This window comes from Plectrocnemia conspersa, unplaced genomic scaffold (assembly GCF_051122295.1).
Source record: "Plectrocnemia conspersa isolate PC_06_02 unplaced genomic scaffold, ASM5112229v1 ptg000005l, whole genome shotgun sequence".
In the NCBI taxonomy this organism is placed as follows: domain Eukaryota; kingdom Metazoa; phylum Arthropoda; class Insecta; order Trichoptera; family Polycentropodidae; genus Plectrocnemia; species Plectrocnemia conspersa.
The window spans coordinates 6,870,668-6,986,633 of record NW_028277169.1 but is presented as its reverse complement, the minus strand read 5'-3'; the positions used below and the strand labels follow the sequence as shown (position 1 = coordinate 6,986,633).

At 29.1% G+C, this 115,966-nt stretch overlaps 3 protein-coding genes across 3 annotated transcripts; 2 read left to right on the top strand and 1 right to left on the bottom strand.

The window, feature by feature from the left end:
* The first annotated feature begins 1,167 nt into the window (after positions 1-1,167).
* Positions 1,168-5,002, top strand: LOC148234726 (uncharacterized). Its single transcript, XM_088185778.1, has 10 exons — positions 1,168-1,394; positions 2,175-2,362; positions 2,425-2,647; positions 2,709-2,833; positions 2,895-3,086; positions 3,151-3,271; positions 3,333-3,404; positions 3,464-3,570; positions 3,632-3,822; positions 4,422-5,002. The coding sequence occupies exons 1-10, from the start codon at positions 1,244-1,246 to the stop codon at positions 4,561-4,563; spliced, it is 1,512 nt and encodes a 503-aa protein (XP_088041904.1). The 5' UTR covers positions 1,168-1,243; the 3' UTR covers positions 4,564-5,002.
* Positions 5,003-8,280: 3,278 nt separating this feature from the next.
* Pfdn5 (prefoldin 5) lies at positions 8,281-11,785 on the top strand. The gene is made up of 3 exons (XM_088185777.1): positions 8,281-8,490; positions 8,590-8,799; positions 11,287-11,785. The coding sequence occupies exons 1-3, from the start codon at positions 8,395-8,397 to the stop codon at positions 11,440-11,442; spliced, it is 462 nt and encodes a 153-aa protein (XP_088041903.1). The 5' UTR covers positions 8,281-8,394; the 3' UTR covers positions 11,443-11,785.
* An 840-nt stretch (positions 11,786-12,625) lies between these two features.
* Positions 12,626-114,821, bottom strand: pb (homeobox proposcipedia). Its single transcript, XM_088185776.1, has 4 exons — positions 114,682-114,821; positions 104,691-105,279; positions 16,721-16,863; positions 12,626-15,698 (listed from the first exon to the last, which is right to left on the bottom strand). The coding sequence occupies exons 2-4, from the start codon at positions 105,148-105,150 to the stop codon at positions 14,091-14,093; spliced, it is 2,211 nt and encodes a 736-aa protein (XP_088041902.1). The 5' UTR covers positions 105,151-105,279; positions 114,682-114,821; the 3' UTR covers positions 12,626-14,090.
* Positions 114,822-115,966: the final 1,145 nt, after the last annotated feature.

Sequence of the window (115,966 nt, the reverse complement as noted above, 5' to 3'; positions counted from 1 at the left end):
CACGGGCACTTTTTGTCCAAGTAGCCTGCTAGTAATGCATTGGCAGCACAACTTTCAGCGATTTTATCCCATTAATTATTCACCCGCTTCATGACTTCTTGTAGGCCAGGCTTCACAAAGTTTTCACGCTGATTCATTTCCATTATATTTTCAATGTGTAAATGATTCTCGAATGGATAATTTATAGCAATGTCAAGAGTCTGGAGATAGGCAGTCATTCCCGCGGGAATCATTATTTAGGCAACTCTCATCTCTACAAATAAGTTATTTATATCTTTAGCACGGTGAGTACTGGCTGAATCCAAGATTAGGGAACCCTCATGGTGACCTTGCAAAAGAAGTGGCAGTTTTAAATCAATCTACTTCCTTATAACTGGTTGTGTTCAAGGACGTTAATATCTGAAAATGTTCAAACTTCTCTTTCTTGCCCTTGGTGATTATTAGAGGTAATCTTGCCATCCAGACAAATTGCCGTAGCACGTGCAATTTCGTAACTAGTGAAAGAAATATAGATTAACGAAGCACCAATGTAGTCAATCATCGTTTGACATCCTTGGCTCATGAACACTGCAGTTTCATCCATAGGATCATGTCGGTATTTTGAAAAAATTATGCCATCAAAAAAAAACTTGATGGCAAGTGCAAGTTTAGTAACATAATCTTCCAACTTGAACAGCGTTGTCGATTTTCTTAGAGAAAGTTCATATCGCTAAAGTGGATTCAGTGTTGTGACGTTTTGAATTCTTCTGAGGATATATTTAATTGTAAGAGCAAAAGCTTGAATATCAGCCATGCGCACAACCAGAGCTATTTAAATGATATATTATTATTATTTATATATTATTTAAAGCTAGTCATGTATTTAATTCTCATAAAACTAGTAACCATATAGCAATATATAAACTAGATAAAAATATAATATTTACTCATTATTTAAAAAAAATTATAATAACAATAGTGTGTAAAAATAAATTATGTTTATTAGCGATATTGGAACTTGATGATTCTACGCATTTGATTTTTTAAATCTTATCATGTATTTATTGAGGTGCATACAAGTTTGATTTTTAATTTACATCAATGTAATTTTTAATTTAATGAAATCTTTGAAACGTATTTAAATCGTTGGTTTTAAGTACAATTAGTAAATTGTAAATATTACCCGTTTATAGTTTTTTAGCACTGGCAATAAAAGTTTTGAATGTTTCCCCTAAATGTCATATAGAATAGGTTATAAGAAGAAATGACGTCTACCGGAACTAGATGTGTTTTCTGGCACATTATATTCCTATTTTTGCTATTCAATCTGTGTGCGACTAATACCCATAATGTGTTGTCCGAAGACTTAATTTCTGCATTTGGACCAACGCATTGTATGCATTTATATCAATTCGGTTAGTATGATTCATTTCAAAAAACAACAGCGAATTTCACTATATCAAAAGTTATATACAAACGTGACTTTTTAAAGAAAATGGACTGCTTAGTTATTAACTCTAATAACACGGATATTATTATTTTTTTTTTTATTAATCTATTAAAACAATTTGTTATTGAGTAATATTCTTATTAGTTTACATCTACTTTCATATCATATGCTATGTACATGACGATGTTCTTAATCATATTCTGCACATATTAAAGTCCACACAGGTTGAGCAAATTGCATAAATAAATATACTTACGGAAAATGCACCCGTCTACCCCCCCCCCCCTGTATGATCCCCTTGCAAATTACTGCAAATCACTCTCCAGGCTGAATATCTGTGTAATATAATATTTTAAAAAATACCAATAGAATATTACAGGAATCGTTTTATTCCTTAAAACAGCCCTGATTTAGTATTGGTAACGTTCTCCTCTCGGTGTAAGCAAATTCGCGGAAAACTGTATATGTATATGCATGCGTACACGCACCCTTATTTCCAACACAATGATGACGAGCGCTAACATCTTGGATGGACTATACATACAAATACAGTTAATTTATCTTTGTAGTCAAATTTATTAAAGATTATTTTCAATCATTCCAGTTTTTGATGACTTGATGATATATATATCATATAAATCAGCTAAAAGTGTGTATTGTTAAAATTTCGATGTAATCCCTCATTTATACAGTAATTTAACAAGTTTTTTCTAAGACTATATGATCATTATCTTTTTAATTATAGAAAACATCCTAACACAACCTCCAGACGAACCTAGACACCTTAAACATGAATACGCAAATGAAAGTATCGTCGTGGACGAATTATATAATATAAATCCAGCCGATAATGTGAATAAAATGTTGAAACTGATGGAGAAAGAGCACCAATCGCCGATAGCCATGGTTAACGAGCTTTGTCAGATCAACAAAGTATAATTTCAATGCTTAATGCTATTATTTTCGAGTAATTTCAATATGATTTTCGATTTCAGTTGAAGAAACATTTCTATTTGTTGTCCAAAGATGGACCTGCTCACAAACTTTTGTTCAAAGTGGCATTAGACTTCATCGATGAATCTGGTAATGTGGTGGAAAATTATTACGGAGAAGGCTCTCAGATCAAACTCGCACAGCGAAAAGCCGCAGAAGACGCTTTGATCAACACTAATTATAAACACCCGACTAAGAACAAGAATAAAGACAAACCGAGCAAAGGTGTTTTTTATTTCATATTTAAATTGTAGTTCAAAAGATTAATTTAGATTTCAATTTTTAGATTATATTTTATACAATATTGCGACTATTGATAAAAATCATATTAGTCTTTTGCATGAATTGGGACAGAAATTGGATAAACCGATTGATTTCGAAACGATCGAAGATGGCCCTTCACATCAAAAGGTATATAAAGACTTGAAGTTGAGCAAGTAGGATTAACTAAAACGTTTAAAATAAATTGCAGATATTTAAAACAACATGCACTTTCGACAAATATAAAGGTTACGGTGAAAGCACTAAGAAAAAAATATCTAAAAAATTAGCCGCTGAAGATCTTACAAGCCAATTAAAATTGATTCCTACGCACGATTCGATTTTCAAGTCAGATTCGAAAAATAAGAAGAAGAAGAAAAAGGGCAGAAGAAAAATTTCTAGTGTAAGATAAAATGTGGATAAAAATATTTTACTGTTAATGTATTTTTTATAATTTATGTTTATAGTTTAGGTCCATTAAAAATTTAGGCTCACAGTTGTATCAATGGATAAACACCGCTAGTGATAACCAAATAGTACATGAGCTTAAAGATAATAAGATAGATTCCGCAAATGATGTTAAATCAAGTAAAAAATTGTGCTATTTACCGAAAATAGGATTAAGTTATTAATGAAACGTTTATTTTAGATTCTCACTCTAATACAAATAATGGTTTAGAATCTAAAACAGATATTGACCCAAATGCACAACAAAAACATGGTAATAGATATGTTATAATTTATGTTACAATAATTCTGATTTATCGTTTTATATAATAGGTAAAAATGTCGAATCTAAAAGTGGAAAGGAAGCAACGTCTAAAAATCAACTTACACGCTTTGCTGAAATCTCGGGAATAAAGTTAAAATACTATGACATTAACGAAGTAAGTTAAATGGCATAATTTAGTATTATTCATAATGTGTGTTATAACTACATTATTATAGAAAAATGGCGGAAATTATGTATCATTTGTAAGACTGACGTCTAAACCGCACATAATCTGCTACGGCGAGGCTCCCAATGCTTATGATGCTCAAGAAAAATGTTCTGATTTCGCATTCGACTATTTATTTGAAATGTATAACAAAAATGGAACCCTTATATTGGAAAACTTACAACAGAGTATCAAGATTGGGTAAGTAAAAATAAGCTTATTCGATAATTACACTGTACAATGTTACAATTTATTTTTGTGTCAAAGATAAAATAACTCGCTATTTATTTAAAATTTCAATAGTCTCGGTTTTTTAGATATTGTTGGTTTAATTTTTGATATATTTCTGTAAAGAATTTAGTTATGGATTTTATTTTATGAGATATAATTGTTGTCATTGCTATTAGTTTTTTGCTATAGCATGCATAAGTTTTTTAAAATAGTCGTTTTTACTATTTATTTAATTATATAAAAAAAAAACATTTTTATGATTGATTATATATTTAATTAATATATAGCTTAAGATTTTTTTTAAGTAAAAAAGTGTTTTTAAAGTTAAAAAAAAGTAAAAAAAAAACATTTTTACAAATTTATATTGCTTTAATTAGTTTTTTGTTGTATTTATTTTTATCCATTAATTATTAGTTGATAACTAATTATACAATTGCTAAAAAAAAACTATACATGCTTGAAAACACTAATAACAGATTTAAATCTTTTAATTTTACATATGAAGTAATTTTTTTTCTATCAAAAAATAGTTTATATTCTACTTACTAACTAATATGTATATTTTTCAGCTTACATACATTTAAAAATGAACTCCTCTCCAAAAGGCCAGTGGACATTTTTAAACAATCCCTGGATCAGTATGAATATGACGTAGATCCAGTGATGCTCACTTACAATATGGCCAAATGGAAAAACAACACTCAAATTTAATATTTTTTGTATTACTATCTAATCGCAAGGTCAGTACTGTGGTTCAGTTTGTGATAAAAATTAGGCATAAGTTTTTCTCATTAATTTAGTAATATTTTTATGTTAAACTTAAAATTATTTAACAACAATAGCGTTGTTTAAAAATGTTATTTATTTCAATTACTCAATAATAATTTTTCATGTATTATATTTGTTTTATGTGTTATACATGTAAACAAATTAAATATCGTAAAATATTGTAAAATGGTGGCAAATACATGCTGATGTGCCCCTCATTATTAAACGAACGTTTCATGGTGGGGGGTATGTTGACTCCAGATTTGCATGTCAATGAAAATAATGTCATAAAACGAAAAACTAATTGGCCATATAGTGTAAATATGTAAGATATTTTACTATTTAAATGCTATTTTCTTTAAATAAAATAGTTTATTTGAAATTATTTTTTATATTTTTTCAAGAATAAAAATTTATATATTTTAATAAATTATATTTCATTTGCTATTTAATCCAGCCGTGCCGGTGGGGGGGGGGGACAAGGATACCCCAACTTCTCAGTTTTTCTTGAATAACTCGTTTGATATAAATACTACACATTTGAAACTTTTTGTATTTGTTTGAAATAAGTCATACAATTACGTTAAACAATAATTATTATCTTTTGTCGATTACAAACATAGAAAAATAATAAAAAAACTTCGTTACTCGTTAGTATTGCGTATGTATGCGTAGCCGGGCGCTGTGATTCCATGCATTCCCCCACTCCATAGCCTAGACCAGTGGTCGGTGAACTATTTTACTCACATACCCCTTAATATAAACATACGTTTGTAAATAATCGAATTTGTAAATAATTCAAATTATTTTTCACAAGCAAAGATGTTATACATTTGCAACGAAACAAATAAGCAAATAGACAAGGATAACAGAAAAAAAGTATTTCTTCTATTACTACGGTCGAAATTGATGTTTTGTTTGAATTTTGCTTTCTTCCAGAAAGCAGGATAAGATGGAAGCATTCAAGTTTTTTTTTGATAAATTTGTAAACGCATGCAAAAAAAATATGTTACACACATAACAACGAAAGGCTGGCTGTTTACCGCTACATGAAATGCAAACCGGAGCATTATGTAATTAAAATATGGGCGGCAGCAGATTCTCAAACTGCATGTACCTAAAATTTACAAGTATACACTGATTAGGTCAATAACAGAAGGGAAATCAAAGAGGGAGAACGAGTTGTGATGGATTTGTTACAAACTTCGGTTTACGGGGTGTGACAACCGATAATTTTTTTACTTCTGTTCCACTAGCTAAAAAAATATTAGAAAAAAACATCATGATAACCGCGACACTTCGATCTAACAAGAGGGAAATTCCTCCCATCTAAAGACAGAGAAGAATACCCAAGCCTCTTCAGTTTTGACGAAGATATGACTAGTATCATATGTTCCGAAAATAATAAGTGCCGTTGCTCTCATGTCTACAGAATTTTTCGATAATAAATTAGCCCCTGATGATTTAAAAATGAAGCCCAAGATTATATTGCACTATAATCATACAAAGGGTGCTGTCGATATCAGTGATAAGATGACTTGGCAATATTCCTGCTTCAGACCAACCAGAAGATGGCCGCTTAAGGTATTTATGGAGCTGATAGATGTAGCAGCTGTGAACATTGACGATTGTGCATTTATTACTGTGTGATTTAAATACTTTTTAGTGATGGATTCTTCCACTAGAGGTAATTATCAATTTATCATTGCATTTTAATCCACCAAAATATTCGTGAATACTTAGGAATACTGTCTTAAAATATACCATTTTCAAAAGAACAAAAAAAAAAAAAACTTAACTTAGTATGTATGTCTTAAAGTATGTAGTCAAGTTGAGTCAAGGCATGACAAAGCTCTAAACGTATTCTCGCATCATTATACTTTTTAAGAACATAATTATTTTGTGCGATTATGTGCGATTCTAAAGATTTTTAATTTGTTTCTTTATAGGTGCCCAAATTTCATGAAAGTCATTATTTGACTTTTGGCTTTCTATCCCGTCCAAAGGCAGATTAAACAAAGTTATTATGTTTGTAAAGTCAAGATTTGTTGATTTGCTCCTTACACAAGATCAGGAGAAGCCCTTAAGGACTTTTCTGAAAAAAGAATGTGAGAAGATTCGTGTGAAAAGGCTTCGTAAACAGAGACGATTAGACTTATTTTTAAGTGCCCATGAAAAATGGTTAAATGAAGAATTAGTGTTTAATATGTTCCTCGAATAGTCACCGAAACCAAGTTTCAGTATTCGTAGACCGAAAAAGCGTTTTGAAGATTGTTGTACAAAAACGAAAAAGCGCAAAGTTCAATTGGAAAAATATAACGATGCACAACTATCTTTTGCTGCACAATTAAGTGTGCGAGCCAGTGGAAAACGAGACGCTGTTAATTTAATGGAGGAAGTATCTACAGTTTTACCAATACGAGCTACTGGTTATAAAAAAGCTCGGAGATGATTTAGCGTAAAAAAAGAACAACGGCCTTACACCCCGGAAGAAGCGTTGGCTTTATTTATTGCAAACAATTTCACTGTGCAGATGTACAAAAATATTCACACATGGAGATGAATTCGACTACAACCGTAAGAGAGCCTGATGAAAATATGTACCGGTTTGGAATATCTAGCCTGCATGCTTATATCTGTACAATGGAATGCTTATTGCATATTACTTACCGAATGGAAATAGCTAAGTGGCAAGTCAGATCAGAGAAAAATAAAGACATTTTTAAGAAGAAGGATGAAATAAAGGGTAAATTCAAAGAAATCAGTCTCATAGTAGACAAAGTTAAACCAGGTTTTGGTACGAGCAACGATGGGAACACCGCAAGGGCGTTTTTCACGATTTTAAAGCAACGGCTCGTATCACCGGTATCAAAGAAAATTTAATTTATCGCCTCGGTACTATTCTTGCAGTCATAGCGTTTGGCTATGAAATTGACCGGGACAAATTTAAGCAATATTGTTTGGAAACACGAGACTTATATCTTACCTATACCCGTGGTATAACATGCCAGCTACATTGCATAAGATCCTGATACACGAAGCAGAAATAATAAGACATTCTGTCATACCAATATGACAAATGTCTGAAGAGTCTTCAGAAGACAAAAACAAAGAAATTAGGAAGGTCAGATTAGGTCACACAATAAAAACTTCTCGTGCTCGCACAAATTATGATTTATTTAAATATTTATTAATGTCGTCTGGTCCCTACATTTCTTTGTTGCAAGCAGCAAAAAACATTTTTCTCATAAAAACTTTGTTAAAATCCAAATAAATTTAGTAGGACTAACAAAATTGTGTTTTATTTGCTGCCACATCTCTAAATTGTAATTTGAGACCACTTAAAATCCTATACGTCTGATTCCGATTTTTGTTCAGCTAGATTGGTCAAATCATACACTGTGCGCCAGTTGAACAGCGCTGCTCGTGCTTTTACAAATTGTCGACAATTCGGAATAATTGGGGTCCCCTTTAGAACTAGCGTCCCGTGAAACGTGAAACATTGTTTTAAAATGTTCAATATTACCCCATACAACAAAATCATTTAAGTTTATAAATATAAATAAAAAGCAATATTGTATACATTTGTAAACTTCATATATTACTTTAAAATAAGAAAGTAATATATAATTTAATTATTGCATTTCACGTGATTATTATACATTTGAATTATTCGACTTGCAACACTATCACGTTGCGCCGAGCATTTTAGGTTAGGTGCTGTGGCAACATTACAACCGGGTGTCAGACAGTAGTTCACATATAAAAATCAAGATGACCAGTTCAGGGCCAGCTCCGGGAATGCAGCAGATGGATTTGACCAAATTAAACCTCCAGCAGCTCTCGCAGCTGAAGCAGCACATATTTCAGGTAATTTTATATATGTATTGACAGATGTTTTATTTTTAACCATATACAAGAGTTTGGATATGAATTATCGAAATTTATGTGCGGTTTATCCGTTTGCAGGAATTAACACTACTGCAAGAGTCATTGCAGACGTTAAAAATTGCACAGAATAAGTTCACCGAATCTGGCGAATGTGTAGAGAAAATCACTCCCGAATTGAAAGGAAAAGAAATATTAGTTCCGCTGACGGGCTCGATTTATGTACCTGGATTCATAGCGGACACTGAGAACGTTATCGTCGACATCGGAACGGGTTATTATGTTCAAAAGGTATTTTCTTATATAAATTTTCGAATTGTGCGTTCTCCATGACATGGAGCAATGGAGCGTAAATAGAATTTGCACAAAATTCTATTTATGTTCCAATAATTTTAGTTACTGCTTTGTGCACTTAACTCAAATGTTTTTATTTGCAATGGTATGGCTATTTATTTATATGTTTTCCATTGCAATATGCCAGGCGTTAGCCCAATGGGTACTGGTCGGTTAGTGCCAGGCCAAGGTAAAATGAATTAAAAACACAAAATATATCAAATGTCTCGGCTTGTATTGGTACATATATATAATATATTCAATTTATTTTATCATTTGTTTTCAATCTGAGTCGCAATAAATATTTACAAAGAAACTGAATATTTTGCAACTCAATATAAATAAAAAAAAAAATGCTGGTTTTGAGAATAAGTTGACAAAATGCATCGAATTTGTTTGGTATTTGCTAACACAATGCCATGCCCAAATTTAACAGTAGTGAAACGTCCATTTGCTGTTCAAACCCAAACTCTAAACGAATATAATAACAGTATAATGGTTAATTTGTGTAGCTTGAATAGCAAATGAGCGTTTCGCAACTGTCAAATTTGAGCATGGTGCTGTGATAATTGACAAGTACCAAAATTTACTTAAAATAAAATAATTAATAATTTAATTTTTCGCTACTTTCACATTATCAGGGGTCAAATTTATTCTAAAAAATATTTATTTATTGGTTTATACATTTTATTTATTTATATACAAATATAAATTACATTTTTTTGTCGATTTGTTGCAGAGAGTTATTTATGAGGTAAAATTCAATTTGAATATATTTTGACCAATATTTCAATATCAAAAGTCCGCTATCATTATTTTAAAACATAGTATAATATCAAAGTGCAGACAAACCATAGAGCTATATGCGAGATGCGACATTTGTACATCTGCTTCCACTTATTTTCTCCTGAATTGAGTTGGCTTAGTTTGTACTTTAGACTTGATCCAATGAAAGTTCTAAAACTTTAATTATTTTTATAGCTTTCACTGAGTTCAGTTTGCGTTTGAACAGCAAATGTACGTTTCGCAACTGTCAAATTGAGTTTCATAGACATTTTAGAGCAGCATATAATTTCATTAGCGCCCATCAGTTAAATTATATTTTCGCTAGTAGAAATATATGTCTACTGATGAAAATGTATCTAGACTTCACTAGTGAGAATATTACTTACTGAAAAATACATATTCACTGGAACATTTATACATAAATAATGATAAGTATGTAAATGTATATATGAAAAAGTTGAAATCATATAATTTTACTAGCACCTGCCAGATAAATTATATTTTCACTGGTAAAAATATATATCTACCAGTGAAAAAGTATTCCGATATAATTTCACTGAAATGACATATTTTCAAAAATATTTTCAGGGTGGATTCGAAACTGTTTTATTTTTTTATATTTGCTTTGAGGGTTAACCTCTTTGAGGGAAATTACGGTGTTTTATCAGTGTGCTTAAAAGGAACGGAGTACAATAGAATACTAGAGAAAACGAAGAAACAGGTTTTTCGTGAACATCACAAATAATGAAAGAATATGCCCTTTTAAAGACATTTGTTAAATCAAATTCATACTTCAATATACTATCTTTGAGCAAACATGTAGTGAAACTACAATTTCATCATTGCCGAACTTATTGTATTTAAGTTGATCTCCTCCCCTTCCCCAAATGACGTCCCTGCTTTGCATTAGCCACATATAAGAGCTGTCCACGTTTATTTCTTTATCAAAAGTTTCACAAATACCCATTGGTAATAACCACGGTAGTTTTACATCTTTAACATCATGTAAGCAACTTCTATATTATCACTTACTCTTTACGAACGGTAGTTCTCTGCAATCACATTAATTTTGCGTGTGTTTTTGTCAGTTGACAGAATATGCATTCCATGGATCGGAAATGTTCGTGGAAATGGTCTTTATTTGGCCTATAGTCATCTAAATGAAAATCTCCAGAATATTTCACTTTTTTATTATCAAAAGGTGACGTTTTGCTCTTCGATTTGATGTATTTATTTAAAATATGAATCTCCATATTGCTATTGCTTAATAACCAAACCATAATTGTAAAAAGCAACGTGTATTTAATGTTTAAAAAATTGTGTACACCGGTGATCTTGTGGCATTAAGAGTGCTTAACCAATTGTACATTCACGCAAATTTAAAATAAACTCACTTTTTTACTTATACGGCCGACCCCCCCCCCCTATAGCGTAGAGATTGGGACTTCGTTATAAGAATACTACGTTATAAGGGGGACTACTTTACTGTATATTTATTTATATTTAGAACTGCTCTCATTTATTCCTTAAAACATAAATCTAATGCTTTATATACATTTTTATGTTATACGTTACCTATACTTTGTCGAAAAAAATCTAATGTTTGATATACTTACCGATAAACGATTGTTATTAATCGATATATTGTTTATATTACAGGATATCGAAAGTTCGAAAGAGTACTTCAAACGGAAAGTCGACTTTGTCACCGAGCACATGGAAAAAATCCAAACAATGGGATTGGACAAATCCAAAATCAAAGACGCTATCTGTGAAGTAATGGAACAAAAAATGAGTCAACAGGCTAAGCAATAAATTTATGCGTTTATCATAAATACTTTCTTATTTACTTATTAAAATGTAATTTTATTTCAATAATTTTTAACTTCGATTTGCTTTAGCTTATATAAATATATATGAATTGATAAAATTTACACTGATTTGATGTTAAATAATTTTAAAATGTATAATTTAATAATTTTATTTATGCAAAACAAATCAGTAAAACATTAACAACAAATTTTAAACCTACTTATAATAGTTTATAGGTTTATCATCACATTTAATTTATTAAATAAATAATCCATATTATATGTTTTTATTCTATATCAAACCTTTTTGTGTTAAATAAATGGAACAAATTTTGTGAAAATTTCAATTTAATATATTAATCGATATACTGTACATAAGATTGTTTACATATAATCAATAATATTTACAACAATAGTTATTTTTTTGAAATTAACATTTACGTTATCATTATATCTACGTCGATTAGGCAATTTCTATTGAAATGGTCTCTTACTTGCAATAAATTCACAATTTTGACATAGGCTTTATATATATTCCGAGTTTGATTACTACAAATAAAAAAAATAATATGAAAGTGGCTCGAGCGCGCGAAGTCGACTATTAAACTCCACTTCAAATCGAAGATTAACTATCTTCTAATGAAATTAAATACAAATTAATATTGCTCTTTGTTTGTAAACGCTAATGAGTGATTATTGATAATCGTGTATCTGTGTCGTTACAATGTGTACGATATGAAAAATTAAGTTTCTTTAAATATCATTTTAATTAACTATTCTTATAAATATTGATGTTTTTTATTTATTAAAAAATGACTATATATTATATGTTCGAAAGCATTATGTATAGTTTTTATTTATATACAGCGAGTGCTCGGTTACTCTAATAATCTCATTTTAATTTAACGCGTATATTACAGATAATTTACAATAATTAAAAGAAATTAATATTATGTAAAACAATGCTAAAATGTAACAATATTGCGTAAAACAATGCCTTAACAAACCATTTTCAATAACTAAACTTAATATACGTACGTAAAAATGCAAAACTTATAAAATTTCATATAAAATATGGAATATGGCAATGCTAATCATATTAGCTTTCCATATTTTTGCTTACGCAGTTGAGACCCAAAGATTTTAAATAAAATAATTATTTTTGGATTTTCTTTGCTTTTATATAATTTTTCTTTATAAAGTAATATTTAAATGGGTTTCACTGCGTATGCTGCATACAGAGGGTTTGTTTCTCGACGAAACGAGGGATATTTATATTAAGATTTAATTGTTTTTGTAAAGAAAACTGTTGTACACAAAGCCGGAGTTAGACAAGGTTGTATTCTAATTTCTTTCATATACAATGAACGGGATAAAGTGGAAAATCAATATAATATTTCATTTAGGCCGTAAATATGAATAAGAAGACTTGTAAAACGTAGGGCAATCAGAAGAAACACCTCGGCAAGATCTACTATGAACATCTCAGCACTTAAGCGTAAAAATATCGTTAAGAGCCGATGACGCAAATATGCGTTATTTATAAAAATACTGATACTGTTTTGCGTCGTTCAATGTTAGGAAAGAGAATTTTATCGATATAACAATAAAAATAATGGCGACGATCTTCAAATCTTATTTTTAAAAACGATGTAAAAGAAAAATATTAATTTTCTAGATATTTAAAAAAAACTGCATAATATATAAATTCGTATATATCTTGAATTTAGAACGTTTAAAACGATTTTACATTGTAAGAATTAAAAATATGATATTTTCATTAAAAAGAACAGCATCCTGTATAGTGTTTAGAATACAACATAAGACAGCACGGTCCACATAAATACAATTTGTGAAGGTTTTCAAATATACCATTAGGAAAAAACTTTGTATAAATTAAATCATTATTCACTGTATAACTTAATAAGAAAGAAGAATTAAAGTTAGTAGTTGAAAGAACTTGTAACAAAGACGGGAGATCTAACTACTACTGTACAAAATTGATAAAACATCATGTACTATTGAATTGTACGGGGATTTGTTAGATCAAGATTGGAAAAAGATTGGTATATAATATTTAATGTAGGACAAAAATAATAGGTGAGTTGGAAGTGGGATATAGAGGATAAGATCAAAAAGAAGATCTTTCGTTTACTGCTAGTTATTTTTAACAGTGAATTTGTTAATACAAGATTCTCTTTCTTTTAGATGCTCAACAATATTTATCTACTTGTTTCTAAAGGTTAGATATGATGGACAGCCCAGGTAGGAGGTCGGGCCAATACATAATGCAACTGGGGAGTAAAAGCTGTCTGTCATAGGACAGAGCTCCTTCTCCTATCTACTCAGTCCGAATACAAGTTGTAAATTTGAGCTTTTCTATTAATTTCAGTCTCATTTTAAATGGTATAGTCAACAGTTGGGTTATTTTCGTTAAGCGTCTAGAGACAGACCCTCTTGGCTATATTATGTACATCGATAATTAATATAATTGCATCGATCCTTTACATGTTCATATATTATATAATAATACTTATGCATATCCTTAATCCTACTGTTTTTAACTGAGGCACTATAGAGAGCACAACAATTGCATTAGCTAACTCTTCATGGGAACACGTTGTCGACCATGATCCCATTATACTCTTCAACTCAAATGCTATAGTATTCCGGTGCAAAGTCATTCGCCAAGTTGCTGAGGAAATGGAAATCCGATGAACTGTTACTGTTGTCTCCGCCCACAGAAGCAGGTTGAGCTTGGGTAGCTTCGTAGAACTGATGAAATGAACTATAGTTATCGCTGGAATCCGTCTGCACACTAGTGGGCGGTGTCATGACGCTAGTGACATGATTACTTCCTTGGTTTGTAGGCGGAAAGGCATCCGGAGTGGCGTTGTTATAGATTGTGGTGTTGTTCTGGACGCCGTCTCCGTGGTGTACGTTATGATTGTAAGCAGCTCCTTCATAATAAGCATGCTTATTAGCAGGAGGATACTCATTGTGATTCCCTTTGTGTTGCAATGAATCTGCGTTGTAATAAGATGAAGTCAACGTTGAAGACTCGTTCGGACCTGCCACTCCTACGGCATGGTTCATCTCAGCAGGATAATGATAACCAAAGTGGTTATTGGGATGATAAGGACCATGCTCAGAGTTGTATCCTTGCACTTGGTTATAGTTAGCGGCGCCATGATGGTAGTTTTGCTCGTGATGATTCTTGTAGTTGTTATAAGCAAAGTTTTGCTGGTGGTAAGCTTGGTTCACGTGTCCGGTATAGTTGTGTCTCGCGTTTCCTCTCGTTACTCCTCTGCCTAATGACTCGTGAGTCCTTCCGTGTAGTCTCGAAAAGTTATGTCCTTCGGCGTTCATATTCTGCTGATTCGCATGATAGATTTCATGCGCATAGTTGGGATGCATCTGTTGGAACTGTTGAGTTGTTTGCTTATTGTTGTTCCTGCTGATCGGTAGGTCACTACGGTAATCCGCGTGTGGCGGTGTGTAATGATTGGGCAAGCTATTGAGATGAGCACCTCTGATTATGTACGGAGGAATAGCGTTGGGTACGTTTTGTAACGGTACCGAAGTAGACGCGTTCGGAGTCGTAGCAGGTGGAGAGGGTCTGGGATACATGGCTCCAGGAGGCGCTCCCAAAGGACTCGGATGCATAGTGGACGGTGTTCCAGGCGTGGAAGAGGGCGTTAGACTCATAGAAGACAATCCTTTATCTTGGATCGCAGACGTCGAGGTGGAGTGCAAAGGATCTTTAACGGACTGAGGCGAAGTCTTGCAAATGCTAATGCCTTCTAACGTAGGTGAGTTTCTTCTGTTTTCAGTTTTAACCTTTTTAGTGCCGGGCATTCTCGGACTAGCCAGGTGCAGTCCGCTGGACTCGTTCGATCTGGAGTCTTCTTCTAGTTTCTCGAAGGATCCGGAGCTCGTGACGCTCGAAGCTCCGTTGCTGTTACTGTTGAAGCTAGTGTTGTTGTTGTTGGTGGCGCTGGGGGTGTTGTTGTTGTTACCTCTGGACGCGTTTAAGTCAGGGAGTTCTTCGTTTGGTCCGCACAATCCGACAGGAGGCATCTCGCAGCCCTGGCAGCTCTTCTTACTGCTGGGTCCGTCTTCGTCCAGGAATTTATCAGAAGACATCTTGGAACTCTTTCCTCCTTCTGAAGTAGTAGAATCTTTATCATCTCCATCATCGCCTTTGGTCAAAGTTTGCCGTTTGTGCTTCATTCGACGATTTTGAAACCATACTTTCACCTGAAATGAGATAAATTCATATTTAGATATTTTAATTATGAAATTTAAATATACAGTGTAATTCTATACTACATTTTTGAGAATCATTTAATTTTAATTATAATTTACTAAAAAATGCTATAAATTATTGTTTAGTATTTTTAATCATTTTAATGAGTTTTTTGATTTCTGCGTGTAAAGATATTTTTTCGTTAGTAACCATTTTATAGAACATTTTTTTATTGAAATTAGCTAATATATTTATAGGGTGATCCAATTCGAATTTCATATATTGGCAGCACTATAAATTAGACAGCTGTCAATAAGCACGCTTGTTCAAAGTGTCAAATGTTAGTTTGTAACAACACATCTACGAAATGGATTGCATAACCACCGCTCAACGCGTTAAAATTGTTCTACTGCGTATCGAAATTTACGAAGAAACTGAAAGCGTTGTTGCTGTAAGTGTAAGTTTTGTACTTCACTAATAACAAGAAGGTACAAAGAATTTACCTAAAATATCAAAGCAAAATTGCTTTGCACGAACCAAATGATTTACCAAATTTTTCAGAATTATTATTAATTATTCACCAATTACTAAGCCCAATATCCTTGACATATTTCATATTCTTTTGTCAAATTTGATGTCTTAACACTTTATAAAACATTTATACCATTTATAAACTTTTCGTTTGGACAACTACACTGCATCTTAACGCAAAATTTATTGAAAATTCTTTGTGAGCGTGCGTGAAAAAATGCGTTGTCAATATTTGACTCTCAAACTAATACTTTACATGCACATCACATACAATAGTACCAATGCGAGAATATGAGCTTAACTCTATCTTTTATCACAAAATAAAATTGGATATTTTTTTGATAATATATTTGATTGTTTGACTTCAGTATTTAAATTAATAATAGAGTAGTTAATTCTTTGTCAGTTTTAACACACATTGTTAAATGGCATAATAGCCTTCAAAAGTATTCCCCAGGAACATTGATTGGTTATTATTAATCGAATAATAATAATTACACACCTGTCTTTCCGTGAGATCCAAAGAAGCTGCTATCTCGATTCTCCTAGGTCTACAGAGGTATTTGTTGAAGTGGAATTCCTTTTCTAGTTCTAGAAGTTGCGTGTTCGTGTACGCCGTGCGGAGTCTTCTAGGAAGACCATTTTCTGAAATGTAAACGTATAATTTGAGCAAATTAGAAAGAGCGATTGATTTTTTTTCATAACATTTTATAGTAATATATAATAAGATGCATCCTAGAAGTGTTTGCTGAAAAGTTTCCATAGCTGTTCCCCCACCGCCCATCGGCGATTAGATAGAAAAGTGACAAAGTACTGTCACCAACTGACGCCGGAGCAGGTGAAATTTAATATCCAGCGATCCACCCCTGTCTCCACACCGCTGGAAACTTATCCTCGGCTAAACTACCCTCAACTTTGACGGCTGCCACCGATCGCGTCTGCTCCCGATCCGAATCGTCATAAATATTTAAATTAGGGAATGTTCCGTGCAGATTTTCCAGCGGCGGTGGGAATCCATGAATTTAATTAAACTTGCAGAGAGGAGACGGGGTTGGCTAGAGACGAGCTTGTTACTTCTTATGCTACTTAAGATTCCAACACACAATTATACGCAGTGTTTCTGCTAAAGAAATTTTTATCGAGAATTTCTCGATAAAGAAATTAATCGATGATTGTGACACTAAAGAATATCAGCATATGACGATTATACCATTATATTCGTTTAGGTTAGGTTTTAGTTCCAACAGTAAATGAATGTTTCGCAACTGTCAAATATGCACACACACACATCACGGTAAAGTGAGGATATAAAACAGGTGGTTTTTGAGCGTCGCGCCGCGTTGAGACGTTCTATTGTAATTAACAAGTACGGATTTTACGTTAAAGCTTACATTATAGATGACACTAAACCATAACTACCGTTATTATAATTACCGTTTTCGTGTTTTCATTTTGTAATTAATGGTCGATTTTTAATCTGTTTTGACCACGGCTGTCATTATTTAATTTTTTTAATGGTGGGCGATTCATAGTAGATTTTTTAGTTTGAGCTTTGCTTAAGGGCGGCACTTTATTTAGGGACGTCACTGACTACGATCACCCACGAGGGATTGGCAAGAAAGAAGTGGAGACGCCGATAGAGTAAGGGCGCTTTTGGGAGTCCAAGAATTTAATTAAAGTAGCATTTTAGAGAATCGTAGTGTAAACTCGTTAGGGTTAGGCTATGGATAAAAAGGTGTCAAGACGTGTTGTTTGGTTTCAGTCAGGTCGAGGGCCCCCAGCATCCGCCATAGGTGTAATTGGAAGCCGACAAGGGCAGACTGGCCCTTTGATTGACAGGCCCGTCTGTCCAATGGCGGAGCGCGAATACTGATGAGGGACCTGTCAATCAAATTCACCCCGCATCCGACTGAGGCCCACCCCCAGGGGTGCCATAATGCAAAAAAGTATGACGACGTCGCAATCGACGGGGGAGGGGGGGAATTCGAATATTTTCGCTATGAAGTTTTCAATTTTTAATAAAAAAATATAATAATAATATATTATTATTTATTTTTTCATTTAGCTAGGTTTGGGTTTGAACAGCAAATAGACGTTTCGGAACTGTCAAATTGATTTTCATAAACATTTTAGAGCAGCATATTAGTTAAACTATATTTTCGCTAGTAGAAACATATGTATACTGGTAAAAATGTATTTGGACTTCGCAAGTGAAAATATAATTTCACCGAAAAATACACATTCATTGTAAATGTATATGTTACGTATTGAAAAGCTGAAATATTATAATTTTAATAGTACCTGCCAGATAAATTATATTTTCACTGGTAAATATATATATGTATATCTACCGGTGAAAATGTATTTCAATATGATTTCACTGAAATTACATGTTTTAAAAAATATTTTCGGGATAGATTCGAGACTGTTTTTTTAAATTTTCTGTAAGAAATACCTTCAGATTTTTAGAAGGGGGGGGGGGGGGGCAATAATTTTTTTTGTTATAAAATGTATTTCATTAAATGACATGCATATCTTTTTAATGCATCTTTTTTATGTATTATGTTAAATTTTGCCCCCTCCCCCCTCCTTGAAAATTTTCTGGATTCGATAGTGAAATGGACTCATTTATGTAAATTTACTGTATTTTACTAATAGTTTCGAATACATCAAATAAAAATATTTTAAGAGTGCTGTTATACAGGTCGGCTATAAAGATGAGCAGTTTGGAATAAATTATTAAAAAAAAATCTATAATTATTATCGATTTATTTTCAACTCATGTTAAAGTAAACATTCGGGAAAATCATATCTTAAAAATACCATTATACAGTTGTGCACTATAGTGTTGCAAACATTGTTGAAATTTGGACCTCAATTTTGTGAAATTCCATGGCTTCCGAGGAGTCGTGGCTTGACTCCTCCTGACTTTTTTCTATAAGGATGCTTAAAGAGTCGGGTTTACAACAATAAACCAGCTATGACAGTCAAATTTAAAGTTTATAATCGAGAGAAAATGGCTGCTATTTCACGCGCAATATTCCAGAGAATTTTCACAAGTTTGAGCTCCAGGTTTAATTAATGTTTGCAACGCGATGGTGCACACCTGGATAATGATATTTTTATCATATGATTTTCCTGAATGTTTACTTTAATATGAATTAAAAAAAAAACCGACCAGATTTATAATTTTTTTTAAATTTTTTTATTTCAAGCCGCTCATATTTATGCCCCATATTTGATCTACAAGATAAATATGAGATGTAATTTGTTGTATAGAATTATTCATCTTTATATTATTTTGTATATCATCTTTGTAACTATTTTGTGTATATATTAATATACATTAAATCAACTAAAGACGCTGTAACAGTTTTATTTGATACCTGTCAAAAAATCTATCAGAGTTTAGATTTTTTGACGTCGTTTTAAATAGTTTCAATTAAAGTCAACAAGCACATGCGCTATAATTAACCCTAACATTTTCTCATCGCTGAATTCCTCGTCTCGTATCGCTAAAAAGCTAACACCGGAGGATTTCCTCATCATTCGTCGTGTAGCAGCGCTGACGAGTGAGGCGTCACCAGAAAAAAGCTACACATTTGGACGCTGCTGACGGACACACTCTGGAGACGTGTAAATAGTGATTGATGTTCGGCCCAGACCGACTCGGCTTCCAAAAACACTGTTTTGACACACACCGCCGTTTTCTTGGTCACGTTGACCAAGTTCAGGAAACTCATTAAGCTCTATTATTAAACGCGTGTTTAGATAAACGCTAGATAAAGGGCTTTAAAAGAGCTATGAAGCACTTCGGTATAGAGAACACACTTAGTATTTGCCTTACATAATCTGATTTGAATTTGATATGTATTATTACTAACAAACTCAATAGAAAATAAACATTCAATTATCATATATTTTTCCTATTGATTTTGCCATCAATTATATGTTATAAATATGATCATCTTTATATTATATATATATATAATATTTCGTACAATTGTAGTTGAAAAGAGGGAAGAATACTTCCATTTATCATATATGCACAAAAGCTGCGCAAAACCTGTGTTTGATTAAGATTTTACTGTCCAATGATTAGAAGATATTTTTTATAAATTGTAGCAAAAGTCAAAGTGTTATTTTAACGCCGAATAAATCCTAAGATTTAAATTATTTTGCATATTCATGCACAATGATTCAAACCAGAAACCTTGAACCTATAAATCGATTTACATACACGGTAAGAGTTTTATGTGGTGTCTTTGGGAGATCTGCCAAAAATACCGCAAAATATGTATATTTTGCAATGTAAAATTTATTAAACTAATGATTGATGATTTTCCCGTCATTTTGAAATCATGTAGTAGATGGCTGGATAACGATTTTTTAAATTAAAATTAGATTGAAGCCCAATAAATTTAATTTTTGAGAAAAGTTTTCTTGAAAATATTTTAAACCTTTGGATGCTATGATGATTTTCAAAATTCTCTCCTTTCACATATTTATCAGTTCTTCCTATACATTATTATAATTAAAGTCTTTCAAAAGCTGTTTCATGCCATTGTCATACTAATGTTGATGATCATGTATCATGATCATCAATAGAGCGACCTTTGTTAGCATTTATTTTAAGGTCCATGGAAAATGCAAATGCAGTAAAAACAGGTATTAAGCATCCCTGGATTCACATTTAATAAAATAACGATGTTGCTATAGTTATGCAGTCTAACAAGAGTCTGGTTCCATCCTAAATTATTACCAGTACAATATACGAGTGGTATAAGTCGCTGACTATTGACCTGAAAGACCTAGATTCAAATCCAAAATGGACGTGTGTTTTTCAATTATGTCTGCAAAATCGGACCTAGTGATTATTAAATAAATCGGAAAAATTTGCAATAAGACGTTGAAAATGCTCGGCTTCGATATGCGAAGCGTGCCACTTCAATCATTTATTCGTGTTTTGCGTTTTTAACTATGTTCTCAAATATGGCTCCATTGTCTGTAATTCAAGTGAAGAGAAAAATTCCTTGTTATTAGAGAATGCACAAAAAATAATCGTTTTTCGGAATAGCAGCTAATCAATGGAGTAATTTTTAAAATTGCTAAGGGGTGGTGTTGACAATCCATCAATGATCGGCATGTTTTAGAAAGCTTGTTGCGGCCAGGATGTCAGCGCTTGAGAACACTGCTCTTGCACGAGTCATCCAGCTTCTCAACGAGCTTGCCAAACACAAGGATGTTTTCGATGATAGCTATGAGGAGCTGGGAAAAAATATGTGGAATGGTACTCATCTGTTTTAGGTGTGAACAATAATTTTTTTTTTAAATTAAATATTTTAATTCAAATATAAATATTTAAATTCACAATTTTTAAAATATGATATTTTAAAATTAGAATCATATAAACATCTGACATTATATAGTTATATATATTAACGTATTCTTAAATATACATTTATGTGTATATTGCTCATATACGATCGGAATCTTTTGCTGTGCGCAATATGTAAAACCAATAGGGTTGTCAATTCGAATCTCTCACGATTTACTACTTCGTCCAAAAACTGCTCGGAATCAATCTAATTAAGACCAAAAAGCGCCGCACAAAAGACACACTCTGCCTTTTTAGCGTCGACCGGTAATCAATCATGTTTGATAGTTGGGCATTTTTTTGTTCTACAGGAAACCGGTGGGCATGTTTGATTTCACTATTATTTTTTACACCGCGCCGCCGAAATGTAATTAAGAAAAGACAACAAGACGGGCCACGCGGACGAATATTTTTAAAATTTCGGTATTTGCCGCTAAAATAGACGGACAATGAATGACACGCACGCGGATGAGTGACGGGAGCTTTGTTTTTTATGTTTTTATTTTTTTAAAGATGTCGCAACTGGGAGTATAGTGTCGGTGTTGCCAGTTGATCGTTTTGAAATATGTTTGTTAATAATAAATTAACAAAATTACAAGTGTAGACGGATTGATCTTTAAATATTCAAATTTTAATCTATTTATTTAATAAATACATAAAATGAAATAAAAAATAATACGTTTGATTATTTGATTAATTATTCTTTTGTTAGTTCTAATAATTATTTATACATTGTAGTTATTAAATTTAATATGTATAATAAGTATAGAAGCGAAAAAAATATCTATAATATTCGACATATTTTTAAAGATATTTACATAATAAGATGACATGTACATACATCACAATAAAAGAAAGGATGAGGGTAAGTAAAACAAAAAATTAGTGTATTGAATTATGTCCGTCAAGGCTTAACTTCCGATTTGGAATGGACGAGATTTTATCTTAACTCACACAAAGCGGAGCTACGCCGAATCGACCGTGACGACCCTAGGAAAACAGCCGTTTTCATTAAACCGTCCAGCCAAGCCCAGCTAAAGCAGTCGTACAAATTTTTAGAGTTTAAATCGATCTTCGATCCTTATGTTGATTAAAAAATAATTAATTTAATACCTTGTATTTATAAAAAAAAACACGTGTTCATGTTATGCACAAAATTGCTATTTTACTTACCAATAATTGATATCGGCATGTTTGGACGCATAGCAAAATATTTTTAGTAAAATTATTGTTCAATTAAATTCACAACAATAAGATATTTTACTCACATTTAAAAGAGTGTCAAAATCTATTTGGCTACGTTCTTATTTTCATGAAATATGGCTTTTTAAATAAAATTAGTATATAAAACAATACGAAAATTATATATTAAATATTATATGATGTCGGTCGTTGTGTTTCGTACATATCAGAATATTATTATTGCATGAATTTTTTTGTAATATATTTTTATGAATTATAGTTTGCAAATTTTATGATTTTTTTTCTAAAATACTTTCAATAAGAAAATGCTTGAAACATCACAGTTATTAGTCTAAAAATCAAAGGAAGTTAAGCAAGGGAATATTTAACTATTGATTAACAGACAAGTCATGCATGTTTATTGCATATGTAACCCATCATAAAAAATAGGTGGTATTTTATTTTATATAATGTCCTAATTTGAGTAGCACTATATTGAAAGATATTACAAAGTGTTCCTAATTTGATGAATGAGTACGGTACTTATCAAGTTTATTGCACCTATTTTTTTAAATTTTACACAAGGTATTTGCTGACATTATGTGCGCTTATTGTAAGCGGCTATTAAACTGTGCGGCGCTAACGATCCGGCCGAGTTTAGCCGCGGGCCGCATTTAGCCCCGGCGGGGCCCGGGGCGTCCGACATTAATAGGTCTGTTTTTTATTATTTGGTTGTCGGTGCGAAATTGTCGAAGGTGCATTTAAGTATCCCCCGTATCTGGCTGAGCTTTCTCTCTTATGCACAAGGCGTACACTAGGTATAGCCGCAGCCGCCGCACTTAACTTTGAATTTGCAAATATAAATCAGGGCTGCTCGAGACGCGATAATAGCCCCCTATGCCCGCTTATGCAATTTATGCATTCTGTTTGCGCTTAAAAATTGCCGACATTAAGCCGGGTATAACACACAAGGCGCACTGTGTAGCTACCCTTGAGTTATTTGGCATTACTCTGATTTCTGCAAGGAAACAGTTCTCAGTATATTTAATCTGCAGGAATAATATTGTCCCTTTCAAATATATTCCTGCGTTGTGTGTCTAGACTAAATAAAATCCGTATTGTAAAAATATATTAAAATAATTTTATTTTGAATAAATAATGAAATAAAGTAACTGAATATTAAAATTATTTAATAAAAAAATTAAAACTTCAATTTAAATTGAAAATATAACACATAATTAAAAGAAAAATTTACGTATTTTTTCTGCGCTTAGTTAATTTTTCTCTCTCGATGTTTCAACAAAAATATTTTTCGGCATCTTCAGGAGAATCACCTTGATGCATTTTATTTATCATCAAATATTTAGAACCAATAAGTAAAGAACATGTTAACTGTAGTATTATATTAAATAATACTATGAATATACTATATTATAAAATTATATTTACTCTATATATAAATTTGCTGCTATAAAATTTTTATTCTTGCGTTAAGTAACTATACTTAGTAATAATCGTATTGTAAAAATATATTTATGTGGCTTCAATAATTAATAAAATAAATAATCTAAATATGAAAATTCTTGAATAGAAAATTATTAAATACAAATTGTAGATATACCGCATTAATAAGAGTGAAATTTCCGATTTTTCGCCAAAAATATTTTTCGGCATCTTCAGGAGAATAATTTTGGTGCATTTTATTTATCATTACGCAAATTATTTTGATTAACGTGTTTGAAAATAAATGGTATTTTATATCAAAAAAACTATTCTGTAAACCTAATTTTCTGGTCTATAAATTAAAAAATACTCAAAACAACATGTATATTGTATCATATAATATAAGCGCAACGATTGAAGATGTGTAAATAATATTTGGAAAACGTATAGCAATTTATTAGTAAAATTTACGCTGCTTAATGTTTTTATACATTTTAGTAAACGTGTTGTAATAAATAATTTGCAGAGTATTGCAAATTTTCACGATACGAGGCTAATTTACATAAAAAAGCAGTTGAAAATAAATGTTACCGTAAAATTATATTTTTCCTTAATTAAAGTGCAACTAAAAAAATACAGACTTTTATTAATATTTTTGTACTATTTTTTTAATGCTTCCTTTTGACGTTTCGGCAGAAATAGGTTTTGGCATCTTCGGGAGATTTAACTAATAAAATTAACAGCAGAATAACTAGATATTTTGCTTCTCTGCGTTTCGTTAACTTTTTCATATCGACGTTTCGCCAAAAATATATTTCGGCATTCTCATGAGATTAACTAGTAGTAAAGATTATATTTATATACAAATGTGAAGATTATATAAATAAATAATTAAATTGATATATATTGTAGATGATTTTTAGACGCATTAAGGTATTTTAACTTTAATATCTATTCAATAATACTGTTTATATAAAAAAATCCATAAAAATATTAAGACAATGAATATTTTAGTAAATATTTTTAAAAACTTCCGGTTATAACTATTTTGACAGACTTAAAGCTTCTTATACTTCTCAAATATTTTATATTAATTTAAAGTCAAACAAAAATATATACATATTAGTTGGAGTATCTCAAGGTAGTGTTCTGAGAACGGTAGTATACATACAAATTTAGCAATACGTTAGCACTAAAAGAAGGATATACAAATCTAGCAATAAACTGCAGTGTGATATTGATGAAGACTTCGGACGCCAAGTTGCGATGGAGCGAACGCGTGAAATTACACATAAACAATCCATTTCATAATTTCTATAAATGTCACTCTACAACCAATTAAATGGATGCTTTGTTGTTGTTATCGAGCTTTTAATCGTTTTATTGCGTTTTTCACTGAAGCAGGGGAGCACAACCATTCCCACCGGACACCGGTCACTAATCTACATCAATTCCTGTTAACTCCCGCCACTTAATTGAGACTGATAAATGAATTGCGCTTTCGAGTGCTATGACCGTCGGGGGAGTCACAAATCGAGCAATTAAACACCGAGGGTTGAAAAGTGTAAACAAAAACAAATAAAGTAAATTTTGGAAAATGAAAGATAAAAAAATCACACACACGTTTCGGTGACCGGAAGCGGCGATTAGAACCCGGATGGGGAAAATGTGCAAAGTTGTTCGACGAAGGGGTGAGGTGGGGGTGGTTCTTGGACACTGGTCACTTCCCCTTAATGTACTGAAGGGCGATAGCCCTCGGCTGCTTGTTCGCACATATATTATTGTTTCCTTATCCCTTACATGGACTCGCACCCCCTTTTCCACACCCCGAGTCAGGGACGACCAAGTGGGACATTTGTCTTTGGCGAATTGCTTCGTTATTCGAAGGGTGGCGCGTTTAAATGTAGTCTGTAAAATTTTCAGTATTAATGTCGGTAGTTATTTTCACCATAAGTGAAAAAAATATTTCATACAACGACATAACATTTGTTTTGCAAAAAAAAATGGAGCAATTAAGTATTTCTTAAATTCATAAAACGACATAATCTCTTTATAGCATCTTAATATATTAATAGTATATATACAGTATATGTTAATAAAAATTAGGCACGTAATATAAACAAGTCAATAATAAATATACACAAAATTTTTACTTTTATACAAAAATACTCTTTCTTTTTTGAAAAAAACTCTTTCTAATATAGCGAGAAATTTAATATGATTTAAATTAATAGAAACACAAAACTGATCTCTTAGATTTAAAAAAATATAATATATTAATAGTTATAGAAACAATCACAATATCGTTGATAGAGAATATTGCTAATTTATTCACAGAAATTTAAAAAAAGGGGATCAAAATTATATTACAGTGGTACCTCGACTTACGAACTTAATTCGTTTCCGACTGTGGTTTGTATCTCGAAACCCAATTTCTGATATGTATCAATGAAAATATACTAGTGAAAACTGTAACATTTATACATATCATGTAAATAAATATTGATAAGTATGTAACTGTATATATTTATACTTGTCAGATAAATTATATTTTTACTGGTAAAAATATAAATCTACTAGTAAAAATGTATTTCGATATAATTGAACTAGTGACATATTTAAAAAAATATTTTTGGGATAGATTCGAGACTTTTTTCTTTTGATTTTTTTTAATGGATATCCCAATAAGCTTTTATTTAAAGTTTTTTAAGTTTATTGTTATTACTTATTAGTAAGCCATTTGCTGAAAGCAAGAATGACTTTACTACATTTGAGATTTGTATTGAACAGCCCTGACTTTGAATACTATTCAGGTGAAAGCGTCGGCTGGACACAAGGGGTTAAGTTGACCGCTTTTGGGGCGCTGCTAAGGGTTGAAGGGCCACCGGACACCGGGGGCGTTCATCCCTTCACTAATGCCATAATCCTTCCGCAGCGATCTTTGAGCTAAATTAGCTACACTTGATAAGTGGTATTGCTACAAGATTTACACGAATAATCTCCATTTTACCACACTGAAGGGTAGATCTTTTGGAAATTTTCATACCATAGCTATGGACAATTGAATGATTTTTGAAAGCTAATCTAGCAAGCATTAACACGAGGGTCACATCAGATAAAAATATGGGTAACCTAACCGGTAAAGCATCAAAATATACATACACAAGTCTTTGTGTCTCGATGTTGGAGTTGCTGTTGCGAAATTAATTCGCTCGATGGGGTTGGGGTATTGAATTAATAGAATTAGAGCAGTGGCCGCTGACCGCCGCATCCATTACATTCGGCTGAATAATCAACCGATTAAGCTATTCCTTGCTTCCTCAATTCTATCTTTCTTGCTCGATTACCAACTCGGCGAGCAAATGGGGCAGAGGTAATAGTTTCTAACGTGTTTCGCTACCACCCCAGCGCTACTGAATATTTAAATACCCTTATTTTTTACCCTGACGATTGTACCGCATTAAAATAAATTAGGCACACAAAAATGTTCAAGAGATTTTATTATTTTCAGCAGCTTTATTCATTATATAGTAAGTCTTTGAATAAATTTACGAGGAAAACATTTGTGCTTGTGTAGATAGCTTTATATCAGCGATGCCTAAAAACTGCGCCACCGAGATTACATTTTTGGTTGCAATGGATTATTAGCAGTAGCTTAGTTCTTTAAAAATACCTTACAATGTAATAAGTAGTAAAAATAATTAACCTTTTCATTACAATGCAAAAAAATCCATGCGCTCCGATGATGTACACGCTGTATACATGTACAATCATCATAATTTTCTTTGGTGTAATTTTAGTTTCGCGAAATGCTTTTAACACTGCTTTCTGTTTCGATCCGATCGAGAAATGGATCGTTTCTGTTTCGTAAAAAAAAGTACACCATCTTAATATATTTAATACGTTGATATTGATATGTATATGTTAAAATTTGCTCCTGTTCATCCACGCATGAGATGAACATCGTCAAGTAAACAATATGATCTTCGACACCATCGAACACCGCAAATCGTGCGAGATCAAGCAAAAAGTTTGATTTATCGTCTATCATGGGGATGCACTCAATATACAATATACACACATTTTTTTGCTACGCCATACAGCGTGTGAGCGTTATTTACACCGAGCCTAATACGCGGGGGCGCAATGAAAATTTCCATGATTTTCCCATAAAATATTATTACCCCTATCTGCGGGGCGCATCTTCGCCGCTGAAAAACACCCCGCACAGCATCCGAGAGTGTCGTGTAAAAAATCACTTATCAAGAAAGTGTTATGTGCTGAAATTGCATTTGCCCGCGTCGTATTTATCATTCGAACATATTTATTTTAACAGAGCGGGGGAAGATTTGTACACGTGGGGAGTATGTTGTGTGATTGTGTGGGTGCGTGTTTATGCTTGAAAATATGAAAATCTCGATACGTCTGTTGTTGTGATAAATTGCCAACACTTATACGGCCAGAGAAGAGTGTAAACATGCAAGTGAAAAATGCACCCCCACCCATCTATTGTCGAGAAACGTAGAATACACATTATGACGTGATCTGTCGTCGAGAGAAATGGACGTAAATAAGGCGCTGCTTAAATTATTTTATGCTAATCACAATAATGTGTTGATATATAATTCTTATTTATTATGTTTTTTAATAGTCGAAGTCTATAAATTTCTTTCTTCAAATGTAATTTTACAATTATATAGTATTTCTCAAGATTTTTTAAGAAAATAATAAGTTAGCTTAGCAAAATAATATATGTATATAGCAATTTACGAATAGATATATGAAAATGACTAGGTCCACAGGAACGTCATTTTAGATTTTTTCAAGATGAGGGGGCAAAAGTTGGTCAGTCAGTAGTAATTTTTTTTAATATTTCGATTTTATTAAGATTCATTGTATTTAATTAAATTACCAAATTTTTCTGACCAAATTCAAGGGGGGGGGGGAATTTTCCCACTTATCCCCCCAAATGACGTCCATGTAATGTAATGTAATTAAATCAAAACATGCATTCGTTGAGTTGGTCCGAAATATTCTCAGCGCTTTATTATTTTATACGAAAAAAACATATAGCTGTTTTGAATATTATGATTTTCATACGTTCATACGCTTATTTTTAGGGATTGCGTACCTGCCCGGGATACATTTTTCATCCTTCGTTATCATAAAAAGATACGAATTAATGTTATGAGAAGCAAGTGCGGGCCGGTAATGCGCCTCCTCGGCAATAATTTAAAAAAAAAACGTCCTCGCATAAAATGTTCACAGCTTGATACCAAATATCGATATGGCATTCGGCGAATATTGGCACCCTCCGACTCTGGGGTGCCCAGGTGCCCCCCCCCCCGCGAGGAATCGCTCGAACGAAAGGGAACATTGAAAGGTATTTAAAGAATCGTACCACATTCTTCTTCTTTACTCATTTATTATAAAGGGGGGCGTCCTCCTTTCTCCGAGAACCACCCTCCTTCGGCGGTGCGGGTGGGGGTGGAAGACGTTTATGGCTGTTTGGATTTTTTTCTTTTCCAAAGGGCGGATGACGGCGGCGGAGACTTAACTTTTTCCCCTTTATCGTTTCATTTTCGCGATTCGAGAATTTACGGCGGAATTTCTATAAATATTTATTTTCAACCCCCACCCCCTGCCTACTTTCGAATCATCATACTAAAATTTTATTATAAATATAACGCCGTTTCGAAATTTCAAACGGCTTCGTACGAAAATGGCGTCTGTTTCTGATACTTTTCGAGTGATACGTTTATGTTCAACGATAGGAACGTTACGTTAATTAAATATATACAATAACGTAAAAAAAATATATGGCTACTTTTAGTTTAATATTTACTGGCTTTAATTTAAAAAAAATACATTTTTATGATTCTAATAGTACAAAGAGGAAGATTATTTTGGTGGTGGGGTAATATCAGACATAAATTAGGATATTTTATTTTTTCGTGTAAGCAGAATTTGTATTAGCTTACATTAAATGTGATACTAAATATCACATTTTTATCATGCCCTAGTGAATATTAATTTTTGTTTTTATGTAATAATTAATGGTCGATTTTTAATCTGTTATGGTCACAGCTGTCAAAACGTTAAGAATTTTGACGTGGTAAAAGATTTTCGATATTAAAACTATATTTGGATTTGTATTGCTTATTTTGTGAATTGACTGAATAAAATACAGATATAACATATTTTAAATTGTATTTAGTAAATAAATAAAATAAAAGTCAAAGAGGTGCAGAACGATTTACTTTTACTGTTGATGTTTCATTACATTGATTAGATACTGTTTGCGGTTCGAAGATGCTGCGTCTGATACAATATGAGTCATTGTGCATATTAATGCTTCCATAATTTACAAGTATGCTTGTAATCATAAGTTACCACAAATCATTGAAAATTTTAATTTAAATTTTTATGTAGTAGCTAATGGTCGATTTGTATTCTGTATGGGCAAAGCTCTCAAAACTTTTTATGACGTAAAAGAGTTTGGATAATAATACTATGGTTGGATTTGTATTGCTAATTTTGTGAATTGGCTGAATGAAATACAAATACACAGTAAATTTTATTCAATAAGTAAATAAAATAAAAATCAGAAAATTTTTGATGTTTCATTATATTTATATTGATTGGATACTATTTTCGTTTGAGGATAAACATATTGTGTTTATGATACCATATGAATTGTTATGGATCATAAGTTATAATCCTCAACTTTGCCCCCCCCCCCCCCTAAAAGCTATATGTTTTGGCAAATAGAAAGAAATAAAAAGATTGCAACATTTTAAATTTAAAACTGATAAACTAAACTCGAACTCGGTCCGAATATGATTGTCTATTATATATTGTATTACATATTAAATGGAAACGTCAAATTGAATATTTTAAGAACACCTTAAAATACACTTACTACTTATATTTTTCTATGGTAGTCAAATATATCATTGTTTTTTGTCATAGATATGTTTTTCCATTTAATTCAAAATCTCCCGGCATCAGTTACACGACCAGACTAAGTATAAGTGCATGGACCACTATTTTTATTGACAATACTATTCATACACTTCACAAAAGCAAAAACTTTGGACCTTTCAATAAACTGTCAAAAATTAAATTTGGTTTAGTTACAAAAAACACTATTGGAGCGCTACTATCTTATTGGATTAATGCATGCATTCGGCAGATAATTTGCTTAATTCATAAATAAAGCAACTGTCTTGCACTTTTCATTAATTAGAGAAATTTTTGGTCCATTTCATGCAATAACCAATTTTATTGATTCGGTGTAACATATAATTTTGTTCTTATTTTATACTATTTGACAATATTTAATTATTATTAGCTATATTAGGATTTATACACTAATAATAAAAATAATTATATCGAAAATTGTATTTTATTAGGTGGAAGCTGAAATTCGTCATTCTTATAAGTACTATGTAATGAATTGTTTCAAATCGATAAAGAGACTCTAAAGCAGGATTGGCATGGTGCTTATATCTAAGCCATCCAGGATGCATCAGGTGAAAGTGAAGTTTAGCCTGAATGACACATCAATTAAATGAGGATAAACGGATTACACGTCGATGGAAGACAAGCAGGGAGCTCGGTTATCTAAAACGAGCGTTAAGATTAACAGTATCTAAAGGAATCGTGCAATAGACGCGACAGTGTCAGACTCGGTTCGCGGTTTTTTGCCAGATAAGTGGAACGTAAAAAACGTAACCATAGAAACGTGGAACCAATCAATAGAAATAAAAAAAATACCTTCGGAGCGAATAGGGGCTGCAGATTGACGGGCGGATCTTGTCGGGAAAAGCGCCGTTTCCCCTCGAATATATTGATTGGCATGTGAATTTTTTACAGAGAAAATATTCTTAGGAGAGATGAGAAGCTTTTGTTGGAGTGACGGTGTTAGAACGTCGCTTTTTATAGAATAATAATAAATTATTCAACTCGCAATAAATAAGTAACAAGAGTCAAATCTATACAATATCAAGATAATATTCTTTAGATATTGTCACGTGGAAAGTTACATATGAAGACATTTGTTTTTTTATAATACAAGATAACATTTCCTAAAAAATATAATTGATTCCAAAACCAGAGCAGAATCATTGTGTAATTTATTTTGTTCAATAGATTACTATTGAACAAAATAAATTACATAATGGTTATATTATCACATCATACGTTACATTACGAAATGATCCATTTCACTACCATAATGTAACGTGTGATGAAAAATGTTTTCTTTACTACAAAATAAGCAGTATACACAATAGTTGAACAGGAATGAACCACAAAGCATTTCGCTGAATCAAAATTATACTAAAGTGTTTGGTATAATCCACTACAACTGTTTAAATTTGTTACAGCTGAGATTGATTGTCAACAAATATTGTTAAAAATTCTCTTGCACACACGGGAGCCAATACAGTTGGCTCACTTGGAGCTACGCGGTACACTGGCAACACTATGGTGTTGGGAAAGACACAGCGTAGAACTTCTGAAGGTCAGGTCCATTATGAAAGCGTAAGCTCTTTGATTAATGTATAATGCGTTTGTGATAAAACTATTAATATTATTATAAGGCAGTGAATTGAAACAGTCGCAAATCCTTTGACACTGCTTAGTAATCTACAATGAAGAAGAGCAATAAACGAGTAATAAAGTAGAAGATCACGGTTTATTTTATGCATAGTTTGCGTTTTATGTAGCTAAATGCCAGTCACGATAATTTCTCCTCTGGGGGCCGACTTTTTGCTCACATTCTGATTGCAGTTTTTTAAGTTATTGCCGGTGCAAAGGTTGTTGCGAAATGGGGTGCGAGACGCGCATAAAACAAAAGTTTGACACCCGTTCTTGTTTGGTGCAGTGATTTAAAAAATCCACGGACAATTAAATTTGGTTTACAGTCGGGGAAGTGGAAATCCGAACGCAGATAAGGAGATCGCCGAGGGGGTCACATCTATTAAAAAAATGTACGCGCGGGGGGCGCAAATTGCGGATTCCTCCTATTCCGGCCGTAACGAAGAGCGATAAGGCTTTATGCCCCTAAATCCGAATTAAAATACATACTTATTTAACTAAAAATTAAGTTTTCAGCCATTTTGAAATGCGCTGCCCCCGATGGGACGTATGTCAAAATATAAAAATATAAAATAAACATAATTTTAATATTTAAAAAAACGAGAGAAAATGTAATCTGAATTTTTATGATTAATAGTTATCTCACACTACTAATATATATAATTTTAAAACACGCGCGTGACTGATCATATTTGGCTTGTATCATTTATGTATTGCGCCATACACGCGAATTTATAAGAAGATTTTTAATTTATCTTAATTTTTGGATTTAATTAATTTTTATTCTTGACAATATATTAAGAATTTCGTTAATAACATTTTTTACTTCCAAAACCAGCAACAATGAAAAGTTCTCTTTTAGTATTTTATCTTATGGCAACCCTAACTGTATTATTACATAATGCAATCATTAAGAAATTGAGAAAGAAATGAAAATCTGAATATTTAAATTAAATAAATAACTAAAAAACGAGTCGAATAATAAAAAATTAAATTATATTATGTGATTATATTCAGTAGCAACATAGCTCATAATATAATTTGACACTTCGCTTATTTTTTCGTGCTTTTGCTATCAAAGATGGTAATAATCATATTAGTATATAAATTATAATTATAACCGATCGAGCTTGGTTTAAATAATTTTAGCACTTGTTTAAAATGTAAGCGCCACACTCAATATTTTTGAATCGCCATTTTAATGTTTTAATTTATTTATTTAAGATGCTCGAAAAAAATCGTTTTAAGACTTAAGTCAAAATCACATATGAATAAAATATTATAACGATTTTATTAATTATTGTGATTTTGACTAAAGTCTTAACACGATTTTTTTCGAGCATTTCAAATAAATAAATTAAAACATTAAAAGGGCATTGTCAAAAATATTGCGAACTTCATCAATGACATTTCGCCCCCTTCATAGCCGTTTAAAAGTAAAATATGGACGTCGGAAATCCACAGCCGTATTTATAAAACGAACGGTTAGTTTTTGACCGGCTTTTTTTCTTAATAGGTATGATAGAGTAATGAAAGTGGCGGGGAAACTCCCCCATTTATTTGCATACACTCAACTGTTTATAACTGCCGGGACGCGATGTAAACAGTTACTACTGCTTCATAAAAAGCGGTTATGCGGGCCCGTAGGTTGGGCCGGGGCCCGGGGCTAATTACCCTTAAGACATATTTTTAATTTCATGGCTCGTATAATTTTCTTTTCTTGAACTTATGCTACGAGGGTGGCCGAGGGGATGGAAAATGTTAGCCGCGGTGCAAGGACCCTGGAAAAAGCCGCTCTCTCTCCGCTTGCACTCGAATAATGTATGCGTATAAAATAATAATTGAGCAGTTAAATGTATGATAGAATGGAGCCATTTACACGATGGGTAGAGTTTGTTAACAAACGCCCGTTCTCGGAAATCAATTCACACGATTCTCATTCGGGAACGTCATTAATCAATATCTGATAGAACCGCGTTCAGAAGCCGAGGACGTATGATTTATATTCATTTGAATGAGGAAAAAGTAGCTTTAGAAAATGAAAAAGTAATAATTTATTTTTCACAGCGGATAACATTACTGTAATAATATTTTTATTATTATTAAAAAATATTATAGAATATGGTCGTTTTTGTTATTGTTAAGACGTATACGTATTAAAAAGCAAAAATGAAACGCATCGATTGATACGTTTCTATTCAAGGTCGAAATGCTACAATTTGATTGATTTTGGCTTTTAAACACAGTTTTTTTGTTTATTTTTAAGTGCAATATTTAAAATAATGATAAAAATATATATTAATATAATATAAATCTTTAATCATAAATGTTGCAAAAGAAAAGATTATTTTTGAGTCAATGCTTTTTTTTAAATATTTTTGTGGACGTTCGAAGTTCCTATCAGATTTACATAAAAGCTTTCTAAAAATTGATGGAGTATTTTGCTAGCACTGTTTTCAAAATGGTGGCTGTAAATAATCAAATAAATAATTGCTTTAACATATGTCATGGAGATAAGCCAAAATATTTTTGCCTTAAGAAAAGTAAAACATATTTTTTTCACACGCGAAATCTATCTGATTTTTTCAACCTGTGCCATTAGAAGTTTTGGACGATTTTACTAGATATATTTTTAAAATTTCAAAAAGCTATTACGTAAAAAATATTACTTAAGAACATCTCGGCCATGTCCATGAGCCTGATCCGCTATTTTGTTTTGGATAGATTTTGATAGAAATACTATTTATTTATATCAAACTAATTGACTTTTAAAATATTTCGGAAAATTTAGTAGTTATTTAAAAATGGCGTCTGTTCTAAAAATTTAAAATACTATTAATATATGAATTTTAAATAGCTTATAAAATTCTTTAATTATTGTTAGTTATAGTATTGGGTATATTTTAATAAAAATACTATCTATTTGTACTAAATTAATTTGAAAAATTGACTGATAATATCTCGGTAAACTTTATTTAGAAACCTTATCACTATAACACTGTTGATATTAGCCCAAGAGAAAATTATTAAGTATTTCGTTACTAACATTTTTTACTTCCAAAACCAACCAACAATGAAAAGTTCTCTTTTAGTTTTTTATCCTATGGCAACACTAACTGCTATAAGTATTATTACATACAATCATTAAGAAAATGAGAAAGAACGGAAAATCTGAATAATTAAAATTAAATAAATAACCAAAAAACGTGCCGAATAAATATAATAATAGTAACTCTAGTTCATAATGTAATTTGACACTTTGCTTATAGTTTGTACTATTTTCTCTTAAGGAAACAATAGCAATATTTATATTAAGAAATAAATTATAATTAAAACCGATCATGTTTATTTTAAATAATTTCAGAATGTCGGCGCCACACTCAATAATTTTGACGGTGGCCTTTTAATGTTTTAATTTATTTATTTGAGATGCTCGTATAAAATTGTGTTAAGACTTATGTCAAAATCACATATATGAAACACACTTCACTTATAGTCTTGTGCTATTTGCTCTCAAATTTTTGTTATAGTCGGCACCACACTCAAAAACCAATGGTAATGTCACATTGCTGGACAGAGTATTTAAATATTGTTGCCAATTTAAATAATCCTTTTTTTAAGTAAATTCGTTGTAGAGAGTTATTAATGAATCAGAATAGTGAGCACCCCATGCATAACTTTTTGCAACGAATCTATTTTAAAGGAGGATTATAGAAATTGACAACAAGATTAATCTTATATAAATGGTTTAAATAATAATATTAATAATATTAATTTCGTTAGTCAGTTTGATCCGCAATCAAAAATATTGATATCTTAAATATCAAAAGGTACTGAATTACGTAAATATAATATAAAGGCATTTCAAAGTAAGTAATAAAAATGTTCAACATAGAAATGAAAATTGCCGCATGGTTTTCAGTACCATTGTGCTTCAGATAATAGATCAGCAATTTTTTTTCATCAGCATCAGCAGTTTCTCATTAAGATCACGTATCTTGAAATAAAGTTTATAATTTTTATCAAAAAGAGGATCGCTAATATCGATATTGAGAATGGATTTTGCATCTTCTGTCTTGGAACATTATATAAAGACATTTACAGGTAGGTAATATAAATGTTCACTACAAAAACACATGGATTTTAGGTAGTATTATGTTTAGGGGTTTATTTTTATTTAACATAAAAATATTGCGTTTTTTATTTACTTTACCAAAAAAATATGAATTCAAAGTTTGAATTTATTATTAATAAACAGGATGTAAATAGAGACCGCAAATATAAACTGATTTCCGCAAGTCGAAAGATGTGAATGGATTTTGCATCCTCCGTTCTTAGAATATTGCTATTTAATTGCATCAATCATTTTGGGCGTAGGACGCGGCAGAAATAAAGGCGCGAGATCTGGATGTTTCGGATACATGAAAGCTTAAGAATGTGTCGCAATTGCTTGTATGAAGCGAGAGAGATAGAGATTCGTTTATATTTTTTGTGTCTGCGGCGCTGGTGATGACGCATGAAGGTGTGTAGCACAATGGCTGCGGAGCATGGAAGCGGATTCAAAAGGAAAAGAGTTGGTCTTGCTCAATGAGCTCCAACAAAGAACGCTTCTACGGTGGCGACAGTCGGGCCGATGCTCCAGCGCTTTTCAAACTTGTATAAAGGTGTGTCTTTAGAGAAGAACGATTACTTAATAATTATTTCACTATCCTGATACATATGTTATGAATTGATATCACAGGAGATTGTAGAATATCTTACAGTAGCAATTTACACTTAGCCATAATATAAACTCTACACAATCATTGTTATTACTTGAAAGAAATGATTAATAAATGTGTAAGGTCGATAGAGATGTAATGACGATATCTAATGACACGGAAATGATGAGCATCATTATTATAAATTTGTGTCGCTTTGCGATCATTTGCGATTCTTGTCGTATCACAGTTGTGCCACAGTTGGTAGTGAGCACTCTCGAGTATGAGTTTAAATATGTTTTTTAAAACGACAATTTTCTATTATATGCATTTTATTGAAACACTTTTTTTAGAAGAAGCAATGGAAGATTCATTTAACATTTTTTAAATCCATGTTAAATCTAAGGAAAATGTGCTGTTTCATGTTAGAAAAAAGCAAATATATATGCTTATTGAATTTATGTAAGTTGTAGAAGCTTTGCTTCAACGAATCTAGTCAAGAGGCAATGTAATAATAGATAAAATGAGGAGGGAGTTATCGGGGCGTATTCCGCGGTGAAAAACAAAGAAAAATCCACGAAGAAATACTAGCGGGCGAAAACTCGAAAAGGGTTGGACTAAAAACGAATAAAAAGCTCATTCTTCGATTCTCAAACGTTCGCCCCGACCACTTTTTTCTTTCGTTGGCTTTAATTTTAATTTTATTTTTTCTCTTTCGTCGTGTCCGGTCGTTTCTGGAGCCGCCTCGGCCACTCTTTCATAATAACCTTTTGAGGTCGAGATTTTATTTCTCATTCATCACTCGCTACGGCTGCGAGTCTTTTGAGTTGTCCGATGGACCTGTCACGAATTGTCTGTGTATGTATTTTCATTCATACGTTGATAAAATATTGTTATGATTTATAATAAAATATTGTATAAATTCATACTAAAATTTTAGGTTACCTCTCGTAGAAACTGATTCAATTTATTTTAACTAGATGTCTAGAAATTACTGATGTAGCACATATAATTATTAAACCCAAAACTACATAAGATATTTAATAAGTTCAATAGATATAATTTTGTTGTGGTTTAAATTAATCTATGGTCATAATCCATAGTTAATAAATATTAATAACTCAAGAGATCTAATTGTAATAAACTAAACTAGACTTGTTGATTATTATAATTTATAATCTGTAAATGTGAAATCGTCACACACAGAATTCTTCAAAACTGATTGAAGTCACAACAAGCGGCGCCCATGGAGCATTCTGATCAATGACTATCTATCAATCACCGTCTCGTTGCATAGCCATGCGCTTAATGGTGGTTGTAACAAAATTAAAACTCGCATGACTTATAGACTCGTGTACTGCGAGATGAATCGTCATATGTAAATAAGACTAAAAGACTTAAAAGAGATTGCGGTCCCGAGGCTGAATGGTAACTGTCCGGTAGCCGGACAATGTGCTTATTGAATGGCCGAGGTGATTAATAGGACTTTTGAGGTCCGGGTTCGTAGCCGCGGGGTCACGAGCTGATGATGGAAGTCCACGAGATTGAAGATTTGGACCGAGGCAAGTCGGTAGTCGGTTTTGGGCTTGAAAAAAATATAGATCGATGTTCTGAGCCTCGAGGCACTGGTTCAAGTCGGTAGTAGTTTCTAAAGATATTGATTGGAAGCTGTATAAGAAAAATATTTTGTAATAATAAACATATGAGATTTTAACACGTGATGGACAGTATTATTATGTTGCATATAGAATTTAAGATCTTAAGAAATAGTTATAATATGTGCGATACTGTCATATTGTAAAAATGTCTACAAAAAAAAAAAAAAACTGTACATGTTAAAAGCAATCAATAATCTTTATAAAACTGAAGTAAAAAATCAGCTAGATTTTTTAATAATAAATATTGAGGTGATTTAATTTAGCAAAATTTACATATTTAATTTGATACTTATTATAGCAGCAGATAAATACTTTTTTTTTATTCAAAAAAGTTTAAAATTGTTTGTGTTATAGTGCTTTTATTATTGTAAATGTCAGAGCCAGACGCGTACAGTGAGATACATTCTCTTTCGCTCACTCGCGTGTTAAGTTACGAGAGTAAGTGAGAGATAAGAGTGCTTGTTACATGCGTTCAGCACGCCCACTGTTTCTCACTCATTCTCGTCACTTAACACGCGAGCGAGCGAAAGGGAATGTATCTGACCGTACGCGCCTAGTCAAAGCGTCTGAAAGTTAATAAAAATATTTTATTTACTCAATGGTTAATTATTAGAATAAATACCACAAAAAATAATAAAATAAAATATATTAATTTTAATTTTAATTAATTAATTTAATATTGAAAGTATGTTTATAAATAATGTAATACTGACTGTTTTTAATTATTAGAATAAAATTCTCAGACATTATAGAAAATTGTGAAAAATAAATAAATAATATATTTTAATTAATATTATTTATTTATTTTTCACAATTTGCTTATTTCTCATTACTGATAGTATAATGCAAAGACCTTATCGTAACATTTGGCTTTATTAGTACTCGTTAACTTTAGACAGTTGCCACCAAGTTAAACCATCAAACTAAGCGAGCGTATCTGATGCATAAACGATAATGCACATTAAACTTTCTTATTGTTATCGTCATTATCGATTTATGTATAATATATTAAAAGTGATAAAATAATATGAAAGAGGGTCGACAGCCATGTGATATGAAATCATATTTCAAACAAATCACAATACGTGTATTAAATGAACTGAGACCATATGAACAAATGGGTGTGGCGGATTGGAAATGTATTTGAAGAATTATCGGTCGTTAAGTTAATATGAGCGAGGGTCGCATGAAAAGTTATCGAGCCGATTTGACACTTTATTGTCATCGGAAGGAATGTGTTTGATAAAAATAACTATAGAATATTTTTTGGGTCTATATGTAAAAAAATATTTTGGAACGACTAAAAATATAATATTGAATCAATATCACTTTCAAAGTATATTTTTGAGCAACGTGTATTACAAAAGACAAACATTCCGCCGCTCGACGTAATGCAATTTAAAATAAATTTCGAGGCGCAGCTGCACAAAAAAAATATTGTCTTTTAAAGAATACCATTATACAATACATCTCTACCGCCAGAGACTGAAATTATCATTGTCACTTGAGCCTTTGAAGTACTACATGCCACACCTTATTTGGGTGGCTTATAGCCCAGTTGTTACACATCTAGTTTTATTGCTAAGATTTTATTATTCTATTAATAATAGAGAGCAATATTATAGATTACAATGATATCATAATATACCCAGCTTGAGAGGCCCTGCTTTGTATCGAATATTAATTGTGTACGACAGCAGTGTATCAGCGGTGCTCAATATGAATACATAGTGTCGCTTAAGTGCCGACGCGAAACTTCCGAAATGTCTGAAGTGGAGAAGGGTGTGGTGGGGGAGGGGAGTGTGTGGCAGATCCCACCCTGTTCGAAACTCTGAAACACCCTGTGCCGCCGAGACAATACGCTTTGTGCCCAAGTTTGTCAACTTTGCCAACAAACATTATAGACACACATACACCCGTGGAGGAACTCCGTCTTGCGCCATGTTACTTATCGCCCGGGGTGGATAGAATTCCGGGGGCGAAATTGTTTTTGGGCACACATAAAACGGCACTGGGTGTGCATAAAACAATACGTGACGAGAAAGTATATTTTGGATGTGTTTTCTTGCTTTTTTTCTCCCATTTATGGAGTGCTAAATGACTAGATATGTATGTATATACATTAAGGTGGTCCTACTTTATTTATTTTTAAAATTTTTTAGAGACGGCCCTTACATATAACACTTGTAATAAAATAAGAATTTTAATGTTTATATCAACTAGTTAATTTCAATATTTTTCAGGTATCAACAACAATGGGTAGATACTCGAGTTAAACAAAAAATAAAAGATGATTTTTTCATACAAGGTTTCGATTTTATATAGCATCAATTATTTTTCTAGTGGAATTTCAAGTCTTAAAAATTATAAATGCAATAACTATATTATATAAACAGTATTTAATATAATTGAAATATTTTGAGCAATATTTTAATATCACTGTAACAGTAAAAAAATAATATCAAAATACTGTCGGTTTTTGTTGTAGCAATTCTTAAACTAAAAATTTTAAATTTCCTTTTTATATTTAAAAAAAAAATATTAATATAATATCAAGCATAAAACTTTACTTAAAATAAAAAAATATACAATAATAGTCATAAAATTTATTAATTTTAAGTAAAATAGGTATTAAAAATTATTATAAATTAATTTTGCTTAATCTAAAAAAAAGATAATACCTAAATTTCTAGACCAGAAAAAATAATTTAAATTTTATATAAAAACGATTAATTTTATCTTTGTGACGAAAATATTATTGTATGATATTCACTGATTAATATAGATTGCTAAAATCTGAGAATTATGTCGTCTGAATAATACGTACGTTAAATTGTTTAACCCTTTTGCTGCCGAAATCATCGTCCATAGGACTTTATATTTTTATAAACTATTTTTTTTTTCAGAAATAAATATTTTTTTGCTCTTATTTATAATATTATGTAATACAGTGTTTTTAGATAGTAATCTCTAAGATCTCGGCAATCAAAGGGTTACTTATCAAGATTAAAAAAATATTGTTTTAGTTAAAATATATTTGTAGTCATAATCTTGCACGATCTTAATTTTTTAACATAAAAGAGAAGAGCTTTTTAGTTATAATGTTATTGTGGCATATTTTAAGAGTAACGGTTAAATAAAAGCTTCTCTGATTTACGTTATCAATATTATTTATATTATTTATATAATTATAATCAAATTTTTGCTGTTTTTACAAAAATATTTATAAACAAAAAATATCTATGCTAATTCAAAATTTACAGTATTATATATAATCTAATAATATTTTTCTCGTTTAAAGGCTGTTAATATATGTTATTTAATCGCTTGACAAATCGCTCTTTATCTATAATTTAAACAACCTTAGAAAATCTCATAGAGCTTTATATCTCTAATTACGTTGTTTAGTATTTAAATAGACTGCGATTTCTACTGTATCTCTATATAAATGGTCAACACTGATTAAAATAGTTTTATTATATACAAAGTCAGATTAATGAGACATTTTATGCCACGTACGCTATAATTATGCAAATGGTTGTTAATTAACAACAGGTATAACCAGATTTTGCGTAATTAAACTAGCAATAAGCAACGGATGCAATTTCCTGTGTTTTACATTCATATCTGAAATAAAAAATACCAAGAAATAATATACAAAATCAGGCTTTCATTTAAAGATGTAATGAGTTTAGTTATAGCATATTCTAGCATTGCAAATGTTGAAAAATCAACGGAGAGTCGTTATTAATAGTTTAAATTATTCGAGAGTTCTTATATTTATTTATATGAAATTTTGTTGTATTTTAATTAAAAAAAATATTGCAGTAATAATTTTATTAAGCAACTCAGTTAAAAAGATGCAAAAATATGTTATAAAATATTTTTGTCATATTTAATTAAAAAAATTGATATTAGTTGGAGTTATAAACATTTTATTAAACGAAAAAATTTGGAAAGCATTATTTTTGTTATATTTAAAAATATTTTTAGAAGTAAAATATTAAGAAATAAATGAGTTGTTAAGACCAAGTCATATGTATGACGGTTAAGGCTTAGAAAAGTGGTTAACGGCCAAAAAACCTTAGCGCTATCATTTTATGATCATCTGTCAGTGCCTAAAAGGCACTCTTCAGGTGGCTTGCTCTCGAAAGCCAACTAAGTAGATACTACATATATGCATAATTTAAAGCATAATCATACTTAAATACACATATAAAGTAAAATATTTATGTTTGTGAAATTATTTTATTATTATTGAAATTTTAATTAACAAAAATATAGGAATCAGCAGCAAGAAAAAACATTTTTTAACTATACACGTCAAAGTGACCAGAGGAATTCATATCCCACCATATGTTGTATCTGAAGAAAATATTTTAAAATTTCTTTATTGCGCAGCAGACAAGCGATATACAAATATTTAAATATTAATTTGTTATTATCTTATAATTAATCGGTTTTAACCATTTAATTGCAAAGCTGTTTATGACTACTATCTAAATATTAAAGTTTTGCTTAATAAAAAAATTGGTGCTTTTGAAGAAAATATCATATAACTCATTAAAACTGAAATAAATGTCTTCAGATCTAATGATTCTTGGCAAATATTAATATATTTATATATATATATTGCATTTCGGCAATTAAAGGGTTTGTATACGTCTTTTAATTTGAAAGTAAAGAATGGTTATAAACGAGTTGTTTATTTTTTATCATATACCGGAAACAATGTTTTTAACGTATATACCTTTTTAATATTTTGCAAAATTTTCGCGGTCATCCTCACAGACAAAAATGGAAGAGGGGGAGGGAAATTTTAGCGCGGTCAAATTAAAAAACCCCGGAAGTGGAACACGGAAGCTCGGTGCGTGTGGGAAGGGTATTTTTTTATTTTAGGAAAATCGCAAGTCAGCCGAATAAATATGGCGCACACGTCCGTCGAAACCGATACGCTTCACACTCGAAGACACAGATAAAGTTGATTCATGGCAACACTGGCAACACTGTGTGTGTGTACCGCAACGCGAAAAATTACCGACGTGCGACACGAAAATTATGGCAAATTAAATTGTCTATTGCGTTCGTTATGAGATGTGAAAGCGTACTTAGACCATGAGTGGTTATAAACCTTTATTTATTTATTTAATAAACTAAACAATATATATTTTAACCCTTTAGTTGCCGAAATCTGATTTATTTCATCTGATACTTTTGCGAAAAATTCTAGATATAACGATAGCATTGAAACGAAATATGTGGATATATTTTTTAAGATTTGTAGTGTATTTACTTCATTTTTTTATTATGTAATGCATTCATATTATAAATATAAAATAGGCTTGGCAATGAAAGGGTAAATAAATATTTTTTAGAGATAAATCGTTAAATTTATTTTTATTTGTGGCATACATAAAATGTAATATAATAATATCAAGGACCTGTTTCAAATACTAAGCAACAATATAGTACAATCTGACTTATATGTAAATATATATTCAATTTAAAAATCACCTCAAAAGTCAAAACATATATTTAAAAAATATTTTTATTATAAAAATGAATATATTTTGATCAAAAGCTGAGATTCTTATATATAATATGATACAAAGCAGTGCCACTCAATATTTTTCCATTACAAATATCAAAATTTAAAATTCAAACCGCACAATTTCGTTAAGGTAAAGGAGATCCTACTCACCCACCCCAAATCCTCCCATTCTTCTCGGCACAAATGCTAGTAAGCTTTCACAAACGGCAGCTTAAATTACTAATTTCCTTTCACTTTCGTATAGTGAGTGTTTGCATAACCCGGGCGGCGGCGGCCGAGGGGCGCCTTTTGCAAGTCACCTCGCCGAGGTCGATACTTTGATTATTTTGATGTTATCATCATCGGGCAAGAGGGTGGTTCGGTTCATCCCCTCGCGGAGGATTATCCGTTTTACAACGGCAAACAACGGATCGTTTGCCCGTCGAAACGCGATAGCACATAATGAGCGATTCGGTATGCGCACGTGGAAAACGTGGCTGTGTCCACAACAGTGTGAAACGTTATACGACCCCGGGATATTAATAAAAATATACAATGGTCAATGTTTGATTTTTTAAAGCGATCGTATTCGATTCCCAAAAGTCGACTCTGATTTCAACGTATCGGTAAAAATGTGCACCAAAATTGTTCTCCCGACGATACCGAATTTGTTTTAGGCGAAACGGAAAAATCAGTAAAAATAAATAATTAAACATGTGTTAATAAAATAATAATATATGTAGATCTACTATCAATATAAAAATAAGAAATAACGTAGTCTGTGAGGCATTCGACTGAAAATCAAAATGCTACGGGTTCGGGGCTCCGCAGCAGACTTTTTTTATTTATAAAAATGCACTATTGCTACAAATCGGATTTGTTACAAATAATAATAAATACTAGTTTGAAATTGAATATATAGATTGTTTTAATTATAGATATTGTTTTGTGTTTGATTGCCCTAAACAGTTGGTACTGATTTATCACGTTGTAACGCATTAGGCTTAGGCCTGTTATGCTACAACAGAAGATTAGAAAAATCACACATTAATAGATTATTGCTAGTAGCTTTTCTACCTGATATAAAACTATTTTTAATATATATATATATTAACATTTTACCGCTTTCAAAAAATGCTGCGAAAGTTAAGAAGTGAACGGTCCATTTCTGCCAAATAGTCCGATTTTTACAATTTTTCAAAGTTTACCACAGAACAGATGTGAAAAATTTTGGGAAGCTTATGATGATTTATTTTTAATTCTGTTTTGAAAGCGAAGTGGTGCAAGCGTGAAGACTTTTACACATTTTCATATATATATATTTACAAAATAAATAAACAACATATGTATATTGCTAAATTTAGTTTCTTCACATGAAACTAAAGTTAAAACATTAAAAAAATTTAACGTACGTACATATGTATGTGCTAAATAAATAATAAATGCAGAGGTGAAAAGAAGCTGGAACTCGCCGAAACGCCATTCCGGTAAAATATTTAAAAATGGAAAGTAGTTCCATTTTTAAAATATTGCATTTTATTATAATAATAGTAGCATTTCTAGCTGATATAAAATTATTTTTTAATGTTTTATAATGCATTCCTGCAAAGCTGTGAACGTTAAGAATGGTACGAATTATTTCTGCTTAAATTTAACAACTAAAAGGCTTATTATTATTTAAAACTATATTTATGTAAAGTGAAGTGGTGCAGGCGTGAAGACGTTCAATCATATTTTTGATAATTTTTTTATTTTAATTGATAAAATAATTGTTTACAAGTATCGGAATGATATATTTGATACTTATACTCCACAATAATGTAGTCAAAGATTAATATATAATATTTATTATATATATATATATATATATGAAAAGAATAAAAATATATATTTAAAGAAATAGGTATTTAAAAAAATATATGCAGTGTGTTCTGTATTTTTTAATAACAATATCATTAGGATCAATATACCAATAAAAGGAGATCCAACATTCATAAATCATTTTTGATCTCATTGTGTGATATAATAAGGCTACTGTTACAATAGTAACCAGCATTATAAATCGATATCAATCGCGGGTGGTGGCTGTTAACAGTAGGTGTTAAAATGTATGTTTGCCGAGGCGTTTGTGAGGACTTAGCGGGGGGTCTCAACGGGGACTCAGGGACCTACTCGGAAAAATTTCATCAATCAATTAGAAATTTTAATAATAATCAAACATTTGAATTGTGGATTATTCAACTTTATTTATTTACATATATAACAAAAAAAGTGTTATATATCTATATATTTTGTAGTACATCTTTAGCCTTTTATACATATTATTTTGTTTATTTATATTTTATGGTCGGAAATTAATATATTCAGGCAAGTCAGTCCGATTCTGTTCTTTCATCTCGAATTTTTGCACAGTCACGCTCGGAAACCAATTCATCAGCTCAACGTTGGCGAGCTCTGACGAACCGCAGGTTCTGTGTGGGTTCGCCGGCCCCCGTTGCGCGATGACTGACAAATCCGACAAATCATGGCGCATCCTCTTTTATTTGTTGGGATTAATACGAAAACACACACGCATAATCTGATTAATACGAAAATAAAACTTACGAGTACGCCACTGCCTTTTTACGACTAGTCATCGTCGAGGGAAATTTTCATACAGCAGCATTAAATTTTCTTCAAAGTAACGTTACTTTTTCTGTCAGCTAAAATACAGGTTTTATACAAAAAAACGTAAATTTTTCGTCTCGGTCGAATCGGCCGTCTCGGTCGATTCGACGTAGCTCCACTCGGTGCTACTTCGGCTGAAGTAAAGTAGTAATTATGTATTAAATTCTAACTAAAGTGACTTAGTACGGTCATGTTCTAACTTATTTAAACGCTTGAGGATTGAGAAAAATCTAACGTTCTCTAATTGGAGAACGTAAATTGGGGCAGGACCAGACTTTTTGTTATCATCTGATTCATACCTTATAAGACTATACCACTGAGTAAAAAATGAAAACATCAATTAGCTTTCAGTGAATTTTGAAATTGTAAATGGATGTCTGTTCAGAGATGCAATATTATTTGCTTACGTGACAAAAACGATTTATTTCATAGCAACTATTATGGGTGGTCCCGACAAAATATACTTAATAAGAAAGTCTTGTAAAATTTACACAGTACACTCTAAAAATAATTACGGATATACAGACATAGGATAAACTTCCTAATATATACATAAAGAAGGTGAAATTAAAAATATGTGCCACAAAAATACACTTTCTTATATGTTTTATTTTAATTTAAAAATAATTGACTTATAATTTTGAGCTATATACGTTTTTAGTTAAGCTCGTATTATTTTCACATTGATACAATTGTCTGTGATATTGAATACGTAGTTTGTGTTTGCCGACCAAGTATTAGCAAAGCACTGCAAATGTTAAAAAAGGCTTTGAAAAAACATTTATAGGATGTTGAAGATATTATAGTAAGAGAAATAAGTGGCATAGGATAAAAATAAACAATATAAATTACATTGTGTTTATTAATCGCTTAATCACTATTAAAGAGATTGCTGAATAAGTTGTAAATAATATAGTTAAAGGTCCAAGGTTAAAATAGCAAGACAAAAAAAAGCACGTCAAGTTCGATCCAATGTCATAGTTACAGATTTTATGATCAAAAAGGAGCCAAGTAATTCATGCCATTTTTTTGCAATTATCATAAAAATACCAGAATCGTGAGTAAATATTAATTTTGCATTAAAATTATTGCGCATTAAAAGCAATTTTATTTGATATTTTGGCATGAAATGAGTAGCAGAAACTTTTCAATAAATTTTAAGCGACGTGATTTACCAACTGCCCAATCGTTTTAACTAGCTAAGTCAGATATCGAGGTTTTCCTTATTATTTCGACGTTTTTTTAAAACAGTCTAGAATTATAAGCTAACAATTTTTGGATTTTGCACCACGATAACGCAGCGATACTTGAATATATTACAACAAATATACTGTCAACGTATTCACTGTATATGGAACATATATTCTATAGAAAGAACGTTTTGCGATTATAGGAGAGATGGATTCAAAATCGCTTATACCAATTTTAAATAATAAATTAAATAAATATTATTGTTTTTTAATAATTTAAATAAAATATATTTTGTATAATTTAAATAAAATATAAGAAAATAAAATTATTAAATATGTTTGATATTATATCATGAAATATTAAAGGCCGCGCAGTAAGAAAATTTTGAGTTATTTTATAAATAACATGTATTTTAGAGAAGCTCTAACTATTAATTTATGGGCTACTTTTGGACACCTTATCTATTATGACATGTTGTGTTTTTAAATTTATAATTAATTGTAGCATAATTTAATACGGTCGTCACGAGGAGCATAAAAAGCGATTTTGGACTGTTAAGTGTTAATGTATTTTTTATTCCACATAAAAAATCAGTGGCGTGCATTTTTTTTTTGTAAATAAATATAATAATTTTAGTTTTAGGATATACTTAGGTGAGCACTGTCACCTTTTACTAGTGATAAGTGAACTTTTAAAAAATCTATAAAAAAAAGATTGACTGAAGCCTTTATAAAAATATTTTTTTATATTAATAATTATTAAAATTAAACTGCTACTATTAAATAGATAAGATATACATATATTCACGGATGTCGACGAAACCCAGTGACGGACCGTGTGTAATAAACATAAATAGCTTTAATACGGACGAGGGGAATGTAAAAAGTCACGGCCGCTTGACTCTACCCCAGCTACCCCGGCTACCCCAGACCCCATCGGGGAGGTCATTTATCATTTCTCTGTTCCGCCGTCTACGAACGGGGAAAAAATCCTAGATTCGCCCGGGGAAAAACGCCTCGAGGAGATTCCTTCGCGGCTCCTTAATTAACAATAGTGTCGCAATTTTCCACTTTTTATATCTCTATACTGCGAATGAATAGAGAAAAGAAGAGGTGGAGGGTTTAGAGTGGTTGGGGGGTTGCGTTGTCTATTGCATATTTTTTTAAACAATATTTTTAATCCTGTCTTCAAATCTAAATGAGTCAGTATTTTTAATTCTCTCTATATTTTTGTATTTTTAGCACAAATTAAAGACTATCGGAGACAACATGCATCCTTGTGTTACACCTTGATAGATTAATAAGCTATATTCTTAATATTATAAATATGCTTTTGAAGCAGACGAAGCAGATTAATAATTTTTAGTATTTTTTTTTCAGCAATATTAAAGGTTATTTATGGATAAAAATGCTTCTCCTAAAAAAAGTGATTCACTAGCCTAATTCTCTCTAAAATATTTTTCAATATCACCTTACAATTACCTGGTTTTCTAGAACTAGATCTTCTGATATTGAAAGATCTATTGTTAATAAAAGTAACAGGAAAGTCTTATGTAAGGTGAAAAAACCATATGAACAAGATCTTCGTTATAGAGGTGAGAAAACAAAAAAAAATCCAAGAAAAAATATTTTATTTTATCAAAAGAAAAAAAGTCTTATGAGGTTTAATATGCGAAATGCATCGCATGTGTATGTCGTAATACAAAAATAATATGATAGGCTTTAGCCCAATGCGTTACAGTGTGTTAAACACTACCAACACAGAAGTAGTACGACACCTGACTGAAATCAAAATCAATTTTTTTAATCATTTGTTAGATTAGGAAAATTTAGTACAACTTAATATTCGACGATTGATTTAAACTATTAGTATTGTGTATTTATATATATAATGATAATTAATTATGATCTTACGTCTTAATAGTCGATTTGTACAATGGATTTATGCTTAGGTATTTAAATATTTATACATTGTACTAAAGAGCATTGAATTTAAGTTTTTTGCTTTGGAACACGTTCATGTATTGCAGATTTGAAAAATCAAACAAAACTAAGAACAATCAGACTCTTGAAGGAAATATCTAAAAATTCGTAACTCTTTTATTATTTAAATAAAGAGCTTAAAAACTATTTAATCAAATAATGAAATTTTTATATTTATATTATATATATGTAGATACATAATTAAATTTGGTTCGAATCGTTTTTGTAATTTAACATAAAGCTCATGGTGCAGTATGAATATTTTTCTTAAATATTCAGCAATATAATGTAATATTTTATTGTCATTTAACTGCATTTTTTTAAATTCAAATTTCACATATTTTTTATAAAGCTAAGAAAATAGGTAATTTATTTTTAACTTTACAAATATATATGTATTAAAAAAAATGGTTCGAATTATTTTTGTATTGCGTCATAAATATGCATTGATACACTAATCAAAAGTTAATTTTATTATTCACAAAGAACTATGCAATATCATGTATTGTATATTAAATAAAATGCCGTATTTAAAGCTAGACATTTTTAAAAATAAATACTAAAAAATAAAATAAATCATTTAATGATAATATTAAAAAGTATACGAAACACGACACCCGATATTCTTTATAATTCGATTTATTGAAACGCGCAGAGAAACATATAAAGTAATTTATTCAAATAATGATTTAAAAGTAACATTAACAAGAAAGCAAGGGTTTTAACGCGATGTGCGAGATAAAGAGCGCTAAATGTGAGCTTATGAGTGCATAGCGCTAAAGGCATATTTAGTATGTAATTAATTTTAATTAATTTTATTTACGTAGTTAAGGTGTTACTATATAGCACGCAGAAAATATGTTTTCTGACTTAGCAAAAACTCTCGTACGGTGAGATCTGGCGTCATGAAATCTGCCAAGTATGCAGTAAAAATAAATAATGTTTTTTTATGCTATTATTTTTAAAGAAATAGCAAAAATGTAAGGAGAATTTTAGCGTTATGAAATCTGCTGACTTTGATATTAATATATTTTATAGAATGTAGTATTATAACATAATTTGATTTTTTTAGTACTTTTCTGTTATCAGTAGATATTTTTTTTATTACTATTAAAATATTATATTTTTAGTAATATTAATTTTAATCTTATTAAAAAAAATTGGTACAAAGCAAGTTAAAAACATATAAACTAACCAAAAGTATTAAGAATAGTAAAAAAATGATTCAGAACTGTTAACTAAAACACCAAAAACTCTCGTACGGTGAGCTCTAGCGTCATGAAACTGCTCGGTATTTTATTTTAAGCTAATGGGTAAATTTAATTATTTTCAGCTAGTAACATCATACTAATATAATTACCACGATATACCAGTGGTATAAGTCGGACACTAATACCTGAAAGACCTGGCTTCATACCACATATAAACCTGTGTTTTTCAATTTCTATCGAATTAAAAACTAATATATAATTACAAATCCGATCTATTATCATATATGGGGTTGACTTATATTTTCCTAATTTTACGGATGAATATAGTGATTAATAATTAAAAAAAAAAATCATGACGCATTGGGAAAACCTGTCATGATAATCAGATTCGTAACTAAAAATAAATAAAATAAAATAAATCGAGCTAGGTTATGCATTTATAATTAATAAAGTAGATGTCACTAATTTACGGACTCTCACTATTTATTCTGATTGTGTTTACTCCGTTGTAACGCATTGGGTCTGTCCTGTTTTAACAAAATAGTAACAAAGAGAGGTAAATTTCAGGTAAAATTTAATAAAAATTTGTCTGAAAACAAAAATAAATTGCAAGTCATTTATGTAGGTATAAATATGTATGGTTTTTCGATTAAAGATGATTGAAAAACTATAGGAATCATAATTTCCAGCAACAAATTATGTTCAAAAACGCTGCTCTAATTTATGTATTAATATCCAACAATAAAGAATTCATAGAAAATTATATCATTGAATAGATACGGTATTCGACTGTTTACGATCACTGACTTATGCTCTCACATATACGTTCCATAATAAATATAAATATTATTAATTTGGAAACGTCTGTCGGTGGAGTCGTTTGATCCGTCTCGAAAGGCATAATTCGTTTTCGGCGACCCCTTCACGACAGATAGCATAATTTTTCATCGCGGACATTTCATAATATTTAATAATTTATCTTATGTTGGATATGCCCTGACTTATTTCGTCCGCCTCCTGACCTTTTTTATTCGTGACTTCGACAGCCCGAGGCGTTATATTAATTAGCTCCATCGCGCGTTGCCAGCCGCCATCTTATTTGTATTAAAATGATCTATACATTTCATTGCTAAATTTTAACCATTCGGATTAAATATATGCTTTAATTTTTAGATTGTATGTATTTAGTAAATATATGAATGTATATATATACTTAAATAAAAACTGGTTATTATATACAGTGCGATACTTTCAGACAAGAACCTATTCCTTTAGATGTACAAAATATCTTTCAGTGTCATGAAATAAATTATTTAATTATAAGTTCAATAATGTCAGAAAACGAGAGGTAAAAGTATTTCGGAACGGTAGTCGCAGCTGTTATCGTCAATTAATAGTCACCGAGCGGCCATTATGAATGAGAACGAGGCGTTTGAAAAGAGCCGAAAGAATAGTGGTAAAAAGAAGAACGTGTATTTTTTTATAAGCGGAAAAAATCGAGAGAATCTAAACAAAAGGAGAATAAGAAGTAGCGTATGTAATGACTCAGTTCGATTGTCGTTCGGCACTTCTGTTCTGCGGAAATAACCTTCCAAAGATTCATCCATCATTCAGCCGTCACTTGACATTTGTCAGCGATGATTTTCCGTCTTCTGTCGCCTGTCAATGAGTGCAAAATTCATTTTTGTACGATTTTTATATCTTTAGCTTGCCAAGTGTTACGAATGTGTTTTTCAAGCAGTGGACTCTCGGTAAAGTACACTTATAATTATTTACACGAACGATCAATCTGAAAGATGTTGTAGCGGAGTGAAATCGTTAAAATAATATTTTATCTTTCGACGTTCTAATAAATTTTGTACACTCATAGAGACAATATTTGCTTACTGTTGTATCAAAAATATTCAGAATATGAACAAAAAGTAGCATCATAGCAGAAGTAAAATTTAGCTCTGTTGAAAATTATTTTTAAAAGCAATTTTTAACGTCAATAAAAGTAGATGACTTACTCGTGTAATTTATAGCATTAAATTGTGTTTTATATATTCTTAAGTTCATACAGAATTTATTAAACAATATGATAATCTTAAATTATATCGGGCTAGATGACAGACTTTTTAAAGATCTGTATTAAAAGCAATCATATTCAATAATTAAAATAATAGGGTTTTCTATTATAGCACAATATTTCTTATAGTTAAGTTTAACCCTTAAATGCATGGTGTTGCAAATCTGCAACAGCTTATTTAAGCGCATCTAACTCAATCTACGTTCAATAAAGGAACTCAATTGCATAGTGTTATATATGTGTAACAAACGCCGAGCCATTGTGTTTTCAAATTATTCCGATAGATGTCTCTGTACGCGTGATAATGCCATTTAAAAAAATCATTGGGTGCAGATGTGTCACATTTTTGGGAATTTAAACATTTGTTTTCATTAGTGCTAGTAGATATGAAACGAAATAAAATTAATTTATATACTCCAAAAAGGTTAGTATACCATTGTTTATTTATTTTTGATTTCTATTTTTTGTAATAGTTGCATAAAATAAACAAAACATGCAGTTGTAGACACTGGCCCATATTGACCAAGAGGAACAGATGCAAAATGCCGAAATACAATGGAATATCACATGCAATGTGTGAAAAATGTGATGTGGTCTTATATTTTAATAAGAAGAAAAATTGCTTTAAGAATTTTCACTTGTAAATATTATTTGTATATTTTTAATTTTAATATTTTTCATGATGTTGCATATTTACGACAAGCATTTTTTTTATAAATATAATCCACAAATAAGCCTAAATATTTTTTAATTATTTTTGCCACCATTTTCAGCCTAATTTAATATAAAAATATTTTTATTTTTTAATTTTGAAAAATCATGCATTTAAGAGTTAAGATTGATTATGAGTATACAATATATTTTTTTCAACTAAAATTGAGCCAAAAGTCACTTGACTATCTAAGAGTATATTTTATTGTTTTTTTTTTATTTTGTTTAAAATAGTATAGAGATTTTTTTGCTTAAACATTAAAAAAAATCTTGGAAATATTTTTATCTTTAACTGCAAGCTTTTTAAATGACAATCTCTATAGCTACATGAAAATACACGGATCAGATTTCATTCTGAATACTGCTATTTAACTCAAGAAAAAATTTCGCTTTTTAAAATATTTTTTTAAAAGTAATTAAAAAGCAGCTGGAACAGAAAAAAATATGCGGACTAATGAAAAGCAGAATTTATAAAAATAATATTTTTTCCACGTGATATCTTGCACGCTAGATGACAAAGATATTTTTAAAGATCTGTAATAAACATTGAGGGAGATTAAACCGAAAATATTACAATACAGAGAGAAATCAGACAGAAATGTTTTCTTTCTGCTACTTTTTTCAATTTTTACTCTAAAGCCATATTCAAAGAAGCACTTCAGGAACAAAAAAATAGTACAAATCGGCGGGGAGACAATTAACAATAATCGTTATGCTGATGACACGGCAATCGGGCATGACACCGGAAAAATAAGATGAATTGATCATTTAATATAAATAGTAACGAAATAAAAAATAAATCAGAATTTAAAGGTGAAAATTAAAATCTTAACACATTATCGTCCGTTCACGCGTTTTCGCGTTCAATATAATCATGCGTTTTTAAGGTTTAAAATAATGTAGTTTAAGCATTAAATATAGTACAAACATATCAAAGACTTAAACCGTACATTTATATTTTTCAAGTTGCGCAAAAAAACACCTTTGTTAAATAAAACATAGAAAAATAAAAATTTTAAATTTTGCAAAAATGACGGATGGTAAATTTTTTTTATAAGATTTATTAATGTTTATACATATATTATATATATAAAATTTATTGAATCTAAAGTAGATGTAAACATTACTATTAATCAAAAGCATAATTTTATTGTGAGAGTATTTTAAAAGAATTAAATAGTTATTAAAAATCGTTTTTTGTGGTTGTTAAATATCACTTAAATTAATATTTAGGTTTATTTTAGTTGAATTGCTATTTAAAAGCATTAATTATTATAATAACATACATATGTTATTAGACCGTTTCCAATTTACAGTGTTATTGGGGGGTCTGCTTCATATAATTACTAGAACTAATATATTACTGATTTTTTGTTACAATTTTAATTCAGTTTAGTTGGCAAAAGCATTAAATAATAACATATATAAAGCTCGTGGAATTGAAAGTATAAGTCAAAATAATAGTTTTTTATATCTTAGATCGATTTATTTAAATAAAGTCATATTAAATAATTTTTGGAGCTATCAAAAAATTGAAACTAATAATTACTACATCATGAAAATCTTTTAATAAAATTCATAATTATTTAAAAAATTAAAATTAAATTAATATTATATTTTTATCAGAAGTAGATTGATAATACTTTTATTATTAGATTATATTTAAATTTTTTTAATATATTATATTATGAATATCACATTATATTAAAATTAAAAAAAAAGCTTTATTTTAATACAAATTTAAAGCAATAATTGAAAACATATATTTAAAAATCAATTGTATGCATTAAATTCTCTGAATATTAGAGATAATTTGTACGTGACGCTGGTTTGAGTCTTAGCTAAATTTTTATATTTAAATCGAATAATTAAGAAAATATAGCTAAGAAGTACTTTTAATGGGTAGTTAGATTAGCATAAAAATTGTATCAAATTTGCTGCAATACACAAATTAATACAGTGATAATAATCCGTTCATTCAATATTTCATCCATGATAACGTTTGTTTATCCAACATCCCTATAAGATAAATCATATAAGAACACGCGTGAAAAATCCCCGTCTATCTGAATGTATGTTATGACCGGAGAAAACGAAATAACACGACCATTTGGGGGTCACGAATTGTGTAACAAATGACCGAGCATTAGGCCCGGCTGCCGCTCTCATCACTCTTGCACCGGGACGCACTGTCCCGCGTCCCGGGACGTCCCGGCTTATGGGGGTGACGTCTCTTTATTCGCACGCGATCTTGGCGCCATCGATCCTCTTTCGCTCGCTAATAATTAAAATGAGCCACCAACCCTTCTCGATCTCTCTTTCTCTTTTTGAGAGAGTGACGTCAAAGTTTTTGGGAAAAAGCTCTGCGGCGGACACGTCATTTTTAATACAAACGAGAGAAATAAAAGAAGGAGAATAAATGAATAAGAATGGATGCCGGGGAGAAAGTCTTGGATACACAAAAATACGATATATACAGAGGTATCTTTTGGTATATAAAAATCTAGAGATTTTCTGAATAAAATAAGTAGTAAATTTGGTTCAATAATTTAATATTATGCATTATAATAAAACAGAACTTATGTAGGTTGTTTATATGTAGTACACGTAATCCATGTATTATATTCTGTCATACGGTGAAAGTTTTCTGCCAAGGGCTTCTCTGCCAAGATCGAATTATAACAAGCCGTGACAGACATTACCTTAATGAATTTCTAAATTCAGTGACGGGCGGGGCCAGTGAAACGGCGAAATTGGATAGCAAATTTTGCCCGAATTAGTTTTGGAAGGAGTGGGACGGGTGGCGGTGTGGGTGAAAGTCACCCCATTCCGGTTGAAAAAAAGCTCACCCTCTTTTGTCCTCGGAGATTACTCGGTCGAGATCTGGAGCTTTTCCGGTAGACAATCTGCTTTTGGAGAGTTGCACAGTTGCAGTTTGGAGCAAATTTACAGCGAAATTAAATTGCTCAGATAACGGTTGAAATTACTTCATAACACCTTCAGAAGAGTTAATAATCCAATTTTCTGTGCGAAACATTTTTATGATGACTATAACGGGATTTTAACTCACTAAAAAAATATTTTAAATCTGTATTGAGTGTGCTAAATCTAATGGTATTAAATATAAATGATTTAATAATTTCTAATTGCATTATAAATATTGCTTTAAAAAATAATAATATATACAAATTATAAAAAAGCAATTGAAAAAAAATCTTATGTATATATGATAATATTAATAATTCATATTCGGTAATTAAAATAAAAGTATTATAATACTATTACAGCATAATATTTTATATAGATTTTTTTTTGAATGACACTACAGCTACATGCAAAATATATGGATCAGATTTCTTTCTGAATATTGTTTAATTAAAATATTTTCTTAAAAATAATTAAAAAGCAGCTAGAACAGAAAAAAATATGCTGACCCTTGAAAATCAGAATTTATAAAAATAATATTTTTTTCCAAGTAATATTGAAGAAAAACTTGTTAATTTAAAATTACACATGTATGTTTTCTAGATATTAAAATTAAAATAATTTTAAGGGTTATAAAGTGAATAATTTTTCATTTTAATAAAATAAAATATTATTGAAACCCGAAGGAGTAATTCAATTTTCAGATAGTAAAATAATATTTGGCTTATTATGTATTTCTATATTTTATATCTTATGAAATCGTATAAATTAAATTTATTCCACATTTTTGCAATAAAAACAGACTGTTAAACCCCTATATTTATTTATTTATGCTTATTAAATCTTCCGTTGTAACCTGACAGGCGTAAGCCCAATGCGTTACAACGGGTAAATCTGTACTAAATAATGTCTAAAATTCCAGCTAGAGTTCCGCTGGAAAGTATTTTAATTTGTTACAAATATTATGGAAAAATATTAAATACGCTGGTAACATAACTGTATTAAGTCTCAAACTAATTGCAAATAAACCACAGAAAAATTTTGCAAATATAAATAAATTTTCAAGTAGACAAGTTTTGATTAAAAAATAAAAATCTAGCGGTCAAAACATGGCTCTCAAATTTATTAAATATATTTTAAAACCTTGCCCAATATAAAATATTACACAAATTATATGCTTGCTCGGTGTGGAGTAACACCAGTTGCAAGTCATTTATTATTACCATTAAAATAAATTACAGTACATTTTTTAAATTAAGCTTAAAAATTGTAGTAAATATCAAAACACTGCATTATATTATGAGCTTATTTGTCAATAAATAAATATTACATTACCAAAAATATAAATTTTATGAATGGGCGGCCATCTTAAAGCTGTTTACTCCGCGCAGTGGTGCCAACTTTACAAGCGGCCCATCAAAAGGGGAGTGAAGACCTAACGACGTCCGACGTATTTATTTTTAAAACGCAAAATTATTAAACTCGTTTAAAAACGGCTCCGGGCAGGCGGCGACCCTTTGGTAATTTTCGTTTTATACATTATGTATATAAAATAAATTCAGTCATAAAGGCAAAGTTTACCATAATACACGTGTATGTATGTGTATTGGCACTGCTCACAGCTGAGAGGCCGCAAAACCAGAGGCTTAAAACTTTGGGCCCCGAAACTTTCAGGTGCACGCGTATTTTGCAATACGTACTATGTAAAATTGTTCAACGTTACTTTTCGGCTTTATTTATATAAAACTAGCTGTGTCACCGGGCTTTGCACGGGGAAAACTTTGGTATAATAGTAATTTAAAAAAACAAATGAACGCACAAAAACACGTTTAAAATTCCGTTTATTTGAATGACACATACGCGCTTAAATGTTGTGATTTTTTATATAAACTTTGTATAGTTATGAAGTTGAATATATGTTGAGTTTCGCAGGGACGTCAAATGCACTACTGTTTTTGAGATAAGCTAGCCTTTCCAACATTTTATTTCATTCAACGAACGAATTCTGTGAATTTCGGTCATATTAAAAAAATATCACTGAATGCTCAATGTTCGCATCCCTTCCTCCATGGAAAAGGCTGAAATAATGTACCTGGAGTATTGATTTTAAAGCTTAGATCTATTGACGTGCTCCACCTGAGAGAAATTTCATCGCCTGCTTCTATGCTATTTGTCAAGAAGAATTCATAGTATTTTTTTATATTTATCAACGACACCCATCTATCATGCGACACTCTCGCAATAATACTAATTGCAGCGATATCACTATAGCAATCGTGTTGCAGACATGTTTATCGCGTTCATGATCTTGTTTCATATTTAACATCATTTCACGAACACAATGCCGTTTTCGATCTTGCGATATGCGATTTTATTAAGTCAATTTAGTATATGACTTTGAGCAAAGCTTTGAAATGACGTCACAGGTATAAGAAATGCACAAAAATATGATTTGAAGAAAGTAAATAACAGGTTAATTTACTTGCAAGATAATCAATATTTTTATCTATTAGATAAGAATATTGCATAATTATTTTTAAATCATTATATTGTATGTTTAAGGCATATTACATTATATGTCACAATATATTTATGGAATGTAATACTTGGTTTAGTCTTTAACTTATTCGGAAATATTATTATTATTTTTTCAATGGTTGAGTCATATGTGCGACATCACGACACAGTCGTTTTTGTCCAATTTCCGTAAAAAGATTTCCGTAAAAAGACTAAATTAAAAAAACATGTCTTACTTATTATTTTTGCCGTTTTCAGAACCTTTTTATGAACGTTTGTACTATTTAAAATCCATTTAAATTGTGAATTTAGCTTTCCTAAGCATTTGGACTACTTCACTGCATCTTAACGCAACATTTAATGCATAATATTTGCAATGCCGTTTGGTTTGACAAAATGCGTCACACAAACTACACATTTTATATTATTTATTTTATTAAATCTTCCGTTGTAACTTGACAGGCATAAGCCCAATGAGTTACAACGGGGTAAATCTGTACCAATTGAGTAAGTCTATCAGTAAGTATTAGTCTAAGAATCAGTGACATCTATATTAATTAATAATTATAAATTATTATGTGTAATATAATTTATAACTAATAGATGTCACTGTAGTTGGGGCCGATTTATTAATCATAGCGCATTGTTTTTTTAAATAAAAATTCGAGTGCCGCTGCCGAGGCTCGAACCCGCAACCTCAGAGACGTTACTGACTATACGCTATTCTGCCCTTAAATATTATATACCTCATATATCAGTACAAGTTATGAAAAATATTTATTTTTCGACAAATAAATAAAACGTAAATCAGGTGACATTCAAAATAGCTTTCTAATTACAATTAGAAAGCTTTTAATGAGTATTGAGTAAATTTATACACATTTTTTAATTGAATAATATACATCTGGGAGGAATTTTACGAGCTTTATAATTTATTATCATTTTATATTGAATTTTTAATGATTCATTTTACTATTTTTTTGTATTAGTTTAATAATAATACATATTTTTCGGTATTGTGGATTTTTTTTATATCAATACAGAGGCTCTCAATATTTTTTATTAAATTAATATAAAATATTTTTTGTTACGTACTTTTCAATTTTTTTTAATAAAAATGATATATAAATAAAATATTTTTTTTTTTTATTTTTTTAGTTATATATGTAAATATGTAACTGTATGGGCTACCTAAACACAGTAAAAGATCGCCCACCATACATGTACGGCGATACCGCTCAAATTGTTAAGAAATCAGTTGTAGTTTTTGTATTATAATTTAAGAATGATCTGAGGAAATTGATTATATAAATAAGTAAATAAATCTGAGAAACAATATTACATATATAAACATGATTACTTTATAGATTTTCCCAATGCGTCATGATGATCTTATTTTAAAAAATATTTTAACACACCTATTCTAATTAAACATGCATATGAAATATATAATTATATTAATAAAAAGGTGAGATACGGCAAAAAAACATTTGCACAATCCTACATACATTATTCCAACTCCTCATAGCCATCGCCAAAAACATCTTTAAATGAAGCTGAAGTACTGAAATTGAAGAATAAAAGACGCAATTGCGAATCTTTAGAGCACCATAGCATGGAGATGAAAATGGATATCACCCATATTTCATTAGACAAACAGCGTTTAAAATGTTTAGAGTTACAACATAACGCTTCAATAGAAAGACACTAGGATACGATTCATAGTTGCTCTTGTAAATATATTAGGACCTTCTTAATCATTTTTAACATCAAGGATCGTTTTCAGAAGATGCTACGAGCTAGCATATCATAGTGACATACGTTCCGCTTGATAAAGAAGAGCCTCTTCAACGCTTAATCGAAAACTTATTGCTCTATTCTATATTAGATATTGGTTTAATCGAAAACTATCGGATGTATCTGAACACTAAAACATACATAAAAACTTTCTCCAGACTCAACAGCTTTATCGATTCCCTTTCGGTGTCATAAGTCACCCCCGCTCCTTGAAATTGTGTCATCTGCACTCCACACCCCATTTTTAATACCCCGCACGTTGGCCATTTTTCGTCGGGTGCATTTGCATAAAACTATGATTAAATTATAGGTAGATGTGCCGCAGGATCGGCAGTTTAAATGCAGATAAGCCGAGCGACCCCACATAGAAAAGCTTCTGCTTGCAGATACTGCTAACTCGGCGAAGGGAACTATTTATGTGTGCACTCGAGAAACAGAATCCTTTACCACACACATCAGTTCATATAAGTTTCATGGAGTTAGAACATAGAAAGAGAAGAAGTAGGAGTGAGAATATAAAGAGAAGACACCGATAAAGTTTATTTTTATGTAATATTTCGAGGTGAATTACGGAAGTATCAAAAGGTCGTTTGCTTTGGTTAAAAAATGAATGAATATGTATGTGCGTGAATTAACCTTTAAAGCGGCATTAAGTTGTTACGTATGATAAGCAAAAAATAATATAATTATTGTTCGTGTGTATATTTTAGAATTGTTGATATATGCATTGCAAAATGTCAGTTTTTCTTTCAACCTTCATATCTGTGAAATTTTCAATGTATTATGTTATATAAATAGTTTAATATATTTGTGATGGGCTACTTTTAAATGCGCCATTAAATATTTATTTTGATTTTTATAATATAATAAAAATATATTTACGGAATTTTCTGCATGTTTTTTTAATGCTCACGACGCGACGTTTCGCTTAAATTGTCTTTAAGCATCATCTAGTGTACAATATTTTTGTATGCGCTAACCTTTTTTTTTATATATATTCAGTATTTAGCATATGGCAATACAAATTGAAAATGTTGCAAAATGATTAAAACCACAGTAACTGCAAATTTCGTACTCATTAAAATTATTTTAATGATATTTGTAATTTTAATAAATAATCCCAATATCTGGTACATGGAATCTGTCATTATATTATATGCAATTTAAAAAAGTTTTTTTTTCTATGGAGATAAATACACTATTAATTTACTACTTGATATATCATTAAATGGGTGATCGGATTTTGCGGACAACTTCTTACTAATCTAATAAATTATAATTGAATATTGAACTCAGAGGTTGAGTAATCCAAATATTTATGTAATGAGACTAGGAAAAGCTAGGAAAACCTTATTCGTAATGCAACGATTTGACGTAAAATCGAACAAGACATATTTGTTAAGTCATCATTGTATTGAATGTGTAATCCAGCGATGCTTGATACCTGTTCACACCGCATTCCTTCATTTAGTGCATTTGGAATTCAGCAAAGATATTTGCACATTAATATTCAAGTGCTTTTAAAATAGTTTATATATTTTGTTGTTGTGACTCTTTTAGCGAGTCTTTCGTGACTGATTTCGACACGATATATGCTTTATTTTAATTTTATAACTAAATATTTAATTTAAAATTCATATAAAAATATGATATATACTCTTATTTAATCCATGCATTCTAAAAATAATATTGTGTAAATTAATATATTTTTAGTTTTTCACACTGAGCTTAGATAATAATTTCGTCTAGAGAAACGTAATTATTAATTCGAAGGATTTGACTTATGGCAACACCGCCGAACAAAAAACGGCAAAGAGCAAACGACGCTCTACAAAACATCGTTTTTTTCCCCTGGCAACAATCGAATTATTATTATTACTACCCGAGAGTTTTCCCGGCATAAATATATATAATATTATATTTTTTTCTCGAGCACGAGAACTCGGCGTTGTGTGTGTAAATATTTTCCATTGGCTTTTGTTGTGTCGGTGACGCATTCACGGATTGTAACGTGGCGATATTGGTAAGAGTAGGAAGGGAGAGCCCCGCGGGGGCGGAGGCACTAATGACCGCGGGACGGGGGCGCCGAGCCTCTCCGGGTACACAAACACACAACACTGGCGCCCCAAAAATTGTCCCAAATGCCATTTTCATATATAAATATAAATAAACCTTCACCTAGAAACATACAACAAATTGGAAGAAGCCAATTCTTTAAATAATAGCGGACATACAGACACAATTTAATTTTAATTGTGAAATAAACAACATGTTGAATTAAAAGCAAATATTTATAATAAAGGAGTGGAATTCCATCAGTTGTCACTGATGAACTCATTACAAAAATGGTATTTGTATATTTTTAATATTATTTTTTAGCACTAATTATTTAAGTTATATGAAAGATTTTTTTACTAACACAATAGCATGTATGTACGTTAGAAATGTTTTAAAAATATTAATAAGTCTTGAAATGTTTTAAGAATGCGCGAATATTTTAGGTATACGTTTTTAGCACATCCGCCCCCGTGCGTTGACACATTTGTCAATGAAAAACATATTTTAAAAGAAGAATGATTCACGCAATTGTTATGTGTTGCCAATTCGAGGTCAAGCTAAATATATATTTTATAATATACATCAGCATTTTGTTTCCAGTTATATCGTATCCTTCAACACTTGTTTTTATGCAGTCAAGTTTTAAATGCCCTGCTCGTGGCATTGTGACATTAAATTGACATTGAGAAAATATTCTCTCAACTGAATTCCTATTACATTGAACCACTGTCCTTGAGACTTATTCATTGTCATGATGAAGGCAAGGTTATTAAGAATCGTTAAGAATCTGGAGAAAAACAAATCATCGCCGTCAGAATCTTTGTCTCAATTAAAAGCGTGTTTTATTACATAGTAATTATGGTTTGTCCTTTTTTTTAGTTGCACAATATAGCTATAGATAGTTAGTTCATGATATAAAAATTTAGAGAATTTAAGGGTGCAACTCGCAATTAAATAAAAAAATTGATACTAATGGTTTTATCATATTTTTCATCGATACGTATTGCTAATTTTAATACTTTGATAATGCACATATTATATAAGGCAAATTAAATTAGGTAGTTAAATATATTTAAAGTTATTATAATTTAATTAGCTATCTAAATAATATTATATAGATAAGCATTGATAGTTATAAAATAGTTTATCGAGTAAACTAATTATCGAGTACTAGCACTAATTGACCTATAGGTATATATATATATAAATTTATTTACTTGTTTTTTAATGTGGAATAAAAACTTGGTTTTTTTAGGACATATTTGTAAGATTTGAACACCTGATATTAAATTTTCCATTTCAAATTATTACAGCGTTCGATTAAAAATGGACACATTACTTCAATTGAACATATGAAACTTTCTATAGTAAAAAATTACCTTTTTTTTTTACCTAAATTACCTAAAATTTGTTTAAGAGTTTTACAGAAAGTAAATTTAAAAATGATGTAATCTTTGAAGAAAGGTAGAAATAATTTTCCAAAATAAATATATTTTTATTTGTATAAAAAAATAGCCAATTTCTATGGTGAATCTAATAATTCCCTTATAGTTTACTGATTTTTAAAATCCGGCTTATTTAAATCAATTTGTTAATTCAAAATTTAATATGTTGACTAAAAAAAATATTTATTGTAGTAATAGTTTAATTAAGAAAAATATTTTTACAGAATCAATAAAACATATCAAATAAATAATTATCGTATAGAAACATATTTCGATGATGAATATAATAGAAAAACTTTATAATGAGAGCAATGCTTTCAAATAATTCATAAAAAAATAATTAATATGTTTTTGGAAGAATTTGAAGGAATAATATAATATTTAAAGACATTACAATAAAGAAATTTATTTGATCAACTTTGACAATTGTTTGTGAACGTTTTACCTGCTTTTGTAACTTTTTGTTTTAGGTAGTTTTATAATTATTTAATATAAAATATATATAGAAATAATGCAGTTATATTAAATATATTAAAAATATTTTTACAAGACTTGAATCTATTGTGAATGAAATAGAATAATTTATAAAGACTATATATTTAAATTTGCAGTAAGATTGCATTTATACTATTCATCGCGATTTAGATAAACATAAAGACAAACCTAGAAATTCCAAGCAAAATAATTTTATTATTTTAAACGCAACCTCTATGCGATTAAATACTAATATATAAACCGTAGACTTGCCTACCGGCACAAGCACGTAAATTTGCGCATTACGCTCTTAACCTTAAGCTTTGCGCTCGAAATCTCGCTTTACTGTTAGTGTTAGTAACTTCCTATTTTACTAATTGATGTATTGCTACCTTAATAGTGAACTATAAGCATTTCAAATATCGTGGTAATGTAAAAAACGTGATAAGCTAAGAAACAAACAAGAACCATACAGAATACAAATAATTTCCTTAGTGTAGCGTCGCGATGTTTTATTTAAAAAAAACGTTTTTTTATTATCTTTATTTGAGATATAATATAAGAAACAAATTAGGTTTATTTCAAATTTTAAGCTCTATATAAAAAAAAACGCTATAAAATATATTGTGGGGGCCGATTAATTTGGCAAAAATGACGAAACGGCGGTGGGAGAAACTTAAACGTTTGGCGACGTGACGGAAGCACGTGTCGGTTAGCGGCTTGCGATCGAGTAATAACTATAATAACATGCAACATATTAACCGTACAATAAATTTTCTGCAGTGGCTATGTTTTTTTTCCAAAGTGAAATTACACACTTGCAAAAATATTTTGTTGCTTCTGTTAGTGTACGTTTTACATTTTTTAAATATTTTGTTGTAATCTAAGAGGCGTAAGTCTAATGCGTTACATTTTATGATTTTTTTTGTTTCTTTTTAACTATGTGTTTTTTTGTGTATTTAAATAGTAAAATTGGGGTAATTTGTTAGTTCACGATAGTGTGTATTTATTTTAAATAAATAAATAAATTATTGTATTTTGGAATGTACGAAACACGATGCCCGATATTGATTCTCATCTGTTTCTTATATCATATTATCATGATTATTATCTGATATATATTTTTGAATCCTTTAAAAGTGTTTTATAACTAACAACTTTGAATAGTATACTACTGTAAAATCTTACAAATATTTTCCCATTAAAAAATACTTGGAGTATAAAATTTTAGACATGATCACTACATAATAATGTGCAAATTCACCATGTATATTTATTGAGTTATATTTTACGTGTCACATTGTATTTTATATTATATGCGTCCATCAAAGTAATATTATAAGCATAGTGTGGGCTTGCTGATAAATAAGCTAGCAGTGTTTGATTACTTATAATTCACAAATAAGATTTAGTAAACAGCTTTAAGAGTAGTGTATATTTTTTCATAATTTTTTTGTGCAAAAAATCTAATTTAAAAAAAAAAATATTTTAGAATATACGAAACACGATGCCTAATATTTTAATATTATTTCGTTTCGTATCCTTATTCTAGTTTTTTTATTGCTAGAAGCGTTGGGATCAATTTATTGCATTCACGCAATAAAGCACTTTTAAGTTGCTAAGTAATGGTGTCGAGAATCCGTCAATAAATCAATGAATTCGTTTATTTGGAAAACTCCTAATTAATTAGATTTTGAACTTAATAATGTTGTGTATAATTATCTATCAAAAGGGTTATTCAAAAAATATATCTAAAAATCTAGAAAGTATTGATGAAAAAATGATACGAGTGAGAGCATAAAAATCAAATTATGTAATCTGATTTACATTTTCAGAAGATTAGTAACTTACTGTATAAGAGTGAAGTTATACAGTAAGCTTAGAGTGTAGTATTTTGCTAATTCCCTTTTACGAAAATAATATTAAACAATTATTTTTTTCAGTTTTTTAGGGTGATTTTATTGGAACATCGTAATTATTATCTTACTGATAAGAAATGCTAAGAAAAGATAATTTATGATGATCGAATAAAATTATAATTATGAAAAGCACCCAATAAACATGATTATATTATAGATTAGTTTTAAAATAAAATAATTTAAATAATAAAATAAAAATATAGATAGAGCACTCTCGATCTGGAGCGCTGCGCTCAGTACAGAATCGGTCGAGTGGCGCAAACGGATAACTTTATATCGCTGTGCGAGTCTTCTTCTTTTATACGTGTGGGAACCGAGGGACCCGCACAGAGGCTCCGGGGCCCCGACACACCTACTGTTCGCCTTTTCAAAATCGGAAACACAATGAGTCGATACATCTACATATCGCGAAGAGGAGAATTTACAATGCGATAACGACGAAGGCCGATAACAATGATAACAATGACAAAATGGGCCCCCGCCGACAATGAACACCTTTTTCTTTAATTGCGGTAAGAATTTTCCCCATTGTGATGATTGAGATTTTGGGAGAGCAACTTGTGGATTCTCACGGTTGAGGGAAATTTGGATTTTTGAGGGAATTAGGAAATAAGTACACCATACAAATGGATTCGTAGAAGCTTAAGAATATTTTAAAACTGTTATAAATATTTTTTTATAAATAGTTACTTAAGTCACTTGCCATTGCAAATGCTAATATATTAATCATCATTGCAATTGGTGCGAAAATTATCTCTATAATGTACCTTAAAAATGATAATGATTGGAAACTTTAAATTGCTGTGGCATATTTTAATCGAATGTGTACTTAAAAGTAGAATAAATTAACCTTAAGTTTTATATATCGTCAGCTTAAAGTGTAAAACTCCATATTTGTCAACTTTACAGGAGAAAAAAAAAACTAAATAGACAACAAAAATAGGGAAATAAAACTATATTTCAATTTTCTTGATATGAAAATTTGATGATAGACATTTTTTTGACACTTTTTTCACCCAAAAGTCGAGTTAGTAAATTTATACTTTAATCCATCGATATGTAGAATATAATATATTCATAGTACACAATATGTTATGACGCGTAAAATTAATATTGTTGTATTTTATAGAATCAGACAGTATGTAATTGTTCGAAGTGTAAAAAAACAATTTTAAAGCTTATTTTTTTCCTCAATACTATCTGTCATATTTGAAGTATAGTTTGTGTTTGACAGACAAGTTCTGTAAACGCATTTTGTCATGCTCAGTGATTGCATTATTTTGAAAACGATGGAACAAAGAATATGTAATGAATTATGTGTGTAGATAAGAAAAACAATGTTAAAGAAGAATTTTCGCAAAAAAAATAGTACAAATGTTCTCAAAAGTCCCGTGAAAATGGCAAAGATAGCAAGAAAGATGTCCAGACTCGGACTAGGACAATCGACGAGGATGTAAAAAAAATGAACAGTGTTTAGTAATCACTGACACAATATTGGAGAGATTGGTAAAAAAAGATGTATTTTGTATGGTCACGTGAATAAATTTTCTTGGGCATGAAATGATCAGTAGCTAAATTTATTTTAAAACTAAATGGTAAAAAAAAGTTGCTCAAACGTGTCATGAGTCAAATCGTCTTAATATTGCAGAAGAATCCAGAGGGACCAATACCAAAAAAGCACGTCAAGTTCAATCAAATATCAAGGTTCTCCTTACTATTTTCTTTGATTATAACGTACCAGTTTTATAAAAAAGTGCGGTCAATAATAAGTATTGCCTTAAAGTGTTGCACTGTTTGCATGAGGCAATCTAAAAAAAACGGAATTGTAAGTAAGCAGCGATTTTTTTTTATCTAACTTGTTCCAACGCATTACAAGGTTATGTCATCAGAGCAGAGAATCAATCGTCTCAACGGAAAAACTCTGAAGAGCCAATAGCAAAAAAGCACGTCAAGTTTTATCGAATGTTTAGTAGCTATGGAGCTACGGAATGCGCAACACAGAGCATTTTATCGATACATTTTTTTTATAGAACAGTGATACTTTTGCGTTCATATTTATTATAATAGTGTATACTAAATAATTATCATTAAACTAAAAAAATATTAATAAAAAAAGATAAATTTAGAGTGATTAATTATTTTTTGATAATTTAATTATGTTATCATGTTCTAATACTACTCTAGATCTTCTGCCATACCCTGTGAAAAAATATGTTTTAATTTGTAAATTAAAAAATATTTTAATATGCTACTATATCTGTAGCATAATAACTCTTAATATAAATTATTTGTACTAGCCATGCTAAAATCAGTAAACATCAAATTGTGGATTGCCTAGTTATAAAATAAAATAATATTTGGAACTACTGACTAATTTCAATTGACTAAATATTATCGGCAAAACTTTGGATGGTGATGAGATGTAAGTAATAAAAAATAATGTTACATAAGAGTTACAGCCAATACGCAATTTATCGCGTGTTTTTGTACAAAAATAAAATTACTTAAAAATAAAGACATAGTAAAAGTTTTATTTTTGTTGTTTATTGACACAGCTGTCATGTCATTGCAATAATTTTATTTTACATTACGCATTTATATGTAATTTTTTCCTTTATATATTAAAAATATGACGTTGCAAATAAAAAAAATGTATAAACTTTATAGGACTAAAAATCTTTGTCTTTAACACCCTTTAATATTTATTGATTTGAGCTAAATTATTTATATTTTATAATTCATAAGAAAATGATTTGAAAATACATGGTTTATCATAGTTTACTTGTTGATTTGGTGTAGTTTTAGTCTAGCTATGGAAAATTCCGATGTACGTTAATGCCCTCGCTTCAGAGGCTCTTGACCCATTTCGACTGTGAAAACTCAAAGAAAATTGAAAATCGATATCCGGTACATTCTTCAACTTTTCCACACAAAACAAAGAATGGCGCCGACGCCAACTTATCTTGCGCTTTTCCGCGAAAGCAAAACGCCAAGAGTGGAAAAATTGCATTCTGCATTACGCGGCCACAAAATGGCCTTTTGTGGTATGATAATGTATTGCACTCTGGCTGGGAAAATGTGGAAATTGTGCTATAAACATAAATTCTTAATAAAAAATACATATGGGTATTTTCCCTGAATATTTATCAATTCAAAACAACAAAGTCTAAACTGCATATAAAATAAAACAGTTATTCAAATGGGAAAACTGCGAGGGTTGCACTGTATAATTTTATTTTTTATATACTCCCTTTACCTTGTTTTGGCGTAAGATATTCGTATGCAGGATAGTGCTGCGAGGGGTATGAAACCTACGCACATACATAGGTATCTGGGATGATATACGAGCGCTCGTCAGATATGCATGACATACGACTCACAAATTCACACGCATAAACCAAGTTTGCTCTCCCCGAAAACTGTAACGTTCAACGTCTCCAGATTTACTAACCCTGATTTCTAACCGAATATCAGAAGCGGCGCGTTGTAATCGTTTCAATTAAATATGCCTTATATTTTATGATAAGCAAATCACTCGACCGAGTACTCACATTGTGTTACTCGGCCGAGTAGCGTAACTAGCTATTTAAATATTATCAACTAGATTTAAGTACAAATTTTAGATTTAAAAAATTCAAAGTAAAGATGCACTTTAAAATATTTTTTATTATAGAAGATAGATGATTATGGAATTATTTTGTAATAAATAATTTTATTTATAATTATTTTAAAATTGTATATAATATTACTATCAATGCATCTTCGCTTCCTTAAATTCATTAATTAAAGTAATTTTATTTTGGTACGCCACTGAGTTCAAGTGGCGGGGTGGTGTTCTGGAAAAAGCGAGAATCGCTAGCTAGCAAGCAAGCACGAACGAATTTCTTTTCGGCAATTTAGCACCAAACAGATAATAAAACGCTTTTAATGCGGTTGGCTCGGTGGGGACCTCTTTAAATTTAAAATACTGCTCTAACTGTTCCACTCCTTGGCGGAAACTTCCTGGGAAAACTGCGGGGGCCGATGCAAGTGGGATGGGCAACTGTTGGTCACGTGGTGGACCCTCATTGAATTCTAACAATAAATTACATATATGTAGTTGGTCGTTTTTTACCTTGTGATGGTTAAAAGTTATTGAACTGTATAATAAAATCAAGGATGTGTTATAAACAATTTGCTACCGTGAGGTTTATTTACTTTATTACAATTTTATTCATCTGAATATTTATAGTTTTTTAGTGTGAGATTTGATTTTTTAATTATGGCTTTTATATTACAAGCGATATATCTATACTCGATTCAGAAATTAGAGTCAGTGGAGCGCAATACTTTTTGTCAATATTCATAAGTTGGATATAATATTTAAAATTAATTTTTATTGATATTATTAACAGCATATTTTAAGTTGACTATTAGTGGCTTAAATAATTGAAGTAAGATCTTAGGCCATAGAAGTAACATAAATAAATACATTATTTTTTAATATTTTGTAGAAAATCATCAATAAAATTTTTAAAAGAGCGCAAAATACGAGATTACAAGCGCAAAGCGTGAATAACTATTAGCAGACTTATACAGTATTTTTATTACGTACAGAGTTTTACCCATATTTTATTTAAAATAATATAGTGTCTTTTGATACTCCTCTCATGACATTGCGATATAAAATTTAATTTGAGAGAAACATTCATTATTCAAATTATATCTTGTCCTTGTGATTTATTTATTTTTCTGGCTAATTTAAGTCGAAATAAGAATTAAAGCCGCTTTATGCAAAAGGGTAAATAGCTAGGAATCATTAAGATACTAATTAAAACCATACTTTCACCCTTAATAATTTTAATTCATCAACAGCTTAATAGTACTACCAACATCAAGAGCTAGTAATGCTTTAGTAGTTTATTTTGAACAGTAATTTATTTGTTTTTGAAGCTATTCCATTCATTGCTAGATTCAGTGGAATTTAAAACCATAACAATTATTGTACTATTCATGATAGTTTGGGGATTACATAAAGCACTCGTTTGTAGGGTATCTTATTCTTGAAATTCGCGTTAAAATCTGTGATCAAAAATAATTATTCATCAATAAGGATAAATTATACAAAGCCCTTAATTTCCCCATAAATAACACGCAAGGATTCTCCGGTGCATTGAATGAATATTTCTGTTACGAAACGGTCACGGGAAACAATATACCACCGTAAGGCCACAACATTCCCGTTACACAATTCAAACTCAGAGATATATACATCAAGCAAATGTCACTTTCTAAAGGCATATAATTATTTCTTTGTTATAAAAAGTAAGTGCAACGATTTATTGGATGATCGCAGCAAGCTTTGCAGCCCTGGGTACTTAAGTCTTGACTCCAATGAGAAGAGGGCAGTCACTGGGCAGACTCTGCCAAGCACACAAGAGAATAGCAGATTCACTCTGCCTGTAGTACAAGTCGCTTTATGATAAATTTACTAAGTTGACGCAAGGAAGTATTGTCACGGTAAGTATAAAGCTTAAGAAAAATTGATATCAACTTCCCATTGATATTTATATATTATAATTTTACCTCATTTGAAGTAATAAGCATGAAGAATCATCATTAGTAGCATAAACAGCACGATATACCAGTGGTATTAGTTAGTGAATAATACTTGAAAGATCTGGGTTAAAATTCCATATGACCTATTTTATTTTTTAATTTTTATTGTTTTTATGAGATCAGAATATGATATCATTATAAAATTAATATTCTGTATTCATCGATTTTCCTAATCTCATAAAGAAATATCACGATAAATAATTAAAATATGATCGAGCGAGTGACAAATATTTCAGTCGGGTGCCACACTACTTATTTAGTAGTTGTTGGTTGTGTTTACCCAGTTGTAACAAATTGAGCTAGCTCATATGAAACTTCAACAGAAGATTTATTATAAATAAATAAAATATAGTATAGATTTCATAGTATCAATATAACATTAACGCAAAATATTCTAATGCCATTAATGTAAGCATCGATTTCAACATTAAAATTATCTAGATACGTGTGAAATAGGTAGTGTTTACCTGAATTTACTTTTTTAAACTAATTAAAATGTAACTGTTTTATTAAAAGCGGTTTCAAAATAATTCGCTACTGCCTTTTAGTGGTGTAAAAATTTGCTGCAGTATGTTGAAAAAAACTTTGTTCCAATTAAAAAATATCACGGTTCTTAAATATTTTCTTAAAGTTTTAATTTAGATTCTCTTCAAATTAATCTCATTCTAATCGCAAAGACGTTATTCTAAAAAAACTATGGTAAGAGCTATATTTTTTTTCAAAATCTGAGCCAAACGATCCGGGTGCGTACGATAGGTAAGTCCTTAAGTATCCCGCCGTCGGTAATTCCATTTATTCCACTTTATTTAGATAAGAAGGTGGATATGTACACTTTCCACCCTCTGCCGCTTAAACCCACCCCCGCCACCCCACACCACACCTTCGGATCGACTTAACAAAATGAATTTTTATCGTCAAACCAATCTATCGCCTTCGCCGAGATACCGGCGACCATGTAAATCGCTCCGCTTTCCTCCTCCTCCTCCTGCTACGCTAGGAGATAAACCAGGGGTGGCCAACCCACACTGTTTTGACACCTTCCTCCTCGTATCCGCCGCTGATAACGAATTACGAGTATTAAACGTTTCAATGCCTACTTAACGAGTGGCAACAACCGTCGTCGCTCCTTTACTGCTATTTTTTTCTTAATCGAATCCTAGATTTTGAAGAAAGATTCCGGGGACTTAATCCGTTGGGGAAAAATGGATTCTGCCTTCATAGATATCGACTAGGGTTCTATTTAGTTATTTTATAAAACAGACAAGCATATCTCAAATATATTATCAAGATATGGAAAAATCAGAAAATCACCAGATCAATTATTTCACTTTCTAAATTATATACTAATGAAATTATGGAAATACCATAATAAGTTATTATCTGTTGCTTGTATTAGATAAAAATAGTTCAATAGTACCAATGCGGCATTATTTTGATTTTGTGGCAATAATTCTCAGCAGTGTCAGGATTTTAACTAATATAGTGCTTTCTTAATAGACAATATAAAGTGGTCTGCAAAAGCATTACATTCCAAAAAGCTGTAAACAATATAGAGATGGCTAAAATGCTAGCTAGCACTTTTATTACATAATATGAGCTCACTCGAAATTAAGCACATATAAAAACAGAAAACAAAGTAACCCGAGCGTTAAGTAAAAAATAATCATATGCGGTATATAAAAATTCCGTTTAAAAAGTTAGCTCAAAGGAAATTTTAATTGGTCCCATAATTACGCAGGCCGCTTTATGTTCATTATTCACCGCACTATACCTTACGATATAGGAATGGGATAAATAAAAAATAAAGCTTGTGCGGCACTCATTTAGCAAGCATTTTTTTATTTTTCTAGCTGTTATATTCCTCAAGGATAATTGGATTACTATCACCTAGCTTTCACGCTTGGTTCTGATTCATCTAACGCGTTCAGTTAAGTTACACCGATAAATGTATTTTAACCCTTTAAATGCCAATGACTTTTTAGTGAGTCACCTGTTATGGTGCTCATCATGGATCAGTATTTTTCTAAAAATAAATATTAAATACTTGGTTTACTGATAAATGATGCTAGTACAATAAGCTTTAATAATTAAAAAATATAATTTATAAATAATTCGTTAGCTTGCTTTAAAAAAATAATTTGTAAAAAATAATAATCAAAAAATTTTATTAAAAAAATATTATTTAAATAAAAAATATGAAATTTAATTTTTGAGCAACCTTATATTTAAAAAAAAAAAGTTCATTAACCTATCATTATAATATTTTTCAATCATTATTTAAAATTAATATTAAATTGGAATCAGGTCTGTATTTATTGTCGCACATTATTGAATGATCGAAAAATGGATCGTTCATGTTGCATAAAAGAAGTGCATAATAATCTTCGAAACGAGTTATGGTTGTGCGGCACCCATTTGTCAAGCATTTTTGATGTTGCTGTTTTAATGATCCAGAAAAATTTAATTAGGGATGCCTAGCTTTTGTGCTTTGATTATTTAATTTATTAATTTAGCTAATATAGCTAATTGTTTATACACTAAACAAATTTAATCAAAACATATATATAAAAAAAATATTTCTTAATGCACAAAGGTGTATTTTTATTTCGTTCAAGATTGTCCTTAGAATATTATTATACAAATTCACACCTCCGTTCATTTATTCCCCTGGCCGTATCTAACTATCCTTAAATAGTCTATTGCTATTTTTTATTAAATACTATTAAAATAGTTAACTTTTATATAAATACTAAAACATTAATCTTTTTAATTAATTTCTTGAATATCCAACCATTTTAATCAAGCAATCATACTTCTACAACTAGTAAATCTATTTTTATTTAAAACTACTCCCATTGCCTATTTTGTTATTTTTGCAACATTGTTTTATCTAATTTATTAAGCATTCATAATATTTTTGCATAATGGGTGTTTATACTTAACATATTTATCATTCTAGATAATATACCTATTTTTCTACAATTTTTTGAATATATAATTTGATAAAACTAATTTCTATATTAACATAATATAAACCAAAAATGTACTTTAAAATGATATTAACAAAAACAGGGTTAAATAACATTTCGAAAGAAAAAATAAAAGTTATATAAAAAATATAAAATCGATTTTTTTTCTAAGCAACCAAATATTTTTTCAGCAAAATCTTTCATAATAAAAAGCGCCAAATAATGAACACACAAACATTTTACCGCTTAAAATTGGAAAGAACATAGACAATACAAACCAGGAGAAGGTTGAGATATTGTAGCTACTGCTTTCAAAATAATAAACAGATTTTAAAGAAGCTTAAGCGATAAGACAAATTGAAACATCCACGATAGATTATGATTCAAGTGCTATTTAAAATGTCTTGCAAATAATAAAGTAGATAACAATTTTCTGGAATTAAACAGAACTTTTTGTTACATATTTTTATACGATCGAGAAATGGATCTTTTTTTCACAGGAATATTTTTGTAACGTCGTTTTGGTTGTGTGGCACTCATTTGTCAAGCATTTTTAATTTTTCTAGTTATTTCAATGGTTCACAACAATTTTATTACTAGCCCCTAACTTTTGTGTATTGTTCTGATTATGTTATTAGAAACTAAAACTGATTCTGATTTACCAAAATAAAGACAAAAAATATACTTTATAATGACTTTCTTTATCTTTTAAGCTTTCATCATCAAGTTTAATGTTACTAAAATATAGAGCAAACAGACACTTCAAAATGTTTATAATATAAACACAAAAAAATACATTTAATTTTTTTAAGGAGTATGTGTTTAAATTGTATATAATTAAAAAATGGACTAAAAAAATATAATAAAAAAGTGATACATTTAGCTAAGAAATAGATAAATTTGTCAATTATATAAGAGGTTTACTTCAACAATATTACAGTTCTTTTTAAATATTTTTAAAAAAAAGTGTATTTTTAATAAGCAATCTACAATATCTATCTACAAAGCAATCGAATTTTCCCACGTGCAATTAAGTAACTTAATTAAACATAATATTATTGTTAAGTTAGTCATCGTCAGTCATTGTCAGTTTTTTTATGACATTATTAATTTTATATAATGAAAAACAAAAATTAATTTGAATCACTAAATCTTTGACTATAGTGTTCACTATAATGTTGCAAGCTCAATAATAAATATTAACATGTCAGAAGATGGAAGAAAATAAAGTTAAATTTAAGAGATTAGTTCCGCAAATATTTAATCTCAAGATCATATTTTTCAATGAAGATCTTCATAACATCATTTAGGGGAGCTGTAGAGCTTTATTAATTTTACACGACGTTACATCTGAATAAATTCAGCGTTAAGACAATAAATGATTGAAATTTTGTATGTGGAACGCGCACCGCTCCGTATATTGCTACTAGTGCGGGCGCACCCTCCTCAAAAAGACTAATGATGGAATGCACTAATAGTTCGGTCATGGGCCCTAGGGGGAGCCCTGAGGGGGCCCTTAATGGATGACGCTCACGACATTATTGCAATCAGCTGTTTGGCCACGGCCTAACCACTGGGCTTAAATTTAAAAAATGGGAGAAAATCGATAGAGGGAACATCTGAGATGCTGGCATTTTTTGGCAACATAGAATTACAACAAAAAACCATTACTAATATTAGTAAGCTTGTGTTAAAATATTGTAATTGGAATTAAATTTCTAGAAATTTTATAACAGCTTCTTTATTGGGTCCGGAAAATTTATCGCTCGCATTTCACCGCCAGCAATTAATCACTAACAGTTTACCGCCGCGACAATTTATAGGCAACAAATGATTGCTAGCATATTTCATCGAAAGGCAATACATTTATTGGTCATTTTAAATTAAAGATAATTTTCAATAGATTAATAAATAAAGTTTACTGATATTTATAAGTAAAATTATAAATCAATTCATACAATTAAAATTATATTCATACTATTAAAAATATAATTTTATTGCAACAGTTGCGAAACCGCCCATATGCTGTTCAAACCCGGACCTAACTTAATGATTTTTTTGAAATTACATCAATTAATTTATGTTAGGTTTGGGTTTGAACAGTAAATGGACGTTTCACAACTATCAAATTGAGTTTGATAGATCTTTTAGAACAGCATACAAGTTAAACCTCCTGATTTAATAATTTTACATTTTTAAAATAATTATATATAATATATAAATAATGTTTTTGAATTTTAAGAAAACGTAACACAAAATGTGGTACTGTAAAAAGCTACATAGCAAATATTTAATGACTTGCGTTGAAGATGATTTAATACTAAATTAAAAATTTTCTTTGAACTCTCATTAAAAATAAAAAAAAATGATTAGGTACTTATTATCAAATAGTTGTCAACTTACTTTTAAAGCAGTAACAGTTAAATTATAAATTTACTATAGCATAGTATAGTCTTGTATCTATAGCTCGTTAATATATATAGAGCTAAGAGTTCACTAATAAATGTTTATAATACTAGCTTAAAATAAAAAACACATGGATTAGATCTACCTCTAGAACAAATCAACATTTCAAAGCTTTGCCTCAATCCTCATGTATCGATCTCCTACGCCATTTTCCCAGACTATTAGTATGGCGTGCAGTTTGACAAAACCTGTTCATTTATTTTCCAGATTAAATGCTCCATCAGCCCGTGGGGGAGTGATGAACGCGAATTGTTGTGCCAGATGAAGATTCATTACGACCCCTCGGTTAAACGTACCTCTTAATCTATCGACACATCACTAATACCCACACACATACACACAGGTGAAGAGCATTAATCATACAGACTAATTGTCAGAGGGTACGTGCGTTATATATACCTATTCAAATGTAAAAATCCATCATAGGACCAACGGCAATAACTGTAGATCAGTGTCAAATCTAGGTGTTGCGTTGACCCTCGGAGGAGAGACAAAGTGGTTTGCGGTAAGAGGTCTCCAGGGGTCGCCTATGCTGAGGAGACTCCACCCAGTCATAAATAACTCCGGGTGGGAAAACCTCCGAGAAAACTCGGTATGCGGTCGGATCATTGTTTATCTTTGCTACATGTGTTCCCCTCGGCGGTTTTCGAAAATGTTCCACAAGTGACCTGCGATGGAGCACGTGTTTGGTTGCACTTCTAGTGTAAATTAGATGGTGGTACTTTTTAAAAAAAAAATTATATCGTACATCACAACTATAGTGAGGTGAGTCAGGGGTTAAAAAATAGATACTGATGTATTTCAGGTATAAGTTCCTTCAGACTTTTTCACACATACAATAAATAAAAGGAGCGGAACATTGCCTTCAAAGGCACCCACTTTCTAGGTAGTGCTTATGATACAATTTGTTTGCAAATTATTGTTGACTTTATTGCTTGTTGAACGCTTAAAAAATATTAGACATGAGAGGAAATATTCAACGAATGTAAATTAGTAGCAGTAAATTTATGTATTTGATCTGAAAATGAGCCACTTTTCATAAATAAGATTACCTGGTACTATATCGCATTTTCAAGTACTCATTCAGAGTTAATTTAAAAAGGTTTCCATTCTACTAAGATCAGTTAACTAAATGTGTAAATTTCATACAATCTCATATCTACAGACACATGTTTCTCGAGTAGCAAACACCCATAACTCGGCAATATTAACGTTTTAATTAGCCGTATGTGGTATGCTAGATTTAAACCCTACGCTTTGTTAGGCAAACGATTGTCTAGGGTGGGTCGGGCGGAAGTGGCACGAAGGGGGTGTGGAGGCAAAGGGCAGAAGGCAGCAGCAGCATCCCTTGTCTCGTAAACTCGTAAAATGTAAGTATTAGCGGAGTATTAGAGAGGTTCGGTCTCACTTCACCCCTCGACAAGGCCGCGCTTACAGCTTGATGTATGATCCTCGGCTTCGGTTAACCGCTCACCAGGTTAACAGGTCTCCGCATGATTTATATTTTGCGTGAACTCACCCTTAGAAGTGCTAACAAAAGGGGGCAATCGATTAAGACGGTTTGACTGACGATTTTATGGACGTAGGCAAATCGAACGTATCTTTGCTTTTGAGTAGAGAAAAAAAATAGTAACTGAATGCTACTAGTATTTAGTTAAATATCGTGATGGAATGACAGTGTGGTAAACATTGTGGTTTATGCAATGAAATTAAATCATAGTAAGATCTATTTTATGTAGTGTATCTATAAATTATATATTTATCTGATTTCGAGAAGTGATATTTTCATAGCATAGCTATCAGAATAGTGGGATTAAAGTGGCATTTTTAGGGCTTTTTAATAAAAAATTAGAGTTTATAGTTTGATTTAGTATAAAAGCACAATTTGACACTTTTGAAATATGATATAAATATTTGATTTTCTGTAGAATATTTTAATATATTATTCAAAATTGAATTATTACTTGTCTTCGAAATTTTACTTTAAATCTATCTTTACCACAAAGATAAGATAGTTTAGTATTTATGCATGGTTATGTATTTTTATTATAATGCAGAGTTACTTAATTTTCAGTAGAATTTATCGTTATTTTAAAACACTTCTGCAGTGTTAAATACACAAAAGGCATAATAATTCACATTGTTATTAATGATTAAAATACTATAGTATGCATTAAAGTCATTTAAAGTACAGTTTCAAGTTTTAAAAATTTAATTATAAATTTAAAAATATTTGTTATAAAAATTGAAATACAATGATTTCATTATCTTAGTAATGCATTATGTAACATCTATTTTTTTTATTAAATTTTATTAGATTTATAAGCTTCTTAATATTATATAAATAATTTGCCACAAAGATTTAATAATCAAAATTTAAATATTTATGCTTATATACTATTTGAATGACTTTTTTACTACAAAATTTATCGTTTAACAAAATACTTTAAATACTTAAAAATCATAGCAAATTGCATTTTTATAAATAATTATGAAACAATAAAAATATTTAGAGCAAAATAATTGAGCTTAAAATTTTAGTTTTTGTTATAAAAATCGCAATAAACGTTATAAATATTTGTAAACAAAAAAGTTTTTATTAGTAGTACATTATATAATGTAAATTTATACATTATTTTAATTTTATAACTTTTAACATTTTTTTGCCAAAAAGATACAAAAAATTGCTATAAATAAATTTATTACTTTTTTAACATATGTATTTTTGTTACATTTTTTGTCACAAAGATAAGAAAGTTTGATTGTTATGTACTATAACAAGTCTATTTAAAATTTGTTAAATATTAAAATTATTCAACAGTATCAAGAATATCTACTATTTTGTGGAGAATATGATTTTTTAATTAAAAAAAAATTTCATTAATATAAAAATTGTAATACAATATATTCATGAATGAAAAAGTAAAAAAGTATTGTACTTTTATAATATAAGATAATTATTACAACAAAAATATAACCTTTGAATGTGTTTATATCATATTTTGTTAATTATAGCTTTTTAATTTTTTTATAATAAATATGCCACAAAGATTAGAAAGTTGATTAGACATTCAAAATAATACAAATATTTCAAATGTGTTTAATATTCATAATATTTAATCAAAACAAGGTTTTTCTAAAGCAATTTTTACTAAAAAAATTAAAATATCATTTTTTAACTAATAAAAATTATCCATGAACAAAAACTAACGACAAATTGATGCAGCATATTGTTTTAATATAAGGAAATATATCTTATCTTTATGATTAAAATGGTAAAAATAATGTTACAAGCACAACAATAGCTTAAAATAAGTAATTATTCTATACTATGTATCTATTATAAACAATCAAGTAATAAAGATTTTTACTATTTGGTAAAAATATAAATTTTGCTTAAAATTTCCATCAGCAAAATCTAATTAATATTTTCATATAAAACTATTTTATTTTTGTGGCAAAAATTTGCTCTGTTATTAAATAATATTTAATATGAGATACCTATAACAATAAATAAAAATCAATAAAAAAAACAATACGTTCTAAGTAAAAATAATTTTGCATATATACCAATTTAGGTTTTTATTACAGTTTCAGAAAATTCTATACTTTATCTTAATTTTCTAACAAAAATCTTGTTGTTATATATATACAAATATACACTTTTTTATTAAAGGTACGTATCCAATTAAATTCTTTTTTGCGGTCTAAATTATTTTTTGCTGCAAAGTCCACAAATTTGTAGACGCCCCAAAAAAATCCATCAAACCGACTATGAATCACTACCTACCAGTGTCGGCCGGCATTGATTTATTTATGAAAAATGGCCATAAATTTGGGGTCTGATTGGTTTCAGTCCCAACATCGGCCCTTGAGGCCACAAATCTAATTCGGTGCGCGGAAAGTGGACTAATTTGCTAATTTATGTTCCTTTTTTTCTATTACTTCCCATATAAATCACGCGACTCTGGCCTTTTGACGAATGACTTCGGTATGGAATTAATAAGAGTTATTACTATTTTTTTTTACAAAAAAACAATAATAACTAAAAGCCGGGGATTAATAATTGCAATTTTTGATATTGTGTGTGTACTTTCTAGCCGAGTGATTGAGTTAGTTTCGTAAGTTCGTGTCAAGAAATGAAATGGCGCAACGACATGCAACGTTCGCTGGAAACTCATAGAAAGTTTAGGTATACATATATATAGGTATACGTGTATAGACCATCGCATGTATAGTATAATTCGAATCGAAATATATGGATATAATAATATAATGGTCCGATTCGTGATATGGGATTGTGTAACTTTTCAAAAATACATAATTTTAGAGAAACTCGTGTTAAAAAATTGTACAATAAAAACTCTCACGTATAAAGTTTTCCTTTGCTTTTTTATAGCCAGCATGAGAGCAATAAAATATTAAAAGAAGGATGTTTGAAAAGGATTTTTAAAGAACATTTTTTTAGGATTTGCATTATTGTACAAAATCATTGCATCTATAGTTTGATTTGAAATTATATGAATATAGAATATGGAGTAAGAGTATTTTTATTATATTGTAATTCGAGTAGTTTTAAGTTTAATTTTGATGGTATTAAATGTCTGAATTCCAAGAGAAGGGAATTAATTTTAGTTGGATAGAATTTAAACATAAATTCAAAAGGTATTTCAAAGATTTTTTTGTAAATGTTATCTTTTCCAGTCAATATGAAACTAATGTTAACATATTAAATGCAAATAAAATGTTTTATAGGCATTAAAATAACGTAATTAAATCATTATTGAAAATTTTTTTCAAAATTTAGGTAGCAGTCGATAATGAACAATATTATTAAAAAAATATAGGACAGCTATATATTTTGTAGTGATTTATAAAAAAAAATACTTATTTTTATTACATTTCTCTAGCAAATACTTTTTTATGCGTTTAAGTAAAATAATTTTAATTTTTGCAAAAATTAATACATTATATTAAAAAATGGCAGTTCATTATGTACAACGTAAAAAATTATGGAAAAATATAAATAAGCATTTAAATAAATACTTTGTTCCATTAAACGATATAAGTATTAAATAAATATATTCATGTTCAATAAAAAATATTTTATTTGTATTAAAATAATAAAAAATATGCATTACAAGTTTTCATTTTCTTAAAAAATATTCACTTTTATTAGGTTAGGTTTGAGTTCGAAGAACAAATGGAAGTTTAGCAACTGTTTTAGTGATGTTCTATTTTCAATAGTACTAATGCTCATTTTTTATAATTTTAATGCACACCTCAAATAAAATACTGCTCAATCTAATATTCTTATTGAACATAGATATATTTATTTAATGCTCATTTTTTATTATTGAAATGCACAAATAATTCATTTTTATAAAACATAGAAATTATTTGAATGCACATATGTACGTTTTAAAACAATTCCCTGATAAATCGCACTTGAGTAATCCCAAAATAAATGCAGTATTTTTTAGACTTTAGTTTTAAAATAAGGTCGTTTTTTGGCCGTTTATACCTGAGTAATATCTGTGATAGTGCACATTTCGATATTTAAAAAATGGGCCTTAAAATTTACGATGGTTCTACAATTTTTATCAAGTAAAAAATTTATACAAAATTGTAAGTTATATCAATTCAAAAAAAAATCGGCATCAACGGCTATTAAAAATATTTGTGAAGTAGTTTGTGATTTATTAGATATCCGTGAATATCAAAGATGGTTTAAAAAAATTCGAACGAGAAATTGTGGAGACTACAAGAAATAGACGATGATGTACTGTCTGTAGAAATGGAAGAAAATCCTACTCAAATTATTTAGCAACTGAAAGAAATTAAATCAGAACATATACGTATAGGTCGCCTTTTCTTGTTCATTTGATAACCGAAGATAAGAAATGAGTGTTGTATGACAATAATTATCTAAAAATGAAGTAGTAAAACCTACTTCGAAGCCCAGGCACACTGAAAAAAAAGTTGTTAACCCTTTGGCTACCGAAATCCGATATATCGGCTTTCGCTACACTAGCGAGAACTGCCGGATCCGACGGCTCCGAAATCGTAGTATCCAATACATTTTCAACCGTCTGTAGGGTAATTGCTTCAGGGGTTTATAACATTTTTTTCAAATATATGTTATAAATATATTATAATCATTATTTTTATACTTATACACATATATATATATATATATATATATATATATATATATATATATATATATATATATGTATATATATATATATATATGTATATATATATATATATATATATATATATATATATATATATATATATTATGTATATATATATATATATATATATATATATATATATATATATATATATGTATATATATGTATATATATATATATATATATATATATATATATATATATATATATATATATATATATATGTATATATATATATATATATTTATATATATATATATATATATATATATATATATATATATATATATATATATATGTATATATATATATATATATATATGTATATATATATATATATGTATATATATATATATATATATATATATATATATATATATATATTTATATTTATTTTTATTTTTATAATGTAAATAAAACTTTTCGTAAATTAATAAAATATAATATTTTTAAATAATGGTTTAAGTAAAAATACCCTACAGACTGTTGAATATATATATATATATATATATATATATATATATATATATATATATATATATATATATATATATATATATATATATATATATATATATATATATATATATATATATATATATATATATATATATATATATATATATATTCAACAGTCTGTAGGGTATTTTTACTTAAACCATTATTTAAAAATATTATATTTTATTAATTTACGAAAAGTTTTATTTACATTATAAAAATAAATAACATATTATATACCATTGTTATTGATTCCTGGTTGGAGTTCGGCCGCTCAGATCTCGTATTTTTTAATACGTCATGCGATAATGACTCTTATTACAGCGCAAATAAGAACTAAAATAACACACAATCGCATATTCATCATTAATTAGGTCAAGTTCACTGCAGATAGCGTCGCACGCCGCGACAGCATGTTTACAAACTAAAATACACATTTTGACTTTTTAATTATTTAATAAAAAGTCCCGGCAGTTCTGGAACATTTTTCCAAAAATGCCCGGCATCCAAAGGGTTAAATTATGCGTTATGAAATTCTTAGCTAGCTTAACAATAACAGCAACCTTATATTGTGATTAGCACGAATAAGTAAAAAAAGCATGCACTTGACAACAGAAATAGAATAGTGTTACATAACAATTTAGTAGCGAATTTGCCCTTAGATAAAATCAAGAAACTTGTCTGGAAGGTTTTATGTCATCCACTTTATTCTCCAGACCTTGCTCCTTCCAATCAACATTTATTTAGATCAATGCAATATTTCTTAGATATAAATAAAATGCAGTCGATGACCGAGGGTGGAAGAAGGATATATATTCAAAAGGAAATTATATTTTGCTGCATTTAAATAAAAATAAAAATTTAAAAGTCATTTCTTGCTTTGACCCTTTCAGGAGTATCGCCGTACATGTACGGCGGTCGATATTTCACTGTTTTGAGGTACCCCAGAAAGGTATATTTTTACATATAATATAATTATTATATATTTATATAAATAACTGAAGAATATAATATTAAAAAAAAATGATTTATTTACAAAATAATACCAATAAATTAAAGAGTACAAGATAAATTAATAAAAAATAATTTAAAAAATATTGATACCAAATTAATTCACAAAAGCCAAATTATATATAATAAATATATAAAATAACAAAATTTATTAATTGAAAAGTGTTAAAATAAATTATTTAAACATTATTATTCAAAAAGGTAGTAAAATAAATTTAACTAATAAAACTAATAGAATCACTGATTTTTTTATTAGTATTTAATGTAAATGCAATATTAAATAATAAAAAATCAATAACAAGAAGAATAATTATGGAAATATACGAAAAATTAACTTGCTCCCAGGTGTATACTAGCAAATTAGCAAATGTTTAAAAATTAACTCACTACTCAAAGGGTTAATAAAATTCTTTAAATTTTTTAAAGTCATTTGTTTTGGGAATAGCTTAAAAAAAGAAGCCATTTTTTTTCTTTATTAATCCATAAATGATATCAATTGCAAAACTAGGTTATTGGGAAATTTTTATAAAAAAAATAGAGTAGTGTATGATGAACTATTTTGGTCATTAATATATTTTGTAGTGATTTTATAAAAAATATTTTATATTACTACTGGTGCTAATATTTTTTTCTAGCATATGTAAATCTTATAGATATTTAAATAAAATATCTTAATCCTTATAACAAAACTATGTAATATAAAAATAATACATAAGACTACGTTCTACAAAAAATAAATTTGTACATTCTGGTCAAAAAAATAATTATAAGAGTCGATTATCTACAATTTTTCGCAGAGATTTTGAAATTAATTTTTTACTTTTTTATAATTAAAAATCATTATAATAATAGTCTTGAACTTAGCTCATAATGAGTTAAAATGTTCAATATTAATACAAACAATTATAAAAATACATCATAATATCAATGTGTATTTTTTCGTATTAATAAAGTTTTAGAAGTATTGGTTTGTTGCAAAAATATTGCTGTCTAGGATTTCCGCAAAATATTTGATATTTTGTTGCCAAAAAATTGATAAATTATCAACGGATATTAGGTAATAATTAAATATTGAAGCATCCTCTTTCAGATTGATTAACCAATTTGGTTCGACTGAGATGGTTGGCGCCACGAATCGGTCACGGGATTCGAACCGCTTTAAACAAATTAAAAATTCAACGAAAAATCGGTTCGTTATATAAAAAAAGCGTACTGCCTACCGCCTGCTCGTGGGCAGAAGCTTCTCAATCTTTAGCGCGTTATGCATTAAGTCACCTGCTAACCACGCAATTTTTTTTAAAGACTAGAAAAAATACCTTTGAATACAAATTCTATGTGAACACGTTACGTGTAATATATGGTCAGGTAAGTGGAATTGTATGCCATTAGACAAAAGCTCCGTAGGCGTCTTTTCTACGTTTGAGGATCACCACTCGATTCTGACGTCAATAAATCACTTTCACTCGCGGTCGCCAGTTTCAGTTTTTGTGGCCGTCGGCTCCTTTCATTGCATAACCCAAGTTATTGGCCATTGTAGGGCGATTTTTACAGCAATTAGTGGCGTTTACCTGGCGGTGGAGAGCCTCAAAAGACCGGTTGCTCCTCAGACCTCAGGTGGAACAAAGGTGGATCATCACGCGTCGTCTGGTTAGGTTGTAAGCCCCGTGACTAGACACAAACTTACTCATTCACAGTCGGAATGGGTTGAGACGGAATTTGGGTGTTAAGTTGTCGGATTAGCAGTGAGATACTCTTGAAGGAAGATGACGGGGTGGTTATCACTGATTTTGGTATTCTTGGTGGTCTGAGTATAAATTAAATCAAATTCTAAGTCACTAGTATCATACTTAGCACAAAAGAGTCGTAAGATCAACCCAAAGTGAAATATTTGTTACCTATAAAAATATTAATAATTTTTGTATTTACTTTTTCTAGTAAAAAAACTATAATTTTAGACTCAAAAAATAATTTATGAAAAATGAAACTATTTTTGTAATAATAAAGTGTTTTTTTAATATGTCAAAAACGTTACTTTTTATAATTAAAAACCTTTAATAATATTTAAAAATCAATAAAACACCATTTATTTTAAAATATATAGAGAGCACTAAAGTGTAGTTAGTATAAATTAACCCAAAGGGAAATATTTGTTATCTATACTTCTTAGAATTAAAAAAAGGGTTTCTTTACTTTATTGAAATTTTTCTTTGATTTCATTTAATTTAAAAATCCTATAAACAGCATTTAATTAATTTATTACATGCATTATAAAATTGGAAGAAAGCAAAAAAGAGTAATTTACAATAACTGATAATTAAATATTTGTTACTAATTTAAAATATTTTTTTTCCTTTTACTTGTATTTTCTTACATTATCAAAAACATTACATTACTAGTGAAAAAAATAGAATTTTAAATAAAAACCCAAAAAGGCAATTAATTAATTAAATACATAAATTAAAAATTACAAGAAAGCACAGAAGAGTAAAAATTAACCGATGTTAAATATTTGTTAACCATGTAAGATATAGACTCGTTATTTATTAAAATTAAATACCAAAAATATTATTTTTGAAATTAAAAATCTTTAATTTCGCATAAAATACTCATAAAAACGCATTCATTAAATTCAAGGCTAACAATAAAAATAATTAAGGAGCACAAAAGAACAATATAAATATACCGAAATTTGTTTCAATGCCTTATTAAAACATAAAGAAATTTTACTTATTGAAAAAAATTATATAACGATAATAAATAATAATTTATTGCCATAAAAATATTTTTGTGTGCTTTTTTGTAACAAACTTTTTGTATAAAAAATAATGATATCTTATTTTTATGGCGAAAATATTGTTGTTAATTAATTATATAATCATACCTAATAAAATTATCAGTTATAAATTTATATAAAGTTACTCATTACACATTAAATAATTGTAAAATAAATTACTACTCAAAAATATTGTTTGATTTTATAAAAACAGAGTGTTTATCAAATTTTTTGACAAAAATATAACTGGATCTATAATAAATACATATGTATAATAAAAATCAAAATATTTTTTTTAATATTGCTTTACAAATATTGAATTTTTTATTATGATAAAATATATTTTATAGTGTATATTTTAATATTTAAAATTAAATTTTAAACATACACTGAGATTTAATATTTATTTCTATAAAAGTCATTATTATGTATTATTTTAAGATTACTAAATAGTATAATTTTGCCATAAAGATTAAATTATTTTATTTAAAGAACTATAACTATTACATATGATAAAAAAAATATATAAAATCAATGAGAAAAAAGTGTAGTTTTTATGAAAATCACTAAATTTTTCCATAAAATCATAATTTTTATTATCATAGTATTGTACATATTCGATAACTACATATTTATTAAAGAACATATAGGTTTTATGTTGTAAAAAGTAGTTTAACGTATAATTTTACTAAAAGTAGTAAAAATGTATAAATGTACAAAATATATAAATGCTATATTTTATATATAATGTCATTTTTATATTTGACATAGAGTAGAAGGTAGTTCTATGTATTATATTAAGAAAATTTTAAAACACAGTTTTGCCATAAAGATTAGATTATTTAATTTAAAGAGGTATAAAAATTACATACGCTAGAAAAAATAATAAAATTAATGGATTTTTCTATAAATCGCTTCACTTTTTTTTTAATTATTATTTTTATTATCATAGTATTGTTAATAATTGACTCCTAATTATATTTTAATAGTTTTATGTTGTAGTACGTATTTTAATGTATGATTTTGTCAAAACTAATTTATAACATAGTTTTGGCATAATTATTGATTTTTTTTTATAAATCACTACAAAGTATAGAAATTTAATATATTTTTTTAGACAAGAACAAGCATATCAGATATATTTACAAGGTCTAATATTTAGTGAAATCTCATGTCAATTTAATTATAACTACGGCAGTTTTTATGTCTTTAAAAACTCTTATATCATATGGATGGTTTTGAGTTATTTCTTATTTTTTTGTATTTTTAGTATTATTTTGTCGCACAAAATAGTACTTACATTGAAATATCGTACATTTTTAAGCAAAAAATAATACTAATATTAGGTATACCTCTTTATATTTATGGGTTAATATAAATTGAAGATTTAACTTCAATAAGAAATTATTAGTTAAAACTATCTGGCAAAAAAATAATATTATTAATTTATATCTGGACAAAAAGATAGTGTAAAATTATACGAATACAATGATGTTTTTCTACGTTTCACGTTTCACTGACTGTGTTTTTAAAAATAAAATGTATCAAACTATTTTGAAAATACCATCCATATTGAAAAACTCGATGTTTTAGAACTATAGAGCATTAAAAAAAATTGATTAAAAAAGTAAAAATATTTCTGTATTAAAAAACGCAAGCTATTTATTTTAGATTTCAGATTATATTAACATCAATTGTAGAGAAACCTATAGCTGTATGAGAAAACTTTAAGAAATAGATTTAACACAGTTTTATATATTTGGATATTAAATAAAAAAATAAAACAATAATTAAACATACTATACAACACATCGCTTATAAAAAATGTAGTTTTTTCTATAGTTAGAATAAATAAAACGATACATTTCCTGCTTGATTATATTTTTGATAAAAATATTTTTTTTATCAAAAAAATACTTGTTGTTTTTTATAACATTAAAATATGCATGTATGTAACTATATTCTTAAGTCTTTATAATTTTTATACTATTCGATATTTGAATAGTTGAAAAATGTAGATATAACATTGAAACAAAGATCCAATCGACTTAATGAAATCGCTCTATAGAGCAAACACAAAAAAAATCACGTCAAGTTTGATTAAATGTCAAGGTTCTGCCTACAGTTTTATTTGATTATAATAGTACAGTCTATAACGAATCCTCATTTGAGGAAATCTCTAATAAACGACTAGAATTAAATGCACACTAGTCTGATTTTCCATTACGATAATGCACACTATTAATTCATGGTCAAAAACAACACCGTCGTGATGCCGTAATCACCGTATTAACATGATACGACCTTTTGTGACTTTTTGTTGTAGAACATTGAAAAGAAAAAGTCACAGGAAATTATTTATAAAGATCAATGAAAATACGAATATAAACAAGATTAAGACAAAATTGCTGAATGAGTTAAGACTATAACAAGTAGTCTATTTCATTCAAGAAATGCTGCATAATTATGTTATATATGTAGATAAAAATGAAGTAATCCATAACAATCTAATATATCTCATCAGAATATCTACCATATGTGTATAGAAAATAAAATTATTTGCAATTTTAAATAAAATAGTAACAATCCTTTTAATAAACACCATGTACGTATACAATTTAATAATATTTCCGTGTTATCCGCAATGTGTTATTGGCATGGTGTGGGCGGGTTTAACGCTCGCGTGACCCAAACAATAAACCCGCCTACCCCAGTGGGCGGGACATACAATACACCACAATACGCCAGGGATATATATATATATATATATATATAATATATACAGTATATGCAACTGGATTTATACCGATAAAATATCATAAAGAGGGAAAAATACCGAATCAATCATTTTACAGTGAGAAATTTGTCATTGAAATCAATGAAGAAGTTGCTGGTAACTGTAAGCATTGCATTAAATGAACGATCAGGAGTAAAAACCAAACTGCATAAATGTGTTATTTTTAAATAATAAGCACCAGTCTTTTATTTATATTACTATCACATACAATTTGGTCTTGAATTCCTCACATTTTTCACAATTAGCCAATGCTTAAAACGTCATGATCATTACACAGTTGGCCACCTCTGCCCCGACATGGGTTTCCTCGGCTCGCATAAAAGTGCATTCTTCCATTGTCCGGCTCACGCAACTCCAGGTGCCAGGTGTGAAAAACATTTTTTCCAAACAGATTAAATCATTATTTCTATTATCGGACTCAATTATGCGCCAATTACGTCATTAGCTACATACGTGCATAAATATAGCGAGTGTGATGTATTAATCGAGCTTTTACGTTGTGCAGAAATGGGAGCTGACGGGCAATTAAGTGTCGGAACGAGAGACAGGCTACTTTTAAATGCCCTGATAACGACATGTATAATGGCTTATCTTGTCGAAGGAAGAGTATCTGAAAGATCTTTATCACTTATTTATGAACTAGCATCCTACATATATAAAAATAGTATAAATTAATCTAAAATTTACTATAAATCTGACTGTAAGAATAATATTGTTGTATTATATAAAATAAAATAGTTTATTATCATATAATACATAAAATGTAAGAAGAAGAAAATATCATTTTTTTATTTAAAAAATTGAAATAAACAACATTTTAGAAATATGTAATATGTAATAAAATGAATTTAATTAGCCGTTAAAGAATTTTTTACAAAAAAAATTAAATTTTAATTGGACGCTCAGTAATAAAAATGCAGATGTACTTGGCCAAATGTTAAACTGATCAATTCATGTTTTTCTAAAAAACGAGGTATATATACTGAAAAAAAATTGCTCAAACTCACTTGGCTGATCAAGACCATAGATTTTGGAGCGGCACTAGTCACTCGGGTATATTGCAAAAGAAAATGATAAACTGTGCTGCTCAAGTATAGAAATTGTTTCATTCTAAGAGTTTTTTTAAATTTCATTCGAGATAGTATAAACGAATATGTATTTTTTTATTAAAGGTATACTTTCACTAGTCCAAATACATTTTCACCAGTAGATATATATTTCTAGTAGCGAAAATATAATTTAAATGATAGGCGATAATAAGCTGCTCTAAAATGTCTATGAAGTGCAAATTGAAAGTTGCGAAACGTCCAATTGCTGTTCAAACCCAAACCTAACCTAAACAAAGTTCTAGTTTTGAACTTTTATTAGATGAAGTCCAAAATACGAATTGAGGCAACTCATCTCTCAGGGGAAAATAAGCGGAAGAATAAGTACAGACAGACATCGCATATTGCTCCATAGTTTGTCTGCATTTCGATATTACACATATGTTTTAAGAATATGATAGCTAATCGATATTACTATGGACTTCTAATATAAAAGGGTTGATAAAAATATATTTAAACCGAATTTTGGTCAATAGGAGAGCGCAAAACACAATTACCATTTCTCAGAAGTCAAAAATTCACGTCACAAGCAATAAAATCGTGTCGCCGCCGTCGCAGTGGGAACGCTCGGTAACGAGCGTTCCCACTGTGACGGCGCCGACACGATTTTATTGCTTTTGACGTGAATTTTTGACTTCTGAGAAGTGGTAATTGTGTTTTGCGATCTCCTATTGACCAAAATTCGATTTATTTGTTCTTAATTTAATTTGTAATATTATTTTAAAAGTCGTAGTGTGAAACTGTGAACGCCAGATTACCGAGCGTACACAATTTTATTGCTTTTGACTCCAGAAAAATGGATACTATCAATTTTAATGAAATGAAAATATTAAAAAAAACGGCGACAAAACTTTTGCCCCTCCTTGGAAAAAGCTGAAATGATGTCCTTGCCATAACGGTCTCTGACTCACGTCTTTCCGGACCCGTGCGAAAAATAAGAACGGATATCATCTTAAAACGTTTGACGAGCCCAATCTCGCGATGCTCACTCCAGCATCATCAACTTTCGCCTCGTGTATAATTTGTGTGCAACGCCAAGAATCAACTCGTTTTCCCCGCCAGCACACACATGCATACGACGTAATTACTTAATCACCGTGCACATTTTATTGTATTAACGTGTGTGACGGAAGTCGAGCGCTCGAGCCTTTTGATGTTGTTTTTGCACGATCTTTCGTGTAGATACGCAATCTGAGCCGCAACTACATAGATTTCAGATCGATACACATACACACATACACCTCTAGCCAGTCGCGCCCAACCATCCATTATCCGGGCCATTACCCGAGCACCGCGATTTATGCTCTCGCCACTTTTATATTAATTTCGCGCGATGCTCCTTTTCGGCCATCTTTTACACCGCTAAGAAAAACGTCGCCGGGTCTTCTTAATTTATATGACCGCGCGGATTCAATGGGGACACGCCCAGGACTCTTATTGGTAAGAATAAGACAAAAAAGCGCGGAGGAGAAATTAATACAGTCCAACTTCCGGTGGGGGTGCGGTGGCAATACGGGAAAACTAACGCGAATCGGTAAACATAAAGAAATAAAATAGGGGGTGGAGGGTTTTGCGCTTCTGGAAATGAATAATAAACTAAATTACGCTTTTTGATTTGTTTTAAGGCTGGAATATGTTTTATTTAGTAATTTATGGTCAGAAATGCGCATAAATATTTTTTGAATGTTATGCTTGTATTTAGAAAGCACAATAGTGTGCATATGCTTTATCATATTTACCACACAAAAACATGTGATTATTTAAAAAATGTGTAAATATTTGAATCAGTTTATAAGATGTGAGCAAGAGTGGTATATATACTTTAAAATTCATTTCGGATTTAAAATTAGATATTTTACATTCAATCGCTCCATAATTGGTCGGTCGGCGAGTAAATTATATCTTGCCGCCCGACCCAAAAAATAGTAATTCTGCCCTGACTTTGACATGTGACCACACGTTGCACGACAGCTTAAATATATAATCAATTATTTAAAGCATTTTCGTTTTTAGCCAGTATTATAAACTATATAAATCAAAACAATAAAATGTGAATGCTATCTAAGCAGTGTCCATTCTCTATAAAAATATCAAATCAAGAATTCTCATTTTTTGAGAAATTTTTATAAAGCGTTTTATATTATATAAAATTAAATTTGTACGAATATTTTTAAAAAGTTTACGACCATTGTCCCTTTTTATAACGCTGTTCATGTCTAATATTTCTAATTCTTAGAAGGTAAAATATATTAAAAATTTTCGTACAAATTTAATTTTATATAATAAAAAACACTTATTAAAATTTCTCGAGAAATTTTATAAAGCATTTTTTTTAGCAAAGTCAAGGTTTACAACTACGGTCCTTTCTATAACGCTGCATAAGTAAAGGCGGGTTAATGCCTAATAGAGCTTTTAATAAAGGTCTGAAAATGACGAAAAATTGCTTATAAAGTTTTAAAACTCGAATTCGCCTTATTTTTGCTTAAGTAATAAAGAAGACACTCAGATAAGAAACTATTCCGAAGGTGTACGTGCCAGATGTTTAAAAATATGCATACTCTCTCGGATGATTGAAAGTATTTAAATGACCAACATTTTTTTGTGATTTTTTATTACTCTAACAGGCCGGTGAATTTATCTTTGCTTTGGTGATCTAAGAAACCGCTTCGATTAGAAGAAGTTACGCATGGGAAATGGCAATTCTAGATAATCCAAAAAGTTTTTTATATTGTTTTTGTAAAGTAGTATTGACAATATTGTCTCAAGATTATTATTGACAGCCGAAGGAGCAGCATTAAAATTTTTGTTAAAATAATTGGAACATATTAATTCTGAGCTAAGCCCGAAATTTCAATGAGCAATTAAAGAGAAATTATATAATCGAAGAGACCAGCTATTAATGATGAAAAATCCAGAATCTTTCACCAATCAAAAAATAATTCTTCAAAAGTAGAAATATGTAAAATGGGAAAAGAAATTATTTGCAGATTATTTAACGACTCCATAAAATTATTAGAAAAAAATATTATTGGCGCAACGTTTAGAGAAAGAAATTTCTTTCAGCCTTACAGAGAGTAGTGTACAATAAGTATACCAACATCTTACAGATTAATGGAGAAAGAATTCAAAATATTTGAATCGATGGATAATTTATAATGCCCATTTGAAGCCTTGTTGTCGATTAAAACAACATCAACAGAAAACTAGAGAAATTTTTCCACGCCCGAATTTTTTTTAACAAAAAATAGAACAAGGATGTTTGATTCTTTTTTATGTGTTTTTTAAGAACAATATGTAATACGTTACTGTGTTACATCTACAAAAGTTGAAAATTCTCATCTCTCGAGAAATGAAAATCGTCGAGAAATCAGAATGCCTATATGTAAGTAATGAATATGATTATTTGTAAAGTATATGGTAGACCATTAACGATTTTACTAGACCGCAGTCATTAAAAGTAAAAGTGTGACCTTCTGTTTCTGTTTCACTAAAACATCGACAATGGAACACTGCTGCTAATTAATAGTTCAACGTTTTTTTATGTTATTTTATGTAGATAAATAGATGTATAGAATATATTAAGTAACAAGCTTTCTAAATACACTAAATTAAAATTTGTTTTAGTATAAATATTGACAAGATAAAATACAAAAAATAAACTACCAATTATTAGATATTTTTATTAAATTTTATGAATTTTTAACCATCAAAATTTATTATCTACTGAAGAAAACTAGGCAATGAAACATTGTTGTTAATGTAAGTATTGATCTTAAAAATGCTTATAACAATCTGGTTTTAGATAGAAATAAATATGTCAGAATAAAGGTAAATGATTTTTTTATCTAAAATATATGATATAGCGTTGAATAAAACTCAAGCTAAGAATTATTAATATATACAAATGAATCAATCAAAGATCTGTTTTTTTAATAAGAGATAAAACATAATATTTGTATGAACAGTACAATATATTGTTCATAATGAATGATAAATAGTGTATAATGAATTTAACCCTGTGGTGACCTTGCACACGAATCAAGTCTTGAATGGAAGAGCCCACCTTGCCGTGACTTCTGGATAAATAGAGTGATGATGAGGCAGTTTTATCAATTTAAGGCGCGCACACGCGTGTGGGCCAAGATGGTCTGGTTTTTTTGACCTCTGGATTGAAAAACAGTCAAAATTGACATCAATCACGCTCTTTTCGAAATCGAAACCTAAACAACTCCCGAGCCGGGTTTCGCAATTTTACTGACAGATATGCGTCTGAAAAGAATAGTATTTTTATATAAACATAGATGTTTATATATTTTTAAGTAAGTAGAAGTCGTATACGCTTAAAATCTAGACTTGAGCGACTTCATCACTTGAAGAAGTAGCAAACAAATCAGTTGGCGCTTTATAATTGCCTAGAGCTAACGCGGCGCTAGGCATGTAAATATACCTGTCATTCTGTACGTAATGGTTTTTCAACGGGAGCAAACGAACAGAATCAATAAGTAACAGTATCAGACGGAACGTTTGTTCGTTTACAATGAGAAAAAAAATACGACGTACATAACTAATCGATGCGAACGGTTAACTCGCTCACCGTGCGTCGTGCAATTATGGACGCTAGCAAAAAACTTATATACGCTGAGAAGAATGTGAAGATGTGAGAAGACGTTTTCGGATTATGAAGCCACAATACATAACGGATGCGATTGAGAAATAAAATTTAGATGAAATGGCTTTTGTGTTGCCAAGAATTCGATGCAAAAAATGACATTTTTTTATATGCTATATAATTTTTATATAATATTTAAGTAAAATTATTTAAAAAAATCTTAATGCATTAAAAATTTTAAATATATATTTAACATGATTTCAAATTAAAATTTAAATAAAGTCGATTATTAGTAAAAAAAACATTAATGCAAAAATATGTTTATAATGTATGCACAATATTAGGTTCGCTAAATAATTATTTAAACTAAAAGAAGTGCATTAATATTAAAAGATCTTTTTAAATTAAAGTCTTAAATATATTCCAAATGCGATTTTAATTAAAAATTTAGATGAAGTCGATTTTTTGTCGGTGAAAATTCGATGCAAAAATTGACATTTTTTTTAATAATCGTCCGTTGGCGCGCGATATTTGCTCGAGTGCATTGTTTGCTTCCGATCCGATTGTTGTTGTTTGCAGATCTCTTTTTGATCACATGTTCCTGGAGGAGGCTGACATTGACGGATGAGTTCTCATACCCCTCCGGACGATCCAGAGGTCGGTATATCGTACATGCGTATTATATTGGATGTGTGCATTTTGATAAAACGTGTCCTTTTAATTACATTTACGCTGTTTTTGTACATCGAAACAGGGTCACATTATTAGTTGTATTATTATATATTATAAAAAGCGATAAAAACTTTTTTTAATATGGTCTAATAAACATAATAATAACGCGATTCAGAACTCATTAAAATTTACATGAACATGTCATTCCAATTGTTAAAATTACAACGGTATTCTAATTTTATACTAATACAACTATGAAATAAATTTTCATTAAATTGCCAATAATATTAAATAATTTAATTTAAATGTTAAATTAAACAGTATTAGTTTATTGATCCAAAACCTTGCTTTTTAATTATTGTTAATTTTATTTGTATAATTCATAATGGGGGAAAATTATAATTTTGCAACATGAAATGTAATTGTGAGTTTATATGATACAAAGTAATCTATTCTATCGAATTTTAATATAGGTTTTTGATTTTTACTCATATTTTAATTGTTGAATTAAATAAAAGTTTCTATAAAAATAGTTACAAATAAATAAAAAAATATCGTTTTCTACAATCAAGCTTTGATAAAATATTTAAAAATAAATTTTAAATACATTTTTATTATTGAATGTAATGTAATATGATACATAGTATTTATATATTATATGTAAATTTTAGATTTTGATTCTAAAATATATTTTAAATTTTTTAAGTAGATACCATTTTCTGTTAAAATGGTTATAATTAATTCGTCGATTTTAAAATTATTTGAAAAAATATTTGCAAATGAATTTTATTTTTTTTAAATTATTATATAATAAATATGTATTTAATTTAAATTTATATAATATTTTTGGACATTTGTAAGTAAATATATTTTTTTATAAACATCGCTAATAATGAACAGAAGTCTAATTTTAACATTTATTCTTTGTAAAATATTTAAAAATATAATTTATTTACGTTTTTATGATAAAATACGATACATTTAATTTTTAAGTGAGTTTTGGATTCTATATTGTATTTTTGTATTGTTAAAGTTAATTCAATTTTCATTAAAATTCGCTACAAATAAATAGAAAATATTCATTTTCTTACATCCACGCTTTGATAAAATATTTAATAATAGGGATTTACTGTGTTTTAATACTTAAATTTAACAACAGAAAGTTTAAAATGCATACATATTCTATTTAAAGGTGAGTTTTAAATTATAAATTAAATTTTTGGACTCTTTTTGAAAATCGTTATGCTTTAATAAAATATTTAAGAAAGGAATCTAGTCACGTTTTTGTAAATAAGTATAATATACAATATATATATATATATATATATATATATTTTTAAATTAAAATTTTTGGTTCTAGATAAAATTTTTGGATTGTTAAATAATTTTACTATAAAAAATACTACCAATAAATAAAAAATGGTCGGTTTTAACACTAATTCTTTGGTAAAATATTAAAAATAAGTTATAATTATCATTTTAAAATTAAATATAATTAAATTTAATACATACTAGAAAAATATTTGGTTCTAGATTTAATTTTTGGGATGTTAGTAGATTAAATTTTCCATAAAAATTGCTATAAATAAATGAAAAATTGTCATTTTTGACATTCATGGTTTGGTAACATATTTGAAAATAAATTCTTAATATGTTTTAATAATTAAATATGATAAAATATGATACATAGTACTTATTTGTTTCATTAAAATCTAAGTTTTCGGTTCTAGGTAATATTTTTGAGTTGTTGAAATATAGTATATATTTAATTTTTCGTTCAGGTTGCTAATAATAAATGGAGAATCATCGCTTTTTAACATTGATTCTTTGATACCATTATTGAGAATAAATTTAAATTATGTTTTTATGATTAAATGTAATACAAAATATGTGTTAAATCTAAATTTTTGATTATCGATTAAATTTTGGGGTTATTAACGTAGATTTAATTTACCCAAATAAATGGTAAATTATCGTTTTAGAAAATTTAATAAAATATATAAAAATATTTTATATATAATATATAAAATAATTTATAATTGCAAGAAAAACTCAAATGATTGAAATTTATACCATGTGTCTTACTCTAAAATATTTAATCATTAAATACTATTAAATGTACTTAATTATAGTAAAGTATTAGATATTTGGAAAAAATAGCTAAATTCAAAATACAAATATTTGATAGTTTACTTAAAAAGTGATTTTAAAACAGACTTTAAGTCAATGTTTTTTAAGAGAAGGTTTCCACTTTTATTATATTTAGTACAGCCGACTCGAAAAGGTTTATCATCTCTGACCTTTCTGGTTCACTATCCGTCAAAGGGAACACGCCCTGGTCGGTGCACAGCTTCGCTCCATAAATAATGTGACATTGAGGGCATCCTCGGTGATCGATACTTCTTTGCCATTGTCATTCACCTTTTATATGATAATCACGAGCGCCGAATCGAAAAATGCAATTCGTCAACGCCTGGCAACTTTCACGAGGGAACACAATAGTTAAAATAACCGCTGACATAACTATTTCGGTTTATAGATATATAAAAAAAATTCAATATCTTAAATTCAGGGATTTTACAACACTAACATCTGTATTTGATCGATTGGTTTATTATGATTTAAGATAAGCAATTGGGTGATATGATCAGGAAGAAAATTAGTAAAGATTTGATGGTTGAAAAAGTATAATTAACAGTAGCTGCGGTGTTATATAGACGTTTGACCCCAGAGATGCGAAGAAACCCCATTGTGCACAGCAGGAGATCGATCTTCCATAAAAGAGAGGGTGAAGCAAATCTATTTCTATTATAGGCAATTTTTAGATTTTATAGCATGAAAATAAATCTATTAATATAAAAATATTTATTTAATAAAATTGAATTTTTTCTGTATTGAAAACATTGATTTAACTTTAGAAATGTTTACTATAAAAATACTTTAGTACACTAAAGAACAAAAACTCAAAATATTATAATGGAATGAAATTAGTTCAAGAACTTTAGGAAACGAAGGTTTTGCATAACTTAAATTGCATGTAACTTAAAAACAATAAACTACGATAACAATAGGTTATAATATTAAGTAATACTTATATTAAACTGTAAGATCTTTGCTTAATATGCGAAAGGTCTGAGTTTGATTATTGATTAAAACTGCTAGAGTAATACAAATAGTTTCAAAAGTATATTTATAGAAATATATAATTTATTGCAAAACTGAGAGTCACACGCATTAAATTTATTTCCCAAGTTTCTAAATCGCGAGCCACACTTTTGAAACAGTTTTCATTTCAAAATCGACAGGCTCAATGACACAGTCGTTGTTGTAAAATAACTGCGACACAATAAACCATTCAGTTTCGATACCTATCTCCGACATTTAAGTTATTATATATCCATGTCGAAAAAAACATTAAAAAATAGTATCTATACAATGTCCGAAAAAAAATACACGCACAAACATACATAGGCAATTTTATTCAAAACAAGTGGAAATCACAATGGCGGAGGCCCGAAATTATAATGGAGGTCCCCGCCATTGTTTTCCCCGTTTTGTGGTACCGAAACGGTATGAAATCGGCCACTTCCTTCCCAGAGCCGCCATTGAAAATAAGGTCTAGGAAAATATAATTTGGTATGGGTATACGTGTGTGTATGTAGATAGGAAGCAAAATGGAACGATTGTTTCGTACTAAATAATTTTCGGAAAATAATCGTTTTCCGCCGGATGGGTATCAACGGACGACTTGCCGCATGACCGATTGTCCTCATCATATATGTCGATTGTTTGACATAGGACGAATTAGACATATGCTATTTTGTTAATATTTTACATTTGAAAGAATACATATAGGTATTTCCAAATAAATTACGTATATTAATAGACGACAAAAGTACTATTCATAATGAGAAAATAGCAACAGATGATTCTTAAGAATTTTTTAACGAAACGTCGTAGATATGTGCTTAAAAAACGTAAAAAAAAACTATTTTTTATATATGTATGTTTGTTCATATAGGGAGTTTGCCGTTTTTAATAATATACTTTTTATTTAATAAAAATATTCAGTAGTAACAAAATTAAATTTTAAAGAAAAAAAATGATAAAAATTTAATTCTAGACAACTGGATACATTTTTCATTATTTGCATTTTAAATTATTTTTTATACATATCAATGTACAGGGTAGAGGGTAAAACATTATATTATTAAATTGTATTCAAAAATACATTAAATGATTATTTATATTAGCTATAATATATAGCTAATTATAATATTTCAGATACTCTGAATATGAGGGTATTTAATTTTTAAAAATATCTCTGTTTTAGATAAGACCATATGTATGCTTACTAAAATAGCAGTATCCATATTTGCAGAGAGTTTGCTGATTTTGATAAAAACAGTGGTCATAAAAGATTTTGTTCACTATTTGAAATATTTGATATAAAAAATAATATTTTTTAAATATAATATATGAAAAATCACAAAATACTAATTATAGGAGTTCGCCGTTATTGATAATGCATTTTTAATCTATCAAAAATATTCAGTATTAACAAAACTAAATTTGAAAAAATCTTGCTATATATTTTTATAAAATTAATAAATATTTATTACTAAATGAATTTGTTTATATACAAAATAAACGTAATTATTGGAGTTAGCTGTTTTTGAATATGCACTTCATACATAATAAACATAATTTATAATAGCAAAATTAGATTTGAAATGAATTTTTTTATAAGATAATAAAATTCTAGACAATTTTTTTATATTAACAATAATATAAATGTTTTTAATACTATTGAATCACGGGAAGAAGGGAGGGGGTTTAGTAAAATTGTATTTAAATATGACGTTAGATGCTATTAGTATATTTTTATTTATGATTATTTTCATATTTAATTTTACTTAAATTTCCTACATTTTTGTCAATAGTTTTAAAACATGGTCAGTATTGTGAATATATGTTAATTTTAAGCAAAAAGGGCAGTATTTAATATAGGGTATGATATAATTTATGATCTGGAATAGCTCATTATTAGATAGTTTTATATATCGAATTTGTAGAAGTTAAACGTGAGATTAGGTAAATCTCAGAAGACTATTTTAGAAGCAGAATGAAAAAAAAACCAATTGTTTCTAATGGGATTTGCATCTTGGTATTTTATTTAATATATATTTAATATCACAAAATTATTCAATGGATTATCTATCAACACATTTATCAAAATATTATTAAGAATCTTTATGTTTTCACCGCGATAGTACGATTTTATTGCTTTTGACCTAGACTGGAAATTCACTATATGGCAACACTGAGCAGCAAAGAAAACATGACTAATTATCAGGTAAATAATATGAATAGATATTTTTAATATCTAATTAAAATATTTCCCATAAAATATGATTTCATAAAATATGTCGCAACGGTGGCTGATTTTTATATTTGTTTTTAGCATAGAAAGGGTTAACGTACCTATTATTATTTATTCAAAAAGTATATTACGATGTTCAAAAATATATAAAATAGAATTTTTGTCATGAGGCTCAGAACCAGAACCCGGGTTCGTTCTCGATGGCCTTGCTTATAACCATTGCGCCTGAGAAGCTCGAATTTGGAATAAATCTATTTATAATTAACACATTTAGAAAGACGAAATAAAATATTTAAATATTAAATGTTTCGCTGGTCCTTCAAGTCCCATAAGCCGACCTTTATGCAAGTTCACACAAAGCAAAAAAGGTTTTTTTTTTGAAGAAATATAGGAAATAACAATAGGGAACACGAATGGCATTTACAGATCTAATAACATCGTAATTAGATTACTCGAATAGTTTGACACTAATACTCGATTACGACCACAAATATCTATAAGAAATTGTTTTTTTATATTTGCGCTAAATTCAGAAAGTATATAAGTATTTTGAGCAATACCTCCTACTTTTATATATAAATTATCTTACAAGATAATCTACGATCATAAAGCCGTATAAGTATTTAAGAAGCAATCCTTAATTTTTGGGAAATCTACCTAGTATTTTATATATCAAAATATATCAAAACAATTAAAGTTATATAACGTTGTTAAAAACAAAGCAGTATTGAAAGTCAAGTGAAATTTCAATACCATAAGACGCGACACACCATCAACTCAATTCTAATACCACGTATTTTTAATATAAGTATGGACTTCAAAAACTTAAAAAATAAAAACTAAAGGTTGTAAAAAAACATTTATCGAATATTAAAACGTGTTGTTAGAAGTAAGCTGAGCCAAAATTAAGCAATGAAATAAATTTTCGTACCCTGCTGACTGTTCTTCCGCGTTGTTTTCTTTTCCTTCATCCACGGGTATTCGGGCACAGGTAAGCCCGGCGACCCGGGCGGCTGGTGCGGATGGGGGTGCGGATACATCCCTGTCGGAGACCTCGCTGGCGACATGGCGCCCCTGAGCGATTGCGGCAATGGAGGCAACGCCGTCATGAATTCCGCCATGGAGGGCTGGCTGTTGATGAAGCCCGTTTCGGTACATCCTTGCGCTCCTGCCACTAACCAGAAGCCCGGTTCTCCGGCAGATCCAGGGCCGGAGTTGGGCGGCGTTCCGCCCCTGGGCTTCATGGGGACGAAGTCGTCCTCGGACATGTCGTCGGGCCCCATCACCGGAGGCCCCCTCATGGCTCCGGGAGGAAAATCCTCGCATTTGATCTTCCTGGCTAAGGGATTCGTATCCAAAGGCAAGGGAGCTGTGTTGCAGATTTCTTGCATTTTTTCTAGTTTGTTATAAAGTCCGTCTTCTTATGTTGAGAGTTCACAGCATAATGTCATTTGCACATATTTACTATATTAATTTTTGCGTTTCATGGTTATCTGCGGTCGTTCGAGTTATCTGCGGCTCTGGAATGAAAACGGAGGAATGTCTTTAGGAGATAATTCGACACTGGTGTTCTGAGCACTGAGTTTAATTAAATTATTTTAGATGTAATATGTTTTTAAATATGACGTGGGTGCATTTTATGATTTTAATATTATACGAAGAAAATTAGAGCAAGATGGAACTGGGGTGGTGCATTCAAAAGTAGCCCAAAATTTATTATCTTAATTATTTTTTGCATATTTAATTTTTTTACCCAAATATCTAGTATCATATATTAATACATTTATTGTTTTTAATTTATGGAAAATGTAACTATTTTGTACTAAATCTGTAGAACATATTTTATTTTATAAATATAATTGGCGCATTTAAAAATAGCCCCAAAAGTTTTGTTTTACAATTTGCCTAATCAATTATTAAAATATTTTTTTGCTGTTTATATTATAAAAATATACTAAATGAATGTATTGTTTATAAGCAATACATACATATAAAACTAAATTAAAAAAATTGTTAAATAGATTTTTTATATAAATTCCAGCAATATTTTAAGGCAAACCTGCAGAATAGATTTTATTAGCGCTTTTAAAAGTAGTCTGTTTTTTTAAGTTGCTTATATTATAAAGTTATTTTTTGCATAATATTTCAAAACATATTTTTAATTTTATTTAGATATTTTAATTATTTTTAATTTTATTAATAATTGGCGCATCTAAAAGTAGCCCTAGTAGTCATTTTTATATAATTTATTTTTAAATACTCAAATTGTTAAATTAATTTTATACCTAACATGAAAAAAACGTATTTTACACTTACTATTTTTTTATAAAAAATATTGTTGAATCATTTTTAATAAATAAGTATTTCTAATCTAACATTAAAAAGTAACATATTGTCTTTAAATTTAAATGGCGCTTTTAAAAGTAGCCCTAAATATTTTCTTTTAAATTTAATTGTTGCTTCTAAAAGCGTCTTAATTATTCAATTAATCTTTTTGATTCATTATTTTATATATTTTTGACATAAATATTTAAATATATATTAAAATATATATTAAAACAATTTTGATTGTAATTTCAGAATTTTTTTTTAATAAAAAATAGTATTTTTTGCCTTGTAAATATGTTTCAAACTAAACATAAAATTTTTTTTAATTATAAATTAAATTTGTGCATTAGAAAGTAAACCAAAATATTAAATATATTTTAGCATATTTTTATATAAGATCTAACATTATATTTAATATATCTAAAAAGCTTATTTGGCGCATTTAAAAGTACTTGTATGTTTTATTAGATAACTTATTTCAAAATTTGATTTTTTATTTATTTAAATATACTGACTGTAATTACAGTAAGAAAATAAATGACTCAAAACATTTTTTTATAAATACACTTGTACTTAAAACATATTTTTTACTTATCAGAAATTAATTATATATTGTGCATAAATTTAATTGACGCTTTTAAAAGTAGCCGTTAGTATTTAATATATTTTTAATAGCAAAATTTTAGCATATTTATTTAAAACCTAACATTATATATTGATAACTAAAATGTTTTAAATTTATTTAACACATTTAAAAGTAACCCAAAATGTAAAATTATTTAAACAATTAACAAATATGATTAATTATATCGGATATTTGACCATTTAAATATTTGTGTTTAATTATATATAAAACTAATTCACCCAAATTTAAATAGAAAAAATATATATTTTAATTAAAATATATTTTAAACCTAACACAAAAGACTAACATATTGTCCTTTAATTTAATTTGTGCATTTAAAAGTAGCCTAAAATATTTAGTATTATTGTAGCATATTTATATAAAATCAAACAATACATTTAATCATTTATATCAGCAAAACCTAATGTTTTAAATTTATTTGGCGCATTTAAAAGTAGCCCATTTTTTCTTATTTTTTAATTGATTTTAAAATTGAATCAAGTATTTTTTTACTATTTAAATATTCATGTACAATTATAGACAATCTGTATAATTATAACATTTATATAAAAATATTTTTACGTTCATTTTATTTTAATTTATATTGATCATTTATTTAATTTGTGCTTTTAAGAGTGGCCTAAAATATTTAATATATTTTGAAATAAACATTTAAGTTAAAGCTAATATTGTGTCTAATTATATCTGCAAAACATAATTGTTATAAATTTATTTGATGCATTTAAAAGTAGAGCAATCTAAATTTTGCCAAGTTGTGTATTTATTTTTTTAGAAAGCTGTATTTTTAAACACGACAATTTAATATATAGGCGGTTTAAAACTATGTCAATCATCAGGTAATTTGTATGTCTAAAGTCCACTTGCTTTTAGAATATTAGATTATTTTTTTAAATAACCCAAGAATCTGGAAGACAATATCCATTATTTCTTAAATTTATTTGTAGCATATCTACAATAGATATTTTTTAATAATTTTTTTCTATGCATTACTTTCTAACCTTAGAGCAAAAATCGAGTTTTTTAAAACCAAAACAGAATCAAATTGAACCTTAGATTGTTTTAAAATTATGATATTGAGCATTTTCTGATCATGATTTTACAAGAATTTTTTTATAAGACCCTTATAGAATGTGAAAAATTGTTAACTATTATAAAAACTGGTTTGCATAAGTATATTTATTTTATTTAAAATTTATATTTAAATATCCAGAAATTTGAGAAAAAAAGCTCTGCACAGAAAGACATATGATATATAATATATTCTAGAATCATTTTGAATTAGGTTATATTAGTTAAAATTTCACAATTTTCTCACATTTTCCCCATCTATACGGTACTTAAGTGGTTAAGACGTCTCCCGATGCATATTTGCCATGTTGTTCCCAAGATTTATACACTGGGGGTCGCCAGTCAAGTGGGGTTGCCGATTTATAGGCTTAGCGGGAGTGTCCCGGTCATCCCGGACAACGCAGGGTCGTGTTCGTCCCGTTATTCCCAGTGTTAATAGGCTCACCCAATGTTAATAACCCGGTTATCGCCAATTAAGGGCCGCAGAAACGAGGTTCAGACTAGTACGTGAGGCGTCGCTTTTATGGTGGCGCCGATTAAAATTCAAAATGCGTCCTGGCAGAAAGAGTCCCGCCGGAGCCAAAGGGGAAAATCCCGCAACAAAGAGGGGAAAGTGTTATTTTATTACGGGAGAAAGCCACAGGTTTTTTTACGGTTTTTGTGTCGATTTTTTCCGGAGATGTGTATTTTTCGGGTATGTGGGGAGATGTGTTTTTGCTCGTAAAACTATTGAGAAAACGTTTAGGAAATTGTAATTTTTTTGTACATATTTCATAAATTTATATGTTTTTTTAATATACACCATATATTATTTATTATATTTCAATATAATAAAATAATTAAAAAAGGTAGTAATAATATAAAAAAAAATGTTGCCAAATACTATACTAATTTTATTGTATTTGTAATGATCTCCTAAATTTAAATAGACGGTTTTTGTCAAAATATTTTAAAAATAACAACTAACAATAAAAAAATAATATATGATTACAAATTAAAAACAGAAGCTATTTTTTATTGTGTTATAACGCCATTTAAATTAACTTGAAATACATATTATTTCACATTAATAATAAACCATTAGCTGCTGATATAAAATATTGTTGAAATAATTATAAAAACAAATTTTTACACAATTATTTGAAGCTGAGCTAATTAAAACTAATTTTAAATGTGCCATTATTATATTTTAGCAATGAATTTGAGCTTTAAATATATTTTCAATCGATATATTACCAAAATAATAATAAAAATACTTTAAATTAAATCTTAAAGGCTACTTTTATATGGCATTAAATGTATTTGCATTTATTATAAATTTTAATTAGTATTATTTATTATTAAGGAATTTGTTATTTTATTATAACGGTATATCAGTTTGAACTAAATATGATTTATTATCTAAGATAAAACCATAAGCATCAATATCATATTTTGATCAATACTATAGATTAAAAATATAGATAAAATAACCCTTTTCACATTTATTTAGTAATAATATAAGACAAACTTACAATTCTTTTTTTTAGCTACGTTCTAAACGTATCGTCGCCACAATATTTTATTAATAACTGAATACGACTTTCAATTGTTTTATAAATATAATTTTGAATTGTTTTATAAATATAATTTTGAATCTAATGAAATCATATTATTTTTAAATGCAATTACATAATAATTATATTCAATATAAATTTAAATACCTTATTTTTCATTAATATGATATTGTATTATAAAGGTAAATATTTTAGACTAAAAAATAGTTTACATCTAAAATAAAATCATTAGCTTCAATATCAGATATCCATTTAAACTATGAATCAAAAATATAGATAGAGTTATCATAAAATTTTATAAATAAATATGAGCTACAAATATTTAAAAAAAAAGATTTTAAATCGATATAATAACAACATATAAATAAATCATAGAATTATTATTATTTATTATTATAAATTAAAAGAAACATTTTAAACTAAATAATATTTACATCCAACGCAATTTAAATTCATAAGCTTCAATATCAGATTTTGCTCAGAATTATGGATCTAAAATTAATTAAAAAACAATTTAATTGTCACTATTATTAATACAAATAAACGTTTCTGAGCTACTTTTAAATGCGCCATCACAATACTTTATCAATAAAGCCGAGTTTCGATTATTTTTTTGATGAAAATCAATTTGTAATCGATATACTGACAACATATAAAATAAAATTTCATTAAATGAATCAGAGAGGCTACTTTTAAACGCCAAACAAATTACATCATATTTATATTCAATATAAATTTAAATAACTAAAATTTATATTTCAGTTATATGATACTATATCATAAAGGCAAATAAAAACATTTTGAACTGAATATTATTTTACATATGCTATAAAATCATAAGTGTTTGATCCAAAATATAGAAAAAAAGCTTTTGCCACATTTATTTATAAAAAATAAATGAGTTAAACTTATAATTAGACATTTAAAGCAACTTTTAAATGACACTCAAAATATTTTATAGCTGAATATGAGCTTTTAAATATTTTTTTAAAATCATACGATAATCTATTTTTATTTATCATAAAGACATATAAATAAAAATATCATTAGAGACATCTTAGAGGCTACTTTTAAATGCCATTCAATTAAATTTGTATTGAATAATAATTTAAATAACTAATATTTAAAAAAAGTTTTTATCAGAGTTAGTTTGAACTAAATATTATTTTTTATCAATTATAAAATCATAAGCTATTGAAATATTAAGAAATAAATCTTAAAGGCTACTTTTAAATGCCATTAAATATTATTTGTATTTAATGTAAATTTTAATTACAGTTATTTATTATATCATTATAAATGTATATTGAATTAATTTGAACTAAATATTATTTCACATCCAATATAAAATCATAAGCTTTTGATCCAAAATATAGAAAATTAACTTTTGCCATATTTATTTATTAAAAATCAATAAAGTAACTTATAATTTGTTATTTAAGATAACTTTTAAATGCACAATTTAAATATTCTATTGCTGAATATGAGCTTTAAATATTTTTTGAAAATTATGTGATAATCTTAGAACGATATATCCTGATAATAACATTTAAATAAATATATTATTAAAAGCATCTTAGAGGCTACTTTTGAATGCCACTCAATTCAATTTGTATTTAATATATATTTTATTAATTATTATTTATAACCAAGTCATATGAAATCAGTTTGAACTAAATATTATAATACATCTACAAAAAAATAATAAGCCTTTGAAATATCTAGAAATAAATCTTAGATGCTACTTTTAAATGCCATATAAATAAAAATATCATTAGAGACATCTTAGAGGCTACTTTTAAATGCCATTCAATTAAATTTGTATTTATTTTTAATTTATATTATTATTATTCAAAATAAAGTTTTTATTGTATTATATTGCATTATAAAGAATCAGTTTGAACTAAATATGTATTATATTACATCTACTATAAAATAATAAGCTTTTGAAATATCTAGAAATACATTTTAGAGGCTACTTTTAAATGCTATTAAATAATATTTGTATTTATTAAAAATTTAAATTATAGCATTATAAATGTATGATGAATTAATTTGCACTAAATATTATTTTACATCCACATTTTTCTACATTTATTTATTAAAAATAAATAATATAAACTTATAATTTATTTTTAAGACTAATTTTAAACGCGCAATCAAAATATTTTACTTCTAAATATTAGTTTTAAATATATTTGAAAATCATTTAAAAACATTAGAACAATATATAAATAAAAATATCAATAAAAAGTAATTCAGGCTACTTTTAAATGGCATATTATAATAGTTTAATTTGATAATAATTTTAAAATTATCTGTTACTGCATAATTTTTATTTAAAAATGTGCAATAATATTAGTTTATATGTTTATCTAAATAAGATCATAAGTTGCAATTTAAATTTTTGCTCCAAACTATAAATAAAAATATTTTTTACTACAATTATGCAAAAATTAAATTAGTCAAACTTATTATTACTTATTTAAAGCTACTTTTAAACGCGCCATTATATTAATTTATTGAAGTTTTAATTTTTTTTGTATAATTATTTGATGATTTAAGAGCAACGCGATACATATTTGTGTATGTAAATTCTGTTAAATATTTTACTAAGACATATTTGAGTTTTAAGGGCTACTTTTTAATGCGCAATCATGTTACTTTTCATCTAATAAAAGCTTATACACGATTTTCTCACTAGAGTATCTGACAGGGGAAGTTAAATATATCGAAGTGGGATACTTTCAAAGCACATACAGCTTGAAAAATGAGTCCAATGCTTATGTAGATTCAATCAAACTGTATCATTTGCCATTTTATTGTATTTTTCTATAAATTTTTCGAGAATTCACGCGCGGTAGGCGGCCCTTTGCCGCTAGGCGGGGTTGCGTTCGCTTCGAGGGCGGGTCTCAGCGCTCGTCGGCGAATCCGGCGGCCGCCTACCGAATTCCCGTATTCTGGGAAAAACGTCGCGTGCCGGATGCTAATCGGGAGTGAAACTCTACATATGGCCCGCTGGCCAACCGACGGCCCTCACCGGATAAGGGCGGACCAATAGAGGCGATTCTATCCTATCGTACACTTTTTAATCGGATGTGCCTTCAGATGAAGAGTAGGAACTTTGAAATCTCTTCAAGACTGATATATGTTCAGTTAAACATCTTTGGGTTTGAAATGATCTGTTTTGTTGCTTAGTGTGAGTAAGGTGACTCATGTTTGATAAGAGCATTAGCAAATGCAGTAATAGTTAATGGTAATTATTATTTTCATTACGCTTTTATATCGTAAAGAACTTCTGGGTCAAATTGATAACAATACAGTATTATAGTATCACAGCGAAACACAAAGAAACCGTCTTTACAAAAATATTATAGTTAACTATCAATACTATTTAGAAACATGTTCTTTCAATATTTTAAAAACACATTAGTTAGGCTTAGAAATGCTAGTAATATATACTTAAAATATTGATTTCGAAAGTTATATTGTATGTTTTCATTAGCCTGATTAGTATTGCTTATGTCACCAAAATAATAAATATTGATACTGATAAGATGTTTCAACTCAAGACTGCAAAGTTGAAATAATATTATATTCTTTTTAAATATTGATAGTATTAAATGATTGTTCTCAAATATTTAACCAATGGTTTATCTTTGATATTTTAAAGTGATATTATTTTATAATTTAAATCCATATAATGTTTTTCTGATTTAAAAACATTTGTAAATAGTTGATATAATATATTACAATTTAATTAAATTAAAATAAAACTCATTGGCAAAATACTATATTGCATTTGAAATTGCACTTATTTAACCTAACCTCAAAGTAGTTAAATATGTAGATATTTCATTACTCATTTGAGAAATTAAGTGCCATTAAAGTTACTTTTTCAGTTCTTTTCAATTAAGATTATATTTTTTATTGCAGTATAAAACTAGCTATTAAAAAAATTATAATCAGTAAAATATATTTAATTTATAATAGACATGCATAACCTAACCTCAAATTTTATTGATATATTTTTCATTGAAAAGTATTTTATGTCTTAGTAGAATAATACTTTCTTAATTCTAATCATTACGATGAAAATAAGCATATTTGGTATAGCACATAATTGATGTTAAATATGTTGATTTACACCAGATTTTTCCATTTTAACTTTTATTTGAAACAGTTCAAACATTTATAATAAACATGCATAACCTAACCTCAATTTTTAATATTATAATTAATATTAAAACATATTTAATGTCTTAGTAGATTATTATTTTATGAACTGAATTGATGAAAATGGGATAATTTAATGTATCACATTATTGCTGTTAAATATGTTAATTTACGACAGTTTTACCCAATGCGTCATTTTGAATTTTATTTGAATCAGTTTATTCTAACAGTTTTTTAAATATTTATAATAGATATGTATAACCTAACCTCAAATTTAATATTTATTGTTAAAAAATATTTAATGTCTTATTAAATATATTTTTTTCACTTGAAAATGAGATAATTTAATATAGCACATAACTGCTGTTAAATACGCTAATTTATGACAGCTTTTCACAATGCGTCATTCTGACTTTTATTTGAATCAGTTATTAATATTTTTTAAAACATATTTATAATAGACATGTGCAACTTAACCTCAAATTTAAATATTATATTTATTGTTTTAAAAATATTATCTATCTATATGAAATGTTACATACATTGTTTAAATAATAAAAATATAAGAGGCGCATTTTTAATGTTTCTTTCGGAAAGAATTAGGGACGCAATCAATTTATGGTTCATTGGTTTAACGACACTTAAAAATCATTGAGCATCGACGGATTGTCGACACCACCCCTCAGCAACTTCAAAAGGTGCTTCGTTGAATACACTTTTTGAAGTTGCTGAGGGGTGGTGTCGACAATCCGTTGATGCAGCTCCTTATATTTAAAAACGTATATCTATGATGCTCGAATTCATTACGCGGAGCGCGTGTCACTTTAAAGAATCAGGTACGACATTTTCATTGAAAGATATTTATACATAAAACCCATGAAGGTTTTACTTTCATAAACACAAATTCCAGTAGCATTGAAATAAATAGCTGAAATATTAAACCATTGCACAATATATGATATTATACATGTAAGTAACATCTATAATGTAACAACGAATTACTATCAAGCTATAAGAACGAAATTTTAAAATTCCTATCTCTCATCGAAGCCATAATCACTTAAATACGAAATCGCCATTTCATCAATATTATTATTATCACATTTTATTATTATTATTATTATTACTATTATTATTATTATATTCACATTTGCAAATTTACGTTCGATCCAAAGTTCTCCTGGTGACGTTTGATGTTTGCACTATAGTTTTTTTACAGTTTAAAATTCACGTTTTAACGTCATAACGTTACGACCAGTGAGTGCGCAGCGTTGGCTCGCGTTCTCTCCGCGGTCCGCCGACACAAACTGGCGCTAGGCGGGTGCGCCTGCCCCCGCTACCGACTCTGGCACAGTCACGTGACAGCGCTACGTCCAATCGCTGCGCGCGGCGAAAATGTAGGAGGAGCTGGGCGCGGCGCCCCACCCGCTGTTTCTGGGCAGTCGCTTTTCTTTGGCGGCTCGGAGACGGATCGCACTGCTTTTTGGGAGTTTTAAGGAATGAATCGATTTGTTGTGATGTCGAGATGGAAACGGATCGATTTACGTACTTAAAAGTAGACTTGGAATGTAAGAGACGAGCGGAAGTTGATCTGAGATAGAATTCGGTTTAACGTTTACGTTGTACAGAATCTGATGTATGTCCAACTGTCTGCTTAGACTTCATATACTAGTTGTTCATATGTATTAGTTGTTAACTGAAGAATAGTTATAGATGAGAAAGAAACTTGTTTTAATAAAATAGTCAGACATTATAAGGTGTTATAAAAAAACATAATGGTGTTTAATATATTTAGTATATTTAAACCAATAATAGATAGTTCATAAAATAAGACAAATATATCTTCTCCTGTAGTTTTTTTATATCAATTCACAGCGTATGATTTTTTTATTTCTGATGATTCGCAAAAATGAGCTTTTATCAATTTTAAAGACCCAGATTCTATACATCAGAAACATGTTATTGGGACTGATCAAAATCTTCATCTCTTATAATTGACTTGACACCAATCTTAAACGCTAGTAATATCTTATTGATACTGTTTTCGGCGTCAAAATGTTTTTTTTTTTATTTTTTGAAAAAAGCTGCGCATAATAAGCTTTTCCTAGAATTTAACAAAATATCTTCAGCTTTTTTATTATTTAAAAAAAATATTTAGCTGAATCTTAAAGTACTCTTTCGGTCCTTTTTTTAGGAATAATTTGGTATTGAATGACATTAAAGTTTACTGAGAATCACCGCTTCATTTTAGAGTATTTTTAAACAAATTATACAAAAAAATACGAGTTGTCTTTTTTTTGACAATATAAACTCATATTCGATGTAATTTTCATCATTTTTTCGTTTTGATAAGATGGACTTTTTGTTTCAGTTTTCCTTTTATTTGCTCAGTTTCTCTTTCTCATTTTTTCTAAGGTCTTAATAAGATTTTAC

Bases quoted from the DNA above. Each gene is read 5' to 3' on its own strand.
- LOC148234726 (XM_088185778.1), top strand. From the start codon at position 1,244: ATGACGTCTACCGGAACTAGATGTGTTTTCTGGCACATTATATTCCTA. The intron at 2,363-2,424 runs GTATAATTTCAA...TTTCGATTTCAG, and splicing joins AGCTTTGTCAGATCAACAAA to TTGAAGAAACATTTCTATTT. The intron at 3,405-3,463 runs GTAATAGATATG...TTTATATAATAG, and splicing joins AAATGCACAACAAAAACATG to GTAAAAATGTCGAATCTAAA.
- Pfdn5 (XM_088185777.1), top strand. From the start codon at position 8,395: ATGACCAGTTCAGGGCCAGCTCCGGGAATGCAGCAGATGGATTTGACC. The intron at 8,491-8,589 runs GTAATTTTATAT...ATCCGTTTGCAG, and splicing joins TGAAGCAGCACATATTTCAG to GAATTAACACTACTGCAAGA. The intron at 8,800-11,286 runs GTATTTTCTTAT...TTTATATTACAG, and splicing joins CGGGTTATTATGTTCAAAAG to GATATCGAAAGTTCGAAAGA.
- pb (XM_088185776.1), bottom strand. From the start codon at position 105,150: ATGCAAGAAATCTGCAACACAGCTCCCTTGCCTTTGGATACGAATCCC. The intron at 16,864-104,690 runs GTACGAAAATTT...TTTACATTTCAG, and splicing joins GCGGAAGAACAGTCAGCAGG to AAAATGGTCTTCCTAGAAGA. The intron at 15,699-16,720 runs GTGTGTAATTAT...ATCTCATTTCAG, and splicing joins TGGATCTCACGGAAAGACAG to GTGAAAGTATGGTTTCAAAA.